This window comes from Nothobranchius furzeri, chromosome 10 (genome assembly GCF_043380555.1).
Source record: "Nothobranchius furzeri strain GRZ-AD chromosome 10, NfurGRZ-RIMD1, whole genome shotgun sequence".
NCBI classification, from domain to species: Eukaryota; Metazoa; Chordata; class Actinopteri; order Cyprinodontiformes; family Nothobranchiidae; genus Nothobranchius; species Nothobranchius furzeri.
In genome coordinates this window covers 52,346,650-52,484,919 of record NC_091750.1, presented here as the reverse complement: position 1 = coordinate 52,484,919, position 138,270 = coordinate 52,346,650, and the positions used below count along the sequence as shown (strand labels likewise).

General features: G+C 41.5%; 7 protein-coding genes and 1 long non-coding RNA gene across 11 annotated transcripts; 4 read left to right on the top strand and 4 right to left on the bottom strand.

The window, feature by feature from the left end:
- Positions 1-1,399: 1,399 nt before the first annotated feature.
- Positions 1,400-18,674, top strand: trim37 (tripartite motif containing 37). The gene is made up of 25 exons (XM_015961159.3): positions 1,400-1,575; positions 2,607-2,670; positions 2,818-2,919; positions 3,229-3,269; positions 3,765-3,881; positions 3,986-4,073; positions 4,310-4,432; positions 4,709-4,832; positions 10,657-10,724; positions 10,869-10,993; positions 11,070-11,120; positions 11,288-11,369; positions 11,468-11,544; positions 12,339-12,518; positions 12,622-12,736; positions 12,819-13,010; positions 13,292-13,425; positions 13,534-13,616; positions 15,332-15,553; positions 15,686-15,904; positions 16,073-16,222; positions 16,893-17,082; positions 17,158-17,243; positions 18,066-18,173; positions 18,408-18,674. The coding sequence occupies exons 2-25, from the start codon at positions 2,650-2,652 to the stop codon at positions 18,452-18,454; spliced, it is 2,745 nt and encodes a 914-aa protein (XP_015816645.1). The 5' UTR covers positions 1,400-1,575; positions 2,607-2,649; the 3' UTR covers positions 18,455-18,674.
- A 9,688-nt stretch (positions 18,675-28,362) lies between these two features.
- ppm1e (protein phosphatase, Mg2+/Mn2+ dependent, 1E) lies at positions 28,363-62,735 on the bottom strand. 2 transcript variants are annotated; one of them, XM_015961157.3, is made up of 8 exons: positions 62,598-62,735; positions 62,300-62,493; positions 34,278-34,399; positions 31,669-31,868; positions 31,036-31,224; positions 30,449-30,592; positions 30,082-30,175; positions 28,363-29,422 (listed from the first exon to the last, which is right to left on the bottom strand). In XM_015961157.3, the coding sequence occupies exons 2-8, from the start codon at positions 62,479-62,481 to the stop codon at positions 28,506-28,508; spliced, it is 1,848 nt and encodes a 615-aa protein (XP_015816643.1). In that variant the 5' UTR covers positions 62,482-62,493; positions 62,598-62,735; the 3' UTR covers positions 28,363-28,505. The 2 variants fall into 2 exon arrangements, with proteins under 2 accessions (XP_015816643.1, XP_070411851.1); XM_070555750.1 differs by lacking the exons at positions 62,300-62,493; positions 62,598-62,735 and adding an exon at positions 57,068-57,158.
- A 1,810-nt stretch (positions 62,736-64,545) lies between these two features.
- On the top strand, positions 64,546-68,230 carry smg8 (SMG8 nonsense mediated mRNA decay factor). Its single transcript, XM_015961156.3, has 5 exons — positions 64,546-65,264; positions 65,367-66,270; positions 66,460-66,605; positions 66,725-67,597; positions 67,753-68,230. The coding sequence occupies exons 1-5, from the start codon at positions 64,641-64,643 to the stop codon at positions 67,963-67,965; spliced, it is 2,760 nt and encodes a 919-aa protein (XP_015816642.3). The 5' UTR covers positions 64,546-64,640; the 3' UTR covers positions 67,966-68,230.
- A 1,116-nt stretch (positions 68,231-69,346) lies between these two features.
- kcnj15 (potassium inwardly rectifying channel subfamily J member 15) lies at positions 69,347-72,701 on the top strand. Of its 2 annotated transcripts, none has more exons than XM_015961158.3 (2): positions 69,347-69,465; positions 71,488-72,701. In XM_015961158.3, the coding sequence occupies exon 2, from the start codon at positions 71,550-71,552 to the stop codon at positions 72,558-72,560; it is 1,011 nt and encodes a 336-aa protein (XP_015816644.3). In that variant the 5' UTR covers positions 69,347-69,465; positions 71,488-71,549; the 3' UTR covers positions 72,561-72,701. The 2 variants fall into 2 exon arrangements, with proteins under 2 accessions (XP_015816644.3, XP_054586635.2); XM_054730660.2 differs by having other exon boundaries at positions 69,440-69,515.
- Positions 72,702-77,845: 5,144 nt separating this feature from the next.
- vps26c (VPS26 endosomal protein sorting factor C) lies at positions 77,846-82,283 on the top strand. Its single transcript, XM_054730658.2, has 8 exons — positions 77,846-78,049; positions 79,088-79,231; positions 79,462-79,611; positions 79,746-79,826; positions 81,433-81,507; positions 81,586-81,736; positions 81,804-81,956; positions 82,035-82,283. Exons 1-8 carry the CDS (start codon positions 77,993-77,995, stop codon positions 82,115-82,117), a joined length of 894 nt encoding a protein of 297 aa, XP_054586633.2. The 5' UTR covers positions 77,846-77,992; the 3' UTR covers positions 82,118-82,283.
- A 159-nt stretch (positions 82,284-82,442) lies between these two features.
- ttc3 (tetratricopeptide repeat domain 3) lies at positions 82,443-117,902 on the bottom strand. Of its 2 annotated transcripts, XM_015961152.3 has the most exons (46): positions 117,768-117,902; positions 109,301-109,356; positions 109,182-109,215; positions 108,691-108,847; positions 108,518-108,599; positions 106,945-106,998; positions 106,375-106,510; positions 106,203-106,288; positions 105,938-106,032; positions 105,657-105,719; positions 104,902-104,956; positions 104,649-104,805; positions 104,406-104,430; positions 104,224-104,305; positions 103,587-103,611; positions 101,926-101,986; positions 101,418-101,490; positions 101,181-101,345; positions 97,071-97,151; positions 96,756-96,865; positions 96,529-96,655; positions 96,186-96,308; positions 96,004-96,105; positions 95,829-95,921; positions 95,692-95,756; positions 95,242-95,378; positions 94,844-95,167; positions 94,484-94,759; positions 94,367-94,404; positions 94,206-94,259; positions 94,051-94,130; positions 93,817-93,966; positions 93,170-93,731; positions 93,025-93,093; positions 92,723-92,866; positions 91,981-92,120; positions 91,757-91,825; positions 91,587-91,683; positions 91,295-91,398; positions 91,137-91,221; positions 90,939-91,022; positions 83,522-83,700; positions 83,318-83,432; positions 83,060-83,191; positions 82,746-82,838; positions 82,443-82,671 (listed from the first exon to the last, which is right to left on the bottom strand). In XM_015961152.3, exons 2-46 carry the CDS (start codon positions 109,343-109,345, stop codon positions 82,561-82,563), a joined length of 5,139 nt encoding a protein of 1,712 aa, XP_015816638.3. In that variant the 5' UTR covers positions 109,346-109,356; positions 117,768-117,902; the 3' UTR covers positions 82,443-82,560. The 2 variants fall into 2 exon arrangements, 1 of the variants encoding a protein (XP_015816638.3); XR_011521816.1 differs by lacking the exons at positions 82,443-82,671; positions 82,746-82,838; positions 83,060-83,191 and adding an exon at positions 89,451-89,508 and having other exon boundaries at positions 83,367-83,432.
- Positions 117,903-118,299: 397 nt separating this feature from the next.
- On the bottom strand, positions 118,300-120,242 carry LOC107386627 (uncharacterized). The gene is made up of 3 exons (XM_015961154.3): positions 119,880-120,242; positions 119,432-119,734; positions 118,300-119,050 (listed from the first exon to the last, which is right to left on the bottom strand). The coding sequence occupies exons 1-3, from the start codon at positions 120,189-120,191 to the stop codon at positions 118,454-118,456; spliced, it is 1,212 nt and encodes a 403-aa protein (XP_015816640.3). The 5' UTR covers positions 120,192-120,242; the 3' UTR covers positions 118,300-118,453.
- An 11,344-nt stretch (positions 120,243-131,586) lies between these two features.
- On the bottom strand, positions 131,587-131,999 carry LOC139072232 (uncharacterized). Its single transcript, XR_011521817.1, has 2 exons — positions 131,880-131,999; positions 131,587-131,746 (listed from the first exon to the last, which is right to left on the bottom strand). It is a non-coding gene; the product is annotated as an uncharacterized lncRNA (long non-coding RNA).
- Between the last annotated feature and the right edge of the window lie 6,271 nt (positions 132,000-138,270).

The window sequence follows — 138,270 nt, the reverse complement described above, 5'->3', positions numbered from 1 at the left end:
GACAGAAAAATTATTATTTTTAATAAAAATACAAAAACAATTAATAAAAACTTCATGTTTATGTTGCTATGTTAATATTTTTACCACTTTTGAGTGTTTGGCTGAACTACATTGGCTTTTAGAATGGGACTTTGTCACTTAAACTGATCAATTTAGTTATTTAATTGTGCATTTTCTGTTTATAACACATGTGCAAGTGCATTTTAGCTGAAGGAAAATATACTTTTTCAGAAACAAATATGTTATTTTGGTGAGTACTAATGTGTCTTGTTAACATCACAGGTGCTGACTTTTCAAGGACTTTTACCTTAAATAAAAAAAGTTTCCTGTTTATTCCAGTTCGTGTTTTATGTAGTTAGTGTCTTTTATATTTCAAAAGCATTTTTTTTCTTTCAGAATTTAAAGTTAAATATCAGTGTTCTGTCATTTTCATTAACTGAAATGCAAAGTGCATGGTTAAAACGGTTATGAGTAAATGCAAATGAAAATAAAGAAAGACCTCGAATAATTTAGACACAAGTCTGATAATCATATCAGACCTTGGCTTTAATGAGTAACTGACCCCTGCAGACATGTGCAGAAGTGTTTATGGAATAAATATGGTGAAAGGCTTTAAATTCAAATGAGAATGCAAGCTAAGGTAAACTTTTTTCTTTCTGGTAGTCAAATAAGACGAGTGATTCTTTGACTGATAAAATCAGCTAAAGATTAGATTTATAAGACAGAAAAATGTGTCTTTGATGTGTGTTTTATGTGTAAACTTATTCAGAAGGCTGCCAGATACAAGATCACATAGATTTACTAAGATTAGTTTGTTTCATTTAATTTTTATGAGAAATTTTGTAGTTTTGTCATCTGATCAGCATGCCATCTGCTTTGTCCCAGACTGCCTCTGTGATTCTGTCAGTAGGCAGCAGTAAAATGTCCCACGGTTGCTGAATTCTGGCTGATTTCATGTTTCATAAATCATATAGACTTGTATGGTTAGTTTTTTTCTCAGTGATATTATGATTTAGTAATATTTTGGTGTATGTTTTAAGTTAAAAATAGCTACCTCTCATCAATAAAACACAATTTCCATGATATTTCAGAATTTCATTGACCATTTTAAGCAATATAATAAAAATTTTACTTAAAAAATGTATTGATCTTATGTAGAAAGTATAAAAATGCATAGATATTATTTTTTAATTAGAACAGAAGATCTGTTAGGAGATAAAAGAATAATCCTGAATCGTTGAAGGCAATGGGACTGTAGTAAAGGATCCACACCAAAAGGGGGCAATGATAACACTGGGTGACTCATCGAAACCAAAGAAGAAGAAGAAAAAAGAAACGGAGAAATGTGATTGGTTGTTGCTGGGGGACAAACTGCCTCAGATTAACCGCTACATCTTCAGTTTGGAACATAAAGTGGCCTATTTAATCGAAGCTGACCCAAAACAAGATTCTTAACGCTGTTTATTTTAGTTATATGTTTTTTTTATAAACTGGGGGAGGTGTCATGTAACACGATGTAGCCTCCTCAGACCGTTTGTTGATCAGGTGTAACAGACGAAGCCGAGTCCTCGAAAGGTGAGAAAACCGCTGCTAAAAGGCAGCCAGCTAGCTAGCTCTGGGTACCAATGTAGCTTTTTTTTTTTTTTTTTTGCTCATCATTTGATCAAATTTTGCCTTGTGTTTAATTGTATGAGTAGTTGTTATTTAGAGCAGTGACGGGCTTGTTTTCTGGTAAGTTATTCGTTCTTGTGTTTGCAGCTGACTCTGGGCCTCTTGATGGCTACCTACAATCTGCTATCACCAAGAAATGATAACAGCTTCTGGGAAGCAGAACCTGTAGTTTTTAAACATTTGTGCATTGCAAAAACTCTGTTAATTTGGTGTTTTAACTTTCATAAACATTACTATGTCCCTGCTATCTATTTACTGCACTTTGCGTAGATTATATTCTATTATTGCAGCTAACTTGGTCTATAGATATTTTATGTATGTTTTAGTCTGACGTGTTGACGTGGATGTCCTAATATGACACAGGGATGGACTTGTTATACTTCCTACTCAGTGTGCCATTCAGTTAATATCACGAAACACTTTGGGGTCACAGATTTAAGGGGGGAATTTGGTGGAGCTGGAAGCTTCAGGGACAGATTTCAGGGCCTCATCCTGTAGCTGTCAAAGACCACCACTTTTGTTTTAGTAATTATTTCTTCAGTTTGAAGTCGATTATTTTCACATCATTTTTGTATCCAGAGTGTACACACTACAGTATTTTAAGAAGTGTTTTGATGATGAGCAATTTCTGAGTTTTGAGCTGGTTGCATCAGTTGTTTCTTGGTTGATCTTCTTGTCCAGTTGAACAACAAATGGACAATATTTCTAAAATCTGTGACCGATAATAAATTCTCTTTAAATGTAACAAACATATCCATCAGTTGTGTGAATTAAAACCAGATTGGTTTAAACCTTTTACATTTTTTGCTACTGAGTGATTTAACCTGTTATCAAAATCAGAATAAACACTAATGACTACCAATTATTATGGAACAAAAACTGAGTTTAACCAAGCTCATAATTTTGAGAATTAAATTCATATACTTTTCTTTCAGACTACTTGTTTTATTCATCACCAAGAACCTCAAACTGGCTGAAATGGATGAACAAAGTGTTGAGGTGTGTATAACACATTCGGCATGAAAGCTGTATGATTAAATCTATTTCCAACAACTATTGAGCACAGTCACACACACTGTTTAGTCAAGTTGTTTTATTTTCTGCTGCTGTATTTGGTATTAAAAGTCTCCTTCTGCCTGTTTGCAGAGCATCGCTGAGGTGTTTCGCTGCTTCATCTGCATGGAAAAACTGAGGGATGCTCGGCTGTGCCCACATTGCTCCAAACTTTGTTGTTTCAGCTGCATACGAGTGAGTGGAACAACACAGAAAAGGCAATAATGAATGACAGATTATGTATTCTGCTATTAGCTGCAAATATATTCTTTAATTATGTGTGTAAATGTGCATCTCTGTTTGTTGTTGAGTAGATAAGGTTTCAGCTTGTTTTGAGGGGTTTAAATTAAAGTTGGAAGTAGTTTGTTGGGGGAAAATAGGAGGAATGACATTAGTATGTAGTTCTATTTAGAAAATTATTTCAGATAATCCCTTTTAGTAGCAAACTAGCTGCTCTAGTTGTCTTTACACCCTTTGTTTGAGCTGTAACTTCTTGTTTGACAGCGGTGGCTGACGGAGCAGAGAGCCCAGTGTCCACACTGTCGGTGAGAGCCAAAGATTTTTCTGCCTTCTTTACATCTTGTTGGTGAAAGTTATCAGTCATCCAGGTCATGGTAATCCAAAGGGGTTCAGATGAAGGCAACTGGACTGCTTTCTGATGAAGCCCAGTTGCCTTTATCTGAACCCCTTTGGTTTTACATCTTGTTTTTTTTTTCACTAACTAAAGAAGTTTCAGAGAGACTTACTTTTGACCTTTCAGTAATACATTGAATTAGAAAAAAAACAACAACAACAATAAATTCACAGTGGGAGACCATTAAGAAATCCATTCACAAAACTGTTTCCATAGTGTTGGGACTCAGAAGTATATAATAACTATGGAACAGCTTCCTGTAGCTTCAGAAACACATTTAAATATTTGTTATTCAGCTTTTAGGACATCTTACAGCATCTGGACTATTTCCATGTTCATCCCATACTGCCAGCTGATTTGTAAGGTGTGCAGCTCATGATGAAATATGGGTGTGTTGTGCACACAGAGCCCCGCTGCAGCTCAGGGAGCTGGTGAACTGTCGCTGGGCAGAGGAGGTCACCCAGCAGCTGGATACCTTGCAGCTCTGCAGTCTCACCAAACATGAGGACAACGATAAGGACAAGTGAGCAGCTCCCCCAAACGAAAAGAATAACCAACTTGGTTTCTTTTCTGCTCCCCACTCCTGTGTTTACTGTGTCATATGGTTATGGTTCTATTGCTCTGTAGATGCGAAAACCACCATGAGAAGCTGAGTGTTTTCTGTTGGACCTGTAAGAAATGCATCTGCCACCAGTGTGCTCTCTGGGGAGGAATGGTAATGTTTCACACATTTGGTTTTTAAAATACAGTACAGTACAGAAATGATCCAAGCTAAGGCTCCAGTGATTCCTAACTGGTTTTTGTAAGTTACAAATTGTAACAGTAGCTAAAACAGCATTAGCCAATCATCTCGTCCAAATGATTTGATCAAAGACTCCCAAATATTCTGTTGACAATCGGCACAGAGACTTCGGCAGATCTTCACTTTAGTTATTGATGTTATGTTTACAGCATGGCGGTCACACCTTTAAGCCTCTGGTGGAGATATATGAGCAGCATGTGACCAAGGTGAAGGAAGAGGTGGCCAAACTGCGCCGCCGCCTCATGGAGCTCATCAGTCTGGTGCAGGAAGTGGTGAGGGCTTGATTTCTTCATACAAATAATAATAAAAATTCTCCGATCAAGACTGTAAAACCTGCTTTTTATACATTTGTGATAAAAGGGGAGCAAATTAAATTGTGTTCACTTTGCCACCATTTAAGGAAATCTGTCATCTGTTTACAAGATAAAAACACCAAACCGTTGACATGTGATAAATGCTTTCTTAAATCTCTGTGCAGTGTGTTTTGTGCCTTTCATCCTCTAATGGCACTAACAGATTTTGTTTTATTTTTGTACCCGCTGTACCAGGAGAGGAACGTCGAGGCCGTTAGAGGAGCGAAGGACGAGAGGGTCAGAGAGATTCGAAACGCTGTGGAAATGATGATAGCTCGCCTGGACAACCAGCTCAAGAATAAACTCATCACTCTGATGGGTAGGACCCCTGCACACGTCTGCTGAAATGCAGAAGAACTAATTCCAGGTGTCAGAAATAAAATGATGAGCCCAGAGCTCCTTTCATACACACAGCGACGTCTGTGCAGGTTTGCATGTTTCTGTGTCTGATCACAAAAACAAGCCACTTACAGCTCATTTCAAAATAAGCCATAACAGCAAGGTTGGGTTCCCACATTGTTATTTTTCACTAAAATCAAAACATCTAAAGGTGAAACATTGGCTCATATCACGTACAGTACTTGACTCCTCCACCAGAGCGCAGAAGACTTGCACAGCAGTCAATACAGAAGCCTGAATTAGGATGGCTTACTCTATTAGAATTAAATACTTCTGACTAATAATTGGCTTCCTTATGCTAACATTTGCTAGCATTACTAATATCTTGCTGGCAATTGATCTTATTGTAAGTCACAGACTCACTGAAGCTAAACTCTCCACAAAGCAAAGACATCTTTAACAATAATGTCCTTCTCTTTAGGAACACACACTAAAGTGATCAGGCTCAGCATGTGTCACATCTAAAATGATCCGGGTGGAAACAGTTTCCTGTTGTTTGTTTTTGTGGAATGTGACAATTCCACTATTACTCTGCTTTAGCAGATCATCATGGTTTTCTATCTCTGAGTAAATTACATTATGTTTAATGACTGTTAACTAAAAGGCTGAGTGTCCTCTCGGGTCTTGTTAGCAGCTTAAATGCTGCAGCAGCCCAACTTGGGAAAAGATCTAGTCACACACTCACAGAAAGGCCATGAAACTCGTTAAATGCTAAAATGTTATAAAACTGGATCTTAGGTAAAAAATGGCAGAAAATAGGTCTCTATTTGGAGTGGGGCAGTGAACATATCTAGCTAAATATGTCTGTGTAATGAACTAAAGATGAATCAGCATCATTTTTCCAATCACAAAATTAAACCGTGAGGATTAGGATCACACAGCACCACCCATGCCGTTAGGGAGAGAACATTAAATAACTAGAAAAATTTGCATCTCTTGCGGAGATGCTGTTTGAATGCTGGATAGCTGAAGCTGCTGAACAGCGGAACTGAAGCTGGAACTAAGCAAAACTGTCAAAATGAGCTGAATGTATTGAAAGATGTAGAAGCAAAAATCACCAACAACCAAGTAAAGCACAAAAAGTAAGTGAATAATAGAGAAAAATAATCCTAAACAGCAGAAAACTGAAATCTGTGAACATTGTATAAAAATCTGGACAGCTAAAATGTCTAAACATATGTTATTTCAGTAGGACAAGTTTAACAGTTTAATATTTACATTTAGCTGAAATGTGAAATTAGCAGCATATGCTAAACTTGGAAACTGATTGCTGAAGCTGCTGAATAGCTGAAGTGAAGCTGAAACTAAGGTAAACTGTCAAAATGAGCTGAATGTATTTAAAGATTTAGAAGCAAAAATCACCAACAAGTTTAATAAAGCTCAGAATATAGGTGGAGAATGACAAAAAAATGCTAAACAGCAGAAAACTTCAATCTTTAAACGTTGATTAAAAATTCAAAAGTTGAGATGTTTAAACAACTGGCATTTGAATGAGAATAGTTTAACAGGTACATTTTTACAATTGGCTGAACTGTGAATTTAGAAACATTTACTGATATCTGAAACTGATAGATTAACATATGTTCAGACTTGGTATGGAATTGATGAATTGTTGGATGAATGAAATGATAAATGGACTGTTGGATGGATGTTAGATGGTTTATTGGATGGATGGATGGATGGATGGATGGATGGATAGAAGCATGTGTGGATTTATATGTGGATGGATGGATTCCTTAGGCCCAGCCGATCGATTTGATGTCTCACGTGTGGGTGTGTAATTCCATCTAGCCAGAAGATGATTGACCTCTCTCAACCAATCAGGGGGCTGGGAGGGAGCGGGGCACTTTCCCGCCTTCTGACGGTCAATCAAATTTAACTTGTTTCTAGTTTTAAGTACAGATCATTCAAAAAGATCAAAAACAGAAGTCTGTTATTGGCTCAATATTCAGCTTTTTATATTCATTCTTATGAGACTTGGTTAAAGTGATATGTAGTTCGTTCCTTGTGTTGCCATGGTAACAGATGACAGGAGTCTGCTTTAATAAAGCAATTTACAATGTCACATGACTCTTTTAAACTTTGAATAACATTTCTATATTAAAGAGCAAGTCACCCCAAATGAACATTTTTTTGCTGATAAACTACACTGCTCACAAAAATTAAAGGAACACTTTAAAGAAACACATTAGATACATCAGATCTCAATATGAAGTTGGATATCTATACAAATAACAACAGGGCAATGTCTTAGGAACAAAAGGATGCCAAGTCTTTTAATGGAAACAAAAGTTTTCGGCCCACAGAGGGCTCAATTGTGTAGACACCCTAAAATCGGAGTGAAATGAAGATGTGGCAGGCTAGTCCATTATTTCAAAAACTTAATTCCTGCAACTCAAATTGCTTTTCAGTATCTTGTGTGGCCCCCACGAGCTTGTGTGCATGCTTGACAATGAGACAACGGATGGTGTCTTGTGGCATTTCCTCCCAGATCTGTGTGAGGGCATCCCTGAGCTCTTGTACATTCTGAGGAGCAACCTGGCGCCGCCTAATGGACCGAAACATAATGTCCCACAGATGTTCTATTGGGTTTAAGTCAGGGGATCGTGAAGCCATTCAATTGTTTCAATTCCTTCGTTCTCCAGGTACTGCCTGCATACTCTTGCCACATGAGGCCGGGCATTGTCGTGCATTAGGAGAAAACCAGAACCTGCTGCATCAGCGTAGGGTTTGACAGAGGGTTCAAGGATTTCATCTCGATACCTTATGGCAGTCAGAGCACCATTTCCTAGGCAGTAGAGGTCTGTGCGTCCCTCCATGGATATGCCTCCCCAGACCATCACTGACCCACCACCAAACCTGTCATGTTGAACGACGTTGCAGGCAGCATAACGTTCTCCTTGTCTTCTCCAGACTTTCACGTCTATCACAGGTGCTCAGGGTGAACCTACTCTCATCTGTAAAAAGTACAGGGCGCCAGTGGCAGACTTTCCAATTCTGGTGTTCTTGAGCAAATGCCAATCGAGCTCTACGGTGCTGGGAAGTGAGCACAGGGCCCACTACAGGACGTCGGGCCCTCAGGCCATCTTCATGAAGTCTATTCCTGATTGTTTGGGTAGAGACATTCACGCCAGTGGCCCTCTGGAGGTCATTCTGTAGGGCACGAGCAGTGTTCAGCCTGTTCTGCCTTGCACAAAGGAGCAGGTATCGGTCCTGCTGATGGGTTGTGGACCTTCTACGGCCCTGTCCAGCTCTCCGAGAATAACCGCCAGTCTCCTGAATTCTCCATGTTCTGGAGATTGTGCTGGGAGACACATTAAACCTTCTTGCTGCAGCACGTGTGGATGTGCCATCCTGGAGAAGTTGGACAACCTGTGCAACTTCTGTAGGGTTAAGGAATCGCCTCATGCTGCCAGTAGAGAGCCAAAACTAGCACGAGTGGAAAACCAGCTGAAAAAGATCAAGAGGGAGAAACTTGAAATGACCTCTACATGTTAAACCAGTCCTGTTTTGAGGGTTTTGTAATTGTTGCCACTTTAGTGCACCTGTCGTTAAGTCCATGAACACCATTACAGCTGAAAGTGATTAACAATGCCCTCAGCTTCAACCAGGAAATTATCAGACAGGTCTAATTGATTTCATGCCAGGCCCAATAAAAAAGTGTTCCTTTATTTCTTGTGAGCAGTGTATACAAATGAGTGTCTGATTGTGCTGTAGATAAATGTAGTCAATAATTCGGCACTTTAATGCATCTTTGGAAAAATTTAAATATTCTGCCTAAAACTGTCAATGATGCACCATCGTCAGGTAAAAACTCAGCACTGCATTTGAATTTAAATCTGCCATCGCTATTGGCTAAGAGGTACACTATGATGGCACATTATGATGTCACACAGTGTGTGTATTTATTAGCGGCTCTGCCCTCTCGTTATGCTTGGCAACAGCATCTGTTGCATTTTTCAAACCGGAAGTGGGAGTTGAGTAAGAATCTGGTAGGGGTGACTTGCTCTTTAAAGTATGTTGATACAGTTGTGTCTAAAATGTTTTTAAATGTTCTTGCTAAGCACGTTGCCATGATAATGTAGAACAAATATAAAGTTAATACAAGACTCCTGGGATCAAGCAGGTTGAATTGATGTATCATATGTGTGGGTGCACATTTCCTTTTAGGCAGAAGATGATTGAAAACTCTCAGCCAATGAGAAAGCAGCAAAGGAGGAGGGGGCGGTTCCTGCCTTCGTACTATTGTTAAAATGTCAGCTATGCTGTTAGTTTTAAGTGTTAGAGGTCAGAAAGATAAGAAACAGCAGTATGTTATAGGCTCAATATTAGGCTTTTCACATGAATTTCAATGAGACTTGTTTGGGGATATCCTTATGCACTTGTGTTACCATGGTAACAGATAACGTATTTAAAATTGAATACAAGATTCCGGAGACCAAGCATTCAAAATGTGCGAGCGGCAGAAGGCTTTGATGGTCATTTGTGTGAATTTGTATTTGCCTGCCATGAATTGTCTAGAAGCTATGATGAGAACATTTTAGCTGTTTGAAGCCGATCGGAGGAGAAAATCTCTGTTCCTTTAACATGGGTTTCAATGAGACAGAATCAGGGTCTCCCCATTCTGAGGCTTGTAGAGAAAGAAATGTAACACTTAAGGACAAAATGAAACCCATTCTGAAAAAAATTCCTACTTTTTGAGATATAATTTGTTTCAGTACTCCAAACGATGGTGTTGGAAAGTTGTTTCCAGAAAATGTGAAGGTCAAAAGTTAGAGTGCAGAATTTTCAGTTTAGAGTGGTGGGAAGCATTTTTTTTATTTAAATATTCTCAAAGAAATGAACCGTACGACCACAATGTTTGGAGTACATTCATGAATTATAGCTCAAAACGAAGGTATATTCGTAAGCTGTAAGCCAGCGTGCGTCTCATTTCAATCGGACGTACTGTTCTCTTGGGACAATGCCAGAAACGGAGCAAGGGAGGGTCACCGCTCCTATCTTTCCCCATTATAATTTTAGTGATTTTTTTTTTGAAAATCTCAAGCCATACCTCAACGTCTACCTGTGATTTTAGAAAAACTGTAATAGATATCAAAAAGATTTTTAACCAGTAATGGCTGAAAGTCTTGTGAGTTTGTTGAAACTTGAATGAAGTCTCTAGGTTAAAGTTAAACTATAAGAGTAAGAGTTCAAAAAAGGGATAGGATTTAGCTGAAAATTGAGCAATCCCATTCATTTCAATGGGACCAAAAATCGCAGAAAAAGCTGAATATCTCAAAGTTTGAAATATTTTAATACCAAAAGTCATGAGCTGAACGAGCTGAACGTTTTGATGCCAAAATTGTGTAAATAGTTGAGGAATTGTGGAAGTAAGTTAAATGCCAAAAAACATATGGAAGTAGAATAATAAACTAACTAACTATAAAGAGAAACAGGATCACTATAGTCTGAATGCTTTACAGCATTCAAACAATAATTTTAACAAAAAGAAGAAGCTATTGTTCTGAGTATGTCCTGTCTGAAAAATGAAGGGCTGTTATTGAAAGAGGCTCTAAAATGTGCCCGATGGTGGAGCCCCCTCACAACTACCCCCGCTCTCCTTACAGACACGGGTAATTCAACACATGAAATATTTATCTGGTCTGAGTGGACCTGCACTCAGCAGCACCCATTTAGGCAGCCACACACCCACCAGCTTCCATCCTCCACACTGAAAATAGAAACGTGTTCCTCCCCACCAGGCCAGAAGACGTCCTTGACCCAGGAGACAGAGCTGCTGGAGTCTCTGCTGCAGGAGGTGGAGCATCAGGTTGGTTGTTTACTGCAGATCAAAGCCTCCACCCGTACACAGAGACGTGTCAATATTTTAGACTAGGAGCTGTGATCAATACGGTTTATGGTAGAGTGTCCTGTAATGCAAAAGTTTAGAGAACTTTGTTTGTGCGTTGAGCAGCTTCACTCCTGCAGTAAGAGTGAACTCATCTCCAAGAGTCCAGAGATCCTGCTCATGTTCCAGCAGGTCCATCGTAAACCCATGCAGTCGTTCGTCACCACACCGGTCCCCCCAGACTTCACCAGGTAGCCTGCTCACTTGCAGTATTGTGTAACAAATCACAGAATCTGATCGTAATGCTTGCATGTGCGCTCGTTTCAGTGAACTCGTTCCAGCCTATGACTCCAGCACGTTTGTCCTGGTCAACTTCAGGTAATACTTCATTCTGGCTGCTTTTAGCTGCTGAAGACGTTTTATTACTAGAACCAAACACGTTGGCCATTTTCATCTTCACAAGAGAAAACTGTTGTAGATTATTAAATAAAAAAAAATGGTTTTGCTGCAGGATTAGTAAAGTCCTCTATAACGTGTGTTTGTAGCACCCTGAGGCAGCGGGCCGACCCGGTCTACAGCCCACCTCTGCAGATATCAGGACTTTGCTGGAGACTCAAAGTCTACCCAGTAAGTTTTAATAATGTTTTAAAATTTTGCAGCTCTTTTAGAATTCCTGTATTTGTTAGAAAGAAGTTGATGTGACTTCTTGCGATGTGTCTCTTCAGGACGGTAATGGCGTGGTCCGTGGAAACTATCTGTCTGTGTTCCTTGAGCTGTCTGCTGGGCTTCCCGAAACATCAAAGTATGAATGGTCTTCAAGCCTCTTGCATGAGTTTGTGTTCCCCCTGTTCTTACTTACTTTAAAGCCCCCATGAAATCAGATCGAATGTTAAATGTGTTTTCTATTAAATTCTCCCCCCCAGCTTTTATTAAAGCTTCATTTTAATGGTATCAAATGGTATTTTAATATTTGTATTTTTCTGGGAAAAGTATTTGAAAAGCTTGTTGATTCATTATGTACACAAAGGCCAAAATTTAATAAGCTTCCTGTGAAAACCTGCCGACAATTTTCAGGTTTCTTATTTTAATTATGATTTAAAACAAAACAACGCGGCAGTAATGAAGAGGAGTGAGCCTGCAGAGCTGAATAATCAGAGACTTTCTGAAAGCGGGCAGCGTCTTTTGGGGGATTTTTCTGCATCAAATGATTTGAAATGTCTTGATTTTTAATAAAGTTCTCATAAATCTGACTGCAACATTTACAATAAGACCTCAATCTGCTTTCAAGGCTGCATCAAGAACGGAGGCAAACCTGATGTTAGCTTTTCCTTATAACCTCGTCAACAATTTCAGTTCAGAAGAACACTCATTTTGGTCTATTGGTCTTTTGGATTTTAATTGTAGGGGTAGAAAAATCCAACACTTTCAAGTATGTTATGTAACTGATGACCTGCAGCCTGGTCTCCTTTTTGTGCCTGAAGTGATCCATAATCAGTGAGTCAGTCGATGTTTGAGTCCCGTAAAGCAGTCCTGTAACTGTCGGTAGTGTCCTGCTTTTGTAGAGTGATTCTCATCATTTTCACATTCTCTGCTCAGATATGAGTACCGTGTTGAGATGGTCCATCAGGCCTCCAGTGACCCAACCAAGAACATAATTCGAGAGTTTGCTTCTGACTTTGAGGTTGGTGAATGTTGGGGCTACAACCGTTTCTTCAGACTGGACCTGCTGGCCAGCGAGGGCTACCTGAACATGCAGACTGACACTCTGGTCCTCCGGTGAGCTTAAACACACAATCGCTGTTAGCATTTGCAGAGCGTGTTCACCTGCACCGTTCTGGTTTTATGGAGTTGGGGTGATTCGTTTCTGTGTGCTGTGCAGCTACCAGGTTCGCTCACCTACGTTCTTCCAGAAGTGCAGAGATCAATACTGGTACATCAGCCAGCTGGAGTCGGCCCAGAACGGCTACATCCAGCAGATCAACAACCTCAAAGAGGTTCAGTTCACTCTTTGGTCTAAAATCTAAAGATGACTGATCCAAACATGTCAGTGGGGGTGAAACCTGTGTCTGATTTCAGAGGCTGGCCATTGAATTGTTTCGCCGCCAGACATCACGCAGCTCCTCGCCTCCTGACCTCAGGCTGGCTACAGGCACCATGACGTCTGACAGGGACCCACGCTCGGTGAAGAGCGACGACGACCCTCAGACAACCCTGAGCAACTCCAAGAAAGGCAGCGAAGAAGAGAGGACTCAGCACGACGACTCAAATGTAAGAGGAACTGAACAGTTAGTCTGAGCTAACCGCTGATGGCGGTGCAGGGTAAGTCCTCTGCTTGCCAGCTCCAACGTTGATATCACGGGACACGAGGAGCCAAATATTATATTATATTCATAGCAATTTTTTAAATCACCTTTCATGTCATCTACCTTCCAGTAGGAGGTGCTGCAGCATCTTTCTTCCTTTCTCCCAGATGGCATGTATTGTAGCAAGGTTCTGCTGAGTCGTTGTCCATCACTGCTGATCATTATTGGACTGATGGTGTCATTCAGGAATTGTCAGATGGAGACTTGGAGGTGGATTGTCTGACGGAGGAGGAGGTGAACCCCCTGGATGGCAGCAGCACCTCGGGGAGCTCCACTGCCACCAGCAACACGGAGGAGAACGACATCGACGAGGAGACTATGTGAGCAGAACGCCTCGCATTCCATCAGTGTTTTAGGAGGTCCAGAAACATGGAGTGTGCTGTTTTTATTTCAGCATTTATTAATAAATAAACGTAACGTTTGTTCAGGTCTGGGGAGAATGACGTGGATTTTATTGGGAACCTGGAGGCAGAAGAAGGAGAGCTGTCTGATGACCTGGTTGGTGCTACAGGTGAAGTGATCTTAAATCGTTTGGTTTTTCTTTCTATTGCAGATGTTTTTGTGTTTTCTGTTTGTGACGTTGTGGTCTGGATTGGTCTCACAAAACACTTTCAAACAATCCCAACTTTATGACCCTGCTGAGACCAAACAGTGCATCATAAATAGACAGTGTGCACATGATTTGTTTTTGTCTCTTTTTAGAGTACATGCTGTGAAGAACGATAACTTTATTTTATTTATTTTTTTAACAGTGCATCTGTTTCTAACAGCAGTTCTACATTTTGGTGCAGAAATCTTTAAACACAACATAGAAAAGCAACAACAGTTGTTTCACTTTAGGTGTCAGTTTGCAGAATATCTCATGAATAACAGGACTGGTTTAAACAAAACTTAAAAAACGGATGTTCACCTGTAGTTGGTTAACTTTTTGAGTCAGCCATATTCAAGATGGCCACCATAGCTAAGCCACCTTTGGCTATATCTCAGTGTATTTCACTGATATTGAGGCTAAAACTCAATGTGTTTGCAGCTGAGAGTTATTTTAAAACACAGTCAGAGTGCTAAAAGGACGCATGAATGTTTGTGATGATCTGAGTATAAAAGCCTGGTGTAAAAGGCAGCAGGTGACGCACAATCCTTGTAGTAACACAAATCCTGTGAGGAGTTGTTCAATAGAGAAGTATATTTCTTTGTTTTTTTGTGCACAGTTTTAAAGACCTGCAACATATTTGTTTGATTTGACACATCTGACCTATTTTAGTGGGGCGGTGATGAAGCTGTGCTTATTTTAACTTTAAAAGATCACAAACACACTCCAGAGCGGTTTCCTAGTGCTTCTGAGGCGATAATGTCAAAAACTGAATGTGAGTATTGACTAAAGCCTCCATTCGCTCTTGTTTTGAAGCAAACAAAACCATCAGCTGCTGCTTGGGAATTTACAGATTCAGTTTGAGCCCTGACTGCTGCACAAACAGAAAGTAGTGTGTGTGTGTGTGTGTGTGTGTGTGTGTGTGTGTGTGTGTGTGTGTGTGTGTGTGTGTGTGTGTGTGCGCGCGCGTGCGTGTGCGTGCGCGCGCATGTGTGTGTGTTGAAGGGCATGAGTCATTGCCTGAGCACTATGAGCTTTGTGTATCCTGCAGGTACAGAAACACTCTGTGTGTGTGTGTGTGTGTGTGTGTGTTTGTGTGTGTGGTGGTGGCCGGGGGGGGGGGGGGGGGGGTTACTGCACATTTTTAGTGCATAGTAGTTATGTCTTAATGCTTTGCATTGATTGTGTAAAAGAATTAATTTCTTAATTTAGATTTTGAAGTGGATTTGGTCTCTTCCAGACCTCCACTGAGCTCCCACACTTAGCTGGAATGAAGCCAGTTAGACACATGGGGACTTTAGAGTGGATGACTCAGAAAAAACGGATCATTATCTCTGTTCAACTGTCCTTAAAAAATAAAATTCCAACTTACAATTTCAGTTGAAAAGAGAAGAAAAAGGTCAGGAGTTACTGAATGAGTTTTACGGTTTAAAGTCTCCCTCAGTGCATTTATTTAGAATGTTACTGTGTTAATAACCCTAAAACCATGCTATTGATTAGCTGTCTGTAACTAAAGCATCATTTTTTCAGATTTTTATGAATCAGCTTGGATGAATCTATATTTATCTTAAGATTTATGGTTTTATAACAAGAGTTGTTTGTGAACCTGAATTTCCGTGGTTCTGCCTGATCTGCAGGTGGATCCAGCTCCAGTATGCGCTCCTTACATCGTGGTTCTGCTGCCGGGCGGTGTTCTGGTAACGGAGCTGCTGCCGGCGGAGCCATCGGGCCAGGCAGCAGCCTGCTGGATATCGACCCGGTCATCCTGATCCAGCTGCTGGATTTGAAGGAACGCAGCACCGTAGAGTCTCTGTGGGGGCTCCAGCCTCGCCCACCAGTGTCTCTGCTGCACAGCCAGGGTCAGGAAACGGTCACACTCATGATTATGTTCACCAGTAGAAATGTGTTGTTTATTTAATTAATTCTACCAGTGAGAGTTTTACCTTAAAATCACTTCTGAAACTTTCTCATGTCCCCTCGTCTCTCTTCAGTGCATGTCCACTCGAGAAAAGAGCGAGAGAGGCGGCCCCAGGTGGTGCGACGCTCGGCTCCGGACTCTGGAGTCCTGATCCGCCTCAAGGCTCAGATGGCAGAGGTCCGCAGCAAGATGTCTGATGTCAAGAGTCAAGTTATGGAAGCTCGGGAGTCTGGGGAGTCCAGACCGGGCCCATCTGGAGCCTTCGGCGGGGAGGAGGTTTCATCTCATCACGGTAATTCAAACATGCCTGCTTTGTTACAAGCCAGGTGAGCTAGACCTAGTGGGGAGAGCTCGGTCTAGACCCTGCTGCCCCGGTAAGGACCGGGCCTTTCATGCTGTCAGTTATAGTTCCTACGGCCCTGATCTTAAATTTAAATGCCTTACGTTTGCTTTCTTGTAGCCAGGAAGTCCCTGTCTCCTGTCCTGGACAGCAGCAGCTCTCTAGTGGTGAAAAGGATGAGTCCCGACGTGCTGGAGAAAGATCTGAGAGGAGGAGACTCAGCTGCTGAGCTCAGCCTGCATCCTAAAGATGGGATGGGAGGTGCAGATGGTCAGTAAGCACAATGTTGAGCTGTGAGTGAAAACATAAAAAAATAATGTGAGTCAAGAAGAGAAATGCTGATAAAAGTGTGGATTTTCTAGCTTTGCTTATGGAGCCGATCCTTGCTGAAGTAAAATGTTGTGCTTTTGTGTTTAAGAGTTTAAGCACTGCTGTTTTTTAAACTTGAGTGTCCTTGACTTGTATGTTGTTAAAGTATCATCTTGATGCTGGTGAAAATGATGTGCTGTGAAAACATCCACTTCTCTGAGTGGGACTGAAAATAGCCCCTGATTCTGGAGCGGTCTGACTGTTCTGCCTCTTCTCTTAACACTCGTTTAGTTTGTTTACTTTAGTGTTTCTTCACTAGACCGTGTATTTCACACTATGCCTTTGCCTTATTGTAGGATCATTGTTTAACTTTGATTTGTGCTATAACAAAAAATATTATTTATCTGCAGAATATTCCTAAAGAAAATGCATGTGCAGAATTATTTTCATGGTAAAATACCGGCAGTGGCATCTGCACTGACAAGGATGTTTACATATCAACAAATCTGATTGCATGTTGATTAAATTAAGCACTAAATGCACTTACTAGATCTATTATTCTGCATTTCTGGGTTTTTTTTTATTTATAAGTATTTGTCGATGTCTGATTTTGTTTTTGCATCTCTTCCAGGAGTTCTAAAGTCAGACTCCACCCTGACACCTCTGTGCAGCTCCTCATCAGAACAAGCCTCCACCTCCAAGCAGCAGTTCTCCGTGGAGCAGCAGCTGTATGGGGCCTCCGGGCCCAGAGATGAGATCTTTTCCCTGGGAGGAACCAGCTTCATGGCTGCCAGCAAGACCTACAGCAGCAGGACTCTGGGGTGCGAGTCAGACGCTCACCATAAACTCGGCTCTTCCACATCATCACATAACTCTGTGGTGTTTTTCTGCTGCAGGGCTGTTGCGTTGGACGGTGAAGCCGAAGGAAACTCCCATCAGTCTTTGCTGAAGGGAACATCTGCCCAACCCCAGTCGGCTGAAGGTTGGCTCACTCTCATTGTTATGGTCACATACTGAGTTCTGTAGCACGCTGCAGCATATTCAGTCTGTTCATTGAGCCTGAGGTGAATTTAAAAACTAACATTTATTAGATTTTTATTGTGGAAAAACTTCTAGATTTGAACTGATTGAAATGTTTCCTTCAAATCAGCTGAAGATCAGCAGTTAGTGTGATTAAAAATCCAAATATCTGAGTTACTTTGGGGTACCTGAACACCGCCAAGCCCATGGACAAACCATTCTTAACATTAACTGGTTGATGGTACCAAATTATTAGGAAGAAATGTATTGTTGATGCTATCTCCTTGGTATCGGCCTTTAAAATCATAATCGGTGCGTCTTTACTTACATATCACACTGATGATGTAGACTGGTTCTGCAGTTCTTGGAAATTCGATGTTTTCAGGGTTTGTGAATAAAAAAATGCCTCACAGGAGAATTTTTTTACTTTAATGAAAAGTTGCTATCTCTGTTAAAAAGTTGGGGTTTTAGGTCAAATAGATTCTGGTTATTTTAATCTGCTGAAGAGGATCTCTGCCCATCTTTGCCAATGACTGCCTGATAGTATTTGTCTACATTAAGCTCATAAATTCCCCCTTTTCAAAGTTTGATACACTTATATTTCTCAGTTATTTGTAGAACAAATCAGTTATAAAGCATTTTTCAAAAACAATGATGCCTTTAAGATGTCCTAAAATCTCAACTCCCACCTCTGCAGACGTGTCAGTGAGGTTATGAAGCCCATACGTTTTACGGTTGAGGGTCTAAGTATTTGATTCTATCTGATGCTCCGTGTCGACTGCAGATCCGTCGTCTGTGTTGGTGGCAGCAACCAGCAGTGACAGCGACACTGAAGATGAAGCTCTGCAGAGCTGCAACTCACGTTACGACAACCACATCCCCCCATGCACAGGTAACAAACACCAGTTTCAACCGTCTTCCAGTTTATTGACAAGTATCGCATCAAAACATTTTAAAAGCTTCCCGGATTTTAAGTTTCTTGAGTTTTCTGTTGTTTAAAAGTGAAGCTAGAGGGGTTAAAACATCTCTGTGTGTCAGGTCTGACGGTTGGATGAAAACATCTGTTATTTCAGTAGTTTTCCTGAATTGGTTGTGATTTTCTTTTCCCCCTTCTGTCTTCTACCAGGAGAGCAGCTCCTGTCCGACGACCTGGGTCTACCTGCCGACAGGTGATTCCCGTCAGACCACTGCTTCGTCATTGATCTGATTGCACCCCCGTTAGCTCCACAGACCTAAACATTAGAAGCTGCTTGTTTTGCATGAACTTAAACAAAATGCAACCACCTGCCTGTTTATGCAGAAATGCAAATAGACTTTCTCAGAACTAGACAGAGGCGTTAATGGTAATATGATGAAAACGTTCTATAAACAGACAAAAACTTTTACTGAGTTTCATATTCTAGTTTCCTCTTTAGACCTGAGGACACTGATTGTGTTCAGGTCAGCCGATCGCTATAATTCAGAACAAATCTGTTACCATTCTTGTTTGAATGCTTTTGTTAGTCTGACGGCATCCAAATACGTTTATTACTAGCATGTTATAACAGTGTCATGTTTCATAATGCTGCTTTGCTGATAAGTTCAGAGATTCTACTGCACATCCTCCTCATCGTCAGCACGAATAGACTCCGTTTTAGACAATAGAGCCTGTCAGCAGCTTCAACTGTTGGATTCGTCTAAATGCTTTTACTGCTAATAGATGCTACGGTTAAATACAAAAAACCCTAAATGACTCATTGGAAACTTTTTGCACACTTAAAAATATTGATAAAACTTTTCATTTTTAATGATCAAAGTGGGGAAAACCTGCCTCGGGCCAGTTTGTTCTCGTTTATTTATTTAGAGGGGTAGTTTAAGAATCCCGTTGACTAAATGCTCCAGAAACCGTTTTTACACAAAACAAAAACACTTCTGGCGTCTTTTCATCGTGCCAGGCTTGTTTTTGTCTCGGTTTTCTAATTCTACTTCAACAAGGTTAACAAACACAGAAGGAAAAAGGTTACAAACTCTGTTCAATTTAGCATAAATTAGTTTGTTTAAATAGGACCAAAAAGTGTTGGCAGTGTGGTTTTCCCACAATAAAAAAGCTTTGAGTAAATTGAACTGTGTAATTCATTTGGGTGAAGCGATCTTTTTAAAATGCGCCGCGTTTAACAGTAGATTTGTATGAAGGCCTGCAATTATGTAACGTGCTCTTTGCGGCGCTGCTTGGTGGGTTTATTAGTTTACACCTCTGAACAAATGGGGCAGAGACCAACTTTGAAGGTTTCTGCTGAGCCTTAAAACACTCGAGATGTTTGGGAGCTGTATACTTTTCTGCACTTTGTGAAACTTTGAGGTGAAGCCATGTTCTCTGCTGGAAACCTGATCTTCACTTTCTGTAAATATGTTGTTTTGTGTTTGCCTGGACTAGAAGGAAAATAACAACTTTATTTTGTCTTGAGACTCCAGATGTTTTCTCTGTTATTTATGCTGCCTGTAAACACGAGATGCACAGCAGCCAGACTCAACATTCGGTCTTTATCTTATTCTTCTGAGTTTATTTAATTAAGAATGTACCTAGAGTGCACCATTTTTATTCTGTGTATATTTTCTTTTTGTGTAATAAATAAAATGTTTTGCAACATGTGAAAACTACACGCTCTCATATCTTTGGCCTCAGTATTAAAAATATGTTAAAGGAATAATGTAAAACATTAACAACAAAGTTAAATATCAGCTAAAAATGACCTGAGGAAATACAAAATAGTTTTCTAATAATTATTTTATTCATTAAGGGAAAAAAGCTGTTCAAATCTCTCAGTAGTCATTGCCTTATTGTGTTTAATTGTGAATTAACTGGTTTATTGCATTGTTTGAAAAGCTGAGTTGAATTTTGACGAGACTGATAACTTCACCTGTAGACTTAAAGGGAAATTTAGCAGTTTTGGCTTGCTTCTAGCACTGGTGTCGATTATAAATTCACTGTTGAAAAACCAAAAGTGAAACTTGTCTCCTCGCTGTGCGTTCATCTTTTTAACACTTTAACCTAACTGCTGAAATGTCTCCTCAGCCTTCATTAGTGCCTACAGGACCTACATCACTAAATAAAACGAATCAGCTGTGTTCACGATCTAAAACATGCAGGAAACGTGCTGGATTCAGACTGCAGCGCCAAGCAAGTCAGCTTCACTTTACTAATGGGATCGGCCTGAGTACTCTGAAGTTGCAAGTGTGATATTCTGGCCACAGAGGCCGGTGGGGTCTGAGTGACCTTTCATTGACCCTGTAAAGGGTCATTTTTGCTCATACTGGCTCAAGAAAATGATTTTAACCCTTTGATGCATAATGGTCACTACAGTGGACAGGTACTCAAAAGTATTATTTATTTGTTTTTGCTATTAAGCACAGCTGTTGAAGACTTTATTGCATTTGAGCCCCTCCGTTTGGACTTCGGTAAGCCAAGCCAACATATTTCATGCTCAGAATGCACGCTGTCCACTGAAGTGGACATGTAATAAATTAATTGTAAATTATAAAATTTTACAAAAAATATTTGTTGCAATTTGTTTCATTCACACCTAAAGACGAATGAAAAAATTGTTAAAAAAAAATCATGGTTGAAGATTTCATAATTCATGCATCAAATTGTTAAAATATAGAATCCTTTTAAGAAGTCACCTCAGTAGAATCTGACAACATGAATTAGGCTCAAATGTCTCAAAAAGCAACATATTGTGCCATGTTCTGAGGAAGTTCAACAACAAAGGAACCCAGAGCACTGCAGGTCTCTTTTAGTTATGGGTCAAAGGTCATCAGTTTGAAAGTGAAATATGACAACATGGGAGTGTTCCAGTGTGTAAACCTCAGCTGATCAAAAAGAACACAAAGACTTGTTTCACGTTTATCAAAATCATTTTAATGACTTTGGGGAAAATTGTCTGGACTGATGAGACCAAATTAAAAAAATGGAAGGTGTGTGTCATTTGGAATAAAACTAAACATCACACCAACTATCAAGCACGGTGGTGGTAATGTGATGGTCTGGATCTGCTTTGCTGTTTCAGGACCACTTGCTGTAATTGATGGATCCATGAATTATTCTGCACTCTAGCAGGAAATCCTGAAGGAGAATGTCTGACCTTTGACCTCAAACAGGCCATTCATGCTGTAAAACCCTCCAGTGTTGCTGAATTCTGCTCCTTCGAACGAGTGGCTGTCAAGGTTGTTAGTTGGTCACTTTTACCATTTTAGTTTGCTTTCTCTAATTAAAATAAACCACTAGAAGACAACATTTTATATTTACTCTGGTCATCTTTGTCTGATAGAGAATTTTGTTTACAGATGTGAACATTTGAAGTGTGACTTTAAGGAGTAAAATTCTTTTTTTTACATCACCGAAACTAAACTAGGGATTTTAAACATTCAGATTCCCCACAATTAAAGCATTACTCTGATTATCAGGTCATAATAGTTCAAATTTCAATCTGCCCCCTCCATTCTGAGTGTTCTAGTCAGAAAGAACTCCTTTCTTTCTCTGAATTTCATTATCTCATTTCCCTCAAAACCCCAAGTGCTGCGGCAGAGAGAATGAAAGCCAAGAGTATGAGTGGGGTGAGACGCTGAGGCTTTTTATAGAAGACATGTGGAGGACTGCTCACTTTTGTGAAGCTGTTTATGTAACAGCAGACCGCATCGTTCCACATGAAAGCCCAGTTACAGCATCACATCTCACGCTGTTACCTGAAAACATTTTGTTCAGGTTCTCTGATGCTCATCGCTGAAGCTTAATAAAAATCCATCGCCTTTCTTCTTTCAAGTGGAACGGGGGTTAACATGTTCCTACCAGGTACTGTTAGTTTTCAGCCATCTGCACCCTTCTGTCAGATAGGTATATTTATATTTGGTCACTTTGGGGAGGTGTGTTTGAGGTTGTCTGTTGAAAAACCCAACTGCGTTCAATATTCTAGCTACTTAGTTTGGACTTTATACAGAGCAGTGGCACCATAGCATGATGCTGCCACCACCATGCTTCAGCATTGGACATTAATGCTTCACCTTGACACCATCTAAACTTCTTGTCACTTTTGACACTGGATCTTCTTCCTTGGTCCTCTGTCCAAGTTGATGTACAAGCTTGTCTTTAGCCCAGGCTGCTTTTAATGCTGCTGATTGGTAATCAGTGTTGCAGAAAAGAAAGCACCAGCCAGAGACTTGGTCTATTCTTTATATATACATAGTTAGTCACCAGTTACAGTCCACATAGTTATATACTACAGGAACACACATATCACAGGTACTCAACGTGTTTAAATGTTTCTTCTTTTACCTAACCTGGATTTTCAGGAAGAGCCAATCATGGGGTTTGTCTTCAAGCCCAGACGACCAGAGAGAGGGGGTCACTGGTCTGAACAGTGCATAGGTCCAGTAAGTCCTAAGTTCTTACCACTGAGGAATGTTGATAATATGGAAATATTCTACCTCCTCTATCAAATCCTCAAGAAAGCTTTGTAACTTTTATTCATCAACATAAAAATCGTTTAAACTGAAATGACAGCTAAGCTCAGGTGTGGAAAAGAACACGAAGCTGTCTTCAGGGTCTCTGCACCAACGCTGTCTCAGAACTACTGCATCCTTCAGCGGAAGACAAACCCTCAGAAAGCCTTTTAATGCAACGCCATTATTGCTTACAAAGAAAAACATAATAAAAACGCTTTTTGTTGTGTGTGCATGGACAGTGCAGATTGGTGAGGGGCCCTACAGAGAACGGGCAGACAGAGACGATCCTCTGTTTTCACCACGAAGGGACAGAAACATCCTTTTAGTGCAAGCTGAGCACGAGTGAAGGAGGATTTACCACGAGGAAAAACAAAAATTCCATTTTGTTGCTTATACTGTGACAATTTGTGAGTATAAGCAGCACTGAAGGGCTAATTGAAAAGGTTTTAGTGAACAATGATTTCACTGATTGCTGTTACAACAAAATGAAAATCAGCAAAGTTTAGAGAAACATCCCACAGCACCTGACAGCTTTCTGTGGAGTGGTCTCAGCCATTAAACCCCTCTAACGGCAACATAAGATCGTGTTATCATGACAAACACTTAGATTTTTACAGGATAGTCATTCTAAAATGTTTTATTTTCATTTATTTTCAGGTATTTATGAATTCCAAAGCACAATATCTTTGAAATTCATGGATCTACAACCCAGAAACGTTAACCAAAAACACAAAATCGTTCAAACCTGCTCACTGAATGCAAACATTTATCAAAGAACTTCCTCCCAGTTGTCAAAACAAAGCTAGAATATCTCGAAGACGAGTTTCACCATTTCTAAGCACCAGTATTGAGGTCCTGCTTCTTGCACGGATGTGAAAACATTTGACTCTAGCTGCTGCTGTGCAGACACTCATGGACCCCCCGCAGTCACCCTGACAGAAATCAGATTGTCAACCAGCTCCACATCTGCTGCTTTTTCTGCACACAGCTTGAAGGCTGCTAGGAAGCAAGACCTCAATTCCAAGTTTCCAACCCTGGATGAACTGATAATAAATAATAATTCCAGACTTCTGAGTCTTTATTGGTTTGTATTTAGAATGAGGCTGCAGAAAAGTCTGATCCATGCTGCAGACATAATTTGGTTTAATTTTATAAACTAAAAAAGGCAAATTAAAACTGCATTAGTGATCATGAAAAGGCTTGAGATTTGTTTTATAAAATAGAAACAATAATCTGTTTAAAGCTATTTTTTGACTTGAGTTTAACTTTTTAACAGAAAATATATACATGTGGTTGTTTTCATAATAATCTATCACTTGTCAATATAGCAAGATCCCAACCTCTAATTAATAAATTACAAATCAACCTGCTGATTATCCATTTAACAGGACTGGGAGTAAATACACCTTTCTAGAGAATATTTTGATGAAAACAATTCATCTTATATATTAAATACATCTTTCTTGTGATGTCGGGACGAGGAAGCAGGGTGAAACAGCAGCTAAGCTATGGGAGGCTTACTAGTATGACTCCACGGAAAGCCAGACAGGTTAACACTTATAAATACTTGGTCAGTTTTTTGTTTTTATTTTTTCAGCTGTAATAAAATCATGTCCTCGTCACCTCCTTCATCCAGCGCTCATAGATTTATATGGTTTCTCCAACTACTGAGCGTTGTGACACATGGATTAAAAAAAACACTGATTTAAAAGACAAAATTAATTTATGTACACTCCTTCAGCCCTTGCTCAACTTAAAATTGTACTTGGAACACACACACAAACACACACAAACACACACAAACACACACAAACACACACATGCACGCTTAAGTTAATATTCTATATGACTGTGATTCCCTTTGTTGCACGTGTCCTTCAGGCCCTTCCAAACCAACGCGGTGACAGACCTCCACGAGGGAATTTAATGGCTTTTAGTCTGAACTGACAGTCTTAACAGTACATTCTTATGAGCTAGACACCCCCCAGAATCACAAACAGAAAAGAAGACAAAATTCACTTCATGTTGACCTACTTCACCACATTCTGGGACTTGAAGTACGTTCTGCTCCACTAATGCTCCACAGCTTGGTAGCAGGACAAGACCAGCAAGGGTGAAAGGGGAAGCGATGATGGAGACACCTAAATCTCACAAGCATTTGGCAAATTTACCGCATCATGTGTAAAAAAAAAAAAGGATAACACAAAACTGGAAAAACTTCAAAGTGATCGATTTGTGAAATAATGACAATGAAAGAGTTCTATAACCTTAGAGTATTAGACAGCAGTGAGGGGGGTACTGCTCTGCAGAATCTGGAGCAGACAAATCCAATTAAAAAGTTTCCTGTGGGGCTTTGGGAGCTGGCCTCGGTGGATTACAACGAGGGAGCTATCCCTCAGTTGATGATGACTGGGATGTTTGCTGCACTAATGCAAAGGGACTGTTAACAAAATGTTACTCGTTAAGGGATCAGCTTCAGACTGTGAGCTGCGTAACACATCCTTTATGCTGTTTTATAAACATTTCAGGGACTAGACTCCAAACCACTCTCAGATCTTAAACTTACTGCGCTTAGCAGCTGGTTATCCTAGCTTAGCATTAAAACCCAGGGTAGTCCCACCCCCCGCTATGCATGTGTGCCACTGATTCTACTGTCCTACAGCAAATGTGGTGATTTTTGACCGATCAGCAACAACCCCTGCAGATTATGATCAAGTAATGCTAAACAGCTGCAGGTTAATTATAATGTTAAGAGTGGTTTTAATTAGCTTATTTTACAAGAAAACTTTAAGTATTGTTTTGAGCTGATTTCTAAAAATATTTATTACTTTATCAGTAGTGTTATTATACATGTAAAAAATTTTTTTTGCATTTTTCAATTTTCTTCTTCACAGCAGTGTCCAAATATTTCAAGAAGAGGGCAAGAATTGTAAAGTCCTTGTGGGCCTAAAATTAGATTTTTTTTTCTTTAAAGACCAAGTTTATTCATTTTTAAATTTTCAGTCATCTCTAATATGAATGCGTGCCTTGTGAGTTGATCTCTGAGGTAAAAAAAAAGCTCTGCTGTTCCTGTTTCAGGAAGTAGAAGTGAGAGCATAGGGGAGCAAAAGATGGCAGGTGTTGGAGTCTTATTTCCTGACATCTCACCTCTGATTGGCTGACAGCAACATAACTCTATCAACGACTCAGTTTGCTTTGCAACATTAATGTTTTATCTCCACAAATAAAACAAGCCTGAACAAGCTCTGTGGAGGAGTTGCTAATGCTACGGCTTGCTTCTATTAGCCAAGACGTGCTGCTGCTTTCCTAGACGCTCAATCAACAGCAGCCTTCCCTGCCATCAGCCAAGGTGGTTGAGTCCATGAATGCTAATTTTCATTCAGTGCACACTGACCGACATCTAAGTGGCTACAAGTCGATCTCATGGTAATAAGCTGAGTTCTTTATCCTCCATGCACAGTAGAAAGCCGACCTCTCAAATAAAGTTTGTTTCACTCCGGTACAATAATAAGGAATAAAGAAATACAGAAATCAATCTTTTATATAGTGCCTCTCAAGATAAATGGAGGCGACATGCGCCCTTTCATGTCAGCATTCTTTCGGTTTGCTTATAGCAACACAAATGGAAACAAACGCTAACGGGAGTGAAGCTGACAGAATGGAAACAGGATATGCTCAATGGCTAAAAGACTGGACCACAACAACATTGCAGCAAAGCTTATTTGGCACGTACTGTACTGTTCGACAGTGTTACGCGTGTTACCTTGTGGCGATGACATTATCAGAAGGCCGCTTCCGCGGTCTCGTCACTTTCAAAGCACTTGCATCCAATCTTTTCAGTTCGGCTGACCCGTTTACACGTATTTGGATTGCTACCGCATCTGGGTGCTTCAGCATGATTAGGACCAGTTTGCCTTCTGCCAGACTAACGCGTTTACGTGCATAAAGAAATAAAGAAAGAAATAAAAACGACGTGAGTCTTTTTGGGGCAATACTTCGGTTTTCTGATGTGCGTGTAAATGCACTCAGTGTGATGTATACCTGACTGTCTTTTTAAATATGTTTCTCTGTCTATTTTCTAACGGCAGCTAATGCAGGAAATAAGGGTAGAACACAAGCACGCTCAGCCTGCAAGTGAAACTCAGAGTGACTGACCCTATTTCAGGAAGAATGTGTAAAAATGCTTTTTCATTAAACTTGCTCTTTAAAAAATGCAAAAATAATTTTAGGGTAATGTCTTTTTATGTACTCTTTAAAACAGATCCAGAATAGATATACTAGTAAAAAATTAAAAACATAAATGTTAGAATGTGTCATTGTACATCGGTTAAATGAAAGTGGGGGCTGCACAAAACCACTCAGAGGGCCGCAAACGGCCCCGGGCCAAACTTTGAGCATGCCTGTTCTTACAGAAATCAAGGTTGTACAAGCTTTTCAAAATAAAATACTTATTTTGAAAAAGTAGTGTTTGTGAGTAAAAGTAAATACCATTACTAAAACTATATTTCTCTCCCACTAGAAACCCATTAACCCAGGAGTATATCCAATCTGGAGACATTTATGCAGGTAAGTGGATTTTAATCTTTTATAATCTGCCGGTATATGCTTTTATCTGTAGACAAATTGTTGCTGGATAAGTGCTGGGTCATTGACTGCATGGGAGGGGCAGAACAGAATGTGCCTTCAATGCCACGAACCAGAATAGTTCCAGCCTCGTGTTGAAGTGTTTTTCATCTGCTACCAAAGAACAAAAGGCAGACAGATAAGAGCTGGATGGAACGCGCCACATCTGTCTCTTTCTTACTCTGCTTTTTAGACCTAGTTTATATCAAACGGGAGGAGAAAGGACTGATTTTGCAGCAAATGGACATCTTGTTTCCTTTTGGTCCTATGATTAATTCTACTGTACAGCTACAAAAGAGTTTGTAGAAGTTTGAGAAAATGTATTACCATTACTTTAAGCTAACATCTTTTAAAACATATTAGTGATAGGACACACACTACCTATGTTAAATAACAACAAATTACAGTACAGGATGCCAGAAAAAAATGGCTAAATGATCTGTTTGAGTGTTTGTGATGTGAAAAGGGGGAAAACACGGGGATGTGACCCAGCTGTAGACCCTTCTGGCTGCTGTGTTTATATATATTTATACATATATGTATTCTGAGCAACAAAACTTGCCCTATTTTACATTTTATGTTTGTTAAAAATAAATAACTTTTCTCTGCGGAGCAACCAGGCACAGAAATGAATGTTAAACGCATCTTCATACTGAATGCAAGTTCGTGTTTTTTGTTGTTTTTTTTTTAATGACTTGAGGGACTAATAGGGTCCGATACAGAACGAGGCTCCTATAGATGAAGGCATGATTTAGAGTCTAGGTGAGCCTTTTCAGAATCTTAATCCTGAAGCTCAGATTGTGTTTGCACTGACTTCAGTAAAACCACATCTGTTCTTGTCTTTTATGAGTTATTTGTTGCCATACCTTGGTGCCTTTTTCTAAGAATTGCCGTTACAACAGGGAGGATGCTGTTTGGACTTGACCTAAAGCATTAGAAAGCGGTGGGGCTTGTGTTTCACGGGTTAGTTCTCTAATAAAGACTGAATAACCACGGAACGACTGCAGGAGCCACGACTATTTACTATCAAAGAAAGACGTGTTGTTGAAGGCAGAGGTGGGCGGGCTGGGGGAGCGGGGAGAGGTGATGAAACAATTAAAATAATTTGGTTTGGCTTGCCCCTTCAGATGCTTTTATCAAAGTGAGGCACAACCGCCTCAGGCCTCCAGTTGGAGCAGAACCGCATGTGGCCAGACGGTATCAGACCTAGCGGCTCTCTGGATCTACTTGGCCACCTCCGGCCCCATTGGTGACTACCATGCCCGCGCCTGTGACTTCGCCTCACTGCTTGGCCTAACAGCATGGCTGTTTGGGGCCACAGTGGGTCCGTAAAGCTAGAGTTGCCAGGCTCCTGAAATGGGACACATGATCTGCGTCTCAGCAGGCGCTCTCCTTGGTAGCTACGGGAGACTGTGAGCAGGTCGGGACTAAAGGTGAAGCAGGGCTTCCGTGAGCCTGGGATCAGGGAGATCCGGCCCTCCAGCGACGGCCCCAGGAGGCTGAGGCTAGTTCTGTCTGTGAATGAGTCCGTTCGGTCTTCATAGCCGAGGTCAGCGGGAGCAGAGCACTGCTGCAGGGGCCAGCCTCCGCGGCTCTTCCCCCCGATGTCTGCAGAGCTGCCCCCCTCGCCACCTTCTCGCTCCACCCTCATCGCTTCCTCTTCCTCTTCTTCTTCTTCCTGCTCTTCTTCCTCCACCTCTGCAGCTTCCTCCTCCTGCACCGGTCCCTCCACCACACCCTCCTCCTCGTCCTCTGTGCTGGTGGGTGGTGGAGAGCGTGGGTCCCGCAAGAACACCACTATGACAGTTATGTTATCACTGGAGCCTGCGTCGCGGGCCGAGGCCACCAGCTTGTGTGCCACCATGGTCGTGTCTCCATTGTTCTCCTGGAGATGGTCGCTGACCACCCGCACTGCCTCGTCTGAATTGACTGTGTCCCAGAAGCCATCACAGGCCAGGATCAGGTAGTCTTCTGAGCCGTCTAATGGGAAAATACCATGATCTGCATCACCACAGATGTAGGGTTTGTGCTCCGAGTCGCCTGTTAAAACCAAAAACATTCATTAAGGACAGTGGAAAGGGTATTTTAGAATGAAAAGGCTCAAAAAAACAAATTCCTCTTAACTTTTGTCAAAATTCTACGGAAGCCCTGAAAGGCAAAGGGATTCACGGAACAAAAGTACAGTATTTTTAGTTTCTTTTCTAAGACCTTCTCTTTATTTTTATTTGAAATAAATAAAAACTTGTTAAACATTTTTTTATTCTTAGAAACTTAGAAAAATCTTTTATTTTCTCTCTTAAGTAAAAAACACAAATATTTCCTTTTTCTTTTGCTGTTTGTTGTTGAAGAAGTAGGGAAAATGATAAAAATGAGACAACAGACATATATTTTTGTCCTTGTACGGTGTACATTTTAGGACATCCTCAGGTCTCAAATGTCAGACATCAAGCCATAGATTAAAAAAAACACCTAGGATCTCGTTCAAAAACTCATCAGGCATCTGATTAAATAGCATCAGCCTTTGAGTCTGAGAATTTTTAGTTAGACAGGCTTTTGATGTCTGACACATGAGACCTCAGGCTGCCCTAAAATCTACACCTTATCCTTGCCTTTCATGGCTTCAGTGAGAATCGCATCTCAAAGTACCCCAGAATAACGTTTGTGCATGCAGCAGCATCACTAATAAACCATTAGCGTACCTATTGCTCTGGACACCGACAGGCTGCCGTTCACCCTCCATGTACCGAACCAGATCACACACCCTCCCAGAGCCTCGATCCTCTGCTTCTCATCCTGCAGAGACACACCGATGGCTATCATCTCTGCAGCAAATGACTCATGAGTGCGCTCCCTACCTGTTATGCACTTAAAGTAAATGGTCCACTCAAATAGCTGTTTATTTAGTTCTAAGTTCTCTAAATGACAGGAAACGACTAACGGTCCTTCTCTTCAGAAGCAGGACTAGTAAAAACACGATTCTGAAAAATTCTGAACTGAAAGTGTGCCTAGATGGTTAGTTAGCTTAGCTCATCAAGCTGTTTGTCTAGTGAGAATGTCACGCCTCACCTCTCTGTCTGGTTTATGGGGTTTCATCAGCTCCACCACCTGCCCCCTCCTGACCAGAATGACCTGGGAGTCTCCCAGCCAGGCCACGTGCAGGGTCCGACCACGCAGGAACGTCACCACGCCCGTCGTTCCACAGCGCAGGTTCTGACAGACACACAAAAGCCTCAAACTCATACAGGAACAACGTCTTCAGCTCATCAAAACACAACCAGCTGAAGCTGCTTCCACCGACATACTACTGCCATCATCCTCCCTCTCCTCACAGAAAGTACTACTACTAGTTAATCAGGTTTTTTGTGTGTATATCTGCTCTGTCTTCTAAAACCCCCAGTCGGTCGTAGCAGATGGCTGCTCGTACTGAACCATCTTCTGTTGGAAGTTTCCCTCCACTGTTGCTGCACGCTTGCTTAGAATGGAGATTGCTGTAAAGTCATTGACACAACAAGTCAGTGACTCGATGCAATCTGCTGGATTTCTTTAGTTAGCAATAATGAACTGAACTCAACACACTAAGTACAAATAAATTGAATTGCATCAAGAAAAATGTACCAGCGAGCGTAACGACGATGGTCTTTTTTTTTTTTTACCTCTCGGGAGGCCTTCTTTACAAAACGTTCATCGGTCAGCTTGAAGGCTCTGCAGAGCGCGTCGTTGGGGTCCTGGCTAAAGCACTCCTGCCGGACCAAGTTCACATGGAGGTGGTTGGCAGCATAAATGGCAGCATCCACACCTCCATGACCATCAAACACAGCAAAGAAGGCCTGTTCCTCCTGGTCCTGATAGACAGGAGGACAAAACAACCTAGATGTAATATTCTCACTGTGGGAGAGTGAGCAACAACAAAAGATCCCCACCATGTTCATCACATACAAAGGTTTCCGTTCAACAAATATGAATCCAGCTAGACTTCTATGTGTTGGACACTTAAAATAGCACCGTTTCTAAAGCGTCCTGAGGGAAGGAAATACATTCAGCAGCAAAGGTCTCCTGGAGAGGAGCTGAACTATCAGAAGTCAAGTTTACAGACCTGCACTGCACACATCTTGTATGTTAAATTACTGGCGTTCTGCACACTTACAGCTGTCTGAAGAGTTAAATGTTGTCTGTGCATGATCATAAACATGCTTTTCTTTTTAGAAGGGCTTTGTCAAGAAAGACTTCTGTTTTACTTTTGTAGGCATGCTGGAACAAAAAACGCTGTACTTTTATTCTGCCGCTACCTGAATGTTGAAGAGAGTGTTGAAGTCGGGGATGATGACATGCTTGTCCTCCATCTTGCGTCTCATGTTCTTAATGGCGTGGATGGACGTCTCGTAGTATGGCTGTGGACGACGGCGGTAGGGCAGCTCCTTCTGCCAGACGCAGCATGTCTCAAACAGTCTGTTAAACACCAGCCGAGCCAGCTTCACAGACTCCATCTCTAACACACACACACACACACACACACACACACACACACACACACACACACACACACACACACACACACACACACACACACACAAGTAAATCTAACACGCTTGAATTAAACCGTACTACAAAACACTTCTCTTCTTGTTTCCTGCACCCACACACATCTGCAGCCTACACAGCAAACATCAAATAAGGGAATGTAGAGGTCATTGCCTTTTCCAAACACATCCACACCTGTCTTTGCTTTCAGAGTTTGTGAGTAAAATCAAACTCCATCAATAATCTCACTTGTGGGAACTAATTGGACCTCTTTAAGGTCTGAATTGTCTTCAAAGTGACATTAAAATGATTCAACTGTCTTGTTTACCAGTGAGGGAAAGATGGATCGACAGGCGGATTGGTGCTGCGTCTGCAGTGATGCGGGCGATCTACCGATCTGTCATGGTTAAGAGAGAGCTGAGCCTGAAGGTAAAGTTCTTGATTTACCGGTAGATCTACATTCCTACCCCCACCTATGGTCACGAGCTTTGGGTAGTGACCGAAAGAATGATGCAAGCGGCCAAATTGCCGCCAGTTGAAGTGGCTTGAGCATCTGGTTAGGATGCCTCCTGGACACCTCCCTGTTGAGGTTTTTCAGACACGTCCAACCGGGAGGAGACCTAAAAGAAGATCCAAGACACGCTATGTCTCTCGGCTGGCCAGGGAACGCCATAGGATTCCCCCCGGATGAGCTGACCCAAGTAGCTGGGGAGAGGGAAGTCTGGGCCTCTCTGCTTAGACTGCTGCCCCCGTGACCCAACCCCAGATAAGCGGAGGAAAGTGGATGGATGGAATTTGAGAATAATATGTTGGATGCACATTTATTTTAATGGCAAAGCATGAAGGAGCAATGCAATGCCCAGCTACATGCTAAACGTTCCAATTTTTTTGTGTAACCCTAAAATTGTCACTGGGTACCCCACGAATACTTTCTAGGGGCGCCACTGGCTTTTAGCCCATGGGATCATGCAAACTCCATTCCTCTGAAGAAAATTCCCCCTAAGTCCCTTTTAGGGTCAGAATAGTAAACTTTTTTGCTTTTTAGATATTTTGGGTAGACCACTAGATTCTTCCTGTCTTTCAGTCATTATTTACAGCCAGCAGCAAAGGTCAGTGGAAGAGAAACGAGACTGTGTGAAGCCTGACAGAAGCAAAGGCTGTACTAGAGCTTAACATGCTAATGCTAGAATGAGTGTCTGTGCTGTCTTTGCTTTGTCCTCTCACTGTCCATCTGTCCATCCAACAAAGGCCAGCCTTTCCTGTGTCCTCCATCGCCCTTTCATTCTCCACTTTTTAAATGAACAATCCCTTTAAATCCCGGCATTGAACCTGCTCTCTCTGCTCTAACTCTCCTCTCTCTTGCTTGTTTTAGAGCGGCATCTGACATAAAGGACTGCTTATAAAAATAAATAAACAGAGAAGCTGAGTGCAGCGAAGCGACAAACAGGATGTGATCAGCCATTACGTAACAAAGCAGAGAACACGCACAAGATGCTTTTTGCCAAGCTTCGGGTTTTAATCTTTGAAATTCAAATTAACCACCTTTAATAACATTTAAATAATAAAAAAATAATGCCACATAAAATTAAAGTCTTTAGCTAAATGTATTCACATACAATGTTTATTAAGACATATATATGCATTAACGAAGGCTGCATTCCATGTTTAGCTTCCAACAAACTCGCATGCAGAAGTGGAATGCAGCTCTGATTAGTACACCTGTTATTTTTGCAATTTTGCTAATCAAAAGGAATTCACGGTTCACGGTTTCACCATTTTCTCTCATTCTTGTTGCTCCTGGCAACAAGAGGATGATGGTGATGGTAAAACAGTCGCTCATGGTCTCACCATAATTTAAATTCACCATTGCTAAACGTTTTGCCTTTTTCCTATCTCAGTTAGCCTACTGTTGTGTCTCAGATACATCTAATGCTTTTAGCAGGCTGTTACACTGAGTTAATGACATGATCTCACTCACCCATTTCTCACCTAATTGTCATTATTTTAGCATAAAGCGCTACTATCAACTAAATGAATGCAGCTCCTGCAGATGGTAATAGATTAAAACACTTTGTGTACAATCACTAAGACTGCAGATATTTTAGACTTTGTCTGACGACCGTATCGTAGAGTTTCCTTCCTGCCCTCTAACGGTCAAATCCCACTTAATGCACTTGATTTGAGAGAGAACTGGGACAAAGCCCTGGTTTTACATCCATGTGTGTGTGTGTGTGTGTGTGTGTGTGTGTGTGTGTGTGTGTGTGTGTGTGTGTGTGTGTGTGTGTGTGTGTGTGTGTGATGAAGTAAGAGGGAGACCTAATTTGTTTGAGAGAGCAATCTTGTGGACTCCCCAGGTGGGGGGGAGGGGGGGACTCACGTGGTAATGGGTCAGCTCCATCTTCTACGGTCTTGTGGAGGTGGTGGATGGAGAGGTCGGTCTGGAGGAGGCTGTCAGCCGTGGCCCTGGCCAGGGCGGCGGCCAGCGAGCAGGGACAGTTGCTGCGGAGAGACGGCACAGTCATGAATGGTTCAGACAGAAATCCTCTGTGGAGGAGGTAGTTTGGCACTCAACTAATTCCTTTTGATTGGCAGCAGAATCTGGGTTTTTCCAGGTGTTGGTGTGTTCTGGATCTTCTGTATAATTATGGTTGATGCAGAAAAACAGGCTTTGATTCTTGGCTGATTTGAACTGATTTCAGGTCTGGCTGCATTAGGAAACTTTCTAACAGCAAGTTAAAAGCCCTAACAGGTGTTAAAATTATAACAGAGTTGTACTCGTTGCAGCAAAACATCACATCTGGCCAGATTTGTGTGTGTGTGTGTGCATGCGCGCTTTTGTATGTGTGCATGTGTGTGTGCAAGCTGAGCCGAAGTACATTGTGTCACCTCCATAACTGGGCCACCTCCAGATGAAAGTAACCATGGTAACCCCATGTCTGGATGCTCTCCATCACCCTCGCCATTAAGTAAGAAGACGAACCTGCCTGACCTCCTTGAGTAGAGAACAAGGACCAAAGCTGAGCAACAGTAATTACACAAACTATCAGATTATTTGTTCACCATGTCTAAAGTCAATAATCTGATAATCTCCAGTCAGGCATGTCTCTAATCCTGACTTCTTGATGTGAGTGTAAAACCTTCAGCATCACTCAAATCTGGACCAATTTTCACAATATTCCATCCAATAGAGGTCAGTCGTGCAAAAACCAAGACCCAATGCTGCCAACAAATTATCAACCAAGATTAAAATGATCATTATTTAACATTCCCTTACTCTTACTGATTGGTTATTGCAAAGTTTTTCAACCCTGTTGTCCTTCATCATTCTGACTAGTGAAAAATTCATCTCTTAAAGTATCTGTCCACACAGGTGCAACACTAGTAAACACATTACAGAGATTATCTATAATGTTCTGAGCTGAATAATTCATGCAGAATACCTGAAGAGGTAATCAGGTTTGTGTTCAGGGACCAATAATCCATGCACATAATAATAATAATGCACTGAACTTATATAGCGCTTTTCAAGACACCCAAAGACGCTTTCACACACTCTCACATTCACACACTGCTAGTGACGGTAAGCTACTTGTAGCCACAGCCGCCCTGGGGAGGTCTGACAGAGGCGAGGCTGCCATTTGACGCCGTCAGCCCCTCTGACCACCACTAACACAGGCAAGTTGGGTGAAGTGTCTTGCCCAAGGACACAACAGCGGGATACCCCTGGTGGGAGCTGGAATCAAGCCCATGACCCATGACCCTCCGATCATGAGTCAACCCGCTACCACCTGAGCTACTGCTGCCCCTCAGAGTCTCTCACAGAAACTCCCACAAGTGCTGTTCAGGATGCACAATCAGCCCCGATATTAGAGCTGCCCCCAAGTACTCTTAATCAGTAAACCTCCACGGTATATACTGATTGGGATTTTAGCAGCAGGCCAGAATCCTCAAAGGCAGCGCTGCTTTTAATTTCCCTCTAAAAAACGAGCTGGGGTTGGCTCAGAACAACACTGTACAATTAAACTCTGTATTCAGAATGGAAGGCCCTCAGCCACTGGTGTGACACCAGTTTAATCAATAACAACTCACCCAGCAGTCAGACTCAACATCTTTAATGAGTTCAGGACTGCATGCATGTGCCAACAGAGATGCCTAAATGAGCTAATTCTTATGTATAATAAACCAGGTAAGTTCTTCCAGAGAAGATTGTTGCCAGCATATTTTGGCCACTTGGAGCAGAAATAAGAGATTGGTGGGTGAAAAGGTATTTAGTTTTATAATTATGTTTGAATATCAGATCATATTGCTTTAAAACTACATTGAAGGTGTACTAGATAGAGTTTTGTTTACAGCTTAAAATTGTTCTTTGAGCCTCTATACAGTATATGTAACTTTGTTGGGGCTCACAATGACCCAGGAGTCCTGAAAAAGGCCAAACACAACCCCAAAATAAAGCCCTACAATGGAAAGGTTGGTTTGCCCCGCCCACTCGGCCAATTTTAAACAAGCAGTGGGTTGGCCAGTCATTGGGTTTACCCTGATGGCTGACGTAACGCTGCATGTGTGTGTGTGTGTGTGTGTGTGTGTGTGTGTGTGTGTGTGTGTGTGTGTGTGTGTGTGTGTGTGTGTGTGTGTGTGTGTGTGTGTGTGTGTGTGTGTTGGAAGTGAATATCAGGCTGACTTAGTCTGAGAGGGGAGGGGGTATAGGAGCATGGATTAATAAGGAATGCTCCACAACCTACTGGGAGCGAGCTCTGGGGTGTTTCTCAATGTCAAAGAGCCAGGCTCCTTGCTTACGAGGGCACTGTCCTTCCTTGGTCAAAGAAAACAGTGACATGAACAGACTTGCGTCACGGGACAGCAGCTTCCGCAGCGATCACGTAATGTCATGTGACACGGAAGATAACATTATATTTTATACGTATCAGTTTCAATATAAATATATAAGAAGCCTTTTACTTTTTAAATTGTGTATATTTAATTTAATCAATTTCCCTCTGGGATTCATAAAGTATTTTTGAATTGAATTGAATTGAATTTGTTAAATTAAATATGTAAGTGATTTACTACCCGCTAGCCACCGAAGCTGCGACTACTAAGCCGCTAACCAACCACAGATAACTGCTTTGGATATAAATAAAAAACATTTCATATATCAGCCTGATAGCTACAATTAGTTGACTTACATTTAAAGTTGAAATTTGCCCCCGAAGTATCTGCCGGCTTCTGATCCGCCATCCTTTTGAAAATACTGCAACGTATTCTGATGCATTTTTGACCAAGGCTAGGCTACAAGACACCTCCTGTGTATCCTTGCTCAGCTAGCTAAACGGCTAACAAAGACGCCTCGGAGAACAGACGCCTATGTAGAACATGAACACTGGAAGACGCCTTGGCAGTTCCTCATGATGTATCTCCTAGGCACCTGGGGTGGGACCAAGACATCAATGCGAGGTTCCTTGGCACTGAGAAACACCCTTGGAGTGGAAGAATGAGGAAGAGGATAAGGACCACAAGCTGTGGTTCTGTCTGACATTCATTTAGATATTCCCAGCACATCCTGGAACATGAGAGGTGTTCCAACATTGTTATTTGTTGGTTTCCTTTCATTCAACAAAGCGTCAGCAGTAGCTCAGGCTAGCCATGATCTACAGTTAGCATTACAAAAACAAAATTTTTGTTTTGCCAATGTTGAAGTGGGTGTGGATATGCTAAAGTAAGGTGGTGTGCCTATGACATGTTAAACCAGCTTTTCTCAGAACAAACCATTTCTTTGTGGCCATTACAGCATTCCTAATTTAAATCAGAAAGCAGGTTGGAGACGACACAGACACCCACATTGGACACCCCAAGCTGCCTATATTCAACAACAACAAGGTCAATGTGGTTTTAAACTCTGAGACCACTGTAAATTAAAGTTGCTGCTGTTTGTTTGAGAGTGCAAATCAAAACTCTTGGTCTCTCATTCCACACAAACTCCTTTTTAGTCTGCAATAAAATCAAAAGATTTAATAAAAATCCCCACAACGAGGTGAATCTAAAGCACCCGTGTTTCTGAAGCCTGAAGGCTTCGTCAAGTCGTTCTTAAAAGCAGTAAAAGCACAAAAACTGTCGAGCTGTTTCATCACAACGTGCATCTGTGAGATCAAGTTCGCATCATTCGTGTAAATGTTGACATTACAAGACAAATCCCATCTTCACAAACCAGAGGGGAAAATATGAGAGGGTGCTGGTCTACCTTGGTGTGTACACGACTTGTTGCTTCCCATTGGTTAGTGCTTGCAAGTATTAATCCTAAAATATGATTGCTCAGATACATTTTTATAAACCTTGTATGCTTTTAACTTCTCATCAGTCTCCGACTTGTGTCCTTCCATCACAGCAGCTGCTGCCACCATTCTCTGTCCGAGCAACGCCACACTGTTTGTCTCTGACTCATTTAAGGACATTTAGTTTCATCTGGGACATCTGCTGTCAGCAGCTGTTTATTATCAAATATAGCACAGAGCAAAAGTTTCAATCCACCCCGGATTTCTTCATTATCAAGTGAAACATAACTCAAGACCGCTGAAAAGCAAATTTGCAACGAGAGACAACAGAAGATTTCCAGTAGGAGGTCTGGGTCCTTGGTTTTATCCCCAAACTGGGTCAAGGGCTAGAAACATGAGGAAGGAGCAGCGTAGTTAAATCGTGGCTACAGTCATCTCCTGGGAAAAATTCTCCTTGAAAAAAGGACTGTTACCTTTATAAAATGTTCCCATTCTTAAAGGGCACATCACCGGACACCACAACGGCATTCACAAAGAAACCTGGTGCCTCGAAGACCAGAATATTCTCAGTTTGTCTCTGACACACTTTAATCAGAACCAGTGAGAAGTTTATTTGAAGTAAACTAGGTTATTCTGAAGCAGCATGCGATGCAACAAGCTTTAAATAACCAGACAATTGTGGAAAACAAGGCATGCAACCCCAACACCTAAACTAGATCAAAAGTTATTTTCTGTCGGCAGAAACTGACCCCTTTTTTCCATCCTAACCCGTTTAAACCATCCATCTTCTTTAAAAGCACCAGTGTGACAGATGGAAATGACCCTGCTAGGGTTGTATAAACTATTAGTTATTTTTATACATTTCTAGTGATGTGAGAATGTGCAGACTCTCCTGCAAACCCATCTGGATTCTGTCAAAGACTGTCTTCTTGTTCAGTTTTAGCACTTTAGGTTAAAAAAATAAAACACAAAATACATTTACAGCTTGTTTCTGCATAAAACATAAAATAGTATTTTAGGAGCAAATTTGTTTAGAAATTTGTGAGAGTAAAGAAATCTGAAGATGTTTTATTTTGAAAGGAATAGAACACAAATGTTAGAACGATGGTCAGGATGATTGTGTTTTTTATTCTGAGAACTTTTTCCAAATTTTTGGTTGTAAAGAAAATTTTCAAATGTAACGAGGTAATAACTAGACGCTGCTGAAACGGAGAGATGACGATCGAGGGGTGGAGCCACTATTTGGGTTTCCTCGTCACTGCAGCGTCCTCTCCTTCGTGTTTCCATTCATAGAAACTCACTACATCTCCCTCTCTTCTTCACCTCCTCCTCGGCTCCACCACTGGCAGCCCTGTGGGGGTGGATGCTGGGCTGACGAGCTCCGATTGGCCGCTGCTCCAACAGGAGAAGACGGCGCAGTCCAATGACTGCTTCTTGTGGCTCGTGCATCACAGTGAGGTCACGTGGAGCGGAGGAGGATTAAAGGAAAGCTTAATCTCTGTTCATGCCATCACACTGCAGAGGCACAAATGACTACTGTACACGATGCATACAGAGCACTGGTTCAACTGGTAAATATTGTTGTTATTGTGCAACTCTTTCTGCTGGTCATCCCACTGACCGTTTCCTTCTTTTCAGTGGGGATATTTGAAGTGTACTGGGATCCCACATGTACTTTTTTATTTTCATTTATAATGAGTATTTATTGAACCAGAGAAGAACGTTCATCTCTCTCCTCGGAGTAGGGGATCCCTGTGTTTAATTTCTTTATCCTGGAATGATCAAACATTTAAACTCACATTCTGCAGGGACCTTTCTGGGTTTAACTGTTAAATAATGATGAAAAGCCATTGTCTTCTTTTCTGTTTTACTGATGTTCTAATCGTTCTCTGCAGGGGTTCAGACGCCTCCCGTCTGCTTTAATTATACACTGAGATGTACGTATGAATGCAAGGCTTCATTTGTATAAAGGCTTCTCTGACTAAGAGGCAAACTGTGGCAAAAACACACAAATAAACTAGTGTTCAAAGACAAATGCACAGATAATAGTTTTCCTTGCTTGTTTCATGAAGCTGGATTATGTGGGGTCTTACATTTTTTTTATTAAAGCCATCGATGACTCTAATTCAGCTGATTAGCTGTCTTTAGTGTCGGACTAAGCATAAACTCAGAGAAGACATATTTTTGCTCCCATAATGTGGAGTGTCTCTTAGCAGGTCATTAAAGTCACTTTTCTCTCTGTTTAATCAATTTTTATTAAATAATAATGATAAATAATTAAAGCATTATTAAGTTTAAGAAAATTACAGAAATTAAACAGTAAAATGAAATTATTAAATTTAACAAATAAAGTTAAATTAAATTTAAGGTTGAACGTGGAACAATTGAATAAAAAGCTATGTTTAAAAATATATCATACGTATTTAGAGGTGTGCAGAATGAAGGTATAGCATTTCCTTTAAAAGCTACATTTTAAGTAAAAAGTAAAATATTCATTGACGGGCAGGACACTGGGTGTATGTTTACACCAACCAGCCAATAGAGGGCACCATTGATTTCTGGCCCCAAAACAATTTCTAATCGGAATCTGGTGCCCTTGAGCCTGCAAGGTTCCAACGAAAACTCCCCCCTCAGAAGATATGTGGAATGTGCCGTTGCTATGGCAACTCAACTCTGTCTCCTATCCCAGCCTGGGCGGGACTGCGGGAAGGCCGCCGAATCATTCCAGGGTCACTGCAACCCTCCAACCCTCAATGCTCCTCCCCCTTTCCAGACTGAGGTGACATGCGCTGCTTGTAGTGGCTGCAGGAACTGAAGTGTGGATGGTCCCAAACCCACCACCCCACCTAGTGGACACTTATGTTGTGTGATGTCTGAAGTCTGTTGCATATCTGTCTGAGGTGGGTTTTTTTGCAGAGCAAAGCTGCCCTCCCGGTGGAGGCTAACTCTGAAGTGCCTTTTTTTTCCCTCCACCTGAACCAATCCTCATGTAACCCTCTGATCTCTATTAAGGTAGCGCGACTCAGGATTGCGAATGACCACAGTCACCAATTCTTGTCATGTGTCTTGTCCATGTGTGTCTGTTCTCTGAATTGTGTGTACTGAAACTCTAATTTCCCTCTGGGATTAATAAAGTATCTTTGAATTGAATTGCAGCTTGCTTAACAGTCCGCTCGGCACAGCAAGGCTAGCACTGTGGAAAAAGGCGAACTCGCAAGTCAAGCAGCTGCTTCTGAGCCCAGAAGATGTTGTTATCCTTCTCAGAAGAGGAGCAACCGTAAAAGATCTAAAACCAGGGTGAGTTTAGGTGAAGCCTACAACAAACGGACCCAAATAAAACATTTCATATATCGGCAGCAAACCTGGCATCCCGACAGCTGAAAACCTCGTTCCATTGTTGCAACTACAACCTCCACACACTAGATGCCACTTTGGTGTTTGGGTTCCATTTTCCACCTTTAAATGACGACTACAGAAGTTACTCTCAAACATGAACTAGTATACAAATAGAGAGGTTAAGCAGTGAATTGCTATACATAAACTCACAAAACTTGAAAAGTAAAAATAGGGATATCTTATATTATCGGTCTACCATAATATCAGAATTTAGAGCTGCTTTCCGGCGTTTTCCCCTTTCAGAAATGATGTATGATTTTTCAGAAATCCGTAAAAGTGATTGTCTCATCATGTACTGTGATCAAATGTAGGCAATATGTCCTTTTTTTTTTTTTGCTAAGCATGCCTCCTGCCCCGCAGAGCTCCATGCAATAGGAAGCTGAGCGCCGACCAGAACTAACCAATAGCGTCAGACTACTGCTTACACGCTTCAAATTTAAGGAATAACTCGGCTGATGCAGAGTTGATGAACTTTTCACAGACAAGTAAGTCTCTAAAATATAAATATATAAGAACACAACATGACATGAGAATAATACTTGTAAAACAACATGTTTTAGCTCTGTTTGTCGGCTACGGAAGCACATTTATAAACAGAAACATGAAGTCGCCATCTTAAAAAAACAGAAGGAGTGTGACATGCTTGTCAGCCACTTGGAAAGTATTGGTATCGGTTTTCAGTCTTTTAATGAGACAGCCGTTACAGACCATACACATATTATACATCAAACACTACAGCTACTTCTCATCTCTCTCCAAATGTCAACATATAAAACATCTTAGGTGAAGTTTTTGAGATATTTTAGTTTATTTGGCACAACTTGTGAAGTAGAAATGTGCGCACGACTAAAACAAAAACAAGAATCTTCACCCAAGGCTTGCTTTTCTTATCTGAAGATCTTTATAAATGTTTTATCACCATAGCTGCAATATACAGAAAAAGAAATAAATTATTTACTAGCCAATTCATACATCTTAAGCCTAATTTATACTTCTGAGTCAGGACTGACGCACACAACGCCATTATCCGTCCTTTTGATGTCTCTCCAGCAGGCTCGCAAGAACGGATGGAGTCGAGCTCTCTTTTCTAAACAACCGTACGACAAGACGGAGAACGCAAGCTCGTGATCCGTCAGAACCATCGGTCAGAACGCTGCTGTCATTGACAACACTGCCATTATGCCCTCAAAAAAAAAAGAGAGCCAACGATTTCTAGCAGCAGTTTGAAGAATGCCTCATGGAAAAAATCTAAAAATATGATTGTTTTATTCACCCATGACTGGAGAAGTGAAAAGATACAACATTTGTTGACGGAAATGACGGGAAACGTGGGTTTAAAGATGGCGAGCACATGAAGAGGTGGAGGAGAACGAGAGGCTAATTTGTCCACGTAAAAAAGTCTCTGAAATACAAAAAACACAATATAAACACAATAGTATATGCACGGATACATGATAGGGTACCACAGAACAGCGCTACGCCCTTTGTTGACCTCTGTTGTCATTGCTTTACAACACTCCCCAGGAGACGGAGAAGTCTGAAGGCAAAACGTCTCCGTCCGTCCGTGCGTGTCTCTCCTTCGTGGAGCAGACGGAGAAGTATAAATTAGGCTTTAGCATCACAGAATGAGATTCAGCTACTGTTGAAGGCAAAATAAATATGGTACTTACTTATTACTAACTCAAATTGAAGTAGTTGTTATTTTGCACAGAGAATGTTTAAAATTTAAACAGGAACTAGGCAGTTTTGGCTTGCTTTTAGCACCACCTAGTGATTGTTTGTGGAACCGAAAGTAAAACCTGTCTCCTTGCTGTGCATTCATCTTTTTAACACTTTAACAGCTGAAATGTCTCCCCAGCCTTCCTTAGTATCTACCGGAGTGGTTCATCACTAAATTAAACAAATCAGCTATGTTCACGATCTAAAACATGCAGGAAACTTGCTGGAAGCAGATTGCCAGTGTAATATTCTAGCCACAGAGAGCAATAAGGGCTGGTTGCCTTTCATTATCCCTGTAAAGGGTGATTTTAGCACATACTAGCACAAGAAAATTTGTTAAAAATATGAACAAACTGCAAAGTATCCCTTTAGGAAAACATGCTAGGAGATGTGTAATGTTGATAACCTAAAATGTTTTAGTTTTTGCTTTTCTTATGAGAGGAGGACACAGCATGTATCGGATATTAAGAGTCGGACAATGTCAGAATATCGGATGTCGGTAAAAAAAATTTTAAAAAGAAAAGCCAAAATCAAGCATCCCTAAGAAAAATTATTTTTTCCGAAATAATTAAAAGCAGGTATATAAAATAAAAGAAAGGTACTGACTGAAAAAATAAGTAAGAAAAAGTTAAACCATTGAGAAGGAGTCAAAACTGTGATCTAAGTGGGCCAAGCTCACCACGGGCATGTGCAAAGTTAGAAGGGCAGAGAACAGAAAAGGAACAAGTTATGTTTTTAAGATAAATAAGAGAAACTACTTATTATTTGTAACACTCTAAGATGTTAAAATGCCCTCGTGTGCCTGCAGGAATTTAGCTGCAGAGTTGAGAAAGAATCAGGTGAATCACAAAAAAACTAAACAGGTGGGGCTGCAACACACACACACACACACACACACACACACGCACGTACACTGTCAAAACCTTAAGGTTGCACAGCCATTTTGAATGTGATTGTAGTTATGAACAGACTGAAAGGTAACATCTGTTTTCTGGATCATCTGATATGATCCAATATCTCGTTTGATTTCTTGATGTGTTCAGACGTATTTCCTCCTCATCTGAATGTCGACAGTGATGTGAAACAGGGAAAGAAGCTGCAGAAGCAGGAAAATACTCATTAATTACTTTCCTTTGCAACATTTGCTGCTGGATGTTGGTCATCCAACAACGCACCTGTGCTGCTGTATATGGTGGCATGACATGCAGGAGTGTAGGGTGATTACCGCAGACTCTCGGGGTCTTTACCACAGTCTGAGACTGCCTTTGTTCTCTTGTGGTCTCTGTGTTAAGCTACAGTCATGCAGAGAGCTCTGACAGGCTGCTCGTAGCGATAATACTGTAGCTGTATGTGTTAGATGACTCATGCACACAGCCATGCTTCTCTCCTTTTCCTTGCTTTTCTACAAGCTTCTACAGAATTAGCCCCGGAGAGGAGCAACAAGGTTGTTTCCATAGCAACGCCAAGGCAAGTGACTGACAGTCAGCAGTGTCAGTCCTCCTGCTGCCAAACCCACAGAACAAGCTCCCACTTCATTATTCTAAATATTGAGTCTTTTCTGAGCCAAGAGGAGGTGAGACTGGAGATCCATGGGAACTCAGTCGGCTCCGTCGACATGTTCTCGTTTGGGCAGTGTTCCTCTTTAGCCGGCATTCCTCGAATCAAACCTACAAGAGCCTTTTAAAGCATCAGAGGGAGCAGCTTCGGGCCTTTTTTCATCCACATTTCCAAATGAAAGGCTGAATTAGTGTTTCTAACAACTCTGTTATGTGAACACGGTATTCTCAAGAGGACATAAGAGGCTTACGTAACAGAAAGTGTGCCAGGAAGCCTCAGATTGTGGTGTTTTACTGCTGCTCCTCTCTTAAAATGGCTTTCAAATGACTTTGATGAATTAATTTGTCTCCTCGGTTCACACACACCATGTGGCGCTTTAGTCTGTTACAAGGTTTTCTGGCATTTTGATGGTGAGCAGCAGGAATCCACTGATGCTGCCTCAACAAGGCCGGAAGTCAACCAACAAGCCTGCATGCATGCTTTTCTCCACAGCCAAGGGTAAAACCCCCTTTTTTATTTAATATTCTTTCATTCATACTTTCTGATGCTCTGAAAAAAACTCAGCAGATAAAAGACTGTATTAGAATGTTATGTCATAATCATGTTCAGCTATGTCACACAGCACAGACTGAATATAAAACACTCTCATTTGCTTGGACAGACCAGTCCTTGTCAGCAAATCCCATAAAGATTTAAAACCATCTGACTTCTATACTCTGGGTCAAAAAAACTGATAAAAATGACTTCAATTATGTTCTAAAAAAAGATTTTATGAAACAGAGGACATGCTGCATTTGCCCTGAATGAAGAGTAAGTGAGTATTTACTGCTGCAGAACAGAGAGCATGTCCATAAATATGTTATCTTTCCCTTCTTCAGAGTAAACAAATGCGTGGCTCACATCTCATATGCAGCAGAGATGGTGATAAGAAGAGTTATCCTATAAGTTGTTGCACGAACTATCAGATGGCACTGTGGTCCAGCAATATGCGAAAAGTCGGATTGTTTAATCAAAACAATGAAAGATGAAACTATTTTACATCCATTTCTAAATAAACCTGCTCATGTATACTTTTATTATCCTCTTAATCAAAAGTTCAGTGAAAAAGATCAGTTCTGACCCGATTGAGGAGCTAATGGCTAGTCAGGGTGGGTCACTCGCAATTAATCACGAATTAATTACAGATTATGTTCCTATTGCTTCTATGATCTATAGAAGCAGGTAAACATACTTCCTTTAATGTAAAAGGATCACAAAAATCCATAACAAATCAGTAACTGACCAATCAGGGGACACTGTGCATGAACCACAGGCTCCGCCTCCAGAGTCTTTAAAGTCAGTTGTGCAAGTGAAGGCTAAGAGTGCACTCTGAGAAAGTTGAGCGTGTGCTCTTCACCACTGTGCACTTGCACTGGGCCTTTTCAGCGGCCGTGTAAATAACATGCAATGTCTGTGAAACGTAGTATGCAGCAATTAGACGCCGTTAAAGTGGATTAGTGCGTTTCCATCAACCACAAAGCATTGTGTTTTGGAAGTCTCCTAGAAGCATATGGACTTGTGGACGGCCAGATGGTAAGTCAAACACAAAAGCAGTGTAAAACATCCAGTTTCTTTCAAAATAAAAGTCGCATCCAGATTTTCAGTTGCTTAAGTAGTGGGAAAAGTACATATTTTCCTGTGAAACCTCTGTAGCTAAACAGAACAGAAAATAAACCAAAGACATTATGGATACATGCTTTTATCTTTTTCCTTGCTTGTTATTGTGTGAACTGTCAAAATCACGCGTGGTGATACAATTCTCCCGTGATTTAGCGGCCTTACACTTTTGCGGTCCTTTTGCATCTGAAATGGTCAACACGCATCCATTACGTTATGTGCTGCTTACGCATCCAGTGGAAAGGTGGGTTGCAGCTTTGCACACAGTTTTGATTGTCACAGTGCAGAAATGCCTTCTATTTTATGCACTTTTCACTTATGACTTCATAAATACCCCTCAGGTTTCAAATCCTCTAGCTGGCGTGTGCAAAAGGTGTGTTTGCAAGATTTATGACTAAATAAAGGCCAAAGTGTGTGTTTAGAACGAGCAAACAACAGACCCTCAACAACATCTGTATTAAAATGTGTTAACTTAAAACACAATATTTGTCCATGTAATTGATTCTTACGAATACAAGTTTTTCAGCCCTAGTTTCTAAAACACAGAATAAATGCACTGAATGTAGCTAAAACATTTCTACCACCCCCTGGTGGCTGGTTTCAGTACAGCTCAATGGCTCCACCCGCTGGTTTCAGTCTAAAATTGATGCATGCGGCGGCTTTGTGAGGGTTTTTTTTTTATAAAAGGCTGGGTCACGTGAAGTTATTGCAAACAAATTGGGACATTTGTGTGAATTTCATCCCTTTTAAATCTTGTCAAAAACAAGCCTAAACATTGTTTTAGTAAATTGATTACAATGTGCTTGAAATTCCAAAACAGCTACTTGGAAATAAAGTCAAAGAGCATCCTTGTATGAAACGAGCCACATCCAGGCTGATGTTTAGTGAAACAGAAGAAGTTTTGAGCAGATGTGGTCACGGTAAACAGTAGAACCTGAGCATCTTGATTTGCCGGCGGCTCACCATGAGCAGATGTGAGTACTTTGCCCTTTCAGCATTTACCTCACAACCTGAGCACACCTCTGGATGTTTTTAAATCCCACTGATGTTACACGAAAGTGCATAACATTAGAAAAACCTTGTAAAACTGGTGTGTAGGCAATGAGCTTACACTTTCAACAATGTGACACAAAGCAAAGAAAACGTGCCACGTTTCTGAAATGGTTGTGATTCGTCCGTTTCCAGCTTCTGCTAAGCCTCTGCTGAAAGGCCGGGGGAGCGTGCACGCCATTCCCAGTGAGCTTTCCGAGCAGCGCTGCTCTGTATAAAAGCCTTCAGGCGGGATTATGTAATCCACCAGCAGGATCATTGGTAGACTGGTGGGAGCCTACATGGGAGGGCGCATCATGCCCTGACCTGATCCACCCCTGGAAGATCCTTTAACACTACTGCGGGAGTTGGTTTCCATTCAAATCTAACATTTAGTGTTTATAATGGAACACTGTGGGTTCAAAATATATTTACTGGTTTATTTTCTGAGAACAATTTTCTCTCTGTTGGTCAACAGGGAACTCCCCTACGATAATGTAGCACACCGGAGAGTTTCCATCAGTGGGAGTGCATCTCCAGCTCAATAGGTGAGCAAACGAGTGTTTCTGTGTGAAAGAAGCTAAAAGAAGAGGGTTGGTACTTTCAGAGAGAGGGATTTTTAACACATCAGAATCAGTCGATATCTCATATTTACAACTTTTATATAACGAAATGCATCAGAGACAAGCCATGTTTAAATGAGAGCTATCACTGTGACTCGTCACACCCGTTATTATCACATCATTTTGTCGTGATGAGCATACCTCTGTGGCATGACAGGCTGCAGGAGATATGCATTCCTTATAGGAGACTTTAATCAATTATTTTGGTTTAAAGTTCATGTTTTCTGATAATCTGACTGACCTAAACTTTTTTTTTTGCAAGCCCTCCTGTTCGAGATAAAAGGAGGCGAGGAAGTGCAGCATCGTTGTTGAATATCCAAAGACAACGTTCAAGGTCAGACTGGCAGGGATTCAGGCCTGTAGCGTGCACCGAGCTGCTTTGCATTCAGCTCACCTGCCACAGACGTATGACTCATCATTTGAATTATGGCCACATTGCGTGAACAAAGACGCGCTCCGCCGAGGAGCTGCAGCAGCATCTGCTGCTGAAGGCTCCGTGATGCGGCCGGAGGAAAAGGAGGCCACTGCACGACCGAAAACGGGGTCTCTCCAGAGCTGGGATTAATTAAAGCGCCTGTTTTAGAGACATCAAAGTGATCCACTACTTTATTCTAGACCTTCCAATCATGCAGCGTTATAAACAAGTTGATCTGCTGCTGAATGTAGTTCTCCAGTGCACCTTCATCTTTACGTCCCCAGTTAGAAAGTTCTTTGTAGAGGTTGGTGTTGGTATGGGTTAACCATAAATGTGATTTTATTATAATATCTTATTTATAACATTTCATTAGGATGTTTATTTCAAAAATCATAAAACTTATACAGTTTTTTAAATATCAAACTCTATGAAAGACATGAAGTCACACGAGCTGTCAATTTGAGAAATCTGAATTAATGCTTCTTCAGACTCATTAAAGATACAACTTTGATGCAGTAATTGATTGTGTGTAGCAGCGTGCGCTTAGGTGTGTACGTGTGTGAGTCCGACACAACAACAGAGCTTTGACTCCCACCTGTGGGAGCGTTTGCATGTTCTCTCCATATTTGCATGCTCTGCCTCTGGCTTAACTTCTTTCCCTCCCCTGGATCGAACTCCCAGTCGCTTGGTGCAGGTGTGTGAGATGGTCTCCCATTGCATTCTGGGACATTTTAGTTCCACCTAGAACTGCAGCAAGACCCAAACATTTTGAAGAAGAAGAGCTACAAATAAAAGCTCACAAACCCCAGAATTTAACTCCTCATGTCCTGTTCTGATGGAAAATAAAGACATCAGCCAAACTCTTTTTCACGCTGACCTTCCTATCCGCACTAGCAGCTGTTCTGGGATTAAACTTGTCGTGTCTCTGTGGTCTAAATGCTCAGGAGGAAGGTTAATTATTCAAGCACCAGTGGTCAGGTGATGTGTTTGCAGGCACATAGGTGCAGAAGAAGAATAGTTCCTCTTTGACCAGAAGAAGTCAAAAGTATGATATTTAGTGGTGAATTAGCGGTGATGATGGTAGCCACGTTTCCCAGAAGCCTCGGAGGATGCACATCTCCAGGGGGATCAGATCTCCTGGCCTGATGCTGTTCTGATTAAAGAGCTGACAGATGGTGCAAAGAAAACTAGGTCTTAGACTCACTTTCTGTTGTTTTTGTTTGAATGTTCCCTAACAGCTCGGGACCGTGGCTCTTCCGTTCGGGAGCAGCAGCTCCAACGTTCCCAGTAACAATTTACTCTGACGGATGTGAATGAGCGATAAACGCATTGTTTTTGAAACTAGTTCAACTAAAACGAGGTCGTTTCATTCTTAGATGGTGCATGTGGGACTTCGGTGGATGGTCTGATTTTTCTTTTTCCAGCTTTAAATTGAGAAAATTGTCTCATATTGGAGCTCCACTTGGACAGCGTCTCTCGCGCTGGCGTTACATTCCTCTGAATCGCTGTCAGTCTGATCTTTGGAGTTTTAAATAAAGCAGAAACAGGAATAAATGGACAGACATAAGCTGAAGGCTAATGAGCATCATTTAATAAATGAAAAGTTGACATCGCCTGACTCTGAACCCACCAGGGGTCTCATTTATAAAACACTGCGTAGAATCCTTACTAAAACCGTACTTAAGCTCAGCAAAAAAATGTACCTACGCCAAGTAGGTTTGTGATCTATCAAACATGGAGTACGCACAGCTTCATGCAATCTCCGCTTTATAAATCACAAACTTCCCACCATCAACACGCCCACTTTCTGCCATAAATGGTCAATGCAAAGTGCCTTGTGGATCTCATGCATATACACAAGCTGGCTCATTGCAGCATTTCACCATTAACGATGGTGACCGCGGGTCAAGGAAGCACAATTTCACCAAAGCAGAAATTGAGGTACTTGTGGGTGAGGCGGAAAAATGAAAGGAAGTGCTTTTGCAAAACAAAGAGTGGCACAGCGCTGCTGAAGCCGTCAATTTTGTGAATTCTTCAGAGAGATCTGTGGTGGATATAAAAAAAAGGTCCAATTGGGATTTGATCCCCAGACTCCCAGGTGAGAGTCACACACGCTATGACAGGACACACACACTGTCACAGACGCATGACATTCTGTCTCAATCTGTTCCCCTGCTGATATTCTGCATTCCGTATTCTGTGCTTCAGGCTGAGTGTGTGTGTGTGTGTGTGTGTGTGTGTGTGTGTGTGTGTAGGGGGTCTTATTCTGTGTGAAAACGAAGCAGTACAAGTGATAATGCTGCAGGATTTCATAATTTTATCCTTCTCAGCAGCAGCACTGCAGGTGCTCTGCATGTCCAAAATGTGCGTAAGCCAGGTCCTTATTCAACTTAAAGTTGCACACATTTTTCCGCTAAGTTTTCTTTTATAAATCCCAAAGTTTGCGTGGAAAGTTGCTTACGCAGTTTTCCGACCCCGTTTTGTGTGTAAGCAAGCTTGATAAATGAGACCCCAGATCTGTTGTCTCTCCTCTCATTTCCTGCTTCACTTTGAATAAGCCACACAACAGAGATCACATTTTAAAATTTCACATTTTATCGTTACTTTCCAAGTCTATTTTTACACACTATGCTTCCAAAACACATCAAACTGTGCAGTTTAGATCAGGCCAGACAAGAAGTCCATAAATAAAGCAGTGTAAAATATCTGGAAACTTTCAAAGTTAAAGTCCTGTGCAGATAAATGTACATCATTTCCTGTGAAACCCCTGTAGCTGAGGTAAACAGAGCAGAAATTAAACCACAGACTATTTTGGATATATGTAGCTGTCTTTCTCCTTTCTCATTATTGTGTGGACTTCTGAAATCACACATGGTGTTAAAATTCTCCCATGATTGTGCGGCTTTGCGGGACAGTGGTGTGTAACAATTTTGCTCCTGTTTTGCGACAAAATTGCTGCGGGTTGGAAGGGAGTTCGCTGGTAAAACACTTTTATTTAGTTACACGCCTTTCACGTCCAGTGGAAAGACGGGTTAACATTTGTTGTTTAACACAAAAATGTGTTAGAAAACTCACTGGTGATGATATTTTATATTGCAATAAAACGGACTCTATAAGGATTTTATGTCTATGTTCATTCAGCTTTCTTAGTTTTGTCTTATAAACTAACAACTTAATACTTAAACGATTCTCATATCTAAAACTTTAAATTGACAAACAAAATGTGACAAACATCCCTCTAAAGGAACAATGTGATGTTTCCCCTTATTTTATGGCCATGTTTCACAGCAGAATAATAAATATCACTAAAGAGGTTCTCAAGGGAAACATTATGATTATTATTCCAGAAGTGAAACTCAAAGCCCTGCAGCCCAGCTCTAGAAGAAAAGATTGTAAGTGAACTGATACGACAGGTAGAAGTTAATGCATTAATGAGTGTTTCCTCTCTGGTGCAGCATCCTACTTCTGCACAACCTGGCTTGAGGGAAGTCCTGATTATTAAAACCCTGGAGGAGTTTCAAACAGGGCGAGCTCGTCCTTGAACCAGAGGACAGGACTCGCATTGGCTGAGGTTTGCCCTGGCAGCTACAGGGGAGTCATTATTAGATGGATTGAAATGATCCAACTCATCACAGAGTCTGAGCTCTCTCTGCTCTGATGTGGTTAATAGCAGGGGTGTGTTGATAGAAATCAGTCAATAAAGGACAGTTTTGGTGTTTTTAACACAAAAAGTGGTCATGAAGACAAAACACTGCTACTTTGAGGCTGAAAGAAACCGTCCTTGTGCAGCAACACCACCCACTCTTCTAATTGTGTGTATGTTTTTGTGTGTGTGTAAACTAGACTGTGTCATGTGTGCAGTGGGAAGCCGGATCTACCCCCACCCCCTGGTTCTTTACAGCTGTGGGAGACATCTCTGTTTAATGAGGTCTACAAAGGCTCTCCCCTCAATTACCATCTATCTGCCCAGTGTGTGTGTGTGTGGGGGGGGGGGGGGGTCATTTAGCATTTAGCTCCTCCTCTTCATCTTCAATTCATCAGCAGTCAGCAGAGACAGAGAGTGATGTCAGACATCTCCTTAATCCTGGATAAACCCAGTCCTACTAATGTAACGTTAAGGTCAGAGGTCAGAGGTCAGACTCCTCAGTGTTCTCCCAACTAGACATCAGGATGAGATGGGGGAATTGGGAAATAGCATATCTGACCCCCAGGAGCAGCAACATAAACGTCGACTGACATAAAGAAAATTCACTATTAGACACAAATCCTAAAATATTTGCTTAGAGAAACGTGCATGCCACCACAGCTCACCATCACCATGGCGATAGCAGCTTGAGGACTGTACAGATGGCTTGTTTTTGCAGGTTAGATGAGTTTCGTCATCTTACAACACTAAGTTGCTGATAGTTCATGTAAAACAGAACTTTTGACTAAAAAATATAAATTGTGCGTCGTTGTAATAGACATGTATGTGTGTTTTTGAAAAAATGTCGAGATATTAAAACTAAAAAGTTGTTTTTAATAATCACACGTGAACAGTTTATGTGGTACAAACTTTTCTCAGATGTTTCTTCCAGCTGCTGGGAGGAAAAGGGGAGATTTGTTTTCATGCACGCACAGGAGTCGTGTCTACACCTCCAGACTCGTTTCCCCATTAACACAAACACACACACACACACACACACACACACACACACACACACACACACACACACACACAGAGGGGGGGATCTCTCTCTCTCTTCTTGCGCAAGTCTATTATTAGATGTTCAACCCAGAGACAAACTAATGACACACTGGGATGAATCACCATCACTGCTGCCTCCGACTATCATTACACTCACAGCACAGTAGACAGGATGCCCCCCCACCCCCACCCACCCACCACCACCACCACACACACACACAGCTGGCTGCAGTTTCTCGGTCAACTGCATGTAGACTTAACTTTATCCTTTACTATGGTACAAAATATTTAATTGGTGAAATCCAGAAGTTGGTTGAAACTGTGTTTTAAAGTATTCCAGCTGTTTCTATAGGACGAATGCTAGCGAACACCGCTCTAGCTGCCCGTTTGGTTCGCTCATGGGGTTTTGATTGCCAAAAAAAACCATATTTAACAGAATTGAAATGGCCAGAATCCTTCTAAAACACAGCACGAGTCCAGGGAAACTGATTAGCTTTGTTGTTGTCTGAAGCACTATTATCAAACTCCACCTACGCGTTTCTGCTTGACTGAAACATGCTGCTGCTGTATTCAAACTGGCCTTTATCACAAAAGTCTGGCTTGTTACTGTGACAACTGCTGCATGTGATGTAAAGAAATGTTGAAGAAACACACAAAGGACGTTTGGTCATGTCTGCGGTCTCACTGTGAGTCCAAATCCACCCAGAACACGACTTTAAGTGGTGGCAGTGACACATCGGATCACATATAAGCCCGGAATGAGACCTGATCTATCAGCAAACAAATGCTGCTACGGCTCCTTTTCAACATTAAGACACTCACAGCAGCCAGCAGTGAAACCTGTAAGATGAGACCAACGCTGCCCTGCAGCTATCAGGTGGGAGCCGCACACATAAATGGGCAATTGTGCACATGGATTAAGGGTAATATTGGTGTTTATGTCATTGTGTTGAACTGCTTTCAGCGTGAATCTGAGAGGCTCCATATAAACAGGGAAACATGAGCAAGCACAACACCGTCTACAAATGGCAACTATAATGTTGAGTGTCATCAATACCATTGAATGTAGTGACACCAACAATCAATCACTCGACCAATCATATTTTTTAGGTTCAGATATTAATTACATCCGATAAATTCATTGTGTGAAAGATGATTTTTATTAGCATGAAACTGAGAAATAAAGTATCCACGCATTCTTACAGAAAGTGCATGAAATTCCCAGACTTCTGTTTTTTTTTATCTCAGCACCACGCATTTCTCAGGCTTGATGTGAAAAAATACATAAAGAAAGCCTATTTATATTAATACGTGCCTTCTTAAATAAATTAGCAATAATTTGGCCTTATACCAGAAGATTTTATTAATCGTTAATGTACAAAGTATAATTTAGGAAGAACTAAAATGGATGGTTAATAACTGGTTTAAATAAGATGAACTAATCTAAAATAAGCTAAATTAGTCTCTTCCCTTTCCGGTCGGCTCATGGGTCTCCTGACCAAAAATAAAGAGTGTAAGTGGCAATAAAAGTTATTTTCTGGTCAGCTATGTCTTACGCACTGAATCACACATGTGTTGTACTTAAATTTAATGGGGCACTTTGCAACTTTTTCATTTTTTTTTTTATCATTTTCTTATGTCAGTATGTGCTAAAATGAACTGCATTCAGGTCCAGCAGGACCAGAACAGAACAGTCCCCTGCATCACTGTGAGTCAGAAGGTCATTAGAGACCCTAAGAAGAGCTGTTTCAGTAGAATGAGCTCTACGAAAACCTGACTGGAAGCTATCATAGATGTTATGTTCATCAAGAGCAGCTGTGAGTTGTTTAGCCACAACCTTTTCCAAGATCTTGGAGATGAACGGAAGTTTAGAGATGGGTCTGAAGCTGCTATGGAGAGAGGGGTCGAGACTCGGTTTTTTAAGAAGCGGGTGGATTACAGCATTCTTAAAGTAAGCAGGGACCTGACCAGAGAAGCATTAATTATAGAGAGCACGCTGGGACCGATGGACCGAAAAGCACTTTTAAACAAAGATGAGGGTAAGATGTCGAGGGGGCATGCAGAGGTCTTCATAGAGTTAACTAGTTTGGTTAACTCAGGCAAAGAAACAGGAGCAAAGCTATCTAGGATGATGGGCCTGGTTGGAGTCGGGAGAGGCAGCGATAAGGCTGAAGGAGAGATGCTAGATCTAACCTTATTGACTTTGTCCACAAAGAAAGACAGAAAGTTCTCACAGTCTACAACAGAGTGGATGGAGGCTGTAGGAGAGGCAGGAGAGACGGTGCTGCTGATGGTGTTAAACAGCACCTTGGGGTTCCCTTTGCTCTGGGACACCAGGTTGGAAAAATAGGAACCCTAGCGTCTCTGACTGCGGAGTTAAAGGATGTCAGAAGATCCTTTAGGTGCAGCAGATGGACGTGGAGATGGGTTTTCTTCCACAAGTGCTCAATTTTTCTGCATTGGCGCTTTAGGCTGCGAAGCCTGTCAGTAAACCAGTGTCATGGGTGATTCTGCAGGTTGAGTGCTTTGCAGTCTTGTTTCTGGTTTTATTGTATTTCTGGTACTTCCTGTTTTATTTTGTGCATTCACTTCCTGTCTCATTACAGGCAGCTTCACAACATGAAGCTCCTCACTAATCTGCCTCATGTCTTGCACCTGGGTCCTGGCTTCTCCATTTAAGCGTCTTTGCAACAGTTTCCTTTGCCAGTTTGTCTTCTCCTGTTGTGTGATGTGAACCTGCTCTCAGAAACACTTGGTAAAAGTGTATTCAGTTAGATTTGGACTTTTCAGTTGTGTTGTACTCCAGGAATCCCTTATGCTTATTAAAACTGTGTGAGCTCTGCATTTGAGTCCTCTTTGTGCTTTGATAACCAGGGAGTAGGGTTCACTGCAGGAACTGATCTGGTTCTGACAGGACAGATGTTGTCCAGAATGGAGAGGCAGTGCTCGTTGAACTGAGAAGTTAAGGAATCTGGGTCGTTATCAGAAGAACAGGGTGGATCAAAAGCAGCAGAAAAATTGTTAGCTGTGCTCTCATTAAGAAAACGAGAACTAACCATACGGCAAGCAGGAGGCGGGGATGCAGAAACTGACAAGTTAAAGAAAATGCAATGGTGATCTGAAATATAAACGTCCTCAGGACAAACACTGTCAGCATTTAGACTCAGGGTAAAAACAAGGTCTAGAGTGTTCCCCCTGGTGTGTGTGGGGCCAGAAACATGCTGGGTAAAGCTGAAGGAGTCCATAAGGCTGGAGAAATTCATGGCAAAGTGATCAGAGGGATCATCAATGTGGATGTTAAAGTCACAACAATCACCAGTCTGGACAGCTTCACAGTGGAGGATAGAAAGTCACTAAACTCCTGAAGGAAAGAACTGTTTGGACCAGGTGGACGATAAACCACAGCACAGTAGAACGGGTCCTTACGCCCGACTTTAATCAGCTGTAGTTCAAAGGAAGCAAACTGACCAGAGGTTGTAGAGCTACATGGAAGATGGTCTCTGAAAACAACAGCTAGGCCTCCACCACGACCAGAACCCCGGGGCTGGCTAAGAGAAGAATAACCACTCGGGCAGAGTTCAATCAGACCAGAATAATGAGATGTTTGCTGCCAAACTTCAGTCAGAAACAGAAAATCCAGGTTTTTAGAGAGAATTAGATCATTGAGCCATGCTGAGTGAGGTGGAGGAATCAGAAACTACAGAAACAGCTGGAGTTAGTGGACGTAAATTAGCGGGGTTAGATCCACGGTGTTTATAAAAACCACTTATGGAGGGAACAGGAGGAGAAACCACTGAGGAATGAAGATAAACCGACCTTAAAAAACTTGGAAGAAGAAACCGCGCCGCAACGCAGCCTGGTGGGAATGCGGAAGTGGCGCTCAAGTCGCCAAACAAAGGACAGGAAGCTAGAAGAACACGCCGACATTTACTAGATAAACCATGCTTTAAGAGAAGTCTTATTCTCACCTGGATTCCTGCTCATTTACCTCTTTTCCTCCGACGTTTTCCCGGGACCGGATAAACATTGCTGGGGCGCCCTGGTTGGAATCGTCATTTGGCTCCGGGCCAGTGCACCACTCCGATAGACAAACAGGGACGTACGTCCTCGGTGCGTCTTGAGTGATCGTGAACGAACGGAAGGACAAAAGAGTCTGGCATAGGAGATGGTGGCAGGGACACTACTGAAGAGGATCGCAGACAGGAGCAAGGTGGAAAAGAGGAGGTTAATGGAGAAAAGTTTGAAAAAGTGGCCGGTGACTGCGGCTAAGCCAAGCACAGGCACTATCTTGTTACCGACTGGAGAGTTTTGAACTTGAACTTGAGACAGTTATCCACACCTTCATCTCCTCACGCTTAGACTACTGTAACTCTCTTTTCACGTGTCTGAGCAGAACCTCCCTGAACCGTCTACAGGTGGTTCAGAATGCCTGTGCTCGGCTTCTGACCAAGTCCTCCAAATACACCCACATCACCCCGCTTCTCCTCCAGGTTCACTGGCTGCCAGTCAACTTCAGGGTTCATTTCAAGATCCTGGTTCTGGTCTATAGGGCCTTACATGGACAAACACTATCTTACATTGGTGATCTTCTTAGTCCCTTCACCCCCAGCAGGTCCCTGAGGTCCAGTGATCAAAGCCTACTGGTTGTGCAGCACCAGGCTAAAGACCAAAGGTGACAGATCATTTGCTGCTGTGGCTCCCAGACTCTGGAACTCTCTCCCCCTGAGTCTGAGATCAGTGGACTCAACGGTCTCCTTCAAAAAGCAGCCGAAGACTCACTTGTTCAAGCTGGCTTTTGTATGACCTTCTTCACCACTCTCTCTTTATTCTGCTCTCCCCACCTATTCCACCTTCCTCAGGATCCACTGATTTCCTTCTTTCCTATTCACTCTCTCTCTTTCTTAACATTATTTTTTAATCACAATTGTCTATTTTTTTGCTCATTTTAAATATATTTTCAACCATTTTCTAAATTCTTTTTTATATTTTTACATGTTTTGTTTTTGTGAAGCATCTTGTGATTTCTATCTTGAGAGGCACTATAGAAATGATATTTTCTTCTTCTTCTTCTTCTTCTTCTTCTTCTTCTTCTTCTTCTTCTTCTTCTTCTTCTTCTAAAATGACCCTTTACATGGTTAATGAAAGGCCTCTCAGTCCCTATCGCCCCTGTGGCCACAAAATTCCACTTGCAACTTCAGAAAGGTGGGCCGCTCTGTTGAGACTTAGAAAAAAAATGAGCTGACATACCTGGCGCTGCAGTCTGGTTCCAGTACGTTTCTTGCATGTTTTAGATCATGAATAGAGCTGATTTGTTTAATTTAATGATGAATCGCTCCTGTAGACACTAAGGAAGGCTAGGGTGACATTTCAGCTGTTACAAAGACAATCATACAGCAAGGAGAGGTTTTGCTTTTGATTCTACAGACAGACACGAGGGGGTGCTAAAAGCATGCCAAAACTGCCTACTTCGTACTTTAAAGGAAAAATAATTATATGTGATTTGACTGGGTCTGTCACGTAACTTGAGATTTATTAGCTTGTAAAAATTTGTAATCAAAAATACTAAATATCAGAAGTCACACATAAGAAGTCACTGCAGAATCTCTTCTCCCCCAGCGTAGTTGCTACTTTCCACATGGTTTTCTCCATATTTGACGCTACAACGGTAAATCTGCAAAAGACGCTAGCTTCAAAAATGTTCATGCCTCTTAACAATGTTCTATAAATATTTTATGAAGACAAAAAAGGCAAAGAAAATTACATGGTTCCGTCACAATTTTCTAACAACCCTTAGCCAATGACATGGCTCAGTCCAAAACCAACGATTGGACTATCCAGTCATGTGTCTTACCCGACAACCACACTTCGGCATTCACCTGGGTCCTCCACTCATTACACGGGAGCGCATTTTGCAACTGAACACCACTGCTGTGAGAGGTTCTCTGCTTAATAATATCAGAGAGGGAGAAACAGCCTGCTGCTACCACTTCCACTTCAGTACAAAGTACCAGTGCCCCAAAAAGAAAAGCACTATTTGAAGTCACAGACAACAAAAGACATTTGGACCTAGTAAAGGGCAACTGGTATTTTGCGCTTTCTCGTTCACTGTGGCAATGCGTGTTCCCATATCAGGGGGATGTGGCTTGGGGATTATAGCCGACAGGGGGTGAGACACCCGTGACTGTGTTTAGGTTGACAAGCTAGCTTGTTTTGCAGAGTCGGTATAGCAGCTTTGATGTTCCCTCTTTCTTCCTGGGAGAAGGATGCACAGCTCGCTAAACTCAGACATTTTTCTTCTTCTACCTGCGTGATTTGATTACATTAATTTGATGAGACAAGCAGTTGGAGCCTTCTGTGTGTTTTTGCACAAAACCTAAAGTAACTTTTGCCACCAGTCAAAAATAAGTGGTCTTTAAAATTTCCAGGCATCATATGTGAAATCCATTGCACATATCAAACGGGATCAGAAGATAACTTTGATCAGTCTAGGCTCACATTCATATTTTTGACAGTAGGGGACCCGTGAACTGGAAGTAGATGGCCGTGATTTAGGCTTCCCATTCGGCTAAGCAAAGAAAGGCTAGGATAAGCTAAGCTAATATATGCTGAAATAGGCTAAATCAAGATAACAATACAAGATACAAATTTAAGATAGGCTAAGGCAGGGTAAATTATGAAAGGCTAAGTTAAGGCAAGCTAAGTTAAGCTAAGTCAATTTAAACCAGGGTTAAACTAATGATAGGCCCTTGAATCCAAACATGCTAAACTAAGATAGGCTAAATTAAAACATGCTAACCAAAGATAGAATACGGTTTTTCAAAGACGGTAGTTTAATTAAATATGCTAAGATTAAGCTAAAATAAGAAAGAACACGCTAAAATGAGATGAGAGGTAGAATAGTATTTATTTTATATATCCTCTCAATATGTTTTAAACAGAATCACAACATTTCCAAAGACAATGTTGCAAGCAAGCATGATTAAGTTAAGAAAAACAGCTGAATTATCCTAATCCTAACTTCACCATGGGTTAAATCTTTCCAGGATAAAGTCATTTAATTTCCCTTTTGCTAGAAATATTCAAAAGATTTCTCAATTTTAGAGGAGGCAACAACATTCCCCCTAGTGGAATTTAATAATATTTTTACCCTAAGCCATCTTCTTTGAGTAGATATCAGTCAAAAGAACCGACGCGTGATTCCTCGACTCTGACAGGACAAACGAACGAGAAAAGAAGGAAATATTTTGCCACTCGGCTGAGTCAGCGAGCTGCACTTATTTTAGGTTTTGCTAATGGATGTTGTACAGATCAGATTCATGGACTCAAAGTCAGAGTTAATCTTTGATATTAGAATTATTATGCTGTTACTGAAGCATTTGCTTCAAGTCACTTAAGCTGATTGAGAGGGATCTTATTTTTCCTGATGCACATAATGGCTAATTTATTTTTTATGTATTATAGATCATGTTTATGTTTATGTTTATGTATTTAGCATAAGCTTTTGTCCAATGCGACTTACAAGTGATAATCGGCATGTTGCTTGAGGCTAACAACAACAATAACAACAACAACAACAACAAATAATTTCCATGTTATGATAAAGACTTTTAGAAACGGCTGATAAATTTTGTATGTGAGTTGAATCATTTATGGCATTGCTGTGATGTTGATGCTGGGCGCAGGTCGAACGTTTTATTCAAGGTTATATAAAACTCAGACTTTTTCTGAGGGACCTTGACTTCCTGCTTTCTTTGAGAGGCAAACTCAAATAAAAGCAGCCTGGTCTGCTCTGACATTTCCAGTGACAGCACTTAACGAAAAGCCTCTGGGTGTCCATTTAAAACATTGTAACAGCAAGTAAAACCTGCTTCTGTCTTTTTAATATTAACATCATCCTAAAGTCACAAAAAGAAATTCACAAAGACTTGTTTTATTATAAAACAAAAGCAGCCTATATAACCTGGTTATTACTGCAGTTTTCAATCATTTGACAGGACTCAACATGCTTCCCTGGGATCAGCTGAATCCATCTCCCTGCAGGATCAGACTTGTGGCAAAACTGCTCCTTTTAGCATCTTGTGGAAGATGTTGAGGGTTTAATGCTCAGTAACCTTTTATATATCAGCCAATCAAACCTGGAGAGCATGAAGGAGACGGGGTGACTCCCCAGAGGACAAATATTGATCTGAGGAACTCAGAGGCCAGCAGTCTCTCCTGGAAGGGTCTGATCCAGCTGCAGTAAAAACCTACGTGTCCTAGATGAGTCCTTCCAGCTCCCCAGCACAGTTTCTGCACCTATTTTGGGTTTAAAACCAGGCCAGGCTGCAGCACTCTCTCCCGCTCCAGCCACATCTCTAGCAGCTGCCAAATGGTTTTCTTTTAAATGCAAAATGTATAAAAGAGATTCATCTCTGTGTGTGTTTCCTAACATCTGGAGTTTCATTTGCAGCTGCATGGGCATGGGAAGCTCTGATGTGCAAACACATGATTTATATTTATTATTGAGCTGCATGCATCCCCTCTGTTGGGTTTTAGCGTAACGATCCAGTCTATAATAACAGAATCGGTGAGGCTATTTTTAGCCCGCATGAAGATGCGCTCAGCAGTGATGGCGATTGCCCCCCCCCCCCCCACGCCCCCCCCCATCCCCCTCCTACACCATAATGACGACGTACTGTTACGCAAAAACCGGGGTTCACCTTTTCTAGACCTCCAGATTTGTGGCACGAAGCAAGAAGCGCACAGATTCTGCGTACGCACGAACACGAACACACACACAGAGACGCAGAAGCGATTTAACTTCTGCTTTTTGCTCAATTTAGTTCCTTATGAAGACTCTTGACTGAGCCTGAGGCCAGACACGCCCTGCGCCCTCCCGCAAGTGGGAAAGAGTCAGTGGGCATTCCTGGCCGCGTGAAGGAGACCCCCGCACGGGGTCGCTACCCGCTTCTCCCCACCCCACACAGCAAACTGACCTTCACACCTCTCACAACACACTCACACCTCATTAACATGTCTGCATGCCAGGACTGAAAGTCCACACTTAACTATTTGTAGAGGTGCTGGAGACACAGGTCGAGACACTCTCCCTCCACCTCGTCCTCAGACACCAGGTCCGACAACGGGCGCGTTGGCACCGGGTCGCTCTCCTGCAGAGGCATCCTCATTTCGCGAATAAAGAGCTCCAGGAACCGTCGGAAGGTTTTCTCCTCTGCTGCAGAGCCGGCCATCACTGCTCATTCCTGGACAGACAGAGACAGCTCCGCCCGTCAAACTCTCCGGGCTGAGAAGAGAAGAGTCAGAACGAACTAGTGGTGCGACTGTCGGTGCGCCACCGTCATACTACCTGAATAACGGAGAGCTACCGGAGGAGCGGACCCGTGGAGGACCGGCGTGTCTGAGAACGGCGGACCGGGACTGGAGGAGCGGACCGTGGGCTGTTACTACTGGATGAGCTGTCACCGGCTGGACTGAGCCCCCATTCAAGAGCCGAGCGGGAGCGCGCACCACCTTATGAGGGATTTCGGCTTATCAGAAGGCGCTGACGTCAGAGAGGTCAAGAACGCGCACGCAGCTCTGCCTCCTGACGTCGGAGGGCTTAAAGTCTAAATAAATACATAAATAAATTCAAATAAATAAATAAAATATTTAGAAAGAAATGAAAATCAGTCATGTTAGTTTATTTTCTGTTTTTTGTTACAAGCTGCTTAAATAATCTTAAACCAACAAGTTTTTTTAACAAAATTGAGTCATTGTGCACGAATGCTCACTGGGTCAGTAAAACGTGTTATATTTATTTTATAACGGTTTGATCTGTTTAACTGTAAAAATGTCAAATTGTGGGAAAGTGGAAATCTATAAGCCTTAAGTTATAATTCCTGTTTTAGTCCAATTTGATCTGTTGTGCCCACAAAAAGGAAACATTTTGTTGCTTTGTGTTAGCAATAATTAAAAATTAGATTTAAAAATTAAATTTATTAGTAGCACTGCCAGATGCAATCCTCTCATCCAGGTGCTCGTATCTCCTGCTGGGATGAGAGTTTATCCGGTCCATTAAAAGTGATTGAGGAGCGTAGCCCTTCATGGTGGATCCTATAATTTAACAGCTGACCAGAAATATCAAAAAAATCAAAGATAAGAAAGGGAGATCAAACATACACAAATCCTCCAAAGTAATCATATCCTTATTGCTGTTGATGCCATTTTCTCAAGAGAGTTGTTGTATATTTTATTATTTCAAAAAGCAAAACTAACCAATAAAGTCCTATTTCTTCCAAGTGAAATTTTACTATATGTGTTTTTGATCAAACGTGCAAGAGTGCTAGCTGATTCATGTCCTCCTAATGCTGGAAAGGTCCATCAACATTCAGGTCAACAAAGAGACCACCCACCAAATATGTGACCTCGGGGCATCAAAGCATTGAACAGTTATTGGAAAACTTGAATCTATTCATGTTGAATGAATAAATTAAAGGCACTAAAAGGTTCAGATGCACAGTACTGAATACGGCTTCTTAAAAGAGGAGAGATGCACCATGTCCAGGTGTGGAAAATGTAGATGCAGCTGATCTCCAAAACTAAACACAGATTAATTAAAAAAATAAAATCAAGAAGTTCCGAGTTTGAAATTCTTCCTTAGCAAAGATGTGGTTTGTCAAGCAAGAAGCTTATGGGGGTGTTTCCTAAAAGAAAGAACATACCACAGCTGTGGGTTAGATGGGATGCACTGTGTGCAAAACCAACATCAGGATCAACAAATCTGATTTCTAAAAATACACTAACAAAATATCAACAAAGGATGGAGTCGTTACGCACACGGCAGAAGTCTACAAGGCATTTCATAGTCTTCGGACTGAATGACTTATTATTCACTTCCACAAAGTGAAAACTGTCATTCATAATTACGATAACATTTTCCAAGACAGTAAAATAAAAAGGAGGGACAACAAGATAGAAAACAACTCAGAACAGTAACTGATTCAGTTGTACTCTAAGGCACTTGAAGTCCCAAATAAATAACAAATCAAGAATATAAACATTAAAGGCATGCCGCGATTTGGTAAAAAAATGAATGTGCCTTCATTCTAATTGATTTATAATATATTTCATGTGATTACGTTACTTTTTACATTCAAAAATCATACGTTTTGGGTAAATACTTTAAAAGTTTGATTCACTCGATATTTAGAATTTTTTGCGAACAGGTTTGTTGTAAAGTCAACTAGTCGCCTGAAGGGGGCGACGACTGAGCAACAAAAGCCAAAAATTCAAAAGCGGAACGCATGTTTTTGGCCAGAAACTTTACCCGGACAGTATATTACAGGACAGGAAGTGCGCAGGAAAACGTCGGGTCGCTGTTTTCGTTCCCCCTTCTCGGTGCCTTTTCACCATGAAGGAAACGAACATGTCTCTCCCCGTGAGTGTTGGAACTCTGCTGCAGTCGGGCCTGCCGGAGGACGCTGCTTACCGGGACGACGGCCTCTGTGTTGTCGGTATTTTCGGGAAAAACAACACGCAGCCCGGACCGCTTAAAGACTCTCTTATCAACATATTGGAAGACAAACATATCTTCTCCGTGTTCGGTGAACCAGAGAACGACGACACAGCAGGCAGCCACATCCAGGCCTTCTACAACCAGGAGAACCGGGTACTGTTCCTGCTGTTGTCCTCCGTGTCCGACAGCCGGCAGCTGCTCCGGGCCTGTCGGTCTCTGAGCGCTGGGATCAGCCACTCCGACGCTCACGACTTCTGGAAAGGGCTGGACCGACAGCACTGTCTCCACCTGCTCTACATGTTTTCAGTGTGCCACGTCCTGCTGCTGGTCCACCCCAGTCAGACCTTCGACGTGACCTACGACAAGCTCTTCAGAGCCCTGGACGCCCTGCGGCAGAAGGTGCTGCCCCTGATCCGGGCTGCCATCAAGGACTGTCCTGTATCCAAAGAGTGGAAGCTGAACTGCAGACCCTGTCCCCCACGGCTGCTTTTTGTCTTCCAGATGACCGCCACTCTCAAGGTTTGCTTTTGATGAAAGATTCTTCTTTTAGTGAATAAAGGAAGTAAAGTTGAGCAGTGAAACATGAAATTACATGACACCTTTTGTTTGATTGTTTTAAAGGTTTCTGCAAATGGATTTGAGTCTGGAGGAAATCCCGACAAACCCAAAAAGCATTCTCCCAGGAGGAGGCTGCAGCATGCTCTGGAGGATCAGATTTACCGGATCTTCCGTAAAAGCAGAGTTCTGACCAACCAGAGCAGTAACTGTTTGTTCACCGTGCCTGCAAACCAGGCGTTTGTGTACGTGATGCCAACAGCAGACAAGGACCCAGTAGGTACTTTGCTCAGCCAACTGCAGTCAAACTGCATGCTGTCTGAGCAGGACTCCCCCGTGCCCGTGTCAGGGCCGAGGCGATACCAGCAGATGCGCCGATCGGCCCGGCAGCCCTGCAGCGGTGGCGAGCTGCGTGGCTTATCGTTGGGCGGTCAGCTAGTGGATTGCAGCTTGAGGGAATTCCTTTGGCAGCACGTTGAACTGGTGCTGACCAAGAAAGGTTTTGATGACAGCGTTGGTCGCAACCCACAGCCTTCACACTTTGAGCTGCCGACGTACACCAAATGGATCCAGGTCTCCTCCAGACTCTACCAAGTCCTAATCACCAACACGGATGAAGAACTGGCTGAGTTGGCCACAAAAGTCCAAAGCCAGGTGAAGGTTTTGGATGGATTTCTTGATGCTGATACAAAGTTTTCAGAAAACAGGTGCCAGAAAGCTCTGCCACTGGCTCACAGCGCCTACCAGTCTAACCTTCCACACAACTACACCACAACAGTACACAAAAACCAGCTGGCTCAGGCCCTGCGGGTGTACAGCCAGCACGCCCGAGGCGTGGCTTTCCAGCGGTATGCCCTGCAGCTCCACGAGGACTGTTACAAGTTCTGGAGCAATGGCCACCAGCTGTGTGAAGAGAGAAGTCTCACAGACCAGCACTGTGTTCACAAGTTCCACCTCCTGCCTCAACCTGGTGAGCATCTCATTATCTCCAAAAACTATTCAGTGGTCGAGAAAAGAAACATGTTTATTATAGCATTTGTGAGAATATACTTCCTTTAAAAACGGTTCTAAAACACAAAAAATCCTCCAAAACCAATAAAAGTTCTGCATTTTTACTTAAAGAGCAGTAAAAATGACTAAACCTGTCTTATATGCACAGGAGAGAAAGCAGACCTAGATCACAACCCACCCATCATGAACCACAACAGCAGGGGGCGCTCCACCAGCTCCTGTAACTGTGGGCGGAAACAGGCTCCTCGGGAGGATCCCTTTGACATCCAGTCTGCAAATTACGACTTCTACCAGGTCAGGATCGACACCACCACCTCTGCAGAGGACTCAAGACTCCATGAATAACACATCAGTTTAAATCTGACTTCAAACCCCGTAGTAATGTGTGCTCCGTGTTTTTCTATCCCGAGCAGATGCTGGAGGAGAAGTGCTGTGGGAAGCTGGAGAGGATCGAGTTTCCTGTGTTCCAGCCCAGCACTCCGGACCCAGCGCCAGCCAGCAACCAGACTCAGCGGCTCCCATCTGAAACAGACACAGAGAGGCAGAAGGAAGCGAGCACAGCTCAGAGCCACACACCTGGAGAAACCAGTCTCAGCCTGGCTCTCAGTCTGGGTCAGTCCACAGACAGCCTGGAGCCCTACGGGGATGGAGACGCACCTGAAAACCAGGTTCAGCCCAAGAGGCCTAGCCTCGTGGACCGTCAGCCCTCCACTGTGGAGTACTTACCAGGTATGATGCACTCCAGCTGTCCAAAAGGCCTTCTCCCAAAGTTCTCCAGCTGGTCACTGATCAAACTGGGCCAAGCGAAGTCTTACAACTGCCACACTGGTCTGGAACAGCCAGGATTCCTCCCCGGCTCTTCCTTCCTCTTGCCGTGGGACTTGGTGATCCGGTCTCGTTCGGTGGAGGACGCAGGAGTGATGGAGCCTTTGGACGGAGGCGCGTCATCATGGCCAGCTCCCAACAAGAGCCTGGTTGGAAAGCGAGGCAGCACCGGTGGGCTCGGTAGGAGTCGCAGGAGGGACGACATGGCTCGGGTCTTTGTAGGGTTTGAGTACGAGGACAGCAGAGGACGACGCTTCATTAGCTGTGGGCCTGATAAGATAGTAAAGGCTCTGGGGCCAGGGGGCGCCAAAGATCCCGCCACCCGAGTCTTAAACACAGACATGCCGCTCTACGTCCCATCTCCATCACAGGGGCGAGGCCTGAAGCCGCACTTCGCACAGCTGACTCGTCTCTTTATTGTGGTTCCCGACACGCCGCTGGAGATCACGCTGAACCCCCAGGTAAGTGGACAAAGACTTAACTTACTTTTTGGAATGGTTTCAGAGGAGTTCATGAAAAGTCTTTTAGGTTATTTAGGAGGAAAATGCTCTTCCTGCAGCATCCAGATCCAACAGAATGATGATGGAAGTGTGAATAAAAACATTGTTGTTTCCAGGTCCAACCCGGACTTCCTCCTTGCCCCATCTTTCACCCGGAGCAGCCGGAGGTTGTGTTGCCCCCCGACAGCTTCTGGGTTCTGCGGTTTCCTTATTCCTACGCGACTGAGCGCGGCCCCTTGTTCCCCCCCAAAGAGAACCAACCCCTCAACAACTACAAGGTGCTGCGAGGCATCCTGAGAGCCTCCACAGCCAACCCTCCGCCCCAGTGAGCTTCTGACATCAACAAAGCATTTAGGACGACTTTTTATCTAAGAAAAGCTTCACAGAGCTGGAATATTAAATCACGGAGCAGCAGGACATTCAGGGAGTGTTTGAGCACAGATTTGATGTTTTATACGCTAAGTCCGTTAATGTAGGTTACGAGCAGGGGGTGCTGTGTGCTCATCTGCTGACATCAGCGCTCGGGACCCTCCTAAGGAGCAGAGCTGAGTGAACTTTTTTGAGTTTAATTCAAATAATAAATGTTTATCTCAGGATGAGATGTGGTTCTTCAGAAATGTGTTTAAATATCTGTTCAGATTTATTCAGATTCACACACCCGGTGCTGGAGAGCACATTTGTGCTTTTGTAAATAAAACCCTTCAACCTGTCTCACTCTCTTTGTCATTATTGTGGCAGCTGGTGAGAGCCAGTTTGGTTCTGCAACAATGTGAGTCGTTTCCTCGATTACAAAAATCTATTAGCTGCTTTAAACGTTGAACATAACGCAAAACGCTGATTTTTCAGTATGCCAGTATTTTCTTACATGCCTAATATCTACACACACACACATGACTGTTAACAAAATTAACTAATTATTACTTATAAAAAATGCTTTTCCAGCTTAAATGAACACCTTGAGTTTCTTGGAAGTTTTAGAAAAAGTGCAAGAATGCAGCCAATCGATCAGTAGAACACACACACACACACACACACTTAGCCTACAGGAATGTGAACAGAGGTTAATAACAAAGCTGATTCCAGGTCAGTGCGTTCTTAAAGGATCATTAAACAGATGGTGACATTTTCCATAAAGCTTCACTCTTATTGCTGTTAGGTTTGTGCTCTCTCTCTCACACACACACACCTGTTTAAAACAACAGGTGATACACCTCACCTTTCTGTTTACACTCCAAATATTAATGAAACTAATGGATTCAGCTGGCCCACATGAGTGAGACTTTGTTTAGACCATGGACACGTTGAGGCACCGCGCCTGAGCCTCCATCCCCATCCTGGGTGAGGCTGTGATGTAACCTGGAGCAGAAATATCAGTTTCACACTATTAAATGCATAAAATTAATTTTATGAGTTATTTATATGCATCTGACTTTCTTTAAATGATTTAGAAATATCAAAAATATTCCCAAACTTTTCCTCCTCCCTGCTGTTGCAGCTCCCTCAGATCAGATCACCTTTTATTTGTTGTGAAACCAAGCGGAGCTCCAAGAGTTGGTTTTGTCCTTCAGACGGCTCCTGGGAGCGGTAAATCTGGGCGTGTGTTTGAAGCTACGACAGCCATAAAAGGAGGAATGCAAATGGTGAGAATCCAGAGCTGTTCTCACCTGCAGACAGGTGTAAAGATCTGGGTTTATGGCCCGAGTTTTGAGTCGGAACTCAATTTTACCAACAACACCATTGTTCCAAAGTCCAGCGCTCACAAAAGGAGAAAGCAGACACTGAACTGGATGTTCTCAGCATCAGCTTACACACAAACAGCCAAGATCTGAGTAAGTATCACAGATTTATGGAGGAATGGACGATTATTAGACGTCTGCTGGTATGTTCCACTGCAAAGATATTCTCTAAATGTGTCATTTATTATATTATTGTGTTTGATCCTCATTTGTTTATTTATTAAAAGCCTTGGTTTACTTTTTCTAAACTACAGTAACTAACATTTGTGTTGTAAACATTCAAGTATTTAGGTTTTAGTACAATGAATTTGCTGTGTCTATATTAGGAAAATGAGTTTATATCATCATCATTATTATTATTATTATTAATGATAATACATAAAAATTTACATTTTCAATAATGAAACATTAAAGAGTCACAGACATCTGCTTTATGAGATCTTATATGACACATTAGATTTGTTTATTTAGTTCATTATGTATGGCAACCCGCATGTTAATTGTTAACACAACTCTCCTGTTAAATAAAAACTATCCAAGGTCACAGCTGAAATGAAAAGTCATTATTAAACTTTATGAAAATGTTTTCTGTGATTTGTATTTTTTTTCTAAGTTTCAAACCAGCCCTAAATTCTCCCTTTTGCTTCCAAAAGTGCAGATTTTGTTACAATCTTTAAAGGTGTGGAAAACTGAGGAAACATGTTTAAAGATTATTTCTGATCATAATCAGTCACTCTGAGTTTTTCATGTAGGCTGAACATGAAAATCGTCTCCTACACCCAGCTCCTTAATTAGCTTCTGATAGAAAATAGATGGGGAAACTCTAGGATTTGAAAATCCTGACAGATCTATGTCACACTTAACACTCATGGACTCATCCATTGACTCAGGATGGGGAAGGCAATTTTTAGTTTAGCATACAGGAAACAGCAGAGAACGTCTTGGCTAGTAGAGGCTAACCTTTAGCATTAGCAACCCCACCACACAACAGAACTCCTCCAGGCTGGTGTTATTTGTGGAGATAAAACATCAGTGTTGCAGAGAAAACCGAGTCAGTGGTAGAGTCATGTTGCTGTTTTCCAATCAGAGGTGAGATGTCCAAATATCAGGAAATAAGATTCCAAATCCTGCCATGTTAACCTCTCCTCTGATGTGGCATTCCGCTAGTTCCTGAAATAGGTGCATCTGAACTCTTGCTCAGAGCGACTTGCAAAGCATTCCTTCTTGCTAGGCCCAATCCCAACACTCACACTTCCATCCTTGCACACTTCAATTGCACGATCCCTGGGATGCGAGTGCGTAGGGTGTCCCGATTCTCAAATGCGGAAGTTGATCATGTCCTTTTTGCACCCTTGATCCGCACTTCACCCAAGTCCACATCGCTGTGGACTTGGGTGAAGTGTATTACCCACAATTCATTGTGGCAGGAGAAAAGGCTCAAGTTCCTTTTCTGAAAATGTATTTTCTAATGAAATTAGTTAATTTTAAGATGACTGGTTGATGCTCTAAAACTTTTAGACAAAGCAGCAATAAATGTAAATTTATTTCAAAGAACTGTTTGGCTGTTTGTTTAAAAGTTGTTAATAAAGGTTTTTGAAAACAGTATCACAGCGACCAGCATCCCGGTATGCACTGCGATTGATGACGCAATGCTCACTGACTCAATTCTGCAATTATTTGCACACTTGTGTACTATGCACTCGAAGCCTTACAGTGTACTTTCTGCAAGTGCACTTTGCTGAAGACCGCAGGGCACAGTGCAAGTATTGAGATTGGGCCCTAGAGATCACTGCGGCATGTCTACCACTAGAGGGCAGTATAGGATAAGAGAAGTAGGTGAGAAGGAAAAGTGCTAGAGTGAGAAGTTCACATGGATGCCTGACTGCTACGTGTGGCGCACGTTAAAATAAAGCTTGGAAAAGGAATTCTGCCTAATTGTGCTACTTCCTGTTATGACGATAACACACAGCAAATTTATTGAAGCGTCTCACAACATTTCTGGCTCTTTGGAAGCAAAATATTTTTAAAACCCTGGGCGACTCGAGACTTATGCACATTTGCTTAGCTTTGGACAAAGAAGAAATAGTAATTTTGTTCTTTTGTATCTCCATGCAGCTCGTCGTTAATACAAATTTAACATTAGAAGTCTCAGTTCGTTGCCGTTGAACCAGAACAACATGGCTAACAGGAAGTCACAGTTGCAGCGAAGAATTGTGACAAAGGACGGTCACAATAACGTGCAGATCGACAATGTGGAGGGCATGGTCAAGCTGTATCTGCATGATCTCTGGACCACGGTAGTGGACATGAAGTGGCGCTACAAGCTCACCCTGTTTGCCTCCACCTTCGTCATGACTTGGTTCATCTTCGGGGTTTTATTTTACCTGATTGGGATGGAGAACGGAGACTACAAGGTTGGGGTGAACTCGACCCACACGCCATGCGTGATGAACGTGGAGACGCTCACCGGAGCCTTCCTGTTCTCTCTCGAGTCCCAGACCACCATCGGTTATGGCTTTCGTTATATTTCTGAGGAGTGTCCTCTGGCCATCTTCACCCTGGTGGCTCAGCTCGTCATCACTGGCCTGGCTGAGATCTTCATCACAGGGGCCTTCCTGGCCAAACTGGCTCGGCCCAAGAAAAGAGCAGAAACCATAAAGTTCAGTCAGGTGGCGGTGGTCTGCCCATACCGAGATAAGCTGTGTCTGGTAGTGAGGGTGGCCAATATGAGGAAAAGCCTCCTGATCCAGTGTCAGCTAAGTGGAAAGCTCTTTCACTCTAACGTGACAGAAGAAGGTGAGAAGACCCAAATCCACCAGAGCTCTGTGGATTTCTTCATGGACTCCAGCGGAGACTGTCCTTTCCTGATTCTTCCACTCACCTTCCACCATGTTATTGATGAGCACAGCCCGTTAGCAGGTCTGACAGCAGAAAACCTGCACAATCGAGACTTTGAGTTGCTCGTCACCCTCAACGCCACCATGGAGTCGACCGCGGCCACATGCCAGAGCCGGACCTCTTACATCCCTCAGGAAATCCTGTGGGGTTATGAGTTCAAGCCAGTCCTCTTCAGCACTGATGGAGGCCGCCTTGTTGTCGATTTCAACTTTTTTGACCAAGTGCAAATTAGCAGCAACACAGCCGTCATTAGCAGCAACGAAGAGAAGCTGAAACTAGACAATGCCTGAGAAGAAACGTTCAGTAGGACAGACTATCAAACCAGGTATTCTTTCATCACCATTACATCTTAGTTCTAAACACTAGTGAGGGCTTGGAGTTGGACTTTTGGAGAAGTAGTAAATCAAATTTTCAAGAAACAAAAAAAATGATCATTTTATATTCTACATGAAACAAATAGAAAAACCCTTTTGGTTTCCACCTGTTTACATATTGGATGCAAAAATAGAAAAAAAGTTGTTGCACTTTCTACAAAAAAAAAACCACACTCCATTCTGATTGATCTGTTCCTCAGGCCTTCACAGGCCACTCCCCCTACAGCCAAAAGGGTGGGGCTAACACAATTTATTGCCCCCGCTTTTTATTTGTTGCTTTGAATAAATTTAATTTTACTTGGTCATAAATACCTTTAAAGAACACACACACACACACACACACACACACACACACACACACACACACAAAATATTGTGACAGTTGGAGCACATTAAACCACAAAAACTTAAACTGTGATGGGGATTTAAAGTTTTCATTTAGATTTGTTTTAACTAGAATGTTTGAAACTGCTGAGAATGGCTTTGTAGTTAGTTTTATACCAGTGTAAATGCTACTGCAGACCCTTAGCTCAGATTTTTAGTGTCATTAAAATGTCATTTTAGGATTCATATTAAAACTACGGATAATGAAAATAAAAATATATATCAAGTTAGCACCAATACAGAAATATTCCTCCTTGCATGAAGTAAACGTGACTCCTGTGTGAAGGTTCGCCAACTAATAAACTACAAGTATCTCCATGTTTAAAGTGTGAAAAAAAATGTGAATTAAAAGCAGAACTGTTTGTATCTGGATTGTGATTACAGGTGCTGATGTGGAAATCTTTCTCTGTCCTTATTCCTGTTAAACGTGTTTGGTCTTATGAATTGTACATTACGCAAGTAAACTGGGTATGGTGATACATTTAGGTATTTAACATAGATAGTGACAAAAATGTTTTGTTTTTGTGAGTAAAGCTAACCACTATCAGCAAAACCAACTTGTTTGTAGTCATTCTTTCACACATTAAGAGCATGTGCATTTATAAATCTTATATTTTAATTATCGTCCACTTATTCAGGGTTGGGTCGTGGGGGCAGTAGCCAAGCAGGGAGGCCCAGACTTTCCTCACTCCAGCCACTTGGACCAGCTTCTCCTAAGGCCTTCCCTAGCCAGCTGAGAGACATAGTCCCTCCAGCATGTCCTGGGTCTTCCTTTAGGTCTTCTCTCAGGATGTGCCCTGAAAACCTCACCAGGGAGGCGTCCAGGAGGCATCCTAATGCTCGAGCCACCTCAACTGGCTCCTCTCAATGGGGAGGAGCAGCGGGTGTACTCCGAGCTTCTCATCCTATCTCTAAGGGAGAGCCCAGACACCCTGTGGAGAAAACTCATTTCAGCCGCTTGCATCATGATCTCCTTCTTTTGGTCACTACTCAAAGCTTGTGACCATAGGTGAGGGTAGGAACGTAGATCAACTGGTAAATGGTGAGCTTTGCCTTCTGGCTCAGCTCTCTTTACCTTGACAGACCGGTACAACGCCTGCATCACTGCAAACGCAGCACCAATCCGCCTGTCGAGCTAGCTTTCCATCTTCCCCTCACTGGTTAACAAGACCCAGAGATACTTTAACTCCTCCACTTGGGGCAGGACCTCGTCCCTGACCTGGAGAAGGCGTTTGATTCAAGACCATGGTCTCGAATTTAGTGGATCTGATTCTCATTCCAGTTGCCTCACACTAGGCTGCAAACCGCTCCAGCAAAAGCCAGAGATCACGGTCTGATGAAGACAACAGGACCACGTCATCTGCAAAAATCAAAGACCTGATCCTTGGGCAACCAAATTTGATCCCCTCAGCACCTTGGCTGCACCTAGAAATCCTATTCATAAAAGTTATGAACAGAATTTATGACAAAGGGCAGCCTTGGTGGAGTCCAACTCACTGGAAATGGCCCCAAATTATTGCCGGCAATGCAGACCAAGCTCTGACACCGGCCATACAAGGATCTAGCCCGTATCAGAGGGCCTGGTACCCCATACTCCTGAAGTACCCCCCACAGGGCCTCCCGAGGGACGTGGTTTAACGCCTTCTCCAAATCCACTAAACACTGATTGGTTGGGGTGAACTCCTGCACACCCTCCTGGACCCCTCTAAAGATATAGACCTGGTCTAGCGTTCCACAGCCAGGATAAAAATCACATTTGTTTGTATGCAACTGTTGAATTTAGCCTTTTACAGGTGCTGGCCAGTAAATTAGAATATCATCAAAAGGTTGAAAATATTTCAGTAATTCCATTCAAAACGTGAAACTTGTACATTATATTCATGCAATGCACACAGACCAATGTATTTCCGATGTTTATTACGTTTAATTTTGATATTTATAGGTGACAACCAATGAAAACATCAAATCTGGTATCTCAGAAAATTAGAATATTCTAAAGGCCAATGAAAAAATGTTTGTTTCTCTAATGTTGGCCAACTGAAAAGAATGAACATGAAAAGAATGTGCATGTATAGCACTCAATACTTAGTCGGGGCTCCTTTTGCCTCAATAACTGCAGTAATGCGGCGTGGCATGGACTCGATCAGTCTGTGGCACTGCTCAGGTGTTATGAGAGCCCAGGTTGCTCTGATAGTCGTCTTCAGCTCCTCTGCATTGTTGGGTCTAGCGTATTGCATCCTCCGCTTCACAATACCCCATAGATTTTCTATGGGGTTAAGGTCAGGCGAGTTTGCTGGCCAATCAAGGACAGGGATACCATGGTCCTTGAACCAGGTGCTGGTGGTTTTGGCACTGTGTGCAGGTGCCAAGTCCTGTTGAAAGGTGAAGTCTGCATCCCCATAAAGTTGGTCAGCAGCAGGAAGCATGAAGTGCTCTAAAACTTCCTGGTAGACGGCTGCATTGACCCTGGACCTCAGGAAACAGAGTGGGCCAACACCGGCAGATGACATGGCACCCCACACCATCACTGACGGTGGAAACTTTACACTGGACCTCATGCAACGTGGATTCTGTGCTTCTCCGCTCTTCCTCCAGACTCTGGGTCCTTGATTTCCAAAGGAAATGCAGAACTTGCTTTCATCAGAAAACATAACTTTGGACCACTCAGCATCAGTCCAGTCCTTTTTGTCCTTGGCCCAGGCGAGACGCTTCTTGCGCTGTTTCTTGTTCAAGAGTGGCTTGACACACGGAATGCGACACCTGAATCCCATGTCTTTCATGAGTCTCCTCGTGGTGGTTCTTGAAGCGCTGACTCCAGCTGCAGTCCACTCTTTGTGGATCTCCCCCACATTTTTGAATGGGTTTGTCGTCACAATTCTCTGCAGGGTGCGGTTATCCCTAGAGCTTGTACACTTTTTTCTACCACATTTTTTCCGTCCCTTCGCCTGTCTGTTAATGTGCTTGGACACAGAGCTTAAATATTTTCAACCTTTTGATGATATTCTAATTTACTGGCCAGCACCTGTATAAGATTACTGAGTTAACTTGATCCATGAAACTGATTCAAATTCAGTGCTCTGCTAAGGAAAGTGTGGATGTAATAACAAACTACAGAACATCGAAGCCTTTTGAAGGACACAGCAGGTCAAGCTTTTGTCTTCTCGTTGTCATCAGCTGTCACCTTTTGTTGTGGCAACATCCTGGAGCAGCCGGTGAGGTGGAACTGGCTGCAGCTGAGTGCAAGTGGTCCAAACAATTATTATTATTGTGAGTTTAAGTGGTACAAAAAGTCTCTACTCTCAGAGACAACACTGTCTGATATTGGGGGAAAAATCTATTTTGTGTAATTCAGTTAAACATAAATTGTGCCTTTAGGTTTGGCAAAAATGACACAATAAAGTGAAATAAGGCACATTTAATTTTTCTGAGGCAAAATGGATGCTGTAATTACAGTTTGCTATATAAAAATACACAATTATGAGCAAAACTTATCCGAGAAATTAATTAAATGAGGAGAGAACAATCACTGGAGAATAGTTATATTACATTGTGTCCTTTAAATTAGCAAGCTTATAGCATACAAATAGCCAATTCTTACAGAAAATATATTTTTCAAATATAACATTTAGGGTTGAATACTGTCTGCATGTTAGAGCAGTCACTAACCCTAACCGTAGATTGTCTAGTGGAACGCTTTGTTGTGAAGAAGCGTGATTTGGAGATGTGTTTCGTCTACCTTCATTTGTTATTTTAAAGTGTCATTAATAAATTTGACTTATCTGCCCTTAAGACATATACGGTACTTATTGCAAATAATCCAATTTATCAAATGAAATCAGCTATTGTGATGTAAATATTTACTCAGTTTTTCAGTACCCTTTTAACCCACGTGTATTTATTTGCATTTAGTTTTAACTTCCTTTTTTGAGTAGTTTACACATTTATTGTGAAATCCAATTACATTATTGCTTTTCCTGATTAAAACAAAATATAGATATTTTTAATAAATGTGTGTTTATTCAATGCAGTTAGGTATTTGTTGGTTTTTGAACTAAGAGCTAATAGTTTTATATCTGACATGTTTAGAAACTATAAACTCATGTTGGTAAAAATTTGTAACAAAATGTATTTATCTGTACCTTTATTTAATTTCGCCTTAAGACCACCAGAAGATGAACGGTCTGATTGTAGTACTGTTGGTTGATAATCCTGATGAAGCGTGTTGATTTAATCTTGCTGAACACAGGTTAGTTGAGCTTTATTAAGGAGCTTGTACAAATGAAGACGTTCTTGCTTTTCCGTTGTTTAGACTAATCATGCTGTTAGAACTAATGTAAAACCCGTAGTAATTTTAAGTGGGGTGTTTTATTTTGAAGGAAACCACAGGAAGTGATACGATGTCACAGTCTTCTCTCCTTAATATTAATATTCCCAAATTGACAAAAACATTAGGATTTTTACAGCGTCATTTGGATAGGTAGGATAAAATATTCTCTAAATCGTTTAACTGTTCAACTTTGAGAAAGAATTTATAGTCTAGCCTTTCGCCACTGGAGGGCGTCAATTCCCCCTTCTCGTTTATAACCGAGCTTGTTCCGCTGTATCGTGTGTACAGTAACTTCACGCAATGTGTAGCTCATAGCGTGAGAAACTGGGGGTGTGGCGTAAGATCGTGTGAAGCAAGTCAAATGTGTTAACTGTCATTGTGTGAGAGGTTGAAGCCATCGAAGCCCAGCTGTGTCTCTCTTTCATCATTTATTGTGCTTTTAATTCGAAGGAAACACAGCGGAAGTTTTCAAATACAGGCGGAAATGGTAAATTTATTTCGGAAGTTACCCGGATATTGACTAGTTTCTCATCAGGAGCAGGTTACTCGATTATATTTAAAGAGTGATTTTTTGTTGCATCAACTAAATGAGTCCTAGACATTATTGAAGTAATTGAACTCTCCACTCAGCTCCGCCATGAGCGTCACTTTGGACATAAAACTGAAGAGAGCGAACAAAGTGTATCGTGAAGGGGTAAGTTGTTGTCCGCAATCACTTAGCATCCGTTCAGTCGGTTCTAATAATGTAAACATCCTGCATGTGAAAGTCTTAAATTCATCAGTGATCCTGTTGACTTTATTATAACGGAAACGAGCTTGTTGTTGAATATTTGCTCTGGCAAGTCGCTCTCACGTGACTTGGTTTGTGACCATGTTACGAGAAATTCTGTTACCCGTGAGATCTGGGTGAGGTCCTCCTGAGGTGTCATGGGGCGGGCATCTGACCTATGAGAACACACTCAATTGGCCAAATGGGCGAAGAACTCTGATTTGTTAAAAAAATCATGCTTCCGTTTGACTGACAGAATAAATTATGTGTAGCAAACATTTGAGCTGACCGTTCATTGCCATACCGTTCATTGCGATATTTATCTGTTCTTTGCGATATGCATATTGTGCATGCTGATATCACGATAACGATATATTTACGATATATTGTGCAGCCCTACTTAAAATGACATTATGCATTAAAGGTGTGGATTACTGAAAAAAATCAATTGTTAGTTCTGATTATAATTGGTCAGACTGAGTTTTCATGCAGGCTGAACATGAAAATAGTCTCCTACACCTATCTCCTGCATTAGCTTCTGATAGAACATAGACGGTGAAATTCTAGAATTTGAGAAGCCTGACAGATCTACGTCACAGATCTTCAATGAACAGACCATCAGACAACCAGTCCCCTGTTCACTCACACCTAGGGACAATTCAGGGTCTTCAATTAATCTGAAAAAGCATGTTTGTGGTCTGTAGGAGAAAACACACACATCCATGAAGAGAACATGTCAAATTTGCACAGAAATTTGAGATTTGAACCTGTAACCTCCCTACCAACTGCTCCACCAAGCAGCTTGCATAAATTGCTTTCTTAAAACGATCACTGAAATAAAATACAAAGGCTCAAACAATGTTTGCAGGTTCCTCAACCACCAACCATCTTTTTTTAATTAAGTAATGCATCCTTTGGAAACATTTTCAGGAATTGAAAAATAATTACTTTTATCATTTGCAGGAGACAGTGGGAGGTGTCATCGTGCTGACATGTAAAGAGGCGATGCAGCATCACGGCATCTCGCTGAGCATGGAGGGAATCGTAAACCTCCAGTTGAGCTCCAAGAGTGTCGGTGTCTTTGAGGCTTTCTACAATTCTGTCAAGGTGAGCTCACATCTCCCTGAATATCAGGTCAAATATATACTATACTACTTTGTGTCAAAACCACTTAATTTCAATAACTTGTGTGTATTCAACAATCACTTAAATCACTTTACCTGCTCATTGGCACCCCCAAGAGGAGAGACTTTGACCATTAAACACACAAACCTTCCAGTTGATGCGGAGTGTTTTTCAAACATTGCCAATGATAAATCTGTTTTAATGTGTTGCAGCCGATCCAGCTGATCAGCAGTAACATCGAGGTGGCCAAGGCAGGAAAAATCCCAGGAGGAAAGACGGAGATCCCGTTCGAGTTCCCTCTGCACATGAAAGGGAACAAAGTGCTTTATGAGACGTATCACGGAGTCTTCGTCAACATTCAGGTCATTCAGATTTATAAATTAATGTTTATACATCTTTGAAGACGAAAATCTTTTTTTTTCTTTATACATGATTTATTGTAGCTCTTTGGGGCACATCTGTGTGTTCCCGTTTGTAATGTGTGTTTTTTCTACAGTACACCCTCCGCTGTGACCTAAAGCGCTCCCTGTTGGCTAAAGACTTGAGCAGGAGCTGTGAGTTTATCGTTCACTCTCAGGTGAGCTCAGCACCTCACCAGGGGTCTCATTTATCAAACATTGAGAAGAATCCTTACTAAAACCGTACTTCAGCTTAGCAAAAAAAAAGTACCTACGCCAAGTAGGTTTGTGATTATTCAACATGGGGTACGTGTTACCCCGCAGCAGCCCGTCCACGGCTGCAGGTTCCGGATACAAGGAGGAAAACAAGTGACTCGTGGTCTGAACAGGCAGGGCAACCACTGAACACTAAAATAGATCATTTATTTGGAGGAGCAACGACAACGCTAAAAGTTCAAGTCTTTAGAGGCTGAAGGAGTAAAAAAAATAAAAATAAAAAAACAGTCCTAAAAACTGTCTAAAACATCCTGTGCATCAGCAGGGGCGGGATGGTGTCCAGTACAAGGAGCCACCTCTTGGCTCCAGCGGACAGTGTTGACCCACGTAGCTGGGACCCAGTCTGCTCCACCTTGTGCTTTGGCTGTCAGGCACAAAGTCGACCACCTGCAGCAAGCCGTCTGTGCTGCCGCCATGGCTCCAGCATCGTCCCCTCGCCTGCTGGCTGCTGCGCACACCGCCAGTCTCTCCGCAGCCCCCTGGCACAGCTCCGCTCCTTGGACACGTCACGCCCTCCTCAGCCCAAGGCCCTAACAAGATGCAGAGGCACCAGCACCAAAATTGCGCCACTCACATTGGGGAGGAGAGGGCAACCCACAATCCTCCACACTTGGCCGCAGTCTCTGCTTCATAAATCGGAAACTATCTAGAAAGGTTCTCAGCTGCTTTTTAGTCACATCCCACCCTCATCACGCCCACTTACTGCCATAAATGGTCAATGCTAAGTGCCTTGTGGACCTCATGCATTTACATAAGCCGACTTGTTGCAGCATTTCGATCACGACCGCAGATCAAGGAAGCACTATTTCACAAGCTGAAATTGAGGTACTTGTGGGTGAGGTGGAGAAATGAAAGGAAGTGCTTTTGCAAAACAAATAAGAGAAAATCCACGGAGTGGCACAGCGTTGCTGAAGCCGTCAATGTTGTAAATTCTTCAGAGATCTGTGGCGGGTATAAAAAATGGTCCAATCGGGATTTGATCCCCAGACTCCCGGGTGAAAGTCACATGCGCGCTAACCAGTCACCCAAACGGAGGTCTCCCTTGTCCAAGTAGCCAGGGCTCATGATCAATTGGGTCACAGACGCATAACATTCTGTCTCAATCTGTCCCCCTGCTGATATTCTGCATTCCGTACTCTGCGCTTCAGGCTGTGTGTGTGTGTGTGTGTGTGTGGGGGGGGGGTTGTTCTGTGTGAAAACGAAGCAGTACAGGTGATTATGCTGCAGGATTTCATAATTTTATCCTTCTCAGCAGCAGCACTGCAGGTGCTCTCCATGTCCAACATGTGTGTAAGCCAGGTCCTTAATCAACTTGCGCTGTGCTTCATAAATCCCAAAGTTTGTGTGGAAAGTCGCTTACGCAGTTTTCCGGGCCCGTTTTGTGTGTAAGCAAGCTTTATAAATGAGGCCCCTGCTCTGATGCAGCTTCTGCATTCACACTTTTATTTCTCCTTCAATGGTAACTCCATCAGACAAGATGCAACAGTTGTTGATCCTTTTGATTTTCAGCCGTGTAAAGCTAAAATAGTTGCTGCCCCGGTCAACTTCAGCATCACTCCCGACACCTTGCAGAACATCCGCGAGGTGAGGAAAAGCCACAACCTCAAAATGTTTGTTTCTTTTACTTTTTAACTGAAACTGAGATGTGCCGTTTCTCTCCAGAGGAGCTCTCTACCAAAATTTCGGATCAGAGGCCATTTAGACGCCACAAGCTGTGTGATCAGTCAGCCGCTGACGGGAGAGTTGGTGGTGGAGAAATCAGATGTCCCCATCAAGAGCATTGAGCTGCAGCTGGTTAGAGTGGAGACATGTGGTGAGTTTTTAACTCAGAGGGTTGATGCTACTGCAGCAGCAGAGCTGAAGCTCTTCTCTGTACTCAGGTTGTGCTGAAGGGTACGCCCGAGACGCTACAGAGATCCAGAACATCCAGATCGCTGAAGGAGACGTGTGCCATGGCCTCTCCATTCCCATCTACATGGTCTTCCCTCGACTCTTCACCTGCCCCACACTGGAAACCACCAACTTCAAAGTTGGTGAGTGAAACCACCCAGTTCAGAGTCAAGACATCTGACCAGTAGGAAGTGACTAAAACATTTGTTTATGTCCATTAGAGTTTGAAATCAACATAGTCATCGTCCTCCATGATGATCATCTGATCACAGAGAACTTTCCTCTCAAGCTGTGTCGACTCTGAAAGACTTTCATACACGACTTAAAAGTGAGATAAATCTGACTTGGGACCAGCCTCAGCATCACCTCCACCACCTGGCTCAAGTCTAACGATGAGTCCTTAAGTAACCGTTGGGAGCGAAAACATTTGTAAAGACTGTATAAATGAAATAAAGCCCGACTAGTCTGAAGTTTTGTAACATTTATTATTTTGTTCAACAAAACCCACATAGCATTTAAAAGGCGGCCTGTTAAGTTTGCAAATAGCAGATTCTCTAATAAGTGAACAATTAAAAAGGTAAAAAAATAAAAATAAACTACAGGTAACCTGCAGCACTGGGAGATGAAACGGCTTCTCCAGCACAAACACAAAAGCATTAGAATAAGAAAGCCAAAAATTAAAGTCCAATTTTAAAAGAAAGAAATTTAAAAAACATAAAAGCATATAACTGAGTACGGGAGGAGACTTCAGGGGGCATGGCGTTTCCTGCCAGACAAAGCGGGAAAGTCTTCGGGCAGAAGGGCGTGATTCCTGCAGGTGGGACAGGTGCTCTGCTCCTTCAGCCAGGACCGGATACACTGAACAGAACCAGAACTGCACATTAAAATGTTTTCTTGGTATTTGAAACCGATAAACTGATCCACACACACACCTCTTTATGGAAGCTGTGTCTGCACTCCAGCACGCAGGTGTTCTCTGGACTCATGTCTTCATGACAGATGATGCACGGGTCCTCCATGTTCAGCTGCAACCAGAACGTAAACAACGTGATCAGCGGATGAGCCAGACAGAGCTTCTCTGGTGAAGATGAAGTTGATCTTTATCACATTTGATTCCTACTAGAGGCTGGATCAGATGGAGATGAGCAGCGGTTTAGGAGCCGAGAGAATTAATGAGACAAAGCAGCGAGACTAAGTGTTTGAACTAGTAATTAATTAATTCACCACCTAATGATGTTGGACTTACGGCATCTGGATTTCTGAGACTCTGGGTTTTGAGCGACTGCCAGACAGGAGCCTGGGTCAGCGGCGGGGGGGTAGCACTCCGAGCTGGGCTGGAGCGGCCCACAACGTTAGCTCTGGCACGCTTCAGCTTTTCCTGAGAAGAGGAAAACTGAATTCACCACACAGAGCTTGAACAATATTAAGTTGTCTCACTTGGAAACAGTCAACAAGCAATCAATGCACATGGGAGGGTGAGACAGGTGAGTCGTAATTAAACTACCTGATGGTCTAGGATCCGCTGAGTCACTCCACTCACACAATCCTGCAGCGTCACAGCGTGCAGACTTCCACTTCTGGCCAAACGAAACTCTGCAACATACTTCATCAAATCTGGCCTGAACACAAACAAGAACTCTTCATTACCAGGATTTATTTGGTTTTAACCTCATAATCTCACATCTGATCGTTGAAATTGTTTTCTTACCTTGAATAGTCAGGAAACATGGCTGTTAGGCTCTCCATGACTCTGTCAAACAGAGGCCCCGGCTTCTGTTTGACAGCTTTGTGCTCGTTCACCCCAGGAGCTTCAGCTGCGGGTGGAGGCATGCTGTTGGAGGCCTGAGCTGAAGGTTGTGGGACAAAGTCTTTAGCTGCTGCGCAGAGCTGAATCAAAGAAAATGGGTCAGAAGGATACGTTACCAATTTTCTTACAGCTACATTTATAAACCCAAACAAAAGTTTTACAACATTGATAAAGGATTAACTGTAATTAAAACGTTAGGTTATGCATATAACCACTGTTCCCTGAATGAGAGGAATGAGGTACAACGAAGGTACTATGGGACATCACGCCCTCATGTGGCCTGGCTGAAGACACATTTAAATCACGCCTGTAAAGGCAAATGAGCGCGACGCTGGGTGTTAGCCACGCCCTCCACCTACAAGCCCCCAGCATCACCGGCATTTCTCAGTTTGATAGTCGCTCTTCAGCGAGTTAGGCTGCGAAGGGAACAGTGGTTATAAGCGTAACCTAACGTTCCCTTTCAGTCGATTCACTCGGTACAACGAAGGTACTATGGGATAGGGTTGTCACGGTAACCGGTATAGCGGTAAACCCCGGTAAAAAAGTTGACAATAAAAATAACCGTCCAGTTTTTAAAAAACTATATTATCTCGGTGGGTTTACCGTGGCCGCGGTTTCGGCGCGATGACCCTTACCAGCCACCGTCGCTTCAGCTGAAGTTCCCGCGGCGCGCACACGCACTTTTTAATTTGCAACGGCACCAAAACTTTGAAGCTGAAATAATGGCCGAAGGAGGAGACGGCAGCGCCCAGGACATCCATCAGCCCTCAAAGAAGACTAAATCGGAAGTATGGGCATATTTTGGATTTCTGAAAAATGCTGAGGGACAGTTAATAGAAGACGGCTATCCCGTTTGCAGAACGTGCAGGAAACAAGTGTCTGCAAAAGGCAGCAACACTTCGAATCTAATGGTACATCTGCGTGACCATCACCCACGTCTCTACAGCCAGTGCAAGGTAAGATAACATTTGCATTTTAGCTTAAATGCATGACGTGAGGACTTTTGGTTGAGGGAGAATGCAACGAGTCACTATAAACTGCAGCCGCAGCGTCCTCTGCCAGCATTTAAACCGTGTCACGGACACCCTGTTGCTGGATGAAGCATCTTATTTGTTGATGATGAAGAGAAATTTACAATTAGTTCCTTGTCATTGATTTGTTTACTTATTCAATGCCATTTATACTTGAACATTTGGATTTGATTACATAGTGTAGTAGTTATTTTAGTCATTTGTTTAAAGTGGCTATTTATTTTAAATACATATTTTTTAAAGTTGACTTGTACAGTGCTCAAGTCAAGTGTGGACTGGAGTTTTAGATTTTCATTTTGATAATGAAGAAAACAAGTATATGAGAAAACAAGTGGTGTTTCTTTGATTTGTTTACATATTGTTTATGGTTTGAATGTTTGGATTTGTATCATTTAAACCTGCACTGACTACTGTAACATGTTCCAGAAAAATAAGCTATTTGTTCCTTTACTTGTGAAAAGTTGCACTTTTGCTAAGGCTTTGTGTTATTTTAGGTTTAATAAACACTGTTAAACCTTTTCAGAACTATTTCAGTTTGTGTAGAACAGGACTATCAATGCTTTCTGAACATATGCAACACCGTTTAAAAAATACCGCGATAATACCGAAAACCGTGATAATTTTGGTCACAATAACCGTGAGGTTACATTTTCATACCGTGACAACCCTACTATGGGACATATAAAACCTGGGCCGGCAACGCCATTTAAGATGGCAACGCAGACCCAACAGAAAAAACTTCATGAGCCACCGAAGGGGCCATGAAATCCAGACCGTATAATCCCGCAAAAGTGTGGGGTGCAGCCCAGCTCGCAACTGAGCCAATGTCATTAAATGAAGCACCCTAAACAGCGCCCTTGAAATAGTCAAACCTCTAGTAGAGTGCGCGCTGACCTTTTTAGCCTGCTGAGACATTAACCCTAAACAAAAAAAACACAAACCGCAGGTCTGACAGTTGGAGTCCACAAAAGCCCGTAGAGCACGAACCGGGCACAGACAATGCAACCTCCTCTGCTCTTGGGAGGCAAAAGGAGGATGATTGAAAAGCCGAAAGCTCTATGGTCATAGAACCGTAGGTCAGCTGGATGACCTTGGGCATATATGTAGTGTTTGGACACAGAGTAACCCTAGATCTGACTTAGCCCATGCCAGGGCTAACAGCAGGGCTGTCTTACAAGACAGGAACCTCATGTTGACAGACTCAACTGGCTCAAACGGAGGACCACAGAGGGTCTCTGGAACCAAAATGAGGTCCCTTTCTGTCCCTTCTGGACAGAAAGTCCAAAGATAAAGAGAAAATGTCCACAGTGAATTACTGCGAAGGAACCATGGACCAGCTCTGACACAACTCCCAAATACTTTCCACTTATAGGCACATAGAACCTTAGTGGTGCAAGCTCTGAAAAGTATTTATCACAGATAGGGGAAGAATTGCAGGCCTGCAGTTCTCACAAGTGTGGATGAGGGTGCAGCACCTCCAGATCAATCTGGCTCCCAGCTGGAAGTGGGCCATGTTGCTGCAAACTGTGGCTATCCCGTGATACGAAAAGCACGCTCTAGCCGACTGAAAGCGTATTTCTAGTCAGAGGAAGGAAACCCTCTGGCTCGGCTCTAGGGAGCTCTTCTTGTAATTTACGGAAAAAGCCCAGGGCTCACACATGAGAAAGAACTTTGGAAATGTGAGTCTCCGCATGCACCTGAGAACTTGTTACCAGAGCCCAATCATCCAAGTAGGCAAGAATGCAGATACCCCTCTCTCTGAGAGGAGTTAACACAACTTCCACACATTTATAATCGCCTGGATTAAAGACCACCTGACAAACAGACCACAGTTTGTGAGGCTGAAGAACTGCACATCAAACCAGGCGATCGGTAACATTGGAGCACCACAGGGGACTGTACTCTCACCATTCCTTTTCAACCTGTACACCTCAGACTTCCAGTACAAATCAGAGACCTGTCATCTACAGAAATACTCAGATGACTTTGCAGTTGTCGGGTGTATCAGAGATGGACAGGAAGCTGAGTACAGAGAGCTGGTGGAGCGCTTTGTGGCATGGTGTGGAAACAATCATCTGACCTTGAACGTGAACAAAACAAAGGAGATGATTTTAGACTTCAGAAGAAACAGGGTGGAGTCAAACACTGTTTCCATCATGGGAGAAGAAGTGGAGGTGGTTGAGGAATACAAATACCTTGGAGTTCACCTGGACAACAGACTGGACTGGAGAAAGAACAGCGAAGCCGTTTACAAGAAGGGACACAGCAGACTGCACTTCTTGAAAATGCCTAGGTCCTTCAGTGTCTGTAGCAAGATGCTGCAGATCTTCTACAAGTCTGTTGTTGAGAGTGTAATCTCTTCAGCCATCATCTGTTGGGTAGTAGCATCAGAAGCAGGGACCTGAAAAGGCTCAACAGCCTAATAAAAAAGGCTGGTTCTGTTCTGGGGACGACTGTGGAACCACTGGAGGAGATAATGCAAAGAAGGATTCTCCAGAGAATCAAGAAAATTATGGACAACCCTGAGCATTCTCTTCACAAGACTGTCCGACAACGGAAGAGTGTCTTCAGTCAGAGGTTTCGCTGCAACACTGACCGCTACTGGAGATCCTTCCTGCCAACAGCCATTGTAATATACAACAACTCTTTGACGACTTTATTATTATTATTCTGAGCTACTACAGCAATCAATTTCCCTCTGGGATTAATAAAGTATTTTGAATTAAATTGAATTTGGAAAAGGTACGGGGAGCTAGGACTAATCCGAGTAGGAGAACCAATTACTCATCCGCTTTCCCTTCGAACACTAAGCACAGGAACTGTGTAGAGCCTGTGGGGACACAGCGCAATGCGTGCCAAAGAAAGGTTCGCAATAAGCTGGCTGCTCAATGGTGTCATGATGGCGTGGTTGCCCTCTAGTGGAGCGGGAGGGCTTGGCACCGTGATTGATGACACACGTTCTGAGCTCCGTGTCTGCAAACAGTGGAGAGCCGCTGTTTTCCAGCCAAATGAGAGAAAATGGACTCCCCTGCCTGGTTTGAAGTTGTCTGCAGACAGGAGTTGTGTTGAAAATTAAGCCATTAGTTGGCAGCAAAGCGGGCTGACACCCTTTTGTGACCAATTTGAAATGCAGCATTTAGACACGTCAAATTGACATTCATTTGAGTGCAAACTGCAGTCTTATTGAAACATTGTTCAAAACGGTTGAACCAGTGCAACTTTCACCCACCTGGGGCAGTAAACAAAGTCTCTTGGGACTCGGGGTTTGATGGGCAACAGAACATTCACCCGATGAAAACTGAGACTTGAAAGTCTGGCAGAGTCCAAGTCCTGAACCAACTCGGTCCTGAGATCAGGACGACTGAGTCTTCTATTTACGGTTCATAGAGCGTTTCTGTGGGCCCGCAGGAGGGCCCTTACTTCAGACAGACTAGCTGGGAGGTAATCAACCGGCCATGGGGCTCACCACTGCCGCTGGCGACACCACCGTCTGAGACAGGGGATGCGAGATGTTGGCTGGTGGTCCACTCACCCCATTGTTGTCGGTTGATGCCAAATAAGCTACCAGTAAGGGCTCCAAAGGGGAGAAGGTCCAAGAAACCCCAAACTCTCGGCACCATCGAGGTCCACGAACTGTCCATAGCCCGAAACCGCGTAGTGGGTGGACAGAGGTTTCCCCCAGGATGACACGAGCTCAGCTGTGAAGTCCATGAAAGGTGGTAGTAAGTTTTTGACCTCAGCCGATTCGGTGCGGAGGTAAAAAAAAAAAAAAAAAAAAAAAAAAAAAAAAAAAAAAAAAAACCTTACAGAATGGGACCCATTTGGTCCGGCGGATGAGCAGGCCAATCCACTTTAAGTTTCTCTGCCGCTCGTCGGCAAAGCGAAAGAAAAGAAGTTTCCTCCCGACGTTTGGGAGTTGAGGCAGTGGTAACACAATCCACCGCAAAGATTTTCCAAGTCCCTGGCAGGTCGTGACTTGACAAATGTCCAGCACGCCCTACTCGTTCTCCGCCAGAGGAGAGAACTGGGAAATCTCCAGGTCGGTCTGCCTGTCTGTCACCTCCATGTGATCTGCCCAGCTTGCAACGGGGAACTCTATCACTAGACCACCCGCGTCGGAGCCGTGCATAGACGCAGGAGCCGACTCAGAGAGCATGAGGTCCTGCTGCAAACAGTGTCCCCAGGATACGTTGGAAGAAGTTCACAGAAATCGCACACCTCCGGGTCCAAGAGCGCTCTGTTGGCATGAATAACCCACATTCAGACATGGCAGTCCTCATGCAGGTGCTTGTCATGGAGGAAAAAAAAACCACAGCCCTGAGGACAAGGACGCGAAGCAGACTTTCGCCTAGCTGAGTCCAACACGGTGCTCATGGCGAGACACAGAGCGGAGAGGCAGGGGCAAAAGAACATGGAGGCAGAAAGCTAAAACAGCCATGAAAAGGTAGCGCTCGGAAGGCGAACGCTGACCAGAAGGCAGCAGAATCAACACAAGTGAGCAGTTAAGCTAACTTTTCAATAGCAAAGCTAACAATAGTTTATTTGTACTCGCGTGTTATCAGCAGTGTTGGGAGTAACGCCGTTTAAGTATAACGGCGTTTCTAACGGCGTTCTTTTATAGGTAACGGAATAATCTAATTAATTACTTTTCCCGCCGTTGCAACGCCGTTACAGTTACTGGGGGACGGAAGGTTGTGCGTTACTATGTGCTTGTCGAACGTTGAGCAGCACTGTGAGGCTTTCCGACCGCCACACTTCAGCTGCAGCCAGGGAGAGAGAGGTGTCGGTAACGTACTTACAAACACGATGATGACTGGCCGGGTGGGCGGAGACCCTCACTGTCTCAGTTGCTGCATTCTGTAGACACAACGGGAATAACTCCGTTTAAAATAACCACGTTAATAAAAAATATTTCTTTCTGTAACGAGCAAACTAATTAATTACGTCTTCTTTTATCAAAACGTCGTTTCTGTTACTGATAAGAAAATGCGTGCGTTAAGCAGCGCGGTGTGTTGAAGCTGTCATCATCAGCTGATCAGGAGCTAAAGAGGTAGATGTTTTCATCCAGGTGCGTCACGGCCCGTGAAGAACGAGGAAGACGTGATGAATATCTACGGCTGCAGGCCCCCCGCAGATTCGCTGCTGCAGGTGGGAATCTGCGGGTCTGCAGCCGTGCCCTTGGCGTGACAGGGGGACGTCCCGAAGGTCCGCTCACCTGTTCACCGCTCAGACGTCCTGATCTTCTGCCTTCCTAGATCATCCAGCTGTAACCTGTTTCTGATCATGTCTTAAGTCCTGCTGTAACACTGATGCATCAGTCTCAAACGACATGGAGCTCAGGTGTTATTAGAACTACCTGTGTGTGTTTACCACCCAGCTTCAGCTCTTCTGTGGTTGGGTCTGACGGTTGGGTCTGACCCAAGTTAGTACATTTAAGTCCTCCATCAGATCTGTGCCTCTTCTAGTGTCATTTTAAAGGATATTTATTTATTTAACCGTTACTAGATTACCAGCAACAGAAATGCTAGTAAAAACACACAATTATGTGAAGCTGGAAAAATTAGAATACTGTGCAAAATTACATTTATTTCTGTAATTTAACTAGACTGAGATTTAAAGGCTCGGGAACCTTTACAGGTGTTTCTATTTTAAATTTTAAATTTTAGCTGATTGGGTTTTTGTTAAATATTACAGGTGTTTATTTGAAATTTTAAATTTTAGCTGATTGGGTTTTTGTTAAATATCACACAGTGACCTTTTAATAGTCTAGATTAGTGTAATGTTCCTATTAGTAGTTCCTCCTGTTAAGTGTGTATTTGTTTCAATTATTCAGGTTTATATAAAACATTTGGACATACATTTTATTATGTTCAGTCATTAGTCATTTATATTTTACTATTGTAGTAATTCTTGCATTCTTTAATGAAAAAAGTAACTAAGTAGTTACTTTTGTTGGTAATTAGTTACTTTTATGATCTTGTAACTCAGTTAGTAACTGAGTTACTTTTTTGACAAAGTAATCAGTAACTATAACTAATTACTTTTTTAAAGTAACGTTCCCAACACTGGTTATCAGCAAGGTGAAGTGCATAAGAACTGAAAAATGCCGGTGACGCTGGGGGCTTATAGGTGGAGGGCAGGGCCACCACCCAGCGTCGCACTCATTTGCCTTTACAGGCGTGATTAAATGTGCCTTCAGCCAGGCCACACGAGGGCGTGATGTCCCATAGTACCGTCGTTGTACCGAGTGAAACGACTGAAAGGGAACCATGTTAAACTGGCCTTACTGGTGCAGCTGCAGGTTCAGGATCGCCATTCTCACAGTCTCCTCTGCTGTTCTTTAGCTGATCAAGCTGCTCCTGGAACCGTCTCTGTGGAAGACAACAGAGTGGATGCTACATTGTGTGTGTCAAAAACACTGATTAAATAAAACTACTATAAACTTATAAAAGCTTCAGTTTGATGCTTCAGAACGTCATGTTCACCTCAGCAATGGAAATGTTCTTTTCCAGTTCTTCTATTTTGGCTCTGCAGTTTTTTCGGGTCATTTCTAAATGCTCGTTTGGGGCTCTGCAGAGAAATAAAACAGTTTTCACACCTGGATCTGGCATAAAAACACCTCAGGTGACTTCCCTCCTCTTACCTGTGGCACACCTCATCCAGTTTGGCCAGTAGAGCCTTGGAGTCTGCCAGCTCTTTGCTGGGTGCAGACAAAGCCTGATCGCGGCTGCTGTTCACCATGGACAGCTGGAGACACGAAACCGGAGGTTAAAGGACAGTTGGTGCTCCCCCTCTATATGCAGGGCTTTCCTAATGTGTTTCTGCAGCTAATTTGCCATTAATGCATGATTGTAGTAGTCTGAGTTACACAAAAACCAAAGAAAATCAGGGTTTTTACAGTTTAGAGGATAAAACCCTGAATCCAAAAGACCTACCTGAGCTGTTTGAACACGTCTGCTGGCAGAGCCCAACAAGGATCTGCAGCGTTTAATCTCATCCTCCAGACTCATCTTCTCACCTGCCGACTGATTACTGGCATAAAAAAATAAATCAGTCAGGAATAATAATCAGTAAATTTTGCATTTGTGTTCAGCTCATAGTTTACCTAAACTCCAAGAAGTCATTCAGCTTTTCTTCATAGATGCTGTTGTTGTCTCTGATGGTCTGGGAGAGACTACACACACACACACACACACACACACACACACACACACACACACACACACACACACACACACACACACAGTTAAATGAAAAAAGAAATGAATGACATATTTATATTTAACGTATAACCTGCTGGTTAGGATGTTTGTAATCATCGCTCTTCACCTTGTTTGTTCTTCACCCAGCTGCTCGATTGCCATCTTCAGGGCCTTCAGCTCCTCCTGGTTCGCCTTCTTCTCCTTCTGGTACTTTTTCACCTCCTCCTCCAGCTTCTCCTGGAACATGGCCAGCTCTTTATGGGTCACCTAAGCAACACAACACACATTTAGGCATTCATGCTCATCTAAACATACCTGCAAACTCAAAAGGCGTAAACAAAAACAAATAAAAATAAAAGGGGGGGGGGGGACCAATTAAAATCATGGTGGCCATTTATGTTGCTATTATTACATTTGAACGGGGTTAAATACCGTGTGTTTGTGTTAACCACCCCCAAAAAACAAGAAGCCACAGAAAACATCTATAAAGGATGAAAGGAGGTAAATCTGCTAAAGCCCTAGACAGAAAACCTATTTAGTGGTGATTTTATTTGATTTGACAAACTTTAAGCTCAAAACCGCTGTGAGATGTTGAAACAACAGTAGTCATTAATGTACGTGGCGCACTGCCCAGTCTATGCAGTTTTTGGCGTGCCGTCTCATTGGTCAAATGATGACGTGACTGAAACGCTACAACAAAGAGTTTGTGAGCAATATGAATCCCCCCCCTTTCTCTGGCCCCCCTCTGTGGATCTATACGATTCACGTGAACGCTGCACTTGGCTTAAAAAAACAGCAATATTCTCCAAAAAGCAACACGATTGCAGGAATGTGTGTATTCAGCGTTAACGCGCCAGATTTAGACCTACTTGTATATTTGAGGAGATCGTCTTTATCTCCTCTTCCAGAATAGTAGCCTCATCTTTACTTGGACTGACTTTGATTTGGTTTTTCATTTTCTTTATCTGCCGCTCCAACATCCTGATGCTCTTCTCCTTTTTGTTGATGTCGCCCTAAAACCAGTAAAGGGAAAATAATTCTTGAGATGTGCTTTATAATAACAGTCTCATTTCTTCTTAAGGAAACATTTGAGCTTTTGATTTTACCGCTAGAATCTTCCTCCTTTTGGACGATTTCAGAGTTCAGGTATATCTCAACTGATAAAACTCACCTGACTGTTCTCAAAACGTGAATATAACTCGGTGTTCACCGCCACACTTCTCTTGGGCACCTGATGCGTCTAACAGAAAAACAGAAGGCCTTAACAATAAGAACGTTAACACAGGTTTCAGCTAATGTGATGAAACGGTGTTCACCTGCACCGCTGCATGTTGTCTGAAAAGGTTTTCATCAGCTGGAATAAAAACAGTTTTCTCTGGAGTCAAATCCGTTTCCAAAACTGAAAAGTCTGCATCGAGGGCAGGATCTACAACAGGTAAAAATTCATAAGGCTGTTCCAGGTCTCCTTCGCTCCAGTGACAACGGGGGCTGCTCTCCAGCAACTGGGAGTAAAACGGGTAAGGATTTGGGAGGATGGGAGGAGAGTCTGTGTAAGCTGGGGGGTTGCGCCCCAGGTAGCTGGTGAAATCACACGCCGTGTAGAAATCAGGAGGTGAAGAGATGCAGCAGACGTCGATGTCATCCAGGTTGTCCAGACTGGTTGCATATTCCGACTGCTGCATGCGCACGGCGTGCTTGGCCAGACCGACACGCCGGCCCATCTTAATAAAACGAAGGGACTCCACCAAAAAGGCCTCAACGCCGCCCGCTTCCTCGATCTTCAGCTTCGCCACTGCAGGAAAGTTCTCCAGCTCTCCTACTAGCAGGCGGTCCTCCGCGTTAAGGGGGCCGTGCTCCTCCAGGATCTGAGCAAAGTAGCTGCAGAAAGAGGAGGAACGGATGATCAACCCCAACACCCAGAAACTAAAGGCTACCAAAATGTTGTAAAGTAGACCGAACTTACTCATACAAACTTTCTCTAGTCGGATCGGGGTTGTTATCCAAAAAGCTTTTATAGGTTTTGGTTCTGGTGTTGTACTGGTCCTCAAAATCTGCCACTTCCTCCCGAAGGTGGCTGGGTACACTGAAGGGATCGGCGGGGTGAAGGAATGATCTGTTGGCAGGAAAACAGCCTGAGCTTCTGTTTGTTACAGGAGCGGCGTCTTTATTTTGTCTGAGAGTAGAAAATTAATCTTACAAAGAGTCGTCTTCAAACAGGTCTTGGTCCCATTCCTCTCTAGGCTTTAGTGCTCTGATGCCAGACAAAACAAAAACACCCTGAAAGGACAAACAGAAGAATCACACAAGGTTCTTCTTAAAAGTTAAAAAAAATCACCACCTAAACTTTCCCACCTTCTCCTTCTGCTTCTTTTTCCGTCCTCGACTTTTAGCCTTTGTAGGAGAATTCTGAAATGAAAACGAGGAATAAATGTTTGAGGTTTCTCAAGCCTCTACAGGATCAAAGTGGGTCTTTATATTTTTATGAGATTACAGTCTAAAGTTTCACGGCTTACATTTTCATCAGACTTTTTTAAGACTGAACAATGTCCATCTGGAACACAAAAGACAGTAAAACCATTCAAACAAGCGTAAAAACAAATAATCTAAACGTTCAGGTTCAAAATACGCACCCATTGTATAAAAATACTCATCCAGTATAGTGTGACAGGACACATAGTGGTCTTTATGCTCCTCCAAAGTCCAGATAAAGAGTCTCATGTCATGAGGCGGAGCCTGTTTTAGGTATTCAGTCACAGTCAAGCCATTGCTTGAAAAAAACTCCGGCCGAATGCTCAACTTTTCTAAAATCATTTCCTTCAACGGTCCAAATTCAAGCAGGAGCGTCAGATCCAGCTGCTCCAGGTGTTCCGAGTGGCGATCAATGAAAATCCGGGCAGAGTTCAGACCTAAACGTAGGAAGCAGGTGGTCAGGACAACTTCATGGTGACTGAATGTTTAACAGCAGCATGAAGATGAGGGTGAAGGCTGACCTTCGGCATTGAGCTGACACGCCCAGCTGCTCAGCTTAGGATCTATATCCACACAGCTACTAAGTTCTTGGACAAACACTCTGGCCCAAACCCGGTTCTTCCTCTCCAGCAGCAGCTCAACAACTTGACCCAAGTCCTTCACCGACTCCTGCTGGTTGTGGTTCAGCAGCCTTCTGGCTATCTGGTTCCCCCTCAGCAGGTCCAGCTCCAACCAAGGCTTCAGACTGCCGGTCAGGACAGAAATCTGGAGACCCCTTTCCTCTCTGAGGAGATCCACGTTCTGGCTGATCAGCAGCAGAACTCGATCTCTGTACAGCAACCAGGCTGAGAACACGAATCACACGTTAGAGAAGCAGCAGAGAAGAGCACCTTTTCAGACATTATAACAGAAGCTGTACTTTTCTGTTGACTTTGTGACCCGGATTCTTCTTTCTGCTGCAGAATCTCGTCGGGGGAGGTCTTCTTTTCTTCAGACGACTGCTTATACTGCTTCCTTTTGACCTTGTGCTCCTCTTTTGATCTTAATTTCTTTAGACTGGAGAGAAAAAACAAACAAACATGCACCTTAAAGAACAAGAGAAAGATCCTGCTATTCCACTTAAACCAGCATCACGCTGGCAGAGGACGCACGACTGTTCCTTTGTTCCTGCAAACCTGTTGATGGTCGCAAAGACGAGTCCCTGCGAGACCCAGGAGTGCAGCGAGAATCTCAGCGTTTATAAATCAAACCAACTCTAAAATAGGGCTGTTATCTCCAGTGTCTTGCCAAAAGAAAGCAACTTTTAGACAGATCCACTTTAAAGTAATAGTATTTTTAAGGTAGGATGTCACCAAAGCTAAAAACTCACCTTGTACATTTCTGATTCCCTTTGGGCCTCTTTAGCACCGCTGGTTTAGAGATTGTAGATTCAAACTGAAAAGACAAACACTCATCAACATTCCTCCTGTTTATGGACCTCCAGGTTACTCGGGTTTTTAATCTTACCTTACATTTCACCAAACCAGTTGGACAATAGATTTTGATACTACTAATCTGGCCTACACAGTCGGGAGTCAAACACTTTTCATGGAGAATATCCTGCAACACAAAAACACAGACAGTGTTTCCTCTGTGAGCAGAAACCGCAGCGATTGTTCGGGATGAAGCCACCTAAACCGACCTTTTCATTCTTATCAGAGAATTTAGTTGTCTTCAGGCTCTTCCAGCAGTTGATGTGAAACTCAACCCTGCAGCTCTGACAGCAGCACATTTGAACGTAGCCCTGTTAAATAAAAACAAACAAGTTCCATTAGCTCAGAGAAGTTTTATAGGATTGTAAATGCCAAAATCTGCTGCAGTTACCTTAAAATCTGGGTCAGTCAAGTAGATTTCAGTTTTCAAAGGGCACAGACATATTTCTAGACGACAAACGGCATCAGGAGCAGGAGGAAATCTGCACAGTTCTATACAACGCTCCAGAAGATCCTAAAAACACACAAACAATATAGAGGTTAAAATAGGCTGTTTTCTGTTTACAAACTAAAGTTTTATATATTCTCACATTTATTTGGAATGTTTGTAGTTTCTTTTTGAAAACCTTTCATAGTTTGGGCCTTTATGCACAAAACAAGCAGAACAATTTCCGGAGGAAATAGAATAAAAGCTTGGTTATGTAAGCACACATCAGCCCTAAAGGGCCACTTACCCTGAAATAGTCTGGTTGGGTTTCCTTGACGACCTCTTTTGTTAAAGGCCAGGTGAGTTTACCTGGACTTATTTGGTTCTTTACCATCTGCAGAGAATCGGAAAACTGCTGCAGAGCAACAGCAAACCTGCAGGAGGCACAAACATTACTGTGCAACCTGAACCAGGGCAGCGTGCGTGTGTGTGTGTGTGTGTGTGTGTGTGTGTGTCGCCAGGATTCGTCTGTACCTGTTTTCTCTGAGAAACACCTTTCCAAGAGCGTAGAAACACAGACATTGAAACGTTCGCTCCTCGTAGGATTTCATCTTTTCCAGGAGTTTCTGAGCTTCTGTGAGTTCCTAAAAAAACATGATGATGAGATCTGAGACTTGTTTGGATTTGTAGAGGAGTAGGAGTGAAACTCCTCTGATAAAATAAACAAATAAAAAATAATTAAAAATTAAAAAGATTCAACCTTAGTTTTTCTACTTTAACACCAACTAAACTCATCAGAAATTTGTTTTCAGAGAACTTTTAAAAGAAATCCCGAATCCTTGGATTCACCTCAGGTTGGCCAATTTCTGTCAGAGCCAAGGTTCGTCCAAAAAGGAGCAGCAGCACGTCCAACGTGGAAAGTCCAAGTTCCTGAAAAACAGTTTGTACATCAGAGCTTGCTGTGGACTTCACAAACTTTGCTTTAAATTCAACAACTCAGCGATTTAAATAAAATCAGTCAGATAATTCATGAATTTGTCCCATGAGAGTAGGGCTGTGTTGAAAAAAAAAAAAAAAATATATATATATATATATATATATATATATATATATATATATATATATATATATATATATATATATATATCGATTCTCCCATTCTGAATCGATTCTCATAAATATTCATGGGTTTTGTAGTGACATCTGACATTTATATACTTTTATTTTATTGAGAATATTAAAACAAAAATTGTGATGTTTTTGCAAAATGCAAGCAATTTTCTACCAGTCCTACTGTTCAAGAGAGCTAAATATATTAAACTGACAGAACCGATCAGATAACGATTAGGGATCTTCATATAATAATTAATTATTATTATGAAACTAATTCACAAAACACCAAACATAAAAACATCTGAAAATATTCCAAATGACTGTAATCATTCTTAAGTAGGATGACCAGATCCCAACTCACCAAATGTGAGAACGAGACTGCTCACTGTGGAACGTGAAGCTTCAGTGTAACCAGATAATTAAAATGTTTGTTTTGTAAATCTATTCTGCCTTTTATCTTCAACATGACTGTTAAATATACATACAATTATTATATAATTGATGTCATATATTCTATTTGAATTAAACTTGAACAAGCAAACAGCAAAAGGTTTAATGCTGCTTCTCAGTTCCTCTCCAGCTACCACAGCTTAACTAAGGCCTAGTCCACACGTAGCCGGGTTTATTTAAAAACGAATATCCGCCCCTCCAAAAACTTGCATCCACACCACCTCGTTTTAATAAAAAAAAACTGTCCACACGTACCCGGATAAATACGTTGTTAAGGCCATGCCAGACCTGTAGGCGGCAGTACTTCCCCCGTTCTTAACCTCGTCCTTCGTCTGTGGTCTTCCGCAAGGAGCAGTAATTCCACTTGCAAAAACAAACAAGCAAAAAGCGCTTGGACAATTGATAAAGCGAGCGCAGCTCTGAGGGCATCCATGCTGTCGGCTAGTGTAAACGATGGTGTAAACACAGGTCGCACACGTGATGCCAGCATTTTTTTGTCACGGAAAGTGACTTTGCGGACCTTAAAACTCCGGTTTTGTCCGTCCACACGCAGACACTCAAAACGGAGAAAACGCAGATCTTCACTTTGGCCGGAGCTTTTAAAAAGATCCATTTTCGTGTGAAAAAACTCCATTTTCGTGTGGATGACAGGCCAAAACGTAGAAAAATATCTACGTTTTGGCAGATCCCCAGCTATGTGTGGACAGGGCCTTAGGCTGGACCTTCTACAGTGGCTCTGAGTAACTTTAGCTACAGTTACTTAAACCATCAACTGATTTTATAAATATAGACAGGCCCACTACAAAATAATGAAGGTTTAAGCAGCTTTTTAAAGTTTTCACTGAATATTTGTGCTGACTTTCCACAACAGAATGATAGTAAAAGTAACAGAAACATCTTTAGATCTATTTATGTTTATTTTCCACTAATAACATCTCATTAAGAACAGATCCATACTGTGTTGCAAGTTTTTCTTCTTGATTTCAAATCTCTTATATAACATGTAGGGAAGACGTGCCTAAAGGGTTTAGCCTGTACGCACCTGAAACAACCACCACAGCACCTTGTCTGTCAGAATCTTCTTTAGGTTAGGATGGACCTGTCTAATTACTGGGAAAGCGGTTTTTGACCAACACTTGAACTCAATCCCCCCCTCACCTTCCCTAAAACAAAAACTCTTTGATTCACGTGAACGTATTTGGTTTCATAAACGTCAATTTTCGCTGAAAAGCATCAAGTTTGCAAGTATGAGACGAACATATTTTAAAATCACATCAATACGAACCAAATTTAAGACTTTACTAAATTGATTTAAAGACTTTTAAGGGTCTTAATTTTCCTTTCATTAAATTCAAGACCTTTAAGACTTTTAAGACCCCGCGAATACCCTGGATACAGATGCTCTGATTTGGGGTAAAGAAATATCTATGTGTCATGAGTTTAACTTAACTATAATTTATCTCTCTAATGAACCTTGTGTCTAGGTGTAGGTGATGATTGCCTTGTCATATCAAACATTACTGATTACCATATATATAAATCATTCAATGTAATAATTCATTTCATACTTTCAGTCATTCAAGCACAGATCAATCAACCTTATTGATTTAAGCACAGATTAATTATATATTAATTATTATCATTATTATTATTATTATTTCATGAATGATTAATTCATATAAGCTGAAAACAGTCACTCTTATAACGGTCCAGTCCGGCCTAGATAACCAGGCAGGCTTGGCACAGAAGGACCTTGAGAAGGGAACAGTTTGTTGACACTTTGTTATCATGTGTTCTGAGCTGCAGAGAGGCCCGGACTCCAGCTGATGGAATGGCAGGATCCGGCAGATTAAAGGCAACACATGTAGACTCCTGTCTCCATGTAAACCAGATACTGAAGGGGTCAAACTGCACATGAAAAACCGACCATTTCCAGACATTACAATAGGGAAAAACGTACAAATGCTGACAGGTCTGTTCATTGAAGAAGAATGCTCACTCATCCTGTCAGAAAGAGTGGCGCTGCTGCATGGAGCAACATAGTCTGTGCTGCATGTGAATAAAGTTCGGCTAATGAAGCCAAAATGTTCCACACGCCCATTCTGAAGCTTTCTCACTGTTTTCGGGACATGGTGGATTTAGAAAGGATAGTAAAAACATCGCTAATGACGACAGACGTAGCTCAAATGTAAAAAAAGGAAAGGAAAAAAAAAGAAAAAAAAAAGAAAAACTGTGCCACATAATATGGAAGTCATAGAGTGCCACATCATCAAATAAATATTCTACGTATCCCAGCCATCTGTGGTCCAGACAAGGACCTTTTCTTAGAGAAAATGATCATTACATTTAACTCATTCACTGCCACTGACGACTAAAGTCGTCATTTTAGATCCAACCGTTCACTGCCAATGACGACTAAAGTCGTCATTTGCATTTTTTTACTGTTTGAGCATTGGAACGAGTCCCCGCGCTGATAGAACAAGCATCTCAGCCCTGAAGCCGATCTTCATCCGCATACGTCACAGATCACATGATCAGGAAGCAGACCATCCATGTGTTTGGAGATCGTTTTGGGCCGTTCCTGTAAAAAAGGTGAGGCGCAAACCAGAGAAGCATCTGCCGATCACAATTCAACAACGGATTATGAAAGAACGGATAACGCTCGAAACACGCGGCTTCTTCCTGATGTAAGAGGTAAGTCTCCTCTTTGTTTTGGTTGTTTTGGCATCGACATCATGCTAGCGCGCAACGTTCTGTGACTCTTAAAAAAACAGTAAAAACGGTGAGAAACGCTGGCAGCGAAGGCCGTTAGCGATCAGGAAACGGCTGGCAGTGAATGAGTTAAGGGAAGGTCAACCCTGAAGATGTTCAAACCTAAAAAAAATCTGCATGAATGTTGCTGAATATTAAAAAATATTGCTCAAGTCTTGGGTGAGGCCAATACAAATAACAAAAAATAAATGTGTGTGTGTGTAGCTACAGCTTTTGGATGAAATATTAAGGTGTTATTGTTACTAATGCCCTAGGTTTGTGTTCCAATAACAGTCCATTAACGCAGTTATTGACACTTCTTACTTCCTCTGATGGCTGCCCTAGATCTGTTTGCTAATTCTGCCTGACAGCGTATTTGTGAAAAGCTAATGTCTGAGTGAAGGATTGGGCTATGCAGCCATTTTTAATAGCCAATATTTCAATAATTTGTTGTTGAATGTTAATAGTGTTAAAATACTACAGAACTACAAAGTTATGTAATTAAGGTAACAGCAAAAAAAGAAGAGTTCGCTGGGCCGATATATCAAATCGAATAGTGATAACTGATTCTAATTCTTCAGAATCGGAATCAAATTGATTCTTGAAATTTGAATCGATACCCAGCTCTACATGAGGTGTGATTACCTTGGGAGTTGCAGACTCCACCAGGTCCAGCGCCTGGCTGAAGGCCTGTGCCGCGTTGTGGCTTCGGAGGTCGTCAAGAGCCATGTGAGCGTCCTGCATCAGGAACTGGAGCTCTTTACGCATGTCACTCATGCACGCTTTAGACTTAACCACATGGCTCTGGTTCTGAAAGGAAAAACGCAACAGGTTAAACTAAACCAACAGCAGGTTGTGTCACATGAACAAAAATCCCACCACCTCTCTAGGACGATCCTCGTTCTTCTGTTTCTTCTTCCTTCCTTCCTCTGATGTGCTGAACTGGACCTTTTCACTGAAACCACAGAATGTGAGCCATTTTTACAGTCAGACACCAAAGATGCATGAACAGCTGTAAGTGAGTCTAGCAGACAGCAGCAGCACACATTCTTACAGATATCTAAAATAAGGCTGCTGCAAATAGTCACAAAAGTTGTTTACAATAATTACATAGAGCCTTAACCAGTTCCCTGTTTGTGTAGATATGAGAGGTTAGGTACATCAAATCTTTACATGTTGTGGTAAAATCTCTGTGACAGTTACAACGGTTTTAAAAAGTAAAGAAAGGGAGATGAATTTGAATGTTGAGGGGAAAATGATTCATTTTTAAAAACTGATTAATCAATAAACTAGTTAATAAAATAATCTACATAAATAAAGCTGCTGTAAAATAGAAACTGGAATCTGAGCGACAGCAAGGCAGAGCAGAAGGGCAGCAGTTTCCACTCACCTATTGGACGGTTTTGATGACACAGGGGTGTTCTCCAACCGTGAAGCAGTCTCGTTTGTTCCTATGAACAAAGGTTCATTAAATTAATCGATTAAAACTACTTTGTAAATAAAATCACAAATAACACCCCGCAGCAGCAGCATAGTCAGAATGAACCGTTTCGTCTTGTTGCCAAGGAAACAGAAATATTTCAGCTTTAATCAGTTGAAACAGGACAGGAAATGTTGCATCGAGATAAGTTTTGACTGCGGAGAAGCTAGTTGCATGATAACTATAAACAGGGGTGGCACATAAGTGGTCCACAGGTGTGCATGCGCTGTCAAAATAAAGCACACCAGATCAAACACTTCAACACTTTGGTGTATCTGAAATTTTGTGGAGGATAGACATTTTGACCCCTCATCTGTGCAGCCGGTTCAATTCAAAATAAAACATGTGAAACATTTTTTCTGGTTCTTTATCAGTGATATCAGTTTGCACATGACTTGTACACGAGGCGTAGAGCACCATAAAAATGTTGAATAAGCAAACTCCCATTGGTGCTCCTCCACTTCCAAAGAAACGTCAAGAGATTGAACTGCAAAATCCCCAGATCCATCCCCAGTGAGTCGTGGAGGATGGCTGCTTATACTGAGCCAGGATTCTCTGGAGGTTTCTTCCTGTTAAAAGGGAGTTTTCCTCTCCACTGTCGCTTTATGCTTGCTTAGTATGATGATTGCTGTATAGTCACTGACACTAGTCAGTGACTTGATGCAATTTGCTGGGTTCCTTATATAGGAAACATTATTTCTGATTGGCTTAATGAACTGACCTGAAATGGAATGTTTATTATGTGAAGTGCCTTGAGATGACTCTTGTCGTGATTTGGCGCTACATAAATAAACTTGAATTGAAAACAAGCGTCTTCTTAGAAAAGTAGCTGCAGGGCATCAGCTTGCTTTAAACGAACACAGAGAGATGTGGTGCAGAATATGTTGTGAAAATCCCACTCTGGAGGACAAAAACTGTTTACCACTATGTTGGTACTAAAAAATTTAATCATCCAGCTTTTGGTTCACACACCAACAGCAGAAAGCACCAAAACGTTGTTTGAGATAAAATAACAGAAGAGAGATAGCAAGCACTGAGTAATGTTCTTCTTTTAGCCTTTCTCGGAGCAAAACATGGAAGTTTTAAGCAATCCCATGAAGATATCCCACTTCTGATGACAACGACATTCTGTAGAAATAATAGCTGCAGTGCTTTGAAATAGCAATTCTGTTGATTGTTTAAAAAGATGTTATTTAATTTGGTTTTTGTTACCAAAAAAGCAAATGTTTGCATGTTTAATTTTTAGTGCAACAAATGGTCATGTCATCCACACATCACTTTATTTTGTTCCTATTGTGAGGTAGATTAAGAAAAACACATTTAAATAGAGGATCAAGCACCAACTCTGGGTTCTCCCCTGAGAACCAGGACAAAAACATGATGTGCACCCCCGAGTGTAAACTTTCTTCAGCTTCTCATACCAGAATCTTGGTGCAAATAAATGAATGAATGAATGAATGAATAAATGAGGGACATTTGAGCTAAAATGTGAATAAAACAGGAATAAATTTCACATTTTGGAGAAAACGTTCATCATTAATAACCTTTAAGAAGGGAAGGAATAAACTCACGGTTTCTCCTGTCCATTTTTGTGACCTAAAAAAAAAGCAAGTTAATGATTAGTTCTGAATCACATCAAAGTAAAAGCACGGGTTGTTCTATACTGGGACGCACGCTGGTACAATGATAAATAAAGATCCTTGAGAAAAAAAATATATATATAATAAATGAAATAAATAGGCTGTGCTGTGGTGTTGTCCATTCCTTCTGTCACTGTTTCAATACCTTCTGCTTCACTCCCGCCAGCGTTTGTTTAACATTTGTGTTGCTATAAGCTAACCGGAAGAATGCCGACACAAAAGGGCGCACGTTGCCAACTACCGTACCAAAGTGGAAAGAAAGTTTCGGTTCGGTTTTAAAACCTACATGTAAACTAGGATAAAAAGCTCCCAGCTCATTACCTTAGACAGACCTGGAGCGACTTAGACGCACATGAAAACGCAGTGTGTGCCGTAGATCTGTCAGGCTTTTCTGAAAGCCTGAAATCAGAGGCTAATACAGGAAATCGAGGTAAACTAGTTTTCCATTCAGCCTGCATGTTAAACTGAGTGACTCATCATTTATAAAAATAAGTAAAAGATGGTTTCTCAGTGAAGCTACTCTTTATTAGAAACCACAAATTAATATGTATTAAAAAAAACTACTGACCTTTGCATGTGAACTTTTTCCTGGATTACTTTTGCCACCGGTTTTGGACGTCTGTGTTCTTGTCACCAAGCCATCTTTGAAACTATTTCCCAGGTTAAAAACAAAAGAAAATTTTGAGATCTAATCACTGATAATTTAACTACTTTCATGACCCGTCAGAGGCCGCATGCACACAGACCTACCTCTGATTTGATTTTGGAAGTTCAGCTGAAAATTAAGAACAAAAACACAATTTTCACTTTTGTTAGGCAGGAAAATAAACTGAAGTCGGAAACGAGTCATTTCCTTCTTCATGACACAACAATCAGGTCATAAATCAATGACTTCATATTGAAAAAGGAACACATTTCAAAGTAAAACCAAGGATTTTATCTAAAACTTCGAATCATTATTCCTTAAAGAGGCTATCTTTAATGGAAACTTACTGAATGTGAGCTCAGACATGAACTTCTGGTATTGTTGGTCCAGGTCTCTGAGTTCATCCGGGTTGTCTCTACACAGGGACTTAGCGGTGCTGTTAGCCTCAAAAGCTAACTGGGTCTGACCCAGGCAGAACAGTGCCTCACAGTAGCGGTAATGACCCTGAACATGAACCAGGAAGCAGATATTTATATTAAATAAAAACATGAAAACCTTCAGAACAGCATGCTTAATCAAGACAGTGTCGGCGCCTCACACCTTTGCCCAGAGCGGCTTGATGAGAACGGCACGTTTTCCATCAGCGGCTGCTTTTCTGGGAAGAATAAATGGAAACTATTAATGTAAAACACAGAAGGAATGCAGTTGAGACACATTCTCTTCACCAGATAAGTTTTGTTTTGGACAAAGTAAGTACTGATGATGAAATCTGATTCACACATTTTAAACCCCCTTAAACAGAGCAGGCCATTGCTCCGGTTTCTGTAGTCTCTTTCATAAAATACTGTCACTAAGTTGCCACAAAGCTGAGGCAGCACCAGGGAGCCGTTGGTCGTTCATAAGTGGTGCGACTGTGGCGGTAACATGCCGCGATCATGTGTTCTTCACAAAAGTTTACACAACGGCGATAAAAAGAGGGTGTGGGCGCGGTCCCTGTATTGTCAGACTTCCTTTTAGACTGGACATAACTTGCTTTTTATTGCGATTGAAGTAGATTATGATTATTATTTTTACACAAGCTGCTCCTAAAGGTGTCTGTCCTCCACAGTCTGCGTGAACTGTCTGGTGATCTGAGCCCCCGCTCTAATGGAGAGAAGCTCCCGGAGCGCAGCATCGATCTAGTACCCAGATCCAAGTATCGGTATCGTATCGGTTTGGAAAAAAGTGGTATCGTTGCATCCCTAATAGGAATACTACATCCTCATTAATCTGCTCCACATCCCCTTATAGAAGAGGAAACAGTTACCAAGTGTCTCATTATACTTTTTATATTTGAATAAAAATGTTATACTTACAGGTATTGCTTACACCTGATAAAGCACAGGGCTCTGTTTCCATACAGGATGTGATTTTCAGGACTTGAAAGAAATTCATAAAAGTAACCAAACAAAACCAGTTTTAATGAACTCATCTTCATTGTAAACATATCAAACAAATTCATAATATATTTACTCTTGCCCACAATATAACTCTTTAAATACATTAAAGGCATGTCCCCAACATTAACATCTAGAGCAACAGACTGATTTTATCTGCTGTTGCACTTTGAAGGTGGTAAAACTGAAATATTACTTACTAATATTTGATAGCTTTAGAATAATACTTTACAGCTTCTTCAAACTGCTGTTTCTGAAATTTGTCATTTCCTTTTTTCTTCATGGCTTCACTTTTCTGGAAGAGAAACAGACAAAAACGTCAACCAAAAAGCGTTTTTAGATGTGTGCTCCCTTATCAGGCTAACTCAAGCGTTTTCTGTAAAGAAAAAAGAAACAATTGAAGTTTTAAATTGGTGAATAAATTATATATAAACTCGACTCTAGTCTGATCATGCCGAGTCTTACTTCTGTTAGGTAGTCGGCTGGTTTAGCTAGCAGAATCTCCATCATTTTCTCCACGTTTTTACTGAGTTCCCGAATAAACTTAGCATCTGAAAAAAAGATCAAATGGGGTGAATATTAAAACATTTCCACTCTTTAAGAAATTTACAAGTAAAAAACTGTGGGGAGATCTTACACTCTGAGAAGATCAATCCCAGCGTAGTGAAACAGTGCAGAAAGTCACCGAGAGTCCGCAGGTTTGAGCGGATGTGACAATCTCCTGCCTTTTCCAAAAAGCGCACGGTTTCCTCCAACGTCTCGGGACAGAATTGCTGAACAAAAGAACAAAACCACAACTGAATCATCACACCAAAATACAAAACCATTAAAGATGACATGACTGAGGACCAAAACAAACATGGAATAGACACTTCTGGTGGATCGGTTGCAACAATAATAAACAAAGCTGAAGACAACTTTAGCAGTTTCTATTCTAAACCTGTAAATTTTTAACTTAATACTTTTAAAAACCAGAGGCCCTAACTCACGAAACTAAACTCTTAAACTAAAAAGAATCTATATTTAAAAAAAATTATAAATATCTTAATTTGTTGCTTCTAATTTTTTTTTATCAAAGATAACCATTTGTTTGTTAAATCTTCAGATTTTCTACTTCTTTTTAATGATCTAAACAATTGATTTTATGCTTTTAAATGCAGCGACCAGGCCACACAGGGACACCAAAATTACATCTTCTCATACTTACCAGATTCAACATGTTGCTTATGGAGAAAACATGTCTGGCACATTCCCTCTCCAACTGAAGGAAATAACAAACAAAACCATTTAGAGAAAAACATCTAAGTACTAATTTCCAGGTTGGGGGATAGGGTTAGGGTCCCTAGGTGTATAAAAAGAGCAGAGAGGATTGGACAAAGCCTTCAGGGGATCTGGTGCTGATAGTTCATGGTTCGAGGTGCACATCCCGAGCTTCGCATGTTGCTTCCTGTCAGACAAGAAGTCTGATCCACCTGCAGACGAGGTCAAACACGTTCAGCTTAAACCACCGTCCTCCAGCAGGGCTGGGATATTGCTGTAGAAGTCCACAAACTAGATCCTGGCATAGCTGCCAGCTGAGTCCAGGTGTTAACAGCATCGCCTGCACACCTGTTGGCTCTGTAGGCAAAACGGCATGAAGTCCAGTAGGGGATCTGCGATGGGTTTGTTGTGTGAAGGCATCTGACACTCAACGGACTTCATACAGAGGTCAGGATCAACGGGTCTGTAGTCATCAAGTTCTGAGATGTTTGGTCTTTATGGGATCAGTGACGTCTGAAGCATTGTTGTCTGAAGATTGGAGACACCGTTTCTCAGGGTGGCAGAGAAACAGAGTCTGGTGCAGCTGCTTTACAGGGTTTCTGTCTTTTAGTTTGTTTACATCTCTGTCAACAACAGACAAGAGTGCTAGGGTGACATTAGAAGCAGATAGCAAAGGAAGAGGAGCATCCGAGATCTTTGTTGTGTGGATCCGAGGTGCTCAGGGATTTGATTGCTCTAAAGTGTCAGAGGAGGTAGCAGGCTGGTTCCATTGTTTCTTGAAGCGTCAAGAGAAGCCATCCAGGCTATTGGCTAGGTGTGAACTGTTGGTGGCGAGGGGCTTTTAGGTGTGGAGTTTCTTAAATTACCTTTGTTTGAGCAGAACTGTTGTAGTAGGTCAAGGGTAGACAACTCCCTACCTGGAGGGCTGGTGGCCAGCATGTTTTAGTTGTTTTCCTGCTTCAACACACCTGGTTTTAATCAGCAGGTGATTACCAGCCTCCTGCAGAGCTTGAGCTGTTGGACTGGTGAATAAGATGTGTTGGAGCAGGGAAGCAACTAAAACATGCTGCCTACCAGCCCTACGGGTAGGGAGTTGTCTACCCCTGTACTGGGTTTTCTTGAATACTGTAGCTCAATCCCTGGCTAAACTTGTTTAACCACCAAAAAGTTCCCGAGCACAGCCACTGCTGCAGCTCACCGCTCCCCACGGGGACGGGTCAAGTACAGAGATGTAATTTCACCAGTGTGTGATGACTATTGGGACTATAACTGGACTTGGTGGACTTACGGTCTCTGTCCCCACTGAGAAACGTTTCTTCTTAAAGTCTAACTGAACCAGGGCTTGTTGTTAGAACTCACCATGGAGAATGGTCCACAGGTATCATCACAGAAACCAATATACCATACTCAATTACACAATGTTGAAGTCTTTACTGTCGTGGTAAATATCTCAACAAGCTCAGATTTCAGCAGGAAAAGTCAAAAATAAAAGACAACCCACAGAACCCAGGCAAACTTACAGTTCCAATATCCAGGTAAAACAGGATTCTTTCCACCACTTGTATCTTAGCTAAGTGATCCAGTGTTAGCGTTTCATTGTCCCTGCAACAAAAATATAAAACCTTTTTATTATTGATCGACGCTGTAAAACTTTTGAGCAGCAACAAGTGCTGGTTTTTGAAGCCGGGCTTACCTTGAGCTGACTAAGCCTACAACCCTAGCCCAGTCATATGTTTTAGAGTCCTCAGGCTGCAGCAGGGTGGGAAGCCAGAAGACACAAATCTTCATCTGCTGTGCAGCTTCTCGTTTAACTTGAACAGGAATGCTGATCCATTTATCAAGGACCTCTTCTACAAAAAAAAAAAAAAAAAAAAGGTTCATCAGCCCCAGGTATTTTGTTCAAGCTGTACATATCTCTCTACACATATTCAAATCCTTTAGCTGGGTCATCATAAAAATAAATGTTTTTATTTTTATTTTCCTACAGACTACCACACCATCTAACTGAAATGTAAATACAATGGCACCACATCCAGGGCCAGAAAAGGATATTATTTAGTCTTTTATAAATATGCAAGTCATCTGGTGCATGTAGTGGTTACACAACTAAGGGTGTGTTTCACTCACTGCAGAGGGGTCCTAATTCTGCTTTACTCATAATGAAAATAGAAATAATTTCCTTACCTGATACACGGTAAGTGGTAATTGCTTTTTCTCTCTGGGTTAGCAGAAAATTAAAAGTTTAGTTAGGTGGAGATCATATAAAATAAAACTTACTGCAGAATATGATTTAAAAACATCACCTTATATTTCTGATATCCGAATCCCTCCCAATCTGAATCCGACATTTTGTTTGAATCTGCAAAAACATTTGTACAAATCAAGAGTTGAACACTGCAAATTAAATACATTTCTGCACAAGCTTTGGTACCAATCCCACATCATTTTATCTCCTGGGGTCAGCACTGAAGCTCTTTTCCATGTGTTAGGTAGTAAAATTGTTTCAAAAGTTGCCACTTTAATGAATAAAATAACTAGAACATGTGAAGCAATGTGATTCTTTCCTTTTTACGGCCAAACAAAAGCTTTATTGTATCTGAAACATGACACTTTTATTCTCTCGCAAACAGTTTAACATGAAACTTCCGTTTGTAGCAAAAACACATTTAATAGCTTTTAATTCTAACATACAACTGAAACCACAATCAATCTTCATGCTTAAATGATCACCAAACTCTGAAAAAGCACCTCCAGTCCTGTAGTACTAGTGCTAAATTAGATACCTTTCCTTTAAATGCATCCATCAAGAGTAAAATAAAAGTGATGACAACAAACGCCAGTTCCAGCAGCTGCACTTAATTCAATCAATACAGTAATATAAACAACACGAATGCGACAGGGCTATTTGAGCATCCAGATTATTTAATAAATTGATGAAATAGCTGTGACCCCGAAGCACGTCACGTGGGTGTGGTTTGGCTTAAACTAGTCCTGATCTAGTTATGATCTGAAGTGGTTCAAATGAAGGTATGTGAACTTCTTTGGTTTTTTGAAGATGTTTCACTTCTCATCTGAAGAGCTTTGCCAATTTTGGATGGAATATGGGAGGGTGAAGCTCATAAACCATAGCTTTATGTTGTTGCTTGTGCTCTGTTCTGTTGTTGTTGCTTAACAAGCAGAAGCTACCAATGCATATATGCATAGTCTCCGTAAAGACTGGGCACAGCTGCACAGCTTCTTTCAGTGGATGGGGACACGCCTTGTGGGGGTTTAGACTCTTGAATAGCCTATTAACATCCTTTTCCAGGATGTTGGTGCTGTGTTTGGGAAGGGGGGGATGCCTTTTGTGAGGAGACTTCTGGGGGCATGGAGGTGTAAATGATAGGGCTGTCGCGGTAACCGCAAAAATGAAATATCGCAATATGAAGAAGCCCACCGCGCTGCATCATGGGCCACCGCGATTACTGAACTTGGTTCAACTCAATGATGCATGTTGAGAAGGATGGCTGCACTGGTATCAAAACGAAACGTTACTTCGCTCCTTTGGGAGCACTTTGGCTTTCAGTACGTCAGCTGCTGCGCAGCCAGAGTCCTTGGCCGAGACAGAGCTGCCACCAGCGGCAAAAAATAAATAAATAAACGCTCGGAGACCTGCTGAAGTCCCGGAAGCACTGCTTCTGCAACCGTCCCGAAGAGAGTTTGAGCCGAGCTGGAGCTCACTCGCTACCTGCAGGAGGAATGCATCCACCCTAAAGAAACCCCCCTGACATGGTGGAGCAACAACCGGGAGAGATTCCCTTTGCTCGCCAGAGTCGCACGCAAGTACGTGTGCGTTAGTGCAACGAGCGCACCATCCGAGAGGGTTTTCAGTGTTGCTGGAAATGTTGCCACCCCTCTCAGATCCTCTCTCAAACCGTATATGGTTAACATGCTGGTTTTCCTTGTGGGTAACAAGGACGTGACCGAGCTATAAATCACCGTCATTTGTGTGTGTGAAAGTGAAATGATAGTGTGCCCGCCCCCCGGCGCGCCCGCGCCCGGTACATGTAATTTTTTATGCTTGATTTTAAACAACTAAACAAAATGGGGACTTGTTTCTTATTTGTTAGATGCTGCAGCCAAATTTGCATTTAAAAGTTTAACCTTCTCCTGAATTTTGTTGTTTTTAAGTTCAGTCGGACTCCGACTGTCGGAGAAACAAACGTTACTGCGATCTGTGTTGTTACTGCCCTTTGATCTGCATTCGGTAAAGCGTTATTAAAGAAGGCACGGCAATTTTTAACCTTTTTTAAATGTGTAAACATTATGTTTAGATAGTACTACAATAAAAAAAAGTACTGCAATAAAAAAGGGCTGCAATAATATCGCACACCGCAATATTAAGCAACCCTGAATCACCGCAGGGGGAATTCCTCAACTGCGACAGCCCTAGTAAATGACCTTGTTGAAATAGAGATGTAGCTGATGTGTGATGTCCTGGTTGGCTGTTGGTCCATCACGTATACATGTCGATGGTCCATCATAGCGGCAATCAAACTCTCTTTCTACAGTCACTGATTAGAACTTGTTTAGCCTGTTGACTATAGGTCCTCTGTTGAGTGGGTTTATTTGGCTTGGCAGTGATTTGCCTAAGCCCTTTCCACACAAAAGTCGAGTCATTAGCTGAGAATTGTGCTTTCATCCTCTCAGAGTACCTTGATTTAGCATTTTTCACCTCCCTACTGAACCTGTATTTTGCCTCTTTTGTAGCTCTCTGTGTCTTTGTTTTTAAATGCAATCTCCTTCTCCATCTTGAGCTGACTGAGTTTGGCCCTTGGCCATGGTTTGTCGTTACTGAAATACAGTCTGGTGAGTGTAGGAACAATGCTGGAATCACAATATTTTTGCTCCACGCACAAAATTTTATCCACAAGTGCACGCTGGGCTGCGTGCACGTCTGCGCTCGGCAGGATGTAGACGTGGCCAGAATAAATGAGGAGAAATCGCGGGGAGAGTACAAAGGGTTACAGTTGAAGAGTAGGCATTCTAAAGCAGGAGAACAGTGCTGGGAGATTACAGTCACATCAGAACACCAACTGTTGTTAATATAAAGCCGGGCGTCCACTGTGCGACTTTTTCACTCGTAGCACTCAGCTTCAGCTCAAACTGTACGACTTCCTCGCAGGGCAGATCTTACAAGTCATACGCTCACACTGCACGAACCAGTTCTCTGATGCGACCTGACTGCTCACGCTGTACATCTGGTAGCAACACGTCGGCCCTAAAAAATATGCTAAAAATAGCAGTTTTTACTCAACATGTCAGACTTTTTTGTCTTGTTTTGCCTGTTGTCCTTCGGGAGTGCTGCAGGAGGACACACAGGGATTTATGGGGGTTGGATGAGGAAAACAAAATAAAGAAAGTAAATCTGTGTTTTGTGATCAGTTTAATTTGACATGAACACGACAAACACGCTTTCTTGACAATCTTTGTGAGTAAAAAAAACGTGTAGAAACTAAAACGAACAACGTGTGTTATTAGGGGAACAGCGGGCGAGCGGTGTTGATGCAGGATTGCGTATGCGCCGTGAGCGGTTCTGATACTTTTTGGATCGCATCTGCTCGCAGCGCCGCTTCAACAGTGCGATATCCTCACGAGGGACGAGCAAAATATTAAACACGCCAGAAGTTTGTGCGAGCTCACGATTGCTGATCGGTAGCTGGTCACGTGGTGTTAATCGCCTCTCGTAACCCCCTGTATACTGCATGACGCTCGGCGTAAAACTTGCCCCGATCTTGTGGATTCTCGCACGAGTGGAAAATCGGCTGAAAAAAGTGAAAAAGTCGCACAGTGTACGCCCAGCTTAACAGACACCTACATCTTTTGGCTTTGCGAGAGAGATCGCTCTTGTGGTCTGCGCAGTGGAAATGAAAGCCATCTAGTAGATTGGTCAAATGAATAGATGAATGAGTCATGAACAAATATGGAGGTTAAATTTGGAAAGTGAAAATTTCATCAATAATAATTATTATGTTTTTATTTATTAAAGGTGGCGACTGCCTTAGATCCACGATTTAAGGACCTCAAGTGCTTGCCCAGAGCAGAGAGGGAGCCGGTGTGGGTAAAGCTACGTGAGTTAGTGAAGGGACAAGAACCTACTCTGAAGCCACTCAGGGAGGAGAACCCTGAGCCACCCAAGAAGAAAAGAGCCCTTCTACTAATAGGATCAGACTCAGATGAGGAGACACCAGTAGACAACACTGTGGAGAGGTACAAGGTAGAGCCCAGTGCCAATTTAGATCAGTGTCCACTGAAGTGGTGGTCGGAACTAGGGCTGCAGCTATCGAATATTTTTGTAATCGAGTACTCTATCGAATATTTTTTTCGATTAATCGAGTACTCTAATAAATTACCCTTTTGTGTTTGTAAACCATTATATCAAATAGCATGTTATAATTATGAAAGACCTTTTAAAATGAGCAAGCAGTTGCCAGTTATTCTTCAAGTTTTATTCAAAATTAGTTTGCAAAACTTCAGCACTTCAACTTTACTTCACAGTAAACAAATGCCTGTGCAAAAAATAAGTACACAACCTGAGCCGATTTTTCCCTCGTGCGAGAATCTGCTAGCCTGCAAGCCAGAGGATAACTGTTGACGTAGCGCTGCGGGCGGCTGCGGCCCAAACAGAACCAGAACTGCTCACGGCGCATGCGCAAACAGCTCGCCGGCTGTTTCCCTATTAACACACGTCCGTTTTAATTTCAACACTTTTTTTCTCACACAATAACAAGGATTGTCGAGAAAGCATGTTTGCCGTGGTTTTGTCAAATTATACTGATCACAAAACATTTATTTACTTTCTTTCGTTTTCCTCTCATAAATACCAGTCCTCCTGCAGCAATCACGAGGGACAACAAATACCAATAACAACACAGTAAAAGTCCGACGTTTTGTGTAAAAATGCTATTTTTTAGCACATTTTAAGTCCGACGTGTTTCTACCAGACGTACGGTGTGAGCTGAAACTTGAGTGCTACAAAGGAAAAAGTCGCAGTGTCCGCAGAATATATAGAAATACAGGCTAAAAAGCATTATCTTGTAGAGGCTCCGAGTTCGCTTGCAGAAGTGACATTTACAGCTGCTGCAGCACGGAGGATGTGGTGTTGTGCTATGCTAAATCCATTTTACAGTATTTTCACTGGACTACAATTTCCACCTTACGACGTGAAAAATGGTCCCACATCTTGACATTTTCTGTCTTTTTCGCACTCCACCGGGGTCCACGTTGTCCGCCATAGCTTAAGAGAAAGTTAAGTTACATTCCCTACTCGCGTGTGCGATTCAGTCCAGTGGGCATGTGCGTCACTTATTTCAGTCCGGGTGAAACATGACCACGGGCGACTGCAAAGCCATGAATTAATTAAATATGAATTAAACGAATCCTCGAGGCAGAGAATTTGACTCGAGGATTTTTTGTACTCGAATTATTCGAGGTACTCGAGGAATCGTTTCAGCCCTAGTCGGAACACACTGCTGTGTATGGTACGATGGCCCACATTGCCCATAAATATTTGGGGACTCCTGCCACAGCTAGGGTTGTCACGGTGTGAAAATTTAACCTCACGGTTATTTTGACCAAAATTACCACGGTTTTCGGTTTTATCGCTGTATTTTTTTTAAACGTGCTACATTTTCACACAATTAAACCCTGTATGTCAGGAAATTTTGTCCTCAGTTTGTGTCTAAATTTTGCCTAAAATGTGTTATTTTGTAATTATGTTGTTTATTTGTTTACATTTTTCCCCTTTAGTCTTTAAAATACCAATATTTGCCCAGAACTTCTTTTTTGTCTGTTTGATGTCACCATTTTAAAAATATTAGATCAGATGATACTCAGTACTCAAGTAGCCTTCTAATCAGATACTTTTTTACCCTTACTTGAGTAATAAACCCTATATCAGGAAAATATTGTCCTCGGTTTGTGTCCTTCCAGTGAGCTTTGCAGATGTGGGAAAATGTCATCAGGCAGTAATCATTGTTAAATTCATAATTATTCTCGGAGAGAGACCAACTCTTATCTGCCCCTGGGAGCCCCGTAATGCATAGCGACATTTCAACATGGGGGTGTCCGCGACATGGTTTATATGCAGGTAGCGGCGCTGCGGCTGCTTTATATAGCGACTCGTTGCATTCTCCCTCAACCCAAATCCTCGGATCACGCATTTTAGCTAAAACGCTAACGTTAACTTGCCTTGCGTTGACTGTAAAGTTGTGGGTGATGGTCACGCAGATGTGTCATGAGATTTGAAGCATTGCTGCCTTTCACAGACACTTTTTCTGCACATGCTGCAAACAGGATAGCCGTCTTCTATCAACTGTCCCTCTGCATTCTTCAAATATCCAAAAGATGCCCGTACTTCCGACTTTGTCTTCTTTGAGGGATAAAAAATGTCCTCCTGAGTGCTGCCGTCTCCTCCTTTGACCATTATTTCAGCTTTAGCTTCAAGAAAGTTTTGGTTGTAAACAACAAAGCGTGCATGTGCCGCCGGCAACTTCAGCAGATGATACGGTGGCTGGTAAGGGTCACCGCGCCTACACCGCAGCCACGGTAATCCACCGAGATAATAGTTTTTTTAAAAACAAGACGGTTATTATTATTGTCAACTTTTTTTTACCGGGGTTTACCGCTACACCGGTTACCATGACAACCCTACCAGATCGGTCTGCTTTGATCTATTTTGAAAACTCCAATCAAAACTGATAGGGGCGCTATTGGCCGATTGGGATCAAATGCCGATCCATCTGTGCATCCCTAATGTTAACTATTATTTAACATTTAAACTTATTTTCTGATTTTTATTTATTTATTCAAAAACCCTGGTAAGGGATGTTTTTCTGTATTTGGAGCATCAGAAAAAGTTTTATGGTGGTGGTGATGTTTTAAAGTCACTGAGAAACTGCATGCATGCAGTTTGTTGTTTTGCTGCTAATACAGTAGCAGGTGCAGCTGCATATTTTTTCAATAAAAATGTTATGTTGTAATGGAATTCATGCATTAGTTGTTGTTTGCTTTGAACCCAGAGCAGACGTCACACGCCAGACGACATCAACACTGCATACTTTAGTATTTGTTCATTTATCGCGAGTAATATCGATATCGCTATATTAAGCACTGTTATCGAATATCGCAGCTTTTCCTAATATCGTGCAGCCTTAAACCCTACTATGGAGGATGTGAGGGTCTCTCCACAGGAGGTATATGACGCAGTTATGGGCTTAAAGGACAATAAGGCATGTGGTAGGGATGATATCTCTGCAGAACACCTAAAGCATGCCAGTAGAAAACTCTTTCCTCTGCTTGCTATCAGTTTTACAGGGTTTTTAATTCATGGCATTTTACCTGACTCCATTTTATCTGTTACACTATTGCCAATTTTAAAAGATAAAGCTGGCAAAATCAGTAGCAGAGATAATTACTGGCCAATAGCTCTGGCCAGTATTTAATCTAAAGTTATGGAGAAAGTTATTTTAAATAGAGTGGAACATTTTATTTTGACAACTGACAATCAGTTTGGTTTTAAATCAAAGCATGGTACAGATATGTGTATTTTTGCTCTCAAAGAGCTTTTAGATTTTTATAACAAGCATAATTCCACTATTTTTATGGGTTTTATTGACTCATCAAAGGCTTTTGATCGCATTAACCATGAAAAATTGTTTTATAAATTACAGGACAGAGGTGTTCCTAAGTCTGTAATTAGGATTTTATCATTTTGGTACAATCACCTGTCTATGTATGTGAAATGGGGTAATTGTGTGTCCTCTCCTTTAAAGGTCTGTAATGGTGTTAGACAGGGAAGTATTCTGTCTCTTCTTTTTAATATCTATATGGACGACCTGTCAAAGCGGCTTAATGACTGCAGAACTGGATGTGTCTCAGGTGTCTCATTGATCTAGCTTAGAAACATAATTGACAAATGGTTTAGGGTCTTTTGACTAATTTACCTAGGAGCTATTGAAAAAAATCCCATAATTTTTGACAAAAATCATAATAAAAAAGATCAGATCACATGAAAGGTGTTATAAATTGCTGTGTCTCAATGGTCTGGCTTAGTTACACAATTGAGAAATGGTTTTGTGTATTTAGACAGATTTACCTATGATCTATTGAAAAAAATCCCTTAATTTTGGAATAAAATCCTGATTTAAAAAAAGATCAGATTGTGTGAAATGTGTTAAAACTGTGTGTCTTGTAAATGTAGTTTAGTAACACAAGTCAGAAGTAACTTTGAGTCATTTAGGAAATTATTCTGGAAGTTTTTATTTATTTTTTTGTACTTGTTTACAAAGGACTACAAATTTGTTGATAGTCCCTAAGCAAACCACCGTTCCCATTAGCGAGTTCTCGGAACTAAGCTAACCGTTGTCTGTACACCGCACTCCACGGCATGAAGACTTATCGCTGACCGTTAAACTATTGTCTGTCGAATATCCAACCTCCATCTTCAAGCTAACTTCGCAGTAAACTGATGAGACACCATACGTCAGCACTTTTGCTAGCTTACCGTCATAGGGCCAAGTGATCCATAAAAGAACTAAATTAGTTAAGCTCAAGATACAAATCATTATTTTCAGAATATAAACGTTTTTTTTCCTCCCGTCGTCGCGTTCCTACACTTTTCCTTCCTTTACGCGCCTTTAGTCGTGAGCTAAACGTTTAAAATTGGGGTTTTTAGTTAAACTGGGGTTTGGGTAATTAATACTGGTTAGGATAAAATTAGAAACCACGTACCTCAGAATATCGATCACGAACTTAGCTGAAAGGCTGGCCAATCCTCCTTATATCATAGTGAGCAGAGGTTTCGGGAACCGTGCACCACGCAGCTAACTCACCAAGACAACACTTGGTTCTTCTTCTTTTTGTTTGTTTCGCAAGACTCGGCAGCGCCCCCTGCTAGTGAGTACAAGAACTAGCAGAGCCCCCTGGAGAAGTGACTCTTTTGGAAAGACCTTGGTAATAAGGCCTCTAATTTAGATGACAAAATAAAAATTTAGTTAGAGCTCTTTTTTACATAAAAATGTTTCTAGAAAGTGCACATGTACGATGGGTTTACATCATGAAACGTACCTAAATTAATGCACAGTTTCTATTCTATTTTTTTTAGATTCAGAATTTGCTAAATATCTTGAGGTATAATTATGATTTTAAAAGTTTTACAGCTTGCTGTGGTTTAGACAGAAATAACCCTGCATAAAAACTGTCATGTTATCTAGAACTGCATTTGTACTTTTCTATTCCTTAACACAAAAAATGTAATAGCATGTACATTTATTTATTTATTTGTTTATTTATTTATTTATAACACGTTTAAATCACTATATCTGAATCTTACAGTTCAACTGAATTAATGCTCTCAACAAACGGTGGTGAGCAGACCTAATATATGCAAAAATGAAATGCCCAAAACTGATTTTAATCTAATTTGTCCTCAGCTCAAAGTCATTCTTCTGCATGAGCAGGCTCCTGAAGACTTTTTCCGAGTAAAGGAAAAAGCTTCTGTTGCGCTCCAGGTCCTGCGCTCTCATAATACGGGTCACCAAATCCTGTTGGATGGCAGGAGACTCACAAGGGTGATGCTGAACACTGTGATTCACTTTTCTCTGAGGCTCAATGACCAATAGACCAAGCATGCTGTCTTCCTCCTCCCTTGTGTTCACACCATCTTTTGTGTTATCACTTCCTTTCAGCACACAGGGTCCAAAGTTTTCTCTGGATTTATTTGTTTTACAACCACTGGCATTTCCTGCAGCTGGACTGGGTGTGGTCCAATTAATGACGTTATCAGCTGAGTTAACCATGCTGGAGTTAGGAATGGGGCCACTGGAGGAGGTGACATTACTGATGGTGGTGTCTTTAAGCAACATGGCTGGTCCAGGTTTGGGGTTTAAAGGCACTTTTTCCAATATGTTTCTGTGTAAATAAGCAGTGTAGCCTTCAACCAGGTGATTTAATCCGGTCTTATAAGACAAACGCAACGACTCAACTGACCCTAAAGGCACAGAACGCAGACGAACCTGTTGGAGGGAGAAAAAAAAAGTGTTACTACCCTTTAGGGCTGAGCTAAAATCAACATCATGCTTTATTGAGGATTTCACCTCGATAATGATGAATGGACTACAGGAATGCGTGGAAACAAAAGTTTTCCTCTAGATGGGGCTGTCACGTGTATTACATTGAGTCCCATTTTTACGTGACTCAAGGTCGTACAGTTTTGTAAAGGGACTTGAATGTTGCCAACCTACACACATCTTTTCATTTTTTTAATATCAAATTTACTGACATGGGAAAATTTTTCTCAATAAGAGTGAGACATTTCTATAACAAGGGCAACAATACTCTTTCTTAGTGCTGATTTTCAGTTGTTTTATTTTTTAACTTTATCTTCCAGTTCTGACCTGGTGGATCCTCATGTGCAGATGGATTGCCGCTCCTACCAGCCACTGTTGTATGGACTCTGTGCTCATTCTCTTCTTCGTGGTCATCCTCTCATAATGGTCCAGCAGCTCCAATTTTAACCAGTTGTCATAGAGCTCCGTGGCCTCAGCCATCTCCTCCTCGTCGTTGGCAATGCCAGGGACGAGGCTCAGGTAGCTCTGGATAATCAGGCCTATTCTAGAAGATGTGTCGATACCAAACATCCTCTTAGTTTTGGATCTGGGAGTGGAAACATGGCTCTGTGTTGTACCTGGAGCTCGAATCTGATAGGACAGAGAATTTTAAACATTTCAGTTTTGTTTCTGCATCCTGTTTTGTCTCTGGAAGCTAAAGACAAGTATAGCAACATACACAATAAAGGAACTTATGGATTATATAACTGTAATTAGCACAAAAAAAGTGGCCTACTTGCTGGGCAACCTGATCAAAAAGCATGGACAGAGCCAGAGCAATGACCCCCACTCCTCCATATGAAACCCTGCAGCAGCCCACCTCCCGGGTGAGGTTAAGGTTAAACGTAGTCTGCTGCTCTTTGCTCATGCTCCGCTGTAAGAATTCGTACTGGTGCTGCAGCGCAGGAAAGGAATCCAGTGAAAGGAAAGTCGTGAGGATGGGATCCAAGGAGATGTCTGGGAGGATGTTGGCATCCCGAGCCACAGAGAACAGCTCCTGGACGGTGGCCGGAGAAGGAAGACACCGACTGGGACCTGTCAAGATCATGGCTTCATCTCTCTGTCTAACCAGTGTCCCGAAGCTTATCTGTGTTTGTTCAGTCCAGTCACAATGATAATGAGCCCAGTACACCAGAACGCTGTTTGACCTGTAAACTAGATTCACAAGCGTTCATCTCTCTAAAATGTCAAGGGTATCAAGAGTATTCATTCTGAATTCAGAGCTCTTTTTGCTGTATTAAAACAGCTTCTCTTATATCTGGCTTTATTTGCACACTAAAACCCACAACTTGTCGTTTTTAACATTTGAATGACACCTCAGCAACACACAAACTAAAACAGGATGTTTCAGCCAGAAGGTTGTTTAGCTGTGAATTTGCTACAAACTGAACCAAAATGAACCCAAAAGATAAAGGTCAGAAGGGCAAAACAGAAGTTTCACTTCCCCAAAACAAAGAACCACTGCTGACATCTGATCTGTGCAAAAGGAAACCTTTAATTCAGAGAATACAGAACTTTTAATCAGATTGGCATTCAGACAAATTCTCTGAACATTAACTCAATTGTAAATAAAGAGCATTTTCTTTCATTCTGAGAACTTGACTGCACTGGTGTTTTTCTAAAATGCATGTTGGTATCTGTTCTCGTAGCTACATAAAAGTCAAACTGATTTTAACAGAGGTTTATTTAAAAACAAGATTAGAGCAATCCCTAAATCCCTGGGTAGAAAATTGCTTAACGAAGCTCACTGTTGACGTTTCCTTGGGATTGTCTTAACAGAATGGTCAAGGGACTCAAAACAGCCAAAACTTATGCTTTTATAGAGGTGCTACATGTTTTTATTGATGACACTTGTATCTTCTAAACGATCAAGTTTTAAAAACATTTTTAGTCAACATAAATTAATATTTGGACATTTTTTTTTTGTAAAAATCATAATGAAACAGTGGTATGTGTTTCTCATCTGGAGTTTTTCCTGCCAGGGTTGCTGGCATGAAGGTCATACATACACTTTTACAATAACTGTTCTTTAAAATTATCTACGCAAAAAATACAAATTCTCAACGGGAGACAATAACTGCACAATGGTAAAGAAAACTAAACAAATATTTTACATAAATCTTTGTTCAAAAGCGTGTTTTGTCGAATTCATTCGATACTCGATGTGTTGCGTCTGTCACTCAAATTTCATGACACTGCACACCAGACCTTCGAAAATTATCCTTCTGGAAGTAAAAACAATAATAAAATGGATATTTATAATTTTTTGACAAAACAACAACACTTAGCATTTTGTTGTTAGAAAGTGTTAACCTAGAGCTACACTGATCCGTAAACAAACGCTCAGAAGAAACAAAAAAGAGAAAGCTCTTTAAAAAATATATCTATCATGATTATGATAGAAAGATTAAAATAAAAATACTAGGAAATCCAATAATTGAAGAAAAACAATTAAAATTTATAAAATGGCCTATAATGCCCAAAGTAAAAGAAATGCAATTTAAAATTCTTAACAACTACTATCCATCAGCAGAGACACTAAGGAAGAGATTTGGTTTTGAAGTTGACCCTTGTGAATTCTGTCAGGAAAGCCCTGAAGGAACAGAACACTTATTTTTCAGCTGTCATATAAGTAAGAGGTTTTGGGAAGAAGTCCATTGTTGGTTAAGAAACAAAATAAGAGAACTTGACCGTTTTACAAATGAAGATATTCTTATTTACAATTCTAAATTAAAGGGGAATAATTCATTGTTAATTAACATTATTATTATTATTATTATGGGTAAATACCACATTCACAAAAGCAAATGGAAAAAACAAATGCCAAACTTGAACTGCTTCACAAATGAATTTCATATGTTCTTATCCACTTTGACTCGTATAAAAAATTCAAATGCAACTGCAAAAGCCATTTGTCATGCTGCAGAAAAATGTTTAGTCTTGTAACAATGTTTTTACTTTGTGATATAAGTGCCTCTTTTTAAGTTTCTTATTTGTTTTTCTTTTGTTACTAAAGATGCCTTGTATGTTTTACATTATGTGTTGTTGTCTCACGAGAGATTGTAATAAGCATTTACTAAAATAAAAAATAAATAAATAAATAATTTAAAAAAAAAGCTCTCGCACTTCCTTGTTTTTACGTGTTTACGTCATCGTCCTAACCTTCGAACTTGTCTTCTCACCGGCAGACAGCAGGAGCGATTTGTTTGTTCAACCAGTGGCTGCAGAGGGACTTGTCTTTGAAAGGTAGAGTGTTAATTACTAAAGCTGAAGGGTTATCCCGATTAACATATGCTGCTCTCTCTTTACATCTGGATAAGGAAATTGGTAAAGATATTGACCGTATGCTCTTTAATTTTATATGGAAAAACCGTACGCATTATATTAGGAAAACTGTTGTGATGAATAAGTACGAATCAGGTGGGCTTAACGTTCTAGACTTTTCTACTTTAAATAACACTTTCAAAATTAATTGGGCTAAACATTTTCTTAAAAACCCCACCTCTATCTGGAACCTTATACCATATCATATTTTCTCTCGTTTTGGTGGCTTTAATTTTATTTTAAATTGTAATTACAATGTTGAGAAACTCCCTATAAAACTTTCATCCTTCCATAAACAAGTCCTCTTAGCGTGGACCCTCATTTATAAACACAACTTCTCACCTCACAAATATCTTATCTGGAACAACAGAGATATTTTATTTAAAAATAAATCACTTTTCCTGGAAACTTGGGTCCAGAATGGGATCCTATTGGTGGCTCAGCTGGTTAATAAAGAGGGACAACTACTTACTTACAACGACTTTATTGCCATATATAATTTCCCAATCAGTGTTCAGGAATTCTCAATGGTGCTTGGTGCCATACCCTCAGGGACTTTAATGTTATATAAAAACACTGACAGCTCAAAATCTACCTCAGTCACTCTCCCTGATCCAGTTGAGTCACCAATAGGAAAAATCTGCTTTTCTCTAGAACTTGGTAACAGCAATAAGAGAATACGTAGTTTATTCCAGGAAGATATTGTCTCTCTCCCGTATATAATATCTCATTGGAACCAATATGTTCCGGATATCAAGTGGAAGACAGTCTGGATGATCCCCCAGAAATATTTGATTGTAAATAAGGTGAAAGAAGTCTCATTTAAACTTCTACATAAATGTTATCCAGCCAGTCATTACATGGTAAAATTTAAAAGGGACATAAATACTAATTGTACTTTCTGTGGGGATCATCCAGAAACTATGACACATCTTTTTTGGTGTTGTTCTTTTACACAAAGATTCTGGAAGGAATTTAGCAGGTTTGTTACTGTCCATATTTTAAGGGAGTTTTCCTTACAATGGGAAAATGTTTTATTCTGTTTCTTTAAGTTCCCCATGAAGAATGATAAATGTTTTTTTATGATAAATCTGTTAATACTCTTAGCTAAATTGTTTATTCACAAATGTAAGTTTACCAACAAAACACCATATTTCTGTCATTTTTTTAAGGATATGGAATTGTACATCAAATCAATATCAGAATCCACCAACAAAAAGGCTCTCAAAACAATATATATATGTGAATTTTTGCGTGTATTCTTATAATTGTTACTTTCTTCTTTTACCCCTGGCTTTGTGTGTTCATTTTCTGTTGTTTTGTATACTTCATTCGTTTCTATGTTGTATACTCAGTGTTTGTTAAATAAAGTTTATAAAAAAAAAAAAAAAAGCAGGAGCGATTTGTGGCAGCGGCAGCGCTTGTGGCACTTGCAGTGGCAGCGCTGATACTTCCGGGTGGTGCCACGGCTTTTAGTGGCACCCGCGGTTTTTCGTGGCACTAGCCACGCCCCCTACCACGACTCTTGACTTTTAGTGGCACTAGCCACGCCCCCTACCACGACTCTTGACTTTTCGTGGCACTAGCCACGCCCCCTACCACTGCTGCCATTACACTTCGGGGTGGTGAGTAATTGCAGCCCTTATTGCATCATCGGCCTCATCATGCCAACGTTTTTACTTTATTAACAAAATCAAAACCAACAAGGCTGTCACCGAAAATATTTGAAATATTTCAAGCGGTTTACAAATGCATTTCCCAGTCACTCCATGCATATACAGTGTAATGCAATCAGAAGCGTTAATGCATTTATTTTTTCCATCATTTTTATTGCTCCCCAGACGAATCCGTGACGGTACTCTAGTGGAAGATCCACACACACTTCCGGGTTGAGGACCGGCGGTGGGTCACCGGCCTCCGGTACGGAGTCAGGAAAAGCCAAGATTTTTTTTTTTTTTTTTTTGAATTCTTTATTTAGGATATTGGTTCGTTAACAATACAGTCAATATACATAAGTGACTCAATATCCACAATGAAGTACATGGAAACAGTATAAACATAACAAAAACATACCAACAGATTCAACGCCAGGGGTTACTGCATACAAATTATGAAACATGAGAATGATGATCGAAACAGGAAACAATACGAGACATGCAACAGAGTATGAATTATGGAAAGATTTGAAATTTCGAGCAGAGACTTAGTGTCTTAATGGCTTTGTTATTGTTCGAGGTGGAGATTGTTTTCAAATAAAGCTTAAGCTCTTTTTTCAAGACACAAAAGGAAGGTCTTATCTTTAACACTTTACATTTATGGATGTAAAACTTGGTCAGCAATATGATGAGATTAGATATGAACAGTTCATTTTCCAAATCCCTCTGATAGTCTAGAAATCCAAACAGAACATTATGAAAATGTAATACAAAGGTCTCATGGATATGGTCCAATATAAATCTACAGACGCCTTGCCATAGTTTCCGAGTGTGTTCACAAGTCCAGAACAAGTGGTCGATAGTTTCTGGGTGCTCCTTGCAGAAAGTACAGGATACATCAAAGTCTTTAATGAATCTCCTCAGGAATGTTTTAACAGGATAATAGCGATGAAGGAGTTTGAATGTGACTTCTTTGACTTTGTTTGTAAGCAAGTATCTGTTAGGAAGAGTCCATACTTTTTCCCACGACACATATTGAACAAGTGAATTCCATTTAGGGAGAACATGTGGTACAGAAACACAATCAGCTAGAAAAAGGGAGCGAATCTGCTTATTTGGTCGTAATCTCGATAGAAAACAAAGTTTCCCTATAAATGTGTCACTTGGATCAGGCAAAGGGGTCATGTTAGATGGTGGGGTGGTATAACTTTTGAAAAGCATGATAACACCAGATGGAATAGCGTCGAAAACAATAGCAAATTCTTTAGGGGTTACAGGAGTTTTATAATGAGAAAGAAATTCTTGATAAGTAAATAAATTTCCTTCCTTATTAAAGAGCTGATTGATCTTTATAATGCCATTCCTAAACCAATTGTCAAAGAATAAGGATTTCCTTTTGTAACAGACGTCTTTATTGTTCCATATAAGGTAATTATTAGGAGAAAAGTTATGCTTATAAATTAGAGACCAAGCCAATAACATTTGTTTATGAAAATTTGAGAGAGAGACAGGTATACGTTCAATATTGTAGTTGCACATTAAGAGAAATTTTAGTCCACCCAGCTTAGAGAAGATTTGATGGGAAATGATATTCCACATAGACATTGGGTCTTTTAAATAATGTTTAATCCAATTAATTTTGAATGTGTTGTTTAAAATATTAAAATCAAAAAAATTGAGTCCACCATTTTTGTAATTATTCATTAGTACTGATTTTTTAATATAATGAGTTTTGTTCTTCCAAATAAATTTATAAAGCATCTGATCAATTTCTTTTGTAACTGTTTTATTAACGTCCAAAGAAATAGCAGCATATGCAAGTCTGGAGATTTCTTCCGCCTTAGCGAGTAGTATTCTACCTTTTAATGAAAGGTCCCTTTGGAGCCACTGGTTAAATTTTTTTTTGGTTCTTTCTAATATTGGGGTAAAGTTCAGGTCACCTCTGTCTTTTTGGTTTTTTGTTACAACTATTCCTAGGTACGTCACTTCTTCTTTAACTGGAATATTGCAGATGGAGGGTAGCTCACAGTTCTTGACTGCCATTAGTTCACATTTATTTATATTTAGAGAAAGGCCCGAAGCTTTGGAAAAAACCTGAATAACATCAAGAGCGAGGGAGATTTGAGATGAGTCACGTAAGAAAAGGGTTGTGTCATCAGCCAGTTGACTAATAATGACTTCTCTATCTGCAATCGATATGCCTTTTAGGTTGCTCATTTTGATATGAGAGGCCAACAATTGAGTGGCTAGGATAAATAAATAAGGACTGATGGGACATCCCTGACGTATTCCACGGTTTAATTGAAACCTAGGAGATGTGCCATTCTTTAGTTTAATTGAACTGTTTCCCTTAGCGTATAAGGTTTTAATTGCTCTGCTAAAAAAATCCCCAAATCCAAATTTCTCTAGTGTTTTGAAGATAAAATTGTGTTCAATGGAGTCAAATTCCTTGTAAAAGTCCAAGAAGAGGATAAAACTTTCATTGGAAATTAGTTCAGGGTAATCTATTATGTCAAGTACGAGTCGAATGTTGTTAGAAATGTGCCTGTTCCTCAAAAACCCAGACTGCGTCTCATCTATAATATTATCTAACACGTTTTTTAGGCGCTTAGCAAATATAATAGCTAGAATTTTATAGTCGTTATTGAGGAGACTAATTGGCCGCCAATTGTCAATAAGTGAGATATCCTTCTTAGGTTTAGGGATCAGGGTTATGAGGCTCTGTGTTAGAGTTGGAGGGAGAAAACCTTTGGAAATACTCTCATTAAAGATCTCTAATAAAAATGGAGCTAGCTCTTCAGAGAAGGATACATAAAATTCAGACGTGAGTCCATCCACCCCAGGAGATTTGTTGTTTTTTAAACTTTTAATTGACTCTAGTATCTCTTTTAAGGTGATTGGACTATTGCAGAACATTTGATCCACCGTACTAATTGGAGTAACATTCGTTAAAGAGTTCAAAAAACGGACAGCACTGTCATCACAATAACGAGAGCTATATAGCTCCTTATAAAAATTGGAACAGAAGTTTGCAATTCGATTAGCATCGTCACACATTACCTTGTCTATTTTTAGTTGATGAATGGTATTATTTTTGGATTGAGATTTTTCTAGCCTAAAAAAGTATGCTGAATTCTGCTCTCCTTCCTCCAGCCATTGCTTCCTGGACCTTACAAAAGCCCCTTCAGCTCTAGATTGATAGAGTTTATCCAGTTTATTTTGAAATTCCAATAGAGTTTCTTGTTCTTCAGGGGATAACTTATCTGGACAAATAGATGACATCTGTGTTATTTTAGAAATCACCTTTTCTTCTTCATAACGTTTGCATTTTGCTAGCTCACTACAGTATTTTCTAAAAAATTTTCCAGCTTCAAACTTTAGAAGTTCCCATTTACTCCCATATACTTTTTCAGCCTGGGCCTCCTTCCAAAAAGCTTGTATTAGTTCCTTAACCTTGGTTTTTACTATGTCATGACACAAGATGGAGCTGTTGAGTTTCCAGTATGCATTATGTTGGCGTGTGGTGGAAGAAGGAAGTAAAGAAATGTTAATTTGGATGGCCTTGTGGTCAGTCAAAGGGGTCGAGAGGATGTCAACCTTGACATATTCCTCGAGATTATTCGAAACTAACCAAAAATCTATTCTTGATTGTCTGGTTCTTGTTTTATTACCCCAGGTAAAAATTCTGTCTTGTGGGTATTTTTTCCTCCAAATATCTATTAGATCAAATCTTTGCATTATTGATTTAAGGTATAAATTAGCGTTAGACAGAGGACCTGGTGGCCACCTATCCATGGTGTTGTCCAAAGTGACATTAAAATCACCTCCTATAACTAGATAAGCATGAGGGAATTTAGCCAACCAATAACAAATAGTCTTTTCTACGATTGTAAGCAAATTGTTATTATCACCTGTCGAGTTATATCCATAAATGTTAACTAGAATGAAGTTGTAATTACATATTTCCAGAATCTGACATATATAGTGATCATTATTGTCACAGTCAGTATGTATTATTTTACCAGTAAAAGTGTTTTTAAGAGTACAAACTCCAGCAGACCTTTGTGTAGCATGTGAGAAAAAGGTCTCATTTCCCCACTGAGATTTCCAAAAGCAGACATCATCATCACCTGTATGAGTTTCCTGAAAAAAACAAAAATCAGTTTTGCATTGTTTCCCAAACAAAAATAAAGCTTTTCATTTCAACTTATCCCTTAGACCCCTGGCGTTGAGAGAAACTATGGATAACGACAAACCTGTGATATTAAGATGAACTTTAACTTGCTGATCGCACAGTTCTTACCCTGCGAGCAATATGAAGGATTGATACGAGAACAGCATCAAAATAATGTATAAGAGCATGTGAATGCAACATAAATGCACGGCATATGAGCCAACAGTCACTTGCAGAACTTAAGGCAAATTGTCTGGGGGAACATGGAACAAATGTGGAGAGTTGTGGTAGCCGAGCTCCTCAACTCAGGCTGGAGGGAAAATCTCTTTTTTCTCAATAAAAGCACGGCCTCCTACAAAGTATGCGATTTTCCCCGCCTTACGTGCTTCACTCACAAGCGGCCAGAGTTTCAGCCTTGCTTCCCTATCAGCTTTGCAGAGATCTTCTGCGAAGCTTAGACCGTTCCCTCGAAGGTAGGATGAGTTTTTCGCTGCAGCCCACACCGCAGCTCTTTGCATCCGTGAGGAGAACTGTATGATGATGCCTCTGGTGGCGCTCGGTTTCTTCACCCCGACCCGGTGGACTGTGTCGATGACATCTGGGAGTCGTTCAGCATCTGATGGCAGCAGCTCCTGGCAGATACGGGTCACCTCTTTCCGCACATCTTTGTCTTCCACCCTCTCAGACACTCCATGTAACTTTAGATTCCAGTGCCTCGAATATCTCTCCATTTCATTAATGCGCGATTCAAGCGTGAGAAGCTGCTTTTTTCTTCCGTAACAGTGATTTCGAGTTGAGAGACCTTACCCTTTACCTCAACCACTTGCTTGCAGAGAACATCCAAATCTCCCCTCAGGCTCGAGATTTGCGCTGTATTATCCTTAACCAACATCTTCAGTTCGTCCGATCTGGCGTTGATCAACGTTGATAAAGAGGTGACAATATCATTATTTGCCATTTCAGATTTACCTTTCTTACTGGGTGGTTTCTCTGGGGTAATGGGGAGAGGCGGAAATTCCCCTTCATTCATTACAGAAAATTTTGGGGTGACATCTACAGCAGAGTAGTCATGGCAGTTGTCGATAAGAGCGTTTGAAGCACCTGCAACCTCCTGTTCCTCCATCTTCTTCATCACACTTTTTCTCTTCCCGCTAGAGTTCGCCATAACTCGAAAAAGAAGCCTTAAGAGTTTGCTACTGTACTCAAATACGGTAAAGGGCTCAGTTTTGAGTCACAATAGGAAGTTTCAAGCCGTATTATAATTATATATTTGCAAAAAAAAGTTCCGTTTGATAGCTGCTCTCGAAAGCACGTTCGTTCACAGCGCCATCTTGGCTCCTCAGGAAAAGCAAGAGCATCTGGCTGCAGACATCAGCTGGCGTCTTTGCCGTGACAGGAAATGACGTATCCGGAAATCAAGTGTCATTACCTTCGCCGGAAGTCATTACCTTTGCCGGAAGTAGTTTTTTTCGGGTTATTACCTTTGCCGGAAGTAGTTTTTTTTTTCTTGAATACGCTTTATTGACAAAGCACAAAAGTAGTTTGAATTTGTCAAAACCATACCGTGTCGTTTTTCTCTTCGATTTGTACATATTTAAGAGAAAAATTACACGGTGGGTCATTACCTTAACCAGAAGTCATTACTTTCACTGGAAGTAGTTTTTTTAAAAACAAAACTTACCGGAAAAAGCTTTTCATTTCGGATTTTTTTTTCTCTTCACATCTGGACTGGCAAACTTAAGTAACGTTGTTACCTGCGTTGCATGAAAATTGAATATTAAATCCCTTTGTCCTTCAGACAGGGAATTTTTATGACAGTAGCACATAAATACACACGTATATAAATATATATATATATATATATATATATATATATATATATATATATACACACACACACACATATATGTATATACACACACACACACACACGCACAATAAAAGGCTGTAAAGTGAATTAAAAAAACATATGGAAAAAATGAGAACACATTAAATTAAGACTTTTCAAAATGTGCAAACAAAGTAGTACTTGCTAAATATTCGGTTTTATTGTTAAGCCCAAGATGAACTTTTGACCTACATCAATTGCTAAAGTACAGGACTCCCAGAAGCAGTGAAAAACATTTCAGCAACACTCCTCTCTCAACAGCAACAAAAATTAGTTATTAAATATCCATAACACTGTCCTATTGTGTATCACAGCAGCTCATTGCAACAGAATTTAACTACTACAGCTGATAACTATTTAGCTAGTTGGTATTTATTTTGAGTGAAAGACAATAAAACCAAAGAAACACTTAATTTCACAACCATTTTATTTTGGGTACAAATGAATTTTCTGAAGCATGGCTTTCTCAGCTGCATATCGATTCATCCCCTCCCATTTTTCCAACACTTTTAATGTTACCTGAAAAACATGCAGGATTACTTCATCGTCGTCGTTGTCGTCTTCCTCTGCTTATCCGGGTCCGGGTCGCGGGGGCAGCATCCCAACTAGGGAGCTCCAGACCGTCCTCTCCCCGGCCACCTCCACCAGCTCCTCCGGCAGGACCCCAAGGCGTTCCCGGACCAGATTGGAGATGTAACCTCTCCAACGTGTCCTGGGTCGACCCGGGGGCCTCCTGCCCAAAACATCTCCCCAGGGAGGCGTCCAGGAGGCATCCTGACCAGATGCCCAAACCACCTCAACTAGCTCCTTTCAATCCAGAGGAGCAGCGGTTCTACTCCGAATCCCTCCCGGATGTCCGAGCTCCTCACCCTATCTCTAAGGCTGAGCCCGGCCACCCTACGGAGGAAACTCATTTTAGCCGATTGTATCCGCGATCTCGTTCTTTCAGTCTTTACCCAAAGCTCATGACCATAGGTGAGGATTGGGACGTAGATCGACCGGTAAATCGAGAGCCTGGCTTTCTGGCTCAGCTCCCTCTTCACCACGACAGATCGGCTCAGCGTCAGCATCTCTGCAGACGCTGAACCAATCCGCCTGTCGATCTCCCGATCCCTCCTACCCTCACTCGTGAACAAGACCCCGAGATACTTAAACTCCTCCACTTGAGGTAGGACCTCTCCCCCAACCCGGAGTTGGCAAGCCACCCTTTTCCGGTCGAGAACCATGGATTTGGAGGTGCTGATCCTCATCCCAGCTGCTTCACACTCGGCCGCGAACCTACCCAGCAAGAGCTGAAGGTCAGAGCTGGGTGAAGCTAGGAGGACCACATCATCCGCAAAAAGCAGAGACGAGATTCTCCTGCCACCAAACTCTGTTAAGGATTACTTCATACACTGTCAAATGTTTTCGAAAAGTAACTTTTATACCAATCACTGCTGAAGACTGCGTTGTACCTCTGGAACAAGGACATCAAACACCAAGTCCAGAAACTGGAACTCTCTCTTCTTTATTAGTTTATCTATTCCTGAGCATGAACCAATCCGCTCTGTCAGCTCGTCAACCTATAAAACACGTTAACATAAAAATGGACAAAACATTCCTCTCAGCATTAGACAACGGACCCAGGTGGCCCACTGACCATGCATCCACATAAATAAATGTGATGCAGCTTATTGTAAGTCAGTATACATTTACCTGTGCATCAGCAAAGTGGAACATCAGTGGCTTTAGTCTTTGCTTTAATTTAAGCGAGACACCTGGATTGTGCCACAGATACATGAGGCCAGACTTCACTCCACCGCTGCAGAGATCCTTAAACCTGATTTATGCTTCTCCGTCTGCGTCAGTGCGGAGACACGCAACGTCCTTGCATGCCTGCCGGAGAGCTCCGCAAGGACGGACGGAGTCGAGCTCTCTTTTTTAAACATCCGTCGAACGAGATTACGCAAGCTTGTGATTGGTCAGGACGCCGCTGTTTACAGCTCCGCCAGTGCGCCCTCAAAAACATAAAGAGAACCGAGGATAACTAGCGGCAGACACGGAGAAGCTTGAAGAATACCTCGCGAAAAAACTCTAAAATCATGAACGTTTAATTCCCCGTGACTGGAGGAGTGAAAAGATGCGCAGCAAGCGTTTTATTTATGGACGGAAATGACAGGAAAAGTGGGTTTAGGTTTAGAGGTGGCGAGCGCATGAAGTGGAATGAGACAAATATGTCCGTGTTAAAAAATCTCTTAAATACAAAAAACACAATATAAACACACTATCTTGGACCGATACATGACAGGATACCACAGAACAGTGCTACGCCCTCTGTTGTCCTGCAGGGCAATTGCTTTGCAACACTCCCCAGGAGACGGAGAAGTATGAGAGCAAAACGCTTCCGTCAATCCGTGCGTGTCTGTCCCTTGCAGAGCTGACGGAGAAGCATAAACCAGGCTTTATACACAGTCTGAGTAGAGACAAGAGTTAAAAATAAGCAACATTACCACAGAAAACAAGGGATTGCATTATCCTATGTCCAATTTTAGAGTCTTAATTTATTATAATTAAACATTACCTTGATTTCACCATCTGAAATCACTGCCTGGGTTCCATTTTTCAAAGCCTCGATTGTCCTGTAATTTAGATAAAAATACATCTTATTAGCAAATGAAGAATACAAGCACATGTAAGGAGTTTTGTCAGTGTCACTTGAAGAAGTCCGATATTCATTTTAGATCTATATTTAAGGCCTGTAACTCCTGAATGATTTGCAGCTACATGTGCTTAAATCCGGTAATATTAATATAAACCAAACCCGATCAAAGCAGTCAGTCGACAAAAATATCTATTTTTTTATAAGGTTAGGATTATTCTGAAACAGAATCAGAAGGAGGGCGGCATTAATTAGAGAAGCGGCTACTATTTCAAAGTTATTGTACTTGTTGCAGGACACCGGATTTGTGCAACAACAGTAGAATGACCCAGCACACCACACACAATAACTGAAAAATATTTAGAGATATTGAAAGCTAAGCTTGTCCAGAAAATACATTTTATTTCTGGGTGCACAGGACCAGTTCCAGTGTGGGCCAGATGCTGAAAAATAAATTCATAAATCTGTCTTTTTTGAAGTTTCACAAATCAGAGGAAGGTTTCACAAATCACAAACTATGTTTTATGCATTCCTACGAGCCCAGAATAATCTAAAACAGGTTTGAAGAGTGTATGTGTTGTAGGTTTTGAGCTAGAGCAGAATAAAAATGGTTAGAGTAGAGAAAAATTGGGTGTATTAGCCCTTTAGCCATTTTCCGAATCGTAAGCTAACTTTGGCCTCGTATGAAAACTAGTGATTGAAACCACTTACAAATCTCTGAAAATCTACGCTTTTTAATTAAAAAAGGGTATTAATAACGTTTCAGTCAAGTCAGTATTAGAAATCGTGGTCTTTATATCATATCTAAATTATATATAAAGTTAATATTATTACGTTAACTGTTTTAACAAACAGGGAGACCAGAAAAATCAAATAGCTAAGATAAAGCTAAGCTACAATTGCTGATAGCTTTATTTATGTAGCTTTTGTGTTAGCTTGTGAACTCCCTGCATTAGTTTTAAGACTGCGTGTTAATATTGATACAATTAGCTATGAAACACGGTGCCTTTGTAATAATTCTCTGGTAAAGCTTTAAACGCTATAGTGCCTACATTTAAGAACTAAGAACGGTTGCAACAATTAGTTAATTTCATCCTTATCTTTCTTTCTTTATCTATCATCCTTATCCTTACCTTTCCTCAATTGAAACCCGCCGAGTATGGTTGAAACAAAAACAACGTAGCGGCCGCCAAAAAAGGACCAACTTCCTGCCGAGGTCTTTCGCTCGTCGATTTTCCGGTAAAAGTAATGACAATTTAGAGAAAATCTAAATTTTGAGCATATTACCCAGAAATCTGAAAAGATCCTATTCAGCTGGTTACAAAGAGACCTCTCCATCTTTGGACGCGTCTTACTTACCAAAACAGAAGGTATTTCTTGACTGATTTATCCATCACAATGCTTATATGTTTCCAATAGACTAATCACTAATATAAATCAAATTAACTTTAATTACATTTGGAGAAACAAGCAACATTATATTAGGAAGAATGATGTAGTGAAATCGTTTGAAGAAGGAGGTTTGAATGCGATTGATTTTGAAGCAATGGATGATTCCATCAAACTCAAATGGTTGCAGTCTTTCATAAATAACTCAAACAGTATTTGGTTTTATTTCCCTAAAATAATTTTCGAGAAGATTGGTGGCATTGAATTTCTCTTAAAATGTGATTTTGAAATTTCCAAAATACCTATTAAATTATCTAATTTTCATAAACAGGTTCTTCAGTACTGGAAAATGATTTACAAGCATAATTTTTCTCCACATACAAATTCAATTTGGAACAACAGATGTATATTGATAAACCGAAAATCCATTTTTTATAAGGATTGGATGGATCATGGAATTTGGACAGTTTTACATTTGTTAGACAATGATGGCAATTTATTATCGTACAATAAATTCATAGATAATTATGGCGTATCATGTACTCAAAGTAAATTCATTTAAGTTGTGAAAGCCATTCCCCCTGCAATGATTCAGATGGCTAAAGCCAGTCTAACCTATTCTTCCTCTATAATTCGTGAACCATCCTTAGTCATTGATGATCGTCAGTTTAATGGAAAGTCATGCAATAATAAATTCTTAAGGACGATTCTAACCAAACAACTTTTTCCTTCTCAATTAAAAAGAAAATATTTGTTTAAAGATTATAATTTTAGGTTCTTGATTAAATATCTTTCTTTTCCAATTCCACCAAAAGCAAAAGAAAATCACTTTAAAATTTGAAATGCCATATACCCATCCAAGGACTATCTTCATAAGAAATTTAATATAGATACGAACACATGCACGTTTTGCAAAACTGATATTGAGACTACAGAGCACCTTTTTTATTCATGTGACAGTTCCAGATCTTTTTGGAATGATTTTCAGTACTGGTTAACCTCTAAAAATATTGATTGCCCTTCTCTAACCTTTCAAGTAATTAAATTTGGCCTACAAACAGAAAATAAGAAAATAGAATTTGGGATTAACAACTCATTTATAGTTGCAAAATTTTTCATTCATAAATGTCGCTTCTTAAAAATTACTCCGATTTTTGCTGGTTTTAAAAATGAAGTCCTTCTATTGAAGGCTTCATTAGATAAGTGTAAATTAAAGAAGGCTCAGATCTTACTTGATTTTTTGGTGTTGCTTTTCAACTGATGTAGCTAGAATGTATGTGCGTACTTCTAGTTTTGTTTTGTTTTCTTTGTTTTCTTTACTTCATATGGAAGGTCATTTAATGCACGGGTATACTGTTTTGTTATTTCTGACCTATAATGTTCTTTTCTCTTTGTTGTTGTTGTTCTTTGTTTGATGGCTGCTTTGTTCTTATCCAACTGTACTTATTCATATCTTGTTGATTTGTAAGATATGCGCTGTATTTGTGAATTTGTACAATAAAAAAAAAAAAAAGTAATGACACGCCATCTTGCTCTCGACACAACGGCTGTGTCTCAATTCAGGGTCTGCATCCTACGTCGGCCGGATTCGTCGGCCGGTTACGTCACAGCGCCGCGACTAGGCCTGTCCCAATTCGAAGACTCCTTCAAATGCGGTTGACGAATGCGGCCTTCTTTTCGCCTGAATGAAAGATGGGTCGGGTGTATCCTTCAACAGGTAGCATTTCCCAAGATGCCTTGCGAGTCGGCCAGCAGAAAAACTTAAAAACAATGGCGGACAGTGAAGCGGGAGCTGTCGGAGAGGATTGCGCATATAAATGTCAGTATAAACTTGAAAACTGTTAGGTTAAGGACTTTGTGATACATGAACGTTATTTTAGTTAGAAATGTTACAGTAAAAGTGCTTGTATTGCGGTCTCGGTTCGTATGTTCGGCCGCTCAGTGTCGTACTTCTCCCGCTACGTTTTCCCCCTGATTTTAATAGAAGTTTGTATTTTAGGAACAAAAGAGAAAACCAGGGAAGTTATTAAGCTTAGGGCGGAGATGGACCACATGATCACCGGAGCAAAGTATTCGGCGGCTGTGGCATGGAGGTACAATAACATCTCATATTTTAAAAACTCGTTTGAGTTTATTTTTTCTGCGAAAACATGAAAGGAATAACCCGTTGTCCTATTTTCTCTTCCTGTTTCTTTTCTTACATGTTTGTTAAGACTATTCTGGAGAAAATGGGCATCCAGGGGAAGATGCCAGCGATGACCAGCTTCTGGATCTGATCTGGGAGGACATGAGGCTGCAGAGCAGCAGAGGGCACAGGAGAGAAGAAAGAACTTTGACAGCTTTTTACTCTGCTAGAAAAAAATGGTTAATAAAGATTAAACATGTACATATAAAAGAAATATCTAAATAAAATCAGTTCTGCATTAAACTCTTGAATTTTATTTTTGTTTACAAATGAGAATTGTTTACTAGAGGGTATCCGCTGGGTCTTGAAAAGTCTTAAAAGGTGACAAATCGGTTTTGGTCAAATTAAGACCCTTAGAAAGTATTAAAAACTATTATCACATCTTTGCTCAGGCTCAGCTTGTCGGAAGTATTTTCTCTGAATTAGCTCTCCAACAGTCAAGGAAATGATTAACCCCCAGAGACCCACGGTTGTAATATTACAACATCAGATTTAAGTCTACAAAAATAAACCTTCCCCATTTTTTTCTTTTTAAAACCACATTTACATTGCTAATAGGTCCTATTGTTCCGTTCTGCAACACTATTGGCTGTTAAAATGTGTAAATATGCCCGTTTATCTGGCCTCCTAGAACAACATGTGAAAGGTTAAAAAAAGATTTTGCAGTTGTTTTCTAAATTTGGGTCTCTGGGGGTTAAAAAGCTAAATAAAACGTCGAGCTCCATCGTTTAAAGTTCCTTCTCCCTTCTGCCCAGCGGTTCCACGGTTGCTAGGCGACGGAACGTTCGCGGAGGGAGTTCATGAAGGCTAGGCCTGTCCAAATTCACAGCCGTTAACATCCGGTCTACCCGGCCGACGGAGGACGCAGCCCACGTCGGCCGGGTGGGCTGGGTCCTTCGAAGGATGCAGACCCTGAATTGAGACACAGCCAACAGCTGATGTCTGCAGCCAGGTCCTACTCACTTTTCGTGGCAGTAGCCACGCCCCCTACCATGGCTTTTCGTGGCACTAGCCACGCCCCCTACCACTGCAGCCATTACACTTCCGGGTGGTGCCACGACTTTTAGTGGCACCACCCTGGCTGTGTCCGAATCCAGGGGTAGGACGCTTGTGAGTGCGCATTTTGAGGTCGATGACGTCAAAGCGCAGCGACGAGTACTGTCTTTTTTTTTTTCAATAAAACTTTATTTAGCAAATTTTGAACATACAATTGTAAGACATGAAACACATTGTAATACCACCATTGTGGTATTACAACGAAGAATGACAGAAATAATGGAGACATGGAGAAAAACGAAAAAAGAAAAAAAGAAAATAAATAAATAAAAGAAAGGTTTGGAAGAGGTCAAGTCAATCGAACAGTTTCAGATGGTTTCAAATGTTAACAGACTTAAGAGCCTTGGTGTTTTTTGATGAGGAGATCGTCCTTATATATTGTTCAAGTTCCATTTTTAATACAAGAAGTTCAGGTTTTTTGCCGAGGACTTTGCTTTTGTGTATGTGAAATTTAGCCAAAAATAAAAACATATTTACAAAGAAGAAAGCATCGTTGTCCTTCTTATTAAAATTATGAAGACCAAAAATAACATCTTTGTAGTATAGTTGAAAGGTAGGGAGAACAGAGTCATTAATAAACTTGTGGAAGTCCTTCCAGAATTTACTTGTAAATTTACATGACCAGAACAAGTGAGAAGCTGTTTCAGGTTGCTCTTGACAAAAGGTACAACTTACATTTATATCAGCTATAAATTTTGACAAATATTGTTTGGTAGGGTAAAACTTGTGAATCAATTTAAATGTAATCTCTTTAACTTTGTTTGTTAAAAGAAATTTTTGTGGTAAGGTCCAAACTTTTTTCCATTCAGTATCTGATA

What these genes read in the sequence shown, in the direction of transcription:
- trim37 (XM_015961159.3), top strand. Translation starts at nt 2,650, where the DNA reads ATGGATGAACAAAGTGTTGAG. An exon ending in TAAACTCATCACTCTGATGG is followed by an intron (nt 4,833 to 10,656) that starts GTAGGACCCCTG and finishes CCTCCCCACCAG; the next exon opens with GCCAGAAGACGTCCTTGACC. An exon ending in TGCAGGAGGTGGAGCATCAG is followed by an intron (nt 10,725 to 10,868) that starts GTTGGTTGTTTA and finishes TGCGTTGAGCAG; the next exon opens with CTTCACTCCTGCAGTAAGAG.
- ppm1e (XM_015961157.3), bottom strand. Translation starts at nt 62,481, where the DNA reads ATGGCCGGCTCTGCAGCAGAGGAGAAAACCTTCCGACGGTTCCTGGAG. An exon ending in TAAAGAAGGCCTCCCGAGAG is followed by an intron (nt 30,593 to 31,035) that starts GTAAAAAAAAAA and finishes TGTGTCTGTCAG; the next exon opens with AACCTGCGCTGTGGAACGAC. An exon ending in CCCATAAACCAGACAGAGAG is followed by an intron (nt 30,176 to 30,448) that starts GTGAGGCGTGAC and finishes GTGTCTCTGCAG; the next exon opens with GATGAGAAGCAGAGGATCGA.
- smg8 (XM_015961156.3), top strand. Translation starts at nt 64,641, where the DNA reads ATGAAGGAAACGAACATGTCTCTCCCCGTGAGTGTTGGAACTCTGCTG. An exon ending in CCACCTCCTGCCTCAACCTG is followed by an intron (nt 66,271 to 66,459) that starts GTGAGCATCTCA and finishes TTATATGCACAG; the next exon opens with GAGAGAAAGCAGACCTAGAT. An exon ending in CAAATTACGACTTCTACCAG is followed by an intron (nt 66,606 to 66,724) that starts GTCAGGATCGAC and finishes TATCCCGAGCAG; the next exon opens with ATGCTGGAGGAGAAGTGCTG.
- kcnj15 (XM_015961158.3), top strand. Translation starts at nt 71,550, where the DNA reads ATGGCTAACAGGAAGTCACAGTTGCAGCGAAGAATTGTGACAAAGGAC.
- vps26c (XM_054730658.2), top strand. Translation starts at nt 77,993, where the DNA reads ATGAGCGTCACTTTGGACATAAAACTGAAGAGAGCGAACAAAGTGTAT. An exon ending in CCTTGCAGAACATCCGCGAG is followed by an intron (nt 81,508 to 81,585) that starts GTGAGGAAAAGC and finishes GTTTCTCTCCAG; the next exon opens with AGGAGCTCTCTACCAAAATT. An exon ending in AACCACCAACTTCAAAGTTG is followed by an intron (nt 81,957 to 82,034) that starts GTGAGTGAAACC and finishes TATGTCCATTAG; the next exon opens with AGTTTGAAATCAACATAGTC.
- ttc3 (XM_015961152.3), bottom strand. Translation starts at nt 109,345, where the DNA reads ATGTCGGATTCAGATTGGGAGGGATTCGGATATCAGAAATATAAG. An exon ending in CATGTCTGAGCTCACATTCA is followed by an intron (nt 104,431 to 104,648) that starts GTAAGTTTCCAT and finishes CTTAATTTTCAG; the next exon opens with CTGAACTTCCAAAATCAAAT. An exon ending in CTGTTTGAAGACGACTCTTT is followed by an intron (nt 93,967 to 94,050) that starts GTAAGATTAATT and finishes TCCTGCCAACAG; the next exon opens with ATCATTCCTTCACCCCGCCG.
- LOC107386627 (XM_015961154.3), bottom strand. Translation starts at nt 120,191, where the DNA reads ATGATCTTGACAGGTCCCAGTCGGTGTCTTCCTTCTCCGGCCACCGTC. An exon ending in TTGATCAGGTTGCCCAGCAA is followed by an intron (nt 119,735 to 119,879) that starts GTAGGCCACTTT and finishes CTGTCCTATCAG; the next exon opens with ATTCGAGCTCCAGGTACAAC. An exon ending in TGCACATGAGGATCCACCAG is followed by an intron (nt 119,051 to 119,431) that starts GTCAGAACTGGA and finishes TCCCTCCAACAG; the next exon opens with GTTCGTCTGCGTTCTGTGCC.